This window comes from Pangasianodon hypophthalmus, chromosome 21, assembly GCF_027358585.1.
Source record: "Pangasianodon hypophthalmus isolate fPanHyp1 chromosome 21, fPanHyp1.pri, whole genome shotgun sequence".
Taxonomy (NCBI): Eukaryota; Metazoa; Chordata; class Actinopteri; order Siluriformes; family Pangasiidae; genus Pangasianodon; species Pangasianodon hypophthalmus.
The window spans coordinates 8159079-8282397 of record NC_069730.1 but is presented as its reverse complement, the minus strand read 5'-3'; the positions used below and the strand labels follow the sequence as shown (position 1 = coordinate 8282397).

The 123319-nt window shown below is 38.5% G+C and overlaps 3 protein-coding genes across 4 annotated transcripts; 1 reads left to right on the top strand and 2 right to left on the bottom strand.

Annotated features, from left to right (window-relative positions):
- The first annotated feature begins 26702 nt into the window (after positions 1–26702).
- On the top strand, positions 26703–87769 carry efr3a (EFR3 homolog A (S. cerevisiae)). Of its 2 annotated transcripts, none has more exons than XM_053227461.1 (24): positions 26703–27067; positions 27375–27496; positions 43472–43548; positions 46016–46143; positions 46246–46396; positions 49651–49772; positions 50012–50161; positions 60388–60495; positions 67522–67600; positions 67969–68104; positions 71642–71809; positions 72034–72148; positions 72779–72830; positions 73864–74036; positions 74173–74248; positions 77014–77175; positions 77280–77411; positions 78536–78603; positions 82115–82242; positions 83747–83832; positions 84222–84270; positions 84354–84457; positions 84902–84951; positions 85616–85843. In XM_053227461.1, the coding sequence occupies exons 1-24, from the start codon at positions 26877–26879 to the stop codon at positions 85671–85673; spliced, it is 2685 nt and encodes an 894-aa protein (XP_053083436.1). In that variant the 5' UTR covers positions 26703–26876; the 3' UTR covers positions 85674–85843. The 2 variants fall into 2 exon arrangements, with proteins under 2 accessions (XP_053083436.1, XP_034170549.2); XM_034314658.2 differs by lacking the exon at positions 85616–85843 and adding an exon at positions 85878–87769 and having other exon boundaries at positions 26953–27067.
- Positions 87770–90640: 2871 nt separating this feature from the next.
- Positions 90641–107710, bottom strand: oc90 (otoconin 90). Its single transcript, XM_034314657.2, has 15 exons — positions 107544–107710; positions 104255–104304; positions 104063–104125; positions 103605–103797; positions 103331–103443; positions 103011–103142; positions 102654–102701; positions 101335–101385; positions 101061–101177; positions 100813–100899; positions 98058–99446; positions 97461–97559; positions 95716–95887; positions 95426–95532; positions 90641–92066 (listed from the first exon to the last, which is right to left on the bottom strand). Exons 2-15 carry the CDS (start codon positions 104295–104297, stop codon positions 91684–91686), a joined length of 2997 nt encoding a protein of 998 aa, XP_034170548.2. The 5' UTR covers positions 104298–104304; positions 107544–107710; the 3' UTR covers positions 90641–91683.
- Positions 107711–111260: 3550 nt separating this feature from the next.
- On the bottom strand, positions 111261–121901 carry LOC113543381 (HERV-H LTR-associating protein 1). The gene is made up of 11 exons (XM_053227756.1): positions 121694–121901; positions 121232–121276; positions 120951–121031; positions 119257–119340; positions 119058–119141; positions 118875–118958; positions 118342–118398; positions 117932–118169; positions 113482–113706; positions 113238–113320; positions 111261–111511 (listed from the first exon to the last, which is right to left on the bottom strand). Exons 1-11 carry the CDS (start codon positions 121773–121775, stop codon positions 111468–111470), a joined length of 1107 nt encoding a protein of 368 aa, XP_053083731.1. The 5' UTR covers positions 121776–121901; the 3' UTR covers positions 111261–111467.
- Between the last annotated feature and the right edge of the window lie 1418 nt (positions 121902–123319).

Here is a 123319-nt window from a genome sequence, read left to right as displayed (position 1 = left end):
TATTTTCCAATGTTCCATGCCTTAAGACACAAACGTGAGCCAAATAAGTGTAACTGCATCTATGGCATCAATGGACTTTTCTAAAGAAATTCATGATACTGTCTGGACTCTTTCCACCTTTTCAGTGTCCTTCATTTCACATCATGTTATTTCTTTTTCTAGCAGAAAATGACTTCCTTGTGTTTAACAAGGTTGTCATGGTGAGGGCTGCTGGTCTGATCCTGAGCTCTGGTTTCTGTCGGTGTGGTTTCACATGTTCTCCCCATGTCTGCGTGGGTTTCTTTCCACCTTCAAAAGACATGCCTATAGATGGATTGGCTACACTAAATTGCCCCTAGGTGTGAATGTGTGTGCCCTGCACTGGTGCACTCAAACCTCACACAAAGTGTTCAGAGGATATGCTCTGGAGCTACCACAACCTTTATCAGAACAACACAGTTATTGAAGTTGAATGAATGAATGTATTTAAGCGCTCCATATTCTACCGCAGTATCATGGTCTATTGATTTGATGGTCCATCTGCCCAGAAACCAAGGCTGCTCACTGCTTAAATTGGCAACACTGAGTTATACCGAAGGGAAGACACGACTACTGCAGATATGGAACTGCACTTCAGAAATAATAAATAACCCATGTGGGTTATATGACTGGTTTATGTAATATGAGATATTCTTATAAAGGGCAACTCCTCTGAGAGAGCCTGAACACTGATAGCGAAACACTCTCAGCACTCTTCCTCTTTTGTTTTTCTTTTTTGTTTTTGAGGTAATTGTTCAGCATTCTCCTGGTTATTGGGATGTATTTCAATAGACTCTTAAGACTGTATGTTTGATATTCTCACTGACTGTGTTGTGACTGAGTGGCACGTTTTGCAGCTGCTAGTGTTGTCACCTCACAGCTCCAAGGTCCCTGATTCGATCCTGAGCTCATTTTATTGTCTGTGTAGCTTCTCGTGTTCTCCCAGTGTCTGTATTTGTTCCTTTTGGGTTCTCCAGGTTTCTTCCCACCTCCCAAAAACATGCTGGTGTGTGGATTGTTGAGCCTAAATTGCTCATAGGTGTGAATGAGTGAAAGTGTGTGTGCATGATGCTCTGAGATGGACTGGTGTCCCATCCATGGTGTATTCCCTTCTTGGACCTAAGTCTCCTGGGATAGGCTGCAGGTCCACTGTGAATCTTACCAGTTAGGGAAGATGAATGAATGAATGAATGAATGAATGATATTTATTTGGTAGATTTATCTGTCAGTATGTGTAAGTAAGTAAGAAAGACAGAGAAAGATACACATGTGAGTATGTCCACGTGACTGTGCGTCTACTGTATCTTGCACCTGTTTCAGTTCAGTTAGTGAAAGAAAGTAAAGAGGCATTTATATAACTGTTGAGTCCATTAACAATTTTAGGCTTAGACTGAGTTCTGCCTCACTTGTAGGTCTCTTTGGATAAATGTGTCTGCCTAATAAACAAATGAAAATGGTCAAGTGTAAAAGGTTCAGAATTAGATTTCTTACCTTCTTTAGTGAAGTCTGTGCTGCTGATGGAGGGCAGCAGAGTGCACTAGACAACTTAGACATACTGCACATGGTGAGAGCAGAAGCTTTTGATTTCATTTATATGCACTTCAACTAATCCGATTAAAAGCATTTAGTCTTCCTCACAAAACACCTTATGGAACTGCTGCAGCAATCAGGTCAATTTCACTGCAAAAGCAAAAGCAAAAATTTGGCCTTAAGTAAAACATGTGAGATGCGTTCATTGTATAAATGTTGTGGAAATGCTAGAAAAAAGAAAAAAGATCTCAACTATCTTGTGTGTGTGTGTGTGCGTTTGTGCATGTGTGTGTGTTTGGGGGTGGGGGGTTGGAGCGCTTAATCTACTGCGCTGGCAAAAATCTGCTCTAATTACTCTATTCTCCTAAGAAAAAGTTCAAGAGGTTTGGATCAGTCAGAGAAGAGACAAAGAGAGAAAAAGAGGACAGATGGAGAGATACAGACAGGCAGATGGAAGAGATTGCTTGTTTTTTTGGACAGAAGCCTTTTAGGTTATTTCTCCAGATTTGTCCCACTCTCCTTCTGTTGTGTGTGTTTGTGTGTGTGTGTGTGTGTGTTGTGCCATCTTGCCATTCTACAAGTTTTCAGCTCATTTTACTGTTGATGAGTTGAGAACCCACAAGGGTGCACCAACACACACGCACACGGACACACACACACACACACACACACACACACACACACACACACATCTTACTTCTAGCTTCCTGTGGTCCTAATAGAAGTACTTCTGTGTTGTTAGAATTAAGTAGGAGGAAGTTACTCTGCATCCGGTGTCTAATGTCCTTCGCACATTCCTCAGCATTATTAAGCTGGTTTCTGCCATTTGCTTTTGTTCAAATATCAATCTCCGTGTCCTCAGCCTAGCAGTAAGTTAATACCATATCGATAATTGTACTTGTAGAAGGAAAAAAGCAGTGGCCCTAGAACAGAGTCTTGCGGAATGCCAACTTTTAGGTTTGTATGCATACATTATCATTTACAATACAAACTGATAGGGGTCAGTCAGACCACTACTGACTGACCACAACTATTCTTCTACTTGCACATTACTTTCAGTTGCACTGTAGTGTGTTTGGATTGCACTCACTCGTGTCACTGGATCCATTTACACATACATACAGTGGGGTCCATAAGTGTGAGACCGCTAGTGAGAATGCGTCTATTTTGCATTCTTTTCTAATTTAATACAACAATTTTCATTATTGACAACAACTTGACTGAAAAGTAGAATCTTTGTAATATTTGAAACATGAATTTCAGAGTTTCTTAGTATTCGGTATGTCCCGTTTTTGCTTTAATGACAGTGTGCACTCGAGCTGGCATGGACTCCACAAGTTTATGCAAAACCTTATGATCCATTTTAGATCAAATCCATTGGAGTGTCGTCTGAACACATAATTCAATAGAAGAGATTAGGCATGAGGAAAATCTGACCTTTTGTACAAAGCAGTTAACCTGGTCAATATCACAACATTGCTTACATTAAAATAGGGACCTAGAAATAGTGATAGAAATAGAATCTTGAAAATTAAATATTCAAGATATTGAACATTTGCTTTCTTTGTTTTAAATATTTCAACATTCTAAAACCTTCTGTTTATTTCCAATTTTAAACGAATTAAAAAAAGTGGTCTCAGACTTTTGGACCCCACTGTATGTTCAGTTGAACAAGAGAGAGTGTAATGCTGACTTGGACTATATTCATCTATGTCTTTGGCCTCATTTTCACTCATATATCATGCCATTTGCACTGTTTGTCACTTTGCACTTTGCTGCCATCCTACCTCATTTGTCTCTTTCTTGCACTACATCAATCAATGCTACTTTGCTATTTGCACTTCTGGTTAGATGCCAAATTCATGTCATTGCCCTTGTACTTGTAGTCTACACAATGACAATAACAGTGAATCTAATCTAATCTAAAGTAATGTAATCTAATCTAACCTAATCTAATCTAATCTTAGACCTAAGCCAGGAAAGAACCCTTCTCTTAGCAATCCATCTAAATGGACGTTGTGATCAATGGAAAAATGTTTTTTGACTATTGGACTGGACTATTAGACTATTCTAATGCCTTGCTTCCTGCAAGGTGCATGAACAAGATCCAGTTAGTCTAAAATACTGCAGCCAGAGTCTTTACTAGAGCCAGAATATTACTTCTTCTTCTTTTTTTTAGTCATACTATAAGTTTGCAATGATAATAAAACACTACTATTGACCTATAAAGCAGTGAATGATGTTGCTACACAGTACCTGAGCAAACTCTAGGTCTATTCCTAGCCACCACACAAGCCTCAATCAAAAGGTTCAGGTTTAATAGGTACTTACAATAAAGAAAACTACAGCAGGTGCTAAACCTTTTCCTACAAAGCCCCCAGAGAATGGAATAGCCTTCCTGTTAATTTTTGGGTCTCATCCCATCAAGGATGAAAATATATTTGGTTAGTCATGAAATTTGTTAAATATTTTTTTGTCTTAGGTACAGAGATACATAGATAAAGAGATGGTGCAGAGATCTGGAGGTTAATGAGAATAGAGAGTTTTGGTAAACTGAAATGGTTGGATGATGTGTCTCCCACTCATGTGATCACTCACTTTATGTCCCAGGGTGCTTCCAATATCTTCTGGCTTTCCCTTTTAGTTCCCTGTTATAGTTAGACCTGCTGGAGACCCTGCTTTCACTCTGATATGAAGACCCTTTGAAGTCACTGATCAGAATTTTTCTCTTTCTCAAACCGTATGTGCTCGTCTGCTTCATGTTGTGATGCCAGTACAAGATCCTGGCAAATTTCCTCTCACCCTCTAGACCTGCCTTATTATTCTTATGCTCTGCTCCTCTTTTCCTCTTGCATATTCACCTGCAGTTGCATTCCACTCCCAGTGGAAACAGTTTATGCCTAAGACACATTTTCCTGCTTTAGTGAATAATGTTAACCGTATACCCATTAACACTGTGCATACACATTAACACTGTTTGCCTATAATCACACTATCTGTTCACTAACCACACTAACCTATCCAGAAGAGGATGGGTTCTCTTTTGACTTTGGTTCCTCTGAAGGCTTCTGCGTCATGTCATCTCAGGGAGTTCTTGACACTGTAGTCTCTAGCTTGCTCATTAGGGACCTAAAACCACATCTGGATTTATGTCAAATGAATTGAATTAGGAACAATAAATCATGCTAATACATCACCACATAGCACAATGACAAACATAGCACAATGAACCTTAAACACCTAAAACGAAATATGCATGGATGCAGAAAGTTATGTACAAATCATTTCAAAAGAGGTTTGAAATGTGGGTTTTATGATTTTACATTTTACTTATGAAGTACATGTCTCTTTAGTGTAATTTGTCATTCTGTAAATAATGCTTTGTTTGTATACTTTCTCCATCTGAAGCTCATTATTGAATAATTCATGTTGCAGATGTGGCCCTGTAGTAAACTGCGAAACTCTGAAGCCAAAATAAAGTGTTATGTGTTATGTTATGTATTATGTCTTTGCAACTAAATCTTATTTGTGATCCAGAGTAGGAGTGTGGTGCAATGTCACTAATGGCCTAATTTAAACCACTGTGACACTGACCAAGCAGTTACAGAGGATGAGCAAATGAACTTTGTAAATGCACAAACTAACAACTAACATTCATCTTTATGAATGTGGTCGTTCTCCTGCGAGCTTCATATCTGACCTCTCAGTCACTCTCACCAGCTTCATATCTGACTGTTTGCCCACATGAAAGTAAAAACCTCCAGCATGCAACTGTTTGATGCACCCGTATTCTTTGTTGTACACCTCTAGTTGCCCTGTGAACCTTCCTGGCAAGCTTTCTAAAGTTAAAAAGAGAGACAGAGAGAGAGAGACAAACCAATGTGGATATTGTTTAATCACTTATACAGCTCTTACGGTGACATCACAATCTCAGTCCATATTCCCGCCTGGGTTTTTCAGCTCTGCCTTGCCAGTCTACCATCCACTGGCACCACTTGCTCATTTAATTGACTCGTTTTACGCCACCTTACATATTTTTGCCGATCCCTGCTTATTTATAGTAGTCAGTTTGCTGTTTTTAGCCTCTGCATGTTTTTCTATTTCAGTTGTGGCTCATGGTCTGTTTTCTGCCACAGAAAATACAGATTGTGAAGCCTTAGGCGAGACCATGACCATGGGCCCCCAACACAAAAACATACAGTACATATAGAGATACGTAGACTGACTACAATGCATTTCTCTAGGGCATTTCTCTTCATGTCAAACCAAATAAGACTGGTATAAGGCATATTTACACACTCGGGGAGGAAATGTCCCTGTAGAGTTGCCAGATTAAATTGATTGCTCATACTAATCACAGTTTAAAACTCGCCCAATTGACTACAGATCATCTCAAACTGTGGCCACATGTAAATAAAATATTATATCAATACAGTATTGTTTGTTTCCAGGTAAATTGTATTAAGAATATACATAGCCTATCTGTGCTTGTGGGATCTGATCAGGTGACCTCAGTAGAAACAAACACTTTTCACTGGTAGTGCAGTGTTCAGTTGTACTAGCATTTAGTAGTCTTACTGTCTTGTATTTTATGCACTTGATATTTCAAATCAGCATTCGAGCTAATGATAGACAAAATCCCAAAGTGGAAGGAATAAGCCTTTCTCATCACACTGTTTGGTTTAAAAAAATTGTTTTATTGTTTAATTGTTTGATTTCTGAAGGTATCTGTAAATGATTGTCTGATTGCTGTTTCTATTATATATATATAGCCTGTTATATAAATTTATGTTATATAAATAGCCTGTTATATATCAGGCTATTCTGAGTGAATTAACTCATCGTGTGAAGTGTGAGTTGGCCACAGAAGCTGTCAGTAGAAGAGTGCACATATATAAGAATCTGTCTGAGAGCGCATATTGCATTATTTAGAATATATCAGTAATAAATGTTAGTTTTCATGCAGGCAGCGAATTAAATATACCTGGTACCTCCCCAAGTCTCTCTCACCACCATCCCTACCCCAAATTTTCCTTACAGCCCCCTAAACTCTGGCTTCCAGTTAAAAGACTTTTTAAAGAATTTTTTTCCATTATCAAATACATTATTCAGAGACTCAGACACTGAAAGTAACACCAGCCCCAGTACTAGTACTTCTCCAGTGAGCACAACTACACAGTCAAATTAAAGGCTACAAAGAAGCATGCCCTGAAGTGTATAGACTGTATATAACAGCACTGGTCATCAGGGTATTGTCAGCATCATGTGAGAGTTCACCCTCCACTCTGTCCCTTGTCCTGACACAATTCCATAGTACTATGCTACATGAAAGAATGAAGAATTTAGGGATTTGGGCTCATGAGAAGAGTCTCGCTTTGGATGAATTTGTAACAGTTTTTGCAAAAAGTAGAAGACTGGTAATTTGACTAAGTCATAAAAATAGAGAACAGTGAAAGGAAAAACTATAGACAATTTTATAAATATAGATAGTTTTACAATTAACAATAATGTCACAGATAGTTACAACACAATAATTTTACAGTGAATTAAAATTTTCAATTCTTATTTTTTTTAGAAAGATCTATAGAAAGCTATTGCAAAAGAAAAAGAATATTATTTAGTTTAAAATTGAGTCCTTTCTGAACACCAGAAGACCTTAACCCTTACACTGAGTATGGTTGACTATATATGGCCAACATGCAGCAAAAAGCAAACAAATAAAATAAAAATAACATTTAGATAGATTTTTTTAGTTAACAGACACATTTTTTTTTTCCAAAGTGACTTATAGAACATGGAAGGTGTGAGTATATATGCTCCCTGGGAATTGAAACCAAAGAACTTAACCTTGCTAGGACCATGTTCTCTCAGTTCTCTACCAGTTGTGCTATAGGAACACTATCCCACTGTCCTCATGGATAGCTGGGCTGAAATTAAAGGTAAAATAAAATTTAACATATGGCAGGGAGCTTGCAGTTTTTTCGCCTTTTAGTTGTTTACAACTAAACAACTAAATAGAGTCTTAAATTATTAGTTGTTTACAGTTTACAGCCTCAAATGATCATTTATGACCTATGAAATATATTACAAATATATTTCCAGTGATTAATGAACAGTAAATTTAGTAAATTTATTTATTAATTTAATATTTTATGCTATGGGAGGTATTCTGTTGATATGGTTTGAGTCAACCTATCCCCAAGGGTCCCCAAATGTATGATGTATAATAATTAATATAGTTATTCTGACTAGTCACCTTTATCCTATGATAAACTTCTTCTCTCTTGATGTGAGTGGTCTTTTCCAGGATGACCCCACTCCCATCCAGAGGGCAAAAGAGCTCACTGAATGGTTAACTGAATATGTATGATGATAATATAAATCATATGCTGTGGCCATCACGGTCACAACATTTACATCAAATTACACACCTAGGAGAGGTTTCGGGCTGACATGAAGGTACAGGCCACTAGGAAGTTGAAATAACACACAATGTGCCATACATCACTGTCCGCTGGAAAATGAGTTGTATTTAGTGAGATTTTATGTTAAGGATCCTACACTTCTGAGTGTGCATGAGGGATCTTTAATGCTGTTGATTGTGGAATGACTACACAGTCACTCACTTGTGCGATTATATCACAGATTAGGTTAGACATTCAATCAGCTGTGCTGAGGTGCACTCCTGCGTTAAACTCTGCTCATCAGTTCCTCTGAAGGCTCTGTAAGTGCTTGTTGAAGATGCTGCTGCTCCAATTTGGGCAATGATCATGTCCATCATTGGACTCCATCAGGACATGGCAGAGCAAACAGCTCACCATCTTGCCCTGAAAATACAAGAGGTTGGAAAAGTTGACAGTTCAATTATTCACACAATTAGGAATTTATGGAATTATTAACGTTATAAGATTATTTGGTATGCACAGACTCAAATAATAGGCCACGTGTCTGTTCCAGTGACAAAGTCAAGAATTAGGGTGCTATATTCATCTTTGTATCCAAGTCATCAACTCTTCACCAAGATGGGAATGGGAAAGAGAATGAGCATGATCTAGTGGGGAGCTTTTATATACCATATACTATTTCAGGCGGAAACTACTGTCAGTCTGGAATGAAAGGAAGTAGAACTGAAATATCACATTTAAATAATATACAATTATTTAAATTTCTCCCATTCTGTCATGTTGGATTTGTGTTTACCCATATATTCAAATCTCTCCAGAAATGTCCATTTGGATTCAAGTATGGGTTCTGGCCATTCAATAATTGACAGATACATCCCAAAGCTAGTCCTGCATGTGTTTCAGGGCATTGTGTTGTTGAAAATATTCATCATAATCTAAAGCCCTGAGCGTTCCTAAGCAAATTTAATGCATTACTCTTTCCCTCTTATCCTGACAAGCTTCCCAGTCCCTCCTGCTGAAAACCATGCCAACAGCTTGATGCTGCCAGCGTCATGCTTCACTGCTGGCATGGAGCTGGCCAGGTGATGAGCGGTGCCTCGTTTACTCCAGATGTAATACTTTACATTTAGGATAAAGAGTTCAATCTTGGGTTTATCAGACTGTAGAATCCTTTTAGTGCTTTTAAGGCAAACTCCAAGTGAGCCGTGATGTCGTGATGGAGAGTGGCTTCTTTCTGGCCACTCTACTATAAAGACCTGGCTGGTGGAGTACTGCAGAGATTTCTACCTCTCCACATACTGTAGGACCTCTGGAATTCTATCAGTGTGACCTTTTTGCTCTTAGTCAGGTCTCAGCTTGGCAGGTGGCCTGATCTAGAAAGTCTCTGTGGTTCCAAAATTCTTCTGTTTCAGATTGACGCATGCTACTGTGTTCTTTGGAACTGCCAAAGCTACAAAAAATGTTTCAGTGCAACTCAACACAATCCTGTCTTGAAGGTCTACAGACAATTCCATTGGTTTGTTTTTTTGCAGCTATATGCCCTTCCACATCATGTCCAATCATCTAATTTTACCACAAGTGAACTCTAATCAAGGAGTAGAAACATCTGTTCAATGGCACGATCAGCTGAAATGGGATGCAAATGAGCCCAATTTTGAGTGTTATAGCAGTGAAGTGTTTTTGCAGATTATTAAATAACATAATATTAAATAATATGATTAGTTTTGGAGTAAGGCTGCAACATAACAAAATGAAGAAAAAGATCTGATTACTTTCTGAATGCACTATATGTATGTATGTATGTATGTATGTATATAATTCACAACCTATGAGAACCAGGGGGAAATCTTGACTGAAATCTTGACTGAATTTTAATACCACCTGCTCAATTTATATAAACTTGCATTCCATAAAAAGTTTTAAAGTATATAAAAAGTATAATTTAAAGCCAGCCTCCATTATCCCTGACAATAAAGAGGATTAAGGGTTAGCTCTTGAGTGGTGTAGTGGTAATGCATTTGCTTTTAATCAAGTGATCAGGGTTTCAATCCTGCCAGAGCCTTTGTATGGGGCAGTGGGGGTTCAGTGATTAAGGCTCTGGGCTACTGATCAGAATGTCATTAGATCTCATATGATGTCATATGACTTCAGCTTCCTGACAAGCTTGAATATGCAAAGAAAAGAATTTAACTGTACTTGTGTATACAGTGGGGTCCAAAAGTCTGTGACCACACTGAAAAGCTGGGATTTTTTTTTTTTATTTTAAATTGGAAATAAACAGAAGGTTTTAGAATTTTGAAATATTTCAAACAAAGAAGGTAAATGATCAAAATTAAATATTTCTTGAATATCTAATACTCAAGATTCTGCCCTATTTCTGGGTCCCTACTTTAATGTAAGCAATGTTGTGATATTGACCAGGTTAACTGCTTTATACAAAAGGTCAGATTTTCCTCATTGCCTAATCTCTTCTATTGAATTATGTGTTCAGACGACCCTCCAATGGATTTGATCTAAAATGGATCATAAGGTTTTGCACAAACTTGTGGAGTCCATGCCAGCTCGAGTGCACACTGTCATTAAAGCAAAAACAGGACATACCGAATACTAAGAAACTCTGAAATTCATGTTTCAAATATTACAAAGATTCTACTTTTCAGTCAAGTTGTTGTCAACAATGTAATTTGTAATGAAAATCGTTCTATTAAATGAGAACAGAATGCAAAATACACACATTTTCATTAGTGGGCTTGGACTTTTGGACCCCACTGTATATAATAAAGACTTCTTCTATTTGGACAGAGATGCTTTGTCTAGCAAAAAAGAACAACTGACCACAATCACGCATTTCACAACTAATATGGTCTACACTTTTCTAGTCTAATTCTCACATAAACTCTGGCATCTGTGAAACATCTTGGTCCACACTTACTCATATTTAATAACTTAACCAAGTTTTGTTAATATCCTGTAATACAATTGGTATCATTTGTATTGGATAAAAAAAGCCTTTTTAAGGCAATCATCAGTAGTAAGGATACACAACCAAGACAAGAGCATGAAAGATCACATCTTACTTTATTAAAAGACACATCATTTATTTTGCAGTTTGAGAGTTATAGAAAAAGCCAGATATCCACAATAAGAAGGAAACACTTTCAAGAAAAATACACTGCTACACTGGATACCAAACTGAGTCTGCTAGCAGTAAATTACAAAATCTTGTATCCATGCAACTGGCTAAATAGACCACTGTTCTTAATAAAATATGGAGGCTTAGACAATAGCAGAACATTATATTCAATGTCAAGCTGTTGCACACCAGGTGCCTGTTTGCAAAGCAGGTTTAACATAGTCTTGGTTCCTGACTTAGTTCCCACTTAAGAAAAGCTAACAAATGCAACTGCCGTTAACTTGTTGCCCGATGCTTGTTAATGACGTTCTCTGTTGAATCAGATTTAGAGAATCAAGATGTGATTAATTCCTGTGTACCTGCACAGAAAGGTGTGGTCTTTGAGTCAAACAGCCAATTGTGCAAGACTTTACTGAGGCAGAACAAAAATGCTACAACATCAATGTGAAATTCTGAAATTACTGAATACATATGCCATGTTCATTTCACTTCAAACATTTAACTGATATTTTATATAGGCTAAGCTGTCTTTTTATAATTATTCTTTAGTTGCAACACTAGTAATGTAAAGAAATCTTGAAGACTAAGTAATTGCTGTTCCATTCTTCTTTGTCTTAATCTTATGAATACTATAAAGAGGAGAGCTGTTTACTTCTATTAAACTGAAAAAAGTGACCTAGGAAAAGACTAGTGTGAGGTCATACTCTCTCAGCTCTGTGATATTTGTGGTTCAGTGTGGTGTGTAATCTGACTTAGTCTCTGGCAGCTACAACTATGGCTCTTTGCTACACGGTATGTGTACGTGCTTTACAACAGTGATGCAAGTACATGGAACTGTGTGTTTTTCTCATTTACAGTTGAAGCGAACGTCTGTGAGTGTGTTGAAATGAGCACAAACAGTTATGGCGCCCAAGCAGAAGAATATACCAAAAGCAACAGTGGACAAAAACATACAAGCTTTCATGTTATTAATACACTACAGTATTTGGTTGTTGGGGGAAAGTACTGTGGAGAGGTTTTCTTTGTGCTTGGGAGTTGCAACTGCCAAAGGACGTGTATGATTCTTTTATATCTTCTCAAGGAAGAATCAAGTGTATGAAAATAACTTTAATTGGGAAATAGAAAAAAGAATACAGATCTTTCTGCATATCTGATATTTTTTCCCTTTAAATAATGGCTTGTGTTGTATTGAAATTATTATTTTTTCTCGTTCTAGCAAGATACAGTTACCATCAATATCAATACCATTTATGTTAATATTCAAATATCTGTTTTCAAGATAAGTAAAATCAATATATCTGCTTTGCTGATGTACAACACTACTCAGTAAGCATTTCTGTACCATGACATTTTAGAATAAAGGGTAAACTATTTCACACAGATTAGTACCCACTACAGGACCCTATTACCTAGCCTGCCATTATTAGGTCTATATTTTCAGATCTACTGTATAGCCACACTTCCTGTGAACCATGCAAAAGAATGAAATAATTTTCAACACAATTGGCTATGCTAATAAAAAAAAAAAAATTCAGTGTGGCTGTCAGCTTGTCCTATACTGAGCAGAACGACTGTAAAATCATGAACATGGTATTTACTGTATTAATGTGTAAATGTTTTTAAAGTGATGTGGAATTCTCATGTTGGTTCACAATGTGCCATTCAGTGATGATATGTCCCTTGTGAAATGGAAAAATGTTTTGCTTGAAGTGTCAATCAAAATTAACTTTTTGTTTAGATACGCTGTGCTCTCGAAACTCTAGTGTGTATCAGAGATCGTATGTGTGTCAGGAAAATGTTCATTACATTACTGATCTGTACTGCTGACACCAAACGGGTTGCAAAAAGTTGTAGGTTTTCCCTACAACAAGAAGCAAAGTCAGATATCTGAGTGATTATTTGTCTGTTACCATATATAGTATCTATATGTTGATTCTGTCTGGGCATTAAAGACTGAGCATTTACTCAAATGCCAGCAGTGTGTTAAAAAAACCCTCCCCAAACAGTTAAGAACACACATATGCTGGCTACACACACACACACACACACACACACACACAATGTAATCTCTCTCTCCCTCTTTCTGTTTCTTAAGGGGTAGCATTGATCTGGAACACAGCATGAAGGAGAATATGAAAATCAGTAGGAGTTCTGTGTATGTGTGGGAAAGAGAGAGTGAGAGAGAATGTGCACATTCTTAACAAATCACATTACTAACACTCAGGCAATTCATGCATGTATGATTCATGTTTAACAATTCATCTTTGCTTCAGCAATTCTGGCTAAACTATTCTGGCTATGTCCAGATATGTTCACTATATGACATTCCATCCATGACATGAAAGTGCCTCATACTATTGTGATTGGTTTTTTATATAGATAAATTTGTTATTTGCACTCTGGTAGGTCTATTAAGGTTTAACACAACATGATTTGTCTTTGTTTTTTCTTTTGTTTGATCAGAGTACAAATACAACCCCTTCTCTTACTAGCCACTACAAGAACAGAAACAACCATCCTAGTCCCTAGTCCCATCACTTGTACCAGTAATTCACATTCAGAGCTATAAGGCACAGATTGGCAGGAGTTTTTCTTTAGATTTAGCTGAGATGATGTATGCACTTTGGTCGACACTCGTTGTCTTTTAAAAGTGCTATATAAATAAAGGTGACTTCACTTGATATGCCTTAAGGCATCATAAAATCAAGTAGCCTTTCCCCTTCTACAAGGCCTTGTCTTTGAGCTACTCAGCTAATGTTAACCCGTTACCTCAGTGCACTGATGGATCATAACAGAAAGAAGTCTTTCCTTTCCAAAAAGGTTTTGTCTTTCAGCTAGCTAGCTAGTGTTCATAGGTTAGCTCACTGCTGTTAGCTCTGTGATGTGTTCTGACCTCACAAAATGAATACATAAATACAGAATAAAACAGATGGCAGCAAGCTAATTGGCTAACGATAACTTGCTATCTGAAAGACGAGGTCTTGTTGAAGGAGAGAAAGTTTGCTTATTCACCTAGTTCTCACACTCACTAACACATTGATGCGCTTAATAAGGTTTTTATTCTCATAACATTACTGTAATACTGAGGAAGTGATCATAAAGGCAGAAGATAATTAAAGCCTCCAGTTTGGGCTGTGTCCCAAATGCTACACTACCATGCTAAGTAGTATGCCAATACACTAATGCTTTCATTGTAATTTAAGTATCCTGTTTAGAATGTGGCTTGGGATGCATCCCTGAGTTCTCATTGAATGTTTATTGCTTGCCAGTGGAGAAGGACGCAGCACGACCAACATTATAAAGTGTTCTTCTGCAAAGTGAAGAAAAAACATTTTTCTACCATCTGAAGAAACACACTGTAAGGTGAAGAATCATACACATTATTTACAGTCTAACTAGAAATCTGAGTGAAATGATAGTTACATATTTAACTGAGAATCACCTGCACCTGCTTGTGCACATTCACGTGCATGCTGAGACCTTCCAACACAAAGTCACAATGAGACACATGACACAATATTTGCAGTAAATGTTGCTGTCATACTGTCATCTTTTCTTGACTCTGTCTTGAATCCGAGTTTTTCTTGGAGTATCTCTGGTTGTTATCTGGGACTCATTCACAGTTACATACAAAACTAGCATTCTACTTCACACTTCCTAACTACCAGAGTTATTAAGAATCACCTGGGCAACATATGGCAGAATATCATAAGAGAATGGACACACCTTAGAACTAACTGAAAGAGCAGGACAACCTTGTAGAACCAGGATAAGGTGCACAGTGATGCTCAGGTAGCAGCCATGCAGACTTTTTGAAGAGACACAAGTAATGCCGTAGAGTGATATGGTACATTAGGCGCTGGGCATCTAGCCCATTTATAGCCATGACCTCTACCGTGTACACTCATCACTCAGCTCCAGTTGTTAAGTTGGCCTCAGTGAGGCTGACTGTGGATAATCCGATCTGAAGAAATTCTGTGCATGGCAGAGAGCCACATGTCATCCTGATGGCTGGAATAGTTGACCATCACAATGCTTTCTGAACCAACACACATTGATGTCTCAGATGGACTTCCCTCAATTCTAGTTGATTGATGCATGTTGATCTTACACCAAGAGGCCACCCTGTGGCACTACACCCTTGCCTGAGGGCATGACTCTCCCTGCCTAAGGCATATGCAAGGCAGAAGGACCTTTGTGGGCACTTCAACATGAAAATATTTTTGATGGCATAAGGACCACAAGGACAGTATGTTTGAAACCTGCACTATCCTATCCCTGGGCTTCTTTGGCAACAGAGCAACTCTAGCACACAGGGCAGGTTTGCATGGTTTGATTTTCACACATCCAGCAGTGTGGATTGTGCTAAGCACACTTGGTGCTATGCAGGTTGGCAGAGAGTTGCCCCATAACCTGGCCTAGACGTCCCACCACTAGAAGCAAGATGTTGACCAGCTGCCCACACAGGGATCAACTACTGTAGATTGGGTTGCTTTTCCAATGCTATTGCCAGTTTGTGCCACACATGATGCAATTTTGTAAGTTCTCACTAGAACATCATCAGTATGTCTGCATGGACAGCGCATATCTTTGTGCTTCAGCTGTGTATGTACTCAGCTGTGTGAAAGAGTACATACAATATTATGGGCTGTATAGCACTATCTGATCCCACTCAGGCCACCTCCATTTTAAGGGTGGCTGTCACAACTAATTAAAAAAAAAAGCGCCAGCAGGCAGAGGCTAAGACAGAGGTTCAGCTCCTAGGTCAAAGAAAAAGAATAATCAATTCAGAAATTGGCCTACAAAAGGGCTCTATTGAAGGACATGAGCCTCCAAGTTGCATGGTCTCAGCTCCTCATTAATTCACCTAGAACATAACTCCTTTTATGCTTAACAGTCATTGTCAAATATGGGCATTTGCAACTAGTGAACTGCTTGGGCTGTAGTGTTTGGGTCTTCTCTAAATCAGGGCCTAATTCTGCCAACTGGGCATGTCTTTTCGACATCAGACTCACTGGACAGTCACTGCAGGGAATATCAAAGTCCTTAAGATGGTACATGCCAGAACATAGCTGGTGTGAGACAAGGTGAATCACAATGTTATTGTGAGGTGGCCATTGCAAAGCAAGACTAAATGCCAGATTATTATCAGCTGTGCTGATCAGGTGTGTAAATGCTATAGTCTGACACCTGGCATGTTTTAGCCTAAGCACAATTAAATAAATTGATTTGCTGAGTTAAAACCAACTATTTGTGGTGTTTTTTTTTTTTTTTTAAAGATTTTTAAATAAATGTACACAATATTATAGTATTCTATTTCAGTTTGAATGAATAATTTTCAGGACTGTACATACATTTTCCTCAGGCTTACGTCTCTTCACATGTTAGATATGGTAACAAGAAATGCTAGTTATATATGTAGTTGTAGTTCTATGAACCCAGGATAATCACTAGGGATGGTGTGATTCACTTAGATAGCTTGCAGATAACCTTCAATGAACACTGTAGCATCAGTAAAGTAGCTTGCAAAATTGGGTGATATGACCTTTGGCAGAAATCCCGAGTTCAAGAACAAGATCAGATCAGAGTCCTACGGCCACCAATTGATTTAAGTTGAGCTTACTGGAATAGCAACTTGATTTAAGTTGAGCTTACTGGAATGATTACTTCTTTTTTTCTGAAGTAATCATTAGAAAAAAGGCAGTTTTCAAAGATACCCATTTCATTTTGTCCCATGCCTGGCAACTTGCTGTAACAAGTTTATGAGCCCCCAAGGACATGCTATCCATGGTGTTGTGACATGGTGCAATGGCCCACACATACACCTTTAGTAGAAACGAGGATCTGCTGCTGTCTAGAAGTCCCTGAAGGAGAATTCATATATAGGGGTTCAGGCAATGAACCAGACCCGATCAAAGAGGTGCATACCATCCATCAAAGAGCTTCGACCTATGGGCATATAAGGACAATGTACTAGAAGCCTATGCATTCAGGAGTGTTTCCTGGACAGCTAAGCTGTAGTTGCACTGCAGCTGCCATCAACAACCCTAGCAACCTCAACAGCAACGAGTACTGCACATAATGGCCTGGCTGGATCTGATAGGCAAGCATGATGATGATGTCTCCTGCAGGCTGGGGTAATAGGGTGGCTAGCAATGTCAATGAATCCAGCTTCACATCAATGAATTGTGTGGTGCTGCAATGTATAGCCACAGATTGTCTGTATCCCAAATGGTCTGTCCGTCAGTAATGGTTGCTATCATATAGCTAGTGTGTGCCACATGCAATGTAATATAGAAAGTACTCACTAGAATATCATGACCTCTGAATACACTGTTTGGGCAGCATCTGGACATAGAGCTTCATCTGGCAAGCTCACCAGTCTGACCTGTTCATGATCCATTGTATAAACTGGAATACCTGCTGCAGACCTCAGCATGGTTGCAAAAATCTGAGTGGAGAAAATGCCAAAGAAGACACTGACTGGTAAAGAGAATGAGGGTTGAAAGGTTCCAGACAGCAAAGCATTACAATAATCCATTCTAGAGGTAACAAAAGCAACACATTTTGATAGATCCTATAATGGCATTACACTGCTTAGCTTAGCAGTGTTTCTGAGAAGGAAAATATTTGTCCTAGTAATGTTATCTACAAGAGTTATGGGCAATTTGGGCAACTTGGTCCCCTGTTTCAGCAAAGTCAGAAGAGAGACACCTGCTTAATAAAGTTGAAAAATGTGTAAAAAGACATTAGACACTGTAAGCTAAGTAACTCCTGCTTAATTCAGCCAAGACAGAAGCACTTCTATTTGAACCACAGGTAGCTAGAAATAAGCTTTCTGATTATGTAGTAACTCTTGGTAACCTTTCAGTTACACCATGTGCAGCAGTGAAAGAAGGTGTGATTAGTGACTCCAGTCTCTCATTCGAAGCTTATGGTTGATTATATTTCTAAGACAGCTTTTTTCATCTCAGAATCAATGCTAAGAAATATAATGTCATTACATGATGCAGAAAAACTAGTCATGGTCTTTGTAACTCTAGTGCAGAGAATAATGAGGACTACAACAGGGGATAAAGCTACAAAGACCCCCAGCTACAGAATAGCCTTCCAATTAGTGTTCGGGACCCGGATACAGGACTCTGAATCTTTAAATCTAAGTTGAAAACCTATTTTACTCAGGCATTTTTAAATAGTATTTTCTCTTACATAAAGGTGCAGATCTGGGAGTTCATGGACATAGAGGTTTATGGTAAACTGGAATGATTTGATGATTGCACAGATTATAATGTATACTTGAAAAAAACAAAAACACTGTAGGATAAGAGCATATCTAATAACATGCACGCCTGCTGTCTGATGTGATGCTGGTGCCAGATCCTGGCATGCTACTACTGTGGCTCCTCTTGCCCTCTGGACACGACTGATTCGCCCTAATGCTCTAGCTCTCCTTCGGTTTTTCTTCACTTGTGACTCACTCTCCACTGCTTTGGCATGTACCACATGGACACCCCATGCACTAAAACCCTAATAAGTTGACTGTACTCAATTGATTGAGTAAGCTCGTTCCCTCAATTTAATTGAGTAATGGGGTCTCTCAAAACATGTATATTTAAGTTCACTTAACTTGGTGCTCATGTAGACGGTACTTATATTGTTAACTTCACTTACCTTGGTGATCATTTCAAGTGTACTTAAATAAATGGTGTCCCAAAAGAACACACTTTTTTTTAGCAAAATGTAAATTTATTTACAAAACAACCTCTGCATGATTGCCATTTCTTTATAAACTCACATGGAGTCGTCTCTCCCACTCATGATGAACTTGAGTTAACACATCTGGTGTAATGCATTTAATTGCATGTCCATCGCAACCTTGCAACAGCTTCCCGATCCAGCCATGAGAATGATTTCAATACGTTTTTCTTTTTCAAAGGCATTCTTAAAGGCTATCTGAAAAAAAAATAGAATATCAACTAAGTATGAAAACTTTTTTTGAACATACACTGTCAAACTACTGGTGGAGTTAAATGTGCAAAGACAGTCATGGTGTAGACATGGAAAATGTACAGTTTTTGTATAACCACCATGTTCAAGTGATAATGTTTGAGAATTTCCCCTTTTTTCTCAAAGCTAAAAATGCAATACTTACATTTCTAAATTCTCTTGTCTCATATCACCTGTAATATAAAAACAAATGAAAATATTTAAAAAAAAGTTGACAATGATGAAAATTTATAATAATCTAACAACGTTATTCAAACACTAACAAAATTCACCTAAACCAGCAAATAAAGGGCTCTGTCTTCATTTTAAAATTACAAACATGCTGGAAGGGAGATCAACAAGATTTAGCTAATAAATAGCTAGCTCTCTCTGTAGCCAACTAATGGTGACAAGTGTGAAAGTGGTGTGAACGTTCACCGACTGGGAAACACCACTAACTTGTCTCACCAATAGCTGCCATGTTCTTTCTCATAGAAACACATAATTAACTTATGATTAAGATTTATACAAATATGCTTAAATCTTACAAATCAAATTAAAAAATAAGTTGATATCTCAATTATCATACCAATATAAAGTCATCATGAAAATATCATTAATGTATGGCTATGTTGGCAAAATTTGACAGGGAAACATCAGTGACTGGCACCAGCAGCAATGTTATTTATTATAGAACTGTACCAATAAGGTTTAAACAATCATATTTCATCATAATCTCCAGTCTTGAACTTCACTACAGGGGTACCATCAACAGACACTCTAAGGCCTACCAGAAGTTGGAGGTTATCCACACCACCCCTACTCCCCTGGCCACCAGGAAAAATTGTGAAAACATGCATTGTCCCATCTATCAGTTCATACATCCGACAGAGGGGACTGCACTACCACATCTGACAAACCCAGCTGCAGGCCAACATGAACTGGCAGGGGCAGAACCTGACAGCTCCCCAGAAACTGCTGAGCTTATGAAGTGTAGTGACGTGATGTGTAGCCAAGTATGGTGACCCATACTCGGAATTTGTGCTCTGCATTTAACCCATCCAAGTGCACACACACAGTAGTGAACACACACACACACACACACCGTGAACACACACCCGTAGCAGTGGGCAGCCTTTTTTGCTGCGGCGCCCGGGGAGCAGTTGGGGGTTCGGTGCCTTGCTCAAGGGTCTCACCTCAGCTGTGGTATTGAGGGTGGGAGAGAGGGGTCAGTTGAGAAAAACAGTCCTCCGTGTTACACATTCTCAGCTCGGTCAGTGTCTAACCTGTGCATGTACACCCAGCAAGTTGTTTAGACTGACAGACTACAATGTGGACTGTGGGAGAAAATGTAAATAAAATGTACCCAAGTGTAGATAAATGGACATTTGAGTGGAGGTAATACCCACTCGAGCTATGAATTAGTGGAAATGCAGAAATATCAGGGAATTTAAAGATTTGTATGTCAAACAAATACCCACTTCCACTTCACAGCAGGAGAAATTGAGCATTTTGTGATTTATCATATTATAGTGAATAAAATTTACTTATTTAAATTTACTTAAAACTTACAAGTGAAGCCACTAAGAGAGAGCCTGTACAGATATGTGCAACAAAGCCCAGTCACATTCTATAAATAAGAGGAATAAGAGGAATAAATAAGAGGAGTTTTCAGAGGAATTTACATGAAAGTCCAGTTAGTTCCAAACAATTTTCTATGTTTTGAGAGTGCTTGATTTTTATAAATTTACAAATAAACTGAATAACAGCCAAACTGAGTTACTACAATTATATAAATAATTATATAAATAATGGCGCGCTTCTCTGCTTCTTTTGCGGGGGAGGACGAGCTTGCTTTCTATTTCAAGCACGGGGGGGGATTTTTGGAAAATTTGTGGTTTCCAGGTTCTATCCGGAGGCCACGTTCTGTGTTGGCGGGGAATTGCGCGTATTGTGCCCTGGTTACTTTTTTTTGTGTGTGTTTTTTTTCTTTTTATTTGTTTGGGGTGAGGCCGCCTAATCGTAGCTGAGGGCGACGGCAGGAATAGGCCCAAATAAGCATGAGATGTATTTATGCAAATGGTGGTTATGAGGTGGGCAGGGGATAGAAGCATCAAATAAAATGACCCAATAATCAGAAAAACACATATCTACTATCTCTACATTAGAAACAGTGAAACTAAATAACACAAGGTCAAGTGTACGTCCATGTTTACGTGTAGGGCCGATAAATGACTGAAAGAGATCGAAAGAGTCGATAAGTCACAGGAGTTCAACAATCGTAAGAGGGACAACAAATATGAATGTTAAAATCCCCAAGAATTTAATTTTTTATCAAAGCTAGGCATAACAGCTGATAACAACTCAGAGAATTCCTGAATAAAATATTTATTGTTTTAGGGGGTCTAGACACAAGTGCACAGAGCACACGGCTAGGCTGTTCCACTTAAAATGTATTGCATATAGGGAGCCATCTCCTAGCAGGTATGACAACCTGTAGACTCAGACAACTTTCAAAAATAAGTCAAAGGAGAATTAGGATACTCAGGTGCATATTTATACACTACATTAGCCAGCAAACCGCAAAACCACCAAAAATCAATGTTTAGTGAGGAGAGCAGCGGAAACTACATTCCCAAAAACAACACTGGGAACTGGCACATTGATGAAGTGGAAACTTACTCACACGAGCCAGACACAAAAGCTGGGCAGTGCGGAAAGGGACCATGAGGGCTCGTGTTAGACTGGTGCCATAGGGCTATGAGTAGATGAACTGATATGTGAAATAATTCCAGGGAATCATTGCAGTTTTGAATCAAATTTTCTGTTTTTATTCATCCAAGTAATCCAGAATTTGATGGTTTGGACAGACATAAATAACAAAAACATAAAAAACAAACACAAACACTGGACAGCAGTGGCAGACAAACATGGCAGCTTTGGTGATTGTATTTATGGTGAATACTGCATCATACTTCACTATGTGATCTGTGCATGTGTACACACAAGGTAGTATTTCTGGGTTACCGAAATGGTTATGAAGTGTGAAATACTGTATAAGAAACAAATTTGCATTTTTCACACTCGACTTGGCAGGATAAAACATAACGATATTGCTCAAGCTACACATTTCTATGGGTGGATGTGTTCAAAGAATCACACCACTCCAGCATCTGAGAGGCTGATTTATCACACACCAGGTTGTGAGGCTCTTCAACCAACAGGCATTCTTTGCCAAAATAATCACAAAAGGTATTACCAGAGCATGGTTTAATCCTCCTGCTGTGCCTCAACCTTGGTCTGGTTAAAAGAAATTCAGAAATGAACTCTTCCATACCCCATACTCCTCTCTATACCAGTCTTTTCACCTCACATATCTTGGTGTGTGGTTGGTCTTCTACACACATGAAGAAGCTGAAACTGCCTATAGCATCAGTTTTTTTCTTCATCAATTCATCATATTCAACAATAGCTGAGAAAAGTTTCAGTCAACTTATATAAATCTTTACCAGTGAACAAAAATACAAACTTAAAAAAAAAAAAAACTGTCACTTCAAACCTCTTTCAAACACTTTTGTAATAAAATCGATATTTTAATCTATTTTCAGTTAATGATACACTTGCAAAGTGTATCTCTCTCTCTCAAACTATAATCAACATTTAAATTCATGCCAATTTAAAAATTGGTGTGGGACTTGTGTTTCTATAATTCTTAAGAGACTCTTATTTAACATTATGATGCCTTTGACAAATTTGCTCCCTATGTGACGAGACAGTTGCTGGTCTTGGTAAACTGATGCACAGGGGGCCAGTCTTGATGCTGTCTGCTGGTTTTTTCAGTAACACAAAGCAAAGGCGGATGTGTGAGTGATTATTTGTGTTGCGGTATGTCTATACATCGATTCTGTCTGGACACTGTAGGCTGAGCAGTGACTCAAATACCAACAGCGTGTTAAAAATGTCAAACACCCCAAGACAGCAATCAAAGGGCACACCTATGTGGGCTACACACGAACCCCACCCTGTGCCCCAACACACACACACACACACACACACACACACACACTGCTAAGGGATAAAATTGATCTTGAACTTAGCTTGAAGGTTAGGAAAGAAAATATGAAACCAGTAAAAGTCAACTGTGTAAGAGTCTTTGTGCTTGTTAGAGGGATCTCAGTAGGATAGACACATTCTGGCAACCAGAAGTCTGTAACATACCAGACTCGGGATATGGTGGGGACCATGTGCAGAAGTTTAACGCAGAAACTGTGGTCAAAACGCCAAGCAAGAGGTCATACACAATTCAGAAACATTAAAAAACAAACAAACAAACAATCCAGATAATCCAGAGAACAGTCAAGGGGAAAGTTAGCAAAGGGTCATAACGTGGACAAGGCAGACAGATCAGTACGACAGAGAACAGAGGTAATACGGGTATATAGTCATACGGGCATGGTGTGCTTATATAGTCCTTGATCAGGACTACAATCATTTTACAGTAAGTGAACAAGAAGGCTAGAATTCCAGTGACAGTGACCTCTGCTGACAGGGAGGGGTATTGTTATGGGCCGCTGTCACAGTGTTTCACTGCCTTCACACCGCAGTGCTGGTGGTGTGGCACAAAAGCCACAGAGAGAGATTGTAGTGGTGTGTCAGTCTAGAGTGGGTTTATTGTGCAAAAAGCAAAAAAATTGATAAGAGACGTGTATTTATGGGTTTCCAGGCCTTTCGATGTTGTTGAGCTCACCAGTGCTTTCTTTCTTTTTAAGAATGTACCCAACTGTTGATTTGGCCACACCTAAGGTTTTTGCTGTCTCTCTTATAGATTTATGTTGTTTTTCAGCCTAATGATGGCCTCCTTCACTTGCACTGAGATCTCCTTGGACTTCATATTGGTAGCTCCAGTTGAACAGCCAACTCGATACCTGATATCAAATGCCAACGCAATACCTGATATCAACTCCAGACCTTTTATCTGCTTCAATTGTCTTGAAGTAACGAGGGAATGGACCGCACCTTGTCAATTAACTTCTTGTCAGTCAATTGTCCAAATACCTTTGAGCCCCTGAAAATGGAGGTACTTTGCTGAAAATGGCTGTAATTCCTAAATGGTAAATGCTATGTTTCTGTGGAACCGCTTAAAATAAAGCTGAAAGTCTACACTTCGATCACATCTTGATTGTTTTATTTCAAATCCATTGTGGTGGAGTATAAAGGCAAAATCACAAAAACTCTGTCATTGTCCAAATACTTCCGGACCTAACTGTATATATATATATATATATATATATATATATATATATATATATATATATATATGTATGTATGTATATACCTCATACAATGGTTCAATCATTATTCACACTCATTATTCTTTCTCTCCCTCTCTCTCTCTATTGCACACACACGGAGCATTAACTAAATCAAATGCCACAAATGACCACAGTGGATTATCAAGACAGTGTGTGAGAGTGAGACTGAATTCATGCAGCTTTGAGAAAGATTATTTGAGGGAATAGGATTACAGTTTAGTCTGACAGTTTAGTGCTTATTATGTCATGTCAGAATGCTTTTTTTTTTTTTTGGCTAACAGGAGATAAAAGCATATACTTCAACTTAAACTGCCAGCTGTAGATTGAAATCACTTAATCACTCAATCATAATTCTACTGAGCTCCAACAGCTGAAGCTTAATTCTGCACCTCTTCTATCCCACCATTAAATACACACAGAAGTATAGCCTTTCTGCAGGAAACTGCTTTATTCTGACTGAGTAGCTTGAGTATTTTGTATTTAAAATTAACTTAACTAATGTTAATAATGAAGATAAGCAGGATGATGAGAGTATAATTTTAATTTTCTCTGTCTTCACAAAGGATTCTTTTAGATACACTGATGATATTTACTTTTTTTTTCTCTTCTTTTTTTTTAGCTTTGTAATCATCACTAGATCAAAGCTAGGAGCAAGACTTTGCATTGACACTGGGAGTCAAGAAATGATTTGACCATGTAAACATTCAAGATTATTAAGAATATTTCTTGTTTTTTTTCATAGTTTCTTTTTCAGATAGTTTCTTCTTTCTAGAAATAAACCCTTGAAATAAGCAAAATTATCTGCCAACAGGACAAGACCATTTTAAGTTTGAAATTATTAAAATGTCTTACATATGCTTAATTATCTTATATTTCAGATCATAGTTAAATTATGCAATTAGCAGCATTTAGATACAGCAATTCACTTGCTATAATATAATCTGGCTGTGACTGAGAGTTGGGTAAATTACTTAGGAAATGTAATCTGGTACTCAATACAAACTACATGATAAAATATATTATGCAGGCATTTTAATTAATATGTTTATAAATTAGTGTTTTAATCAGTGTGGCTGGGTGCTTCATATTTATTCTATTATTTGTGTTTTATGTATGTTCTGTGTTTTTTGTTCATAATATTTATGTTTTATATGCTCTTAAGTATATACAGCACTTTGGGCAACTCTCATGTTTCCTATGTGGTTTAAAACATACTTATTTACTTACTTGACGCTTAATTTGGGGTTATCTTTCGACTACTTCTGATTTAACTGGCTTTCATATTTCATATACTTCTGTGTGGAAAACGCTAATATTCTATTGATATAATAAATGTTAAACCTCAAAGAGGAATATATACTGCAGTGTTTTTATTACCAAAAAGAGGTAAGTTCAAGACTTTGCACAGCTGTCTTCTGTCTAGACGTCTTGTTTATACACCTGTTAGCAGGTATACACCTTTCATATAGATGCACATTGAGGTATACAATTACTGACTGTAACGCAGGTGCTGTTAAGTGCTTTGTCAGTCCTTTCTACCAAAACCTCACATACCCTGTCAGTGTTATCAAGTCTGCTGTGCTGGGAATGGTTCACAACCCATGGTAGTGGTTGATTATGAATGGTGAAGAGGTGGGCTAACAAATTCTTCCTAGCAACAGCTCATAGAACCAGGGTCTATGGTTTGATTCAGAGCTTGGGTTACTCTCAGTGTGGAGTTTTGCATGTTCTCCATATGTTCGTGTGGATTTCCTTCCCATTCAAAAGCAAGTGGATTGTCCTGTGCTGGAGTGGTGTCCTATCCTGTGTGTTCCCGAGGTAGGCTCTAGATCCACGGCAGCCCTGAGCAGAAGCTGTTACTGAAGATGAACGAAAGAATGAACATATTTTAGGTGTAAGTTATAAACAAGCAACCTATAATATAGATACTGAAATCGAAAGATACCGATGAAGGATATCTGGACATTCACGTCAAGAACTCCTTGCTGAAATAAAACAATAGAAACCCTCATAGAATGTGTGATGGTTTTAATGGTTATAATGTGAATTGTATTGGTTTTAATGGAAACTGTAATGGTCCCTGCAGGTCTCTAGTGGTAATTTGTTGATTTCTATTGGTGGCATGTTATGTCTAGTGGATACCATTAAGGACCAGTAATGGTAATGGTTTTAATGGTTAGCTGATGGTTTGTAATGGTATTTGTAGTGGAAACCTTTAGAATAGATGGTTTCTATTGTTTTTCAGCAGGTTGGGCCTTGTAGGAGGCACTGTACTTTTGTAGTTTTGTACTGTCTTGTGCTGTCTGTCATGTTAGCACTGTGCACTTTATGTAAATATGTGTAGTCTCCTGTAGTTCTGTGTTTGTTTTATGTAGCACCTTGGTCCTGGAGGAACATTGTTTTGCTTCACTCTGTACTAACTAGCTGTGTATGGCTGAAATGACAATAAACCCATTTGACTTGAACTCGTCACTGTTTAATACTTTGTCATAAATGTTAAGAGGACACGTGTACTCAACAAACAAACAAACAAACAAGAAAAACTTTTGGAAACAACCCCGTACACACACTCAGCTGCCTGCTGTACTCAGAGAGCAGCTCCCACATCCGCGTTGCTCAGTGACGTCACGCCAGGCTAAAACAGGAAGCGCTAATCTCCAGGGGTTTTCGCGGCTCGTCCACAGGTATTTATTCTCAACTTTCGGCTTGTAGTTTCGCTATAGTGTGTGAGAGCTGTCTATTAAACGCTGCAGCGACACACAGCTATATCCCTTGCATGTAGCACAACCCCTTTAAGGTTTGGGGTGATGTTGTTGTTGTTGTCATGCTAAGCTAGTTAGCTAGCGGCGGACAGTGTGTCAGAATGCAGGTGATACGGATGATGACATGTCTGTGAACGCGCGCAGGATCTCTCCGATGCCGTATGTGTTTCATCTCAGCACTCATCGCACTTCAATAATCTTTATTCAATATTCACGTTTTCTGTTTTAGCGTCCCAAGCGATCGGGCTTCAGACGTGGTGTGTGTACTTTCAGCGAAACCTAGAAAAACTGCCCAGCTCCAATCGCAGCGAGTCAGAAGACCTGCGCTGGTTAGCACAACAATGCCTGCCGGTAAGCAGTCGCGATTTCTGCACTGTTTCATCCTCAGAAAGCAAGAAAGCAAGAAAGAAAGGCAGAAAGAAAGCACCAGGACTGCTGGGGGACTCCTCACACTGATGTGCACAGCTCTTACTCTCCACTAAACCTGTCTGACTTCTGTAAACAATAACATCTCTGACGTGTAACAACAACCTAGGCTTGTTGTTTTAAAGTTGCCTCTCATAGAAGACTTGCACACACACACACACACACACACTTCTCAAAATAAGAGTAGTCACTATTAGATCCAGAACTTTCAGACAGATCCAGAGAATCTGTATTCACTTTATAAGCTTGAGCCTTTTTTAAGAGTGTGAATAATTTAATAATAACAGTAATAAAACATGTAATAAGAGCATTTGTACATGTCTGAATAACATGTTTATGGTCATCCTCACAGTGACTTGCTCTGGTTTTCTACATAGTCCTTATTCCAACTGTACGAACATGGATTTCTGTACAACAGTGGACCAGTGTGGTCTTATATAACATACTAATACTATATAAATTCTTATGTAACTGTTACTGACAGTTGAAGGAGCTCAGATACACTATAAAGCCAAAAGTATTTGGACACCTGACCATCACACCCATATGTGGTTCTTCCCCAAACTGTTACCACAAAGCTGGAAGCATGCAGTTGTCTAGAATGTCTCTGTATGCTGTAGCATTACAATTTCCCTTCACTGGAACTAAGAGGCCCAAACCTGTTCCAGCATGACGATGCCCCTGTGCACAAAGCGAGCGCCATAGTCAAACATGGTTTGCCAAAGTTGGAGTGGAAGAACTCGAGTGTCCTGCACAGAGCTCTGACTTCAATCCCACTGAACACCTTTGGGATGAACTGGAACACTGACTGCACACCAGGCCTCTTCACCCGACATCAGTGTCTGACCTCACTAAGCTCTTGTGGCTTAATGAGCACAAATCCCCACAGCCACGCTCCAAAATCTAGTGGAAAGCCTTCCCAGAAGTGTGGAGCTTATTATAACAGCAAAGGGCGATTAAATCTGGAATGGCATGTTCAAAAAGCACATATGGGTGTGTTGCTGAGGCGCCATATACTTTTAGCCGTATAGTGTTTATAAGGACAGACTTACGCGAGAAAATATACTCCCCCTCTAAATACTTGAATTGTCCATCATTCTTTTAAAAGAATGTAGAAGTATTTAATCATGTTTTCAACTGATAGTTACCCCTTACCATAATCCTGATAAACGTACTATTTAGTGACTTTTAATTTATTAAGTACTGTGAAACTAATTAAGGTATGCAGCTACATTTGAGGGTGAAGATTTGCATCCGTCACGGTTTTAGAATGGAAGAAAGAAGATGTACCTCTGTTATATCCAGTAGGGGCTATGAAAAACATTTTTGTTGGAGTTAGCATCATTATTATTCATCTCAACACAGACAGCTGTAATGCAGTCATTTTGGGAATGAAATATAGTTTCCCCAGAATCATTCCTACACTTAACCTGAAACAATGCAAAGACAAGGGGACACTAAAGGAACACCTGTAACACCTAACACAGTAAATGTTTTGGTGTTATAATGAAGACAAAGCAAAGATTCATGTGTAAGGGGAATACAAGCTTATACCCTTGACAATATGACAGCGAGAAATAAAGTATGGACCTCCTGATGAAGCCATATAAAGTATTTCATAGTTTAGGTTTATTAAATAGGGCTCAGATGCCTTGGTTATTTAAGAAACAGTTTGACCAAAAGTATTTTTCCAAAAATCTTTATTCATTATGCCTCAGTGGGGTTCAATAAGCAATGTTTTAGAATTCTGACATGGAATTTTTAGGCCTATAGTATTTTTTGACAGTCCTTTTTAGGAATACATCAATTTGATACTGATACTATGTTAGGTCCAATACTAGGCCAAAATATTGGATCAGTTTTTAGATCAGATTTGTCATATGATCTACTTCCGTATTTCATGCTGTAAACTGACACAATGTTGACTGACACAATACAGGTCTTGCGCATGAACGTATCTTAAAGCACGGTGTCTTCACGCCTGTGATCCTTTGCATTACTTAGCAACAGAAGCTTGCAGAGAGGCGGCTCGGTTACTAAGAGTGAATAGTCTGTAGTACTTTTCCATCATTCTGCCTGATGCTGAGTGCAATCCTCAATAGCAGCTCGATCACTGAATGGCTTTTTCACATCTTATGTGTTTCTATTATGCTACTAGACAAAAATGTCAAGGGAATGAGGCCCAGGGATTGTGAAAAGCTGGTGTACAGTGTACTAGCGTAGCACTTAAACATGTGACATGTGAAGGTCAGAGCTTTTGAATTCACACACTAGTCCTGGTGGCTTTTCACCTTGCAGCAGGAGTATCATGTCTTTGTACCTACAGCTTGTATTTAGCTTGTACGGTCAAAGTGCTGCACAAATGCGTGTAAGCCAAACATTCTCCCTTTCTGTCTGTCATCCTGTAAACGTTTTGGTCAAATGAATCAAGGCTCATTGGTCATTGTGTGGATATTTGAGAAACAACTGGTGACATTTTAACTCAGATTAGACTTGGAATTTGTTCATGCTTCCATATAATAAGAACTAAATCCCGATGGGGCGTGCTGTTATAATAAAATTAGCCACAATGGGGTGGTGAGATCAGCCACATGCGAAGCAGATTTTCTGTTTCCACCACAAAGTGGATTATTTTCCTATAACAGCACATCCCCAAGGGTTTTATTCCTCTGATACCACAGTGACTCACACATGATTATACATTATAATTTATTAATGAACAGCACGCCATGTTTTTAAAACATTTATATTTACGTGTAATGTTGTGGAACATCCGTGAGACAAGTTAGTTCCTGTTATCACTTCTAGCAGCTACGAACAGTCGTTTGCTCATCAGCTTCTCTTTTTTTTCTTTGTCTTGAAGTTGAAAAGACAACAAAAATGCAGCGTGTAATGTTACTTGAGGAACCAGGAAGTGTAAAACCTCTGTCCCCGTGGCAGAACACTTACTGTCTGCTAGAAAGAGCTAACACTCGAGACTTTTTTCCATAAGTGTTAAATAAACATCTTCATACAGATAACTTCACCATATAAATGATTAAACTTTTTTCGTTAAACTTTATTTAGTTTGTTTATTGTTAGTTTTAGATTATGAGGCGTGTCCACCGTGCAAGTCACTGTGAATGAGCTATTACTGTATAAATATAATATATAATCATGTAAATTACAGCCTGAGCTACTGTGATACCGTGCTGTTATAGAGTATTAATCCTCAGCTTCTGACAGATTTAGATTCAGATTCAAGAATTCAGCACCAAAATTGACTTAAATTCAAGGTCATACTCACACATAACTGTCCTGAGTAGCATGTAATGCCTGGTTTATACCTCTCTGGCCACATATTTGCAAGCATGATGCATGGTTGTCCTCCTACGTACTTAACGTGAGCGTGTACACTTAATGAGCAGTGTCACATGTACCAAAGTAGAATTTACAGAAGAGGGAAAGCTTAAAAAAAGGTTTAGTGGCAAAAACAAAGCTCAGGTCAATGTTTTCACAGTAGGAAGAATAAGGAGAAGACAGCACTGTGGAACTTTGGTTTGAAAACCGCTGAGGGTAAAAGAAACCTCAGGTGATAAATGATAAACTGAGAGACCAAACGTCTTGTTACAACATTTATAGATTCGCAAATGGACATGCCTCCTGCTTCACCCAGTCAGCGTGTGCCTGCAGACTGCTGGACGGACAGCACTGTAGATAGGCACGAAACACTTTTAGCTTTTAGGAAGACATTTTGATCAGTAGTCGAGAGAGGTGTGTGTCTGTAACATGGCTGTAATTCAGGGACTGTATGGATGTTAACACAACCAAGGAGTCTGTTTCAACAATTATTTCACCGTGTTCTTCAGATATTTCTATGTTATTAATAAAAACAATAATCGTACTGACCAGTGTGTTTTTGAATCTTATATACACGCTGTGTATAAATCTGGTTCATTGTAACATGAGGTGTGAAAGTGCATATGTGTGCAAGATGGAACATGAGGAAATAAAGCAGATACATACATTACAAAAGTAAGAGGGAACCTACAAATCATTACCGTGTCAGTTGTCTCTTGTGTTTCTCTCTCTCTCTCTCTCTCTCTCTCTCTTTCCCTCTCTTTTACACACACATGCACACACACATATACAAAGAGAGTACTTTGACATGTTAATGTCTTTGGTTGGAAAGCGGTTTGAGCCTTCTTGCTTTTGGAACTTGTGTGTGTGTGTTTTTTTTTTGTTTTGTTTTTTTGTGTGTGTGTGTGGGAAGTGAGCGAGCAAGCGAGAGAGAGTTTGATCTCCAGGTCTGTTCAGTGTGTGTTTGATCTACCCTCTGATTTGTGTTCATGTCGGTCCTTGGTTTTCCCTTTGGCATGGCCTCATTCATATGCGTTACGGAAAACTCGCTCTAAAGATGGATTGTGAGCAAAAAAAATAACATGAAAGCTTGGAGCTTTGTTTTTATAGATACATCACACACATCTGCATCCTTATTGCTCAGTGTCCTTGTGCTGGTGTTCTTCCTGAGGAAAAAAAAAAATCCTTGTTATTAAACGCATACAAGTTTGTATTATGCATAAATATACCATTCCTTCTGAGAGTATTCGACCCCTTAAAAGTAATCAACATTTTTGTAGATTACAAATGATACTTGCACATTTAAAAAATATATATTTTTTAAATCAGTGTTTTCTGTACTGATTTGCGCACACTAAATTAAAATTCCAATATAAATTGTCTTGGCAGATTTTAGCTGGTTTTGTGAAGCTGGATGCATGTGGGCTGCAATTTCTAAAAATTACCCACAGATTCTTGATTTTGTTAAGAAAACATTCATCCATGCATCCATGTTTTTTTTTGGTGCTACTCCAGTGGCGCTTTGACATTGTGCTTGAGCTCATTGTCCTGCTAGAAGGTTAACTCCAAGCCTTCAAGCTTCAGTTTCTTAGCAGACTGCAGCAGGTTCTTTATATTTTGCTCTGTCCATTCTCAGGCATGGCTTTGTGTTGGGTTTGTGCCACACGTGGAGCTTTGAGTTCTGGCCAAAGGGCCATAAGGCTCCAAAGGGTCTCTCAAAACATTTCACACATCTTACCTGAGTCATGCTTTCCGACAGCTCCAGATGGTTATTCTTGAATAATGGCTTCTTTCAGTTTTATGCAGAATTGATTTGTTGATATTGTGCACAATAGCTGAACTTTTAACTATTGAACTATGTAAATTATTTATTATAATTAAGTTATTGTGACTTATGTATGGTTTCCCTTACACATATGTGTCTTGTCCAGAGTCCTTTGTGTAGATAGTGTGATGTTGGGATTGTTAACCCAACAGTTTACTCTGGGAGAGCTAAACTGAGAGAGCTTTTAGTATTATTTTGTACATTGTTTCTACTTTTGGCCTGGATTGTAAACTATAATTTAATGCTACTATTATATTAAAGGAATAGATTGGCCGAAAATTAGACATACCCAACTTTGGGCACGCTGCTCAGGAACTAAATTACAGAAGCAGCCTTCACACAGCACGTGTGTTGGCTGATCGACTGCATTTGGGATACAGTGAATAATGTGTATACACACTTGACTTGGGTATTATGATGTTCATTCTCATGCTTTTTCTCCAGGTTTATTGTGTAGTCCATTTTTTGAAGATTGTATTTTTTTAATCTGTTCAAACTGGATCAAGACATGATTTAAATACTTCAGTATTATAGACACACCCCTTTTGGCTTGAGTGGCATGATGACACAGTGGGTAGTGTTGCTGGCTCATAGCTCCTGGGTCCCCAGCTCGATCCTGAGTTCAGGATTACTGTCCTGTTAGTGTTACTGTGGGTTTTCCTCCATGTTCTCTGGTTTTCCTCCGGTTTCCACACACATCCCAAAAACATGGCGATAGGTGGATTGGCTATTCCCGCCCAGTATTCCCCGGATAGGCTCCGGATCCACCATGCTCCTTCCCTGACCAGGATAATGTGGTTACTGAAGATGAGCAGTATTTGTGTGAGTTTGTTTGTCCTTGTGTGCAGGTGTGTTCACAAAAGCAGGACATTTTAGTATCGACTGGAGAATTTGCCACACACACACACACACACACACACACACATTTGGCTGCTCCTGCAGAGAGAGAAACACAGCAGGTCCGACCCTGGCATACACACACACACACACACAGCCTCTGTTCTAATGCAACTACAAGTAAAGTCAGTAAACTCAGTCCTACACCGAGCTGAAACAGTTCTCTTTGCCCTCAAGCTGTCCCTAGCCTTTAAAGCGCACTCAGATCACTTGTGGCCTCAGTTCACTTCCCTTTCACACTTGTTCCTTTTTGGACTGACAGCAATAACTGTTTAGATTTGTGCATAAATGACTGTCCTGACTGTCTCAATTGGTCTTACTCTTGCATCTACCTTTGCCTTTTGCTTTTCTTTGGCTTGTTCTGACATTGTATGGGGGTCCTGTCAAACCCCTTTGCCTTCATATTTTCAGAAAACTGTTGAATCACTTTAGTGTTTTTATGAGTTGTAACTAACTGGCTGCTTATATAATCATCACTCCAAATGTCCAGGAGAGAAACTGTCTCCTCGCACTGCCATGTTTTAAAATTTTGCGCTCAGCTCAGCTGTAACATCACAAAAGTAAATAAGAGGAAAACTTTCAGATCAGAAAGGTTATAGTAAAAGCTATTATTTTGAGAAATGCACTGTGAAAGCTTTGCATACCTCCTGAAATGGTGTGGGTTTGGTTCGCTTTTTGGAGGTCCAGGTTCATTGGAAGCATTCACACACAATCCCCTCTGAAAGTATTGGAACGGCAAGGTCAATTCTTTTGTATTAGCTGCACGCTGAAGTCAGTGTCACTGAAGTCAGGTTCATGGGCACAGACTCACTGACCTGAGAAGAAATTCCTTTTCATCTTCAGCTTACTAGCAGATACCTGAATGTTTTGCACTTAAAATAGCTGGTATTTGTAGCTATTCATGATTCCCTCCACCTTGATAAAACCCGCAGTTCTGGCTGAAAAAAGGCAGCCCTAATGCATGATGCTGCCACCACCATGCTTCACTGCGGATATGGTGTTCTTTTGTTGAGCTGCCTTTTTTTTTTTTTTTTTTGCGCAAAACATACCTTTTGGAATTATGGAATTATTATACCTTTTGGAATTGGTCTCATCAGACCATACCACATTTTGCCACATGGTTTGGGGTGATTTAGATGAGCTTGGATGTTTTTTGTGCGAAGGGGCTTTCATTTAGCCACCCTACCCCACAGTCCAGACATGTGAAGAATATGAGAGATTGTTATAATATGCAGAAAGTAATCAGTACTTGGCAGATATTCCTGCGGCTCCTTTGATGTTGTCTTAGTTTTATTGGCAGCCTCCCTGGTATATTTTTGTCTTGTAAATTTTGGAGGGACGTCCTGTTCTTGGTAACATCACTGTGGTGCAGCATTTGTTGATGATGGCCTACAGAGTGCTAATGGTTTGGAAATTTTTTGTACTCCTCTCCTGATCAATTTCCTTTTGACAGTGACACCCTGTACAGGCTTTGTAAGCTCTTTGCAGACCATGGCTTCAGCAGTCAGATGAAACCAAGAAGATGTCAAGCAAATCCTACAGAAACAGCTGGTCTTTATTTGGAGTTAATCAGAATAATTTAATTGGTGACTGCTGTATGATAATTACTTTTGAACATGAGATTGAATGTGATTGGTTCATTCTGAACACAGCCACATCCCCAATTATAAAAATCGTGTGCACACTTATGCAACATTTTTCCCTAAAATTGTTTTTCACATAATTTTTGTATGTCACATTGAGGGTGGGAAAATTTCTGACATGATTTATCTTGGTTTAATTTTTTAATCACAGAAACTTGCCATTTTAACAGGGGTGTGCAGACTTTTTTTATACACTGTAGTTTAATTTACTTTAAGACTACCTGTTCCAGTACTTTTACTCATTTAAAAATTGGGTGGTCTGCCATGTCAAGTTGTTTAATACATCTAGATGTAAATATCAGGAAATGAAAGCTGAAATTCTGAGCGATCATCTCATATTCATCTTTTGACCTCAAACACAAATGTCCTCTGTGTAGGGGAAAAAAGAAAAAAAGAATTGGAAAAGAATTGGCCTTTCCGTTCCAATACAGGGGACTGTATGGCCCAGATCAAGGGAGAAAAGAACAGAGTCTTCTTAAATTTGCTGAAACGGGGACATTCTCTCTGACACACACACACACACACACACACACACACAGGCTTGGGGTTATGGAGTTATTATTAGCTGTGAGACAAGAGACCTGGAAACAATAGTAGAGTTAGTAATAACATTAGTGTTACTAATGCTTGCCGGATTGTCTGTGTGTGTAAGAGCTAGACTAACTCCAACATATAACGTCTGTTTAGAGAGGGAGATGGGAAAAGAGGAGTAGAAAGGGAGGGAGGGACAGCAGGTACATAAGACCTGCAAGGTCAGAGAGACAGTGGGGTAGAACGAGTTGTAAAGAGAGTAGAGTTAGGGATAAAGAGACCACTGAACAGCTATGGACGGCGAGAGCCATTATCCTGGTAAGAGTATATTGTCTCTGTGTGTGTGTGTGTGTGTGTGTGTGTGTGTGTGTGTGTGTGTGTGTGTGAGAGAGAGAGAGAGAGGGAGACAGACAGACATACAAACAGACAGACTTTTGATATTATAGTAGTTTTTTAGTAGTTATTGGAGGGCTGACAGAATTATAGATAAGAAAACGTGCTCATGGCAAGAAAAAGGAAAGGGAAATAAATCTCTCTCCCGTTGTGGCAGACTAACATAAAAGAGAGAAGTGGAGGGAAAGAATGAGTTCTATGTGGTTGCTCTTGTTAGTGGTATAAAATATTTTTACAGTGTAATGTACAGTGTTGGCTCCTTCAAACATGATTATTTAATTGATTCATTGTGCCAAAAGCGCCATCATTCACAGGCTGTGTGTGTGATTGGCCAGTTCACATGTCAGTCTCAGAGCCTGAACATGTGACTCACATGCAGTGCAGTTGATCTTGTTGTGCTTCATAAGAGGTCGTCTGATGTTACACAGGTTTTACCTAAGAACGAACACACACACCTATATAGGCACTAGGGGTATAACCGAATAGACAATACATTACAAACCATTTTTTAAAGAAAGCTTGAGCTCAAAGACTTGAAACTAGCCCTGAATATTCAGACATGGGAAAAGGTAGTCACATGTTTCTTATTTTTTCGTTTTTTTTGTGGAAAAGAATTTGACAGTGGTGTGTATTTCTGCTTTGCATTATCTGTTATACATGGAACCTGTCACAGAACAAAGATTTTTTTCATCAGTGGTTTGCTCCCAGTAGCCCAACCTAAACACTGCCTTACTGAGCACCACAATAAAACCATATTTCTGTCATATTTCTGTACAAACAATAGAAATGTATTTATATTTATATAGCTTATATGCAAACTGTGCATCATATCACATGGCATTATATCTCTGCTGGGCTCTTCAAAAATAATAATTTAACTAGTTTTAAAATATTAACTCCTATGTTTATAGCATGTGTTTTTCACCTTTTTTAAATGATTGATTTCTTGTGTTATTAAAAGAAAATCTTCTTGGAAAATCCTACAGCCATTATAATGAAATGCTGCTTAATGAATAATAGTGAGATAATAATGAACTGATGCATGTCCGGTGTGGTTTTCTGATCTTTCTGGAATGTAATAAACCCAAAAACTAAAGTAAATCTGATAAAATAATATTACGTGGCTGTTGTTGTCATCTGTAAATAACAGTTTCTTGATTTGGGGAAAAACGTTGTTTTGAAACATAGTTAGCTTGCTTTCTCAGTCACATTAGACAGATGATGGAAAGCTTGCCAGCAGGTTCCACAGGGGATCTGGTTCAGGAGTTGAATAAATATTTTTTATTTTTATTATTATTTATATTTGTGTTTTTTTTAAATGAATGGATACATAAAAAACTAAAGTTGTTGTGAATGAAAAATTACTTCTATTTCCACAAATGTCCGGTTTAAATCCGAATATGAAAACAAATACGAGTATTTTGAGCACAGATACAGATACAAATACTGATAATGACATTGTATTACACTTCTAACAGGCACACACAACTGTACTGTTCTATACTAATACAGGTGCTTTGTGTATCTTAAATGTCATCACGGTACTTTTTTAATTAAGACCAGAAAATATGTTTTCTTATTCACATAGACTGATGCATCATTTGTAGCATTGTAATCGTCATCATTATTATTATTATTATTGAACTAATAACTGCTTTTATTTATTCTTGCTTTTCTCATTTGAAAAACAAAACAACTAAATGCGAAAACAGGCACAAAAATGTTTTAGAATTTTAGAGAAAAACAGAAAATTCTAGTTCTTTAATTAAAACATACATGTAGAGCAGTATTAACATTTACATTTACATTTACACACACACACACACACACACACACACACACACACACACACACACACACACACACACAACAGGGTCAGGAAAACCTTTTCTTCCTGACTGGTTTGACCTCACAGAGGTTGACAGGTGAAGCAGTAGTGGGATTGGTCAGTGGGACTGTCAGTCACAGTGGGAGGTGGGAATAAGGAGGTGTGGCATGTACAAATGTGCGCCTGGTTCACAGGTGCGCAGGTGTGTGTTAGGCTTGTCAGCTCAGAGTTTGTGCTGGGAGGAGAAGTGTTTAAAGACGTTTAAGGTCTCCGTGTGACAGCTGTCGTTTCTGGGAGAGGTCAGAGGTCATCATGAGGAGGTACAGGCCGGTGCCACGCTCGGACGCAGATGGAACCTTCAGATACAGACGTACTAGGGACAGGACAGCCTTCTTTTCCACACTGGGTACAGAGTTTGTGTGTGTATGTCTGTGTAATTGCTGCTTAAAAGTTTCTGATACTTGATTGTTGATTCTAATACTTTGATTTCTCATAGACTGTTACAGCATTAATTAAAAAAAACAATTTAGACACTCAGTATGGATACACACCTGTAGACTTGGGGTATGTTTGTCTTGGGGCAATTCTTTTATCCATTTATGCAGAAATAGGGTAAAAGCATATCTTGGTATAAATAGTATTATAAATAATGCATTACACATTCTCTCTCTCAATCTCCTTCTCTCTTTCAGCCTCTCAATGAGGGTATCATATGCTTGATAATGATCAACCCTATTTCCACTTCTCAACTTACAGTACCGCATCCACACACACACACACACACACACACACACACACAGACACATACATACATACATACACACACACACACACACACACACTACATGATAAAATAAGATTTTGTACTGATATTGCAATGATATTAGCAGTTGACCTGTGCTATTAACATAATGTCATCTACTCATGTGTATCATCTGAAATAAAAAAGAAAGTCATAAAGCTGCTTTCACTCAGAGTGGTGTGGGTGGGCACGCAGGAGATCCATGGCATATAACTAGAGGGTCTGCAATATTTAATCAATATCAAGCACTGTTAAAGTTCAGGAATCCCTGGATTACAGGGGGGGTGTGTAGTGTAGCCTTCTGCCGTATCAGAGTTTCATATACTAATATTGTAATAGTCTCAGAGATTGAAACAAGTTTGTAACGTTCATGTCATCCTAGTCTAGAAACCAAGCTGTTATCACACCCTTTTCACAATCGCCTCTCCCTACACATCTGCAAACGACCTACCACAGACCATTATTTTTGCATATGTCATTCAAATGGTCTCTTCTTGGTGGTTCCTGGCCAGACTGACTAATGGAAAAATACAAGACTCTGGAAGCTTGGCTTGTGAGATTAATATTGTCATAATAACTACCAAACAGCATGCTGTCTGGTTCTAATACATAGTGGAAGTGAATGTGCTCTGTGTGTGTGATGGCTGCATCATATGTGTGTGTTTTTAGTGAGGGAGAGAAATGCGTTAAATATGAGAGGAGCCTAGTGGCTGGTTGGATACTCTCAGATTTCTTTTTTCTCTTAATTATTAATTAACCTTTCACACACACACACACACACACACTCAAACACACACCAACCTGCTGAACTCTAATCCATGTTGTCACTAGTGCTAGTTATTTGTACAAAACTAAATCTAAATAAGCAGTCAAAATTTTTATTTATATATATATATATATATATATATATATATATATATATATATATATATATATATATATATATATATATATATATTTAGTGTTAGTCTTCTGACAAAAGTACATGAAAGTTGTAGTCATATTTTAGTCATTTAATTATCGTTAGTTTTAGTCTATAGTTAGTTGGGAACAAAAACTACAGCAATCCAGTCAACTAAATTAAACAGTTGTAGTCAACTTTAAAGCTTGTTACTTATGGAACTCGTACTTGAGTCACCCGGATACCTTCTACTGCATGTTCACACATGTACCAAAACCTTTCAAGTCACAAAGTGACATGTGACACAGTATTTGCAATAAATACCACTGTCATACAGCCATCTTTCCTTGTTTGCCAAATGTCAAGAAGAATTGACACACTATAGGATTAAATGGAAAGGTGGTCAGAGATAACTACCATACTTATGCCACTGAGGGGGGCAGTATTAACCTTGTTGAATGTGGAGAAAGTGCACAGTGACGCTCAGGTATCAGCAGTGCATACTTGCTGTAATAGTATGTCTTGGTGTAATGCCCATAATGAGGAGATGCACTGCAAAAACCAACATCTTACCAAGTGAAAATATCTTGAATATAGTCAAATTTATTTAGTATTTCCTATTATAAGGCGACAGTAAACCAAATGTAAGACTATTAAATCTATTTTTAGACATTTATACTTATTTTAAGCTTTCCATTTTCTTATTTTATTAGCAAGAATTTTTTCTTCTTTCTAGAAACAAATGCTTAAAATTTGCAGAATTACCTGGCAATAGAACAAGTCTATTGCAGGCTTGAAATTAGAGCGTGAAGTCTAGAAATAGGTTTAATGATCTTATATTGGGTTTATGGTAATCTTACAGTAGGAACTAGATAAATTTGACTATATTCCAGATATTTTCACTTGTTAGTTCTCATTTTTTGCAGTGTGCTACTTATAGATTGCATGGAATGTTAGGTGTTGGGCAGCCAGCCCATCTATAGACCATGATGATGTTGTCTATCACTTGGTGTGCCAGCCTTTGCTTGGATAAATAGGCCTATCAAACCCCTCAAATTGTTAAGTCACAGATGAACAGTTGGTCTGAGGACTGGATGGCTGCCATCCAGTCTGAAAACTACCATAGGGCACCTACTGGGCACAAGAAGGACTGCTCTACAGCCTCACCTTCATGGAACACGTCAAGGTTAATTGATTGTTTTACAAAAAATTGGGTGATGTGACAGAAATCCTGGGTTCAGTCACATGGTCAACACAGAGTCATATGACCACCAATGCATGCAATATAAGCTTATCATCAGAGCAAACAGTTCTTTCAGTCTTTTTGCTGAAGTGATTGCTAGCAAGAACAGTTCAATCTGGTATCTTACATAGGGTCATAAAGAGGGGTCTTAAGGGGGAGATCCAATGCCAGCACTAGTGAAATCATGGTGGAAGTTTGAGCACCCAGAGTGATGCTATCTGCAGTGCTGTAACATGCTGCAACTGCAGCTACATACACCTGGTGTAGATGGGAATGTGCCGCTCTCTAGCAATCACTAATGAAAAGGTAGTATTTGGGGAATTGGGCGTGCACTGGTTCCAGTCAGGCGGTGCACTTGTACTACAAGAAGGGCATATCTTTCTTTGTGGCATTTGGGGTCCAGCTGTAGGTCAACCCAAGGAGACTTTCTCTGTGGCTGCAATGAACAATTCTAAGAGTCTTAACAGGAGCTGGTACAACACAAGGAGATCTGTCTGAATCCGATTTGCAAAGCATAATAAGCACCTCATTGTTTATGAGAAGGGTGGATTTGTCCCCACTTGGCCTGCTTCTTGGTGATGGCCCATAGGAGCCAGTCACCTAAGTACGGAAGTATCCTAATCCCTCTGGACATCAGGGTGGAAAAGGCCACTTGCATAAATCTCACAAATAACCATGGTTGTTGTTCTTCCTCTTTCAGCTGCTCCCGTTAGGGGTTGCCACAGCGGATCATTGGTCCGCATATTTGATTTGGCATAGTTTTTACGCTGGATGCCCTTCCTGATGCAGCCCTCCCCAATTTTATCCAGGCTTGGGACTGGCACTGGGAGTGCACTGTCATGTGCAACCCCAGAGGCGGGGTTTGGTTCCCCGGCTGGGAATCGGACCCGGGCCACGGCGGTGAGAGCACTGAGGCCTAACCACTAGTCCTCCAGGGACCCTTTGTTTTATTTAAAAAAAAAAAAAAAAAAATGGAAGCTTTGCTGCTTTCCAGTGGCTCCTGTGCATATCTCTCCTTTCTCTCTGTCTTTCAACACACACCCCTCACTAACAGAGAGACCGACACACACAGAAATAACAGCTTGTTAATATAAACCAACAAATAATCAGAAGGTTTGCCATATTAATTTCTCATTCCTCCATACTCCTGCTGCAGACTCCTGCTAAACCACACCCTGACTTGCCACAGTAATGTTTTGAATTGGAAGGCCTGTTATTGGAAGGCACACCTTGAAAACCTTGAAGGCATCCGTGTTCTTGGACAATGAGGGCATGAAAACACATGTGCAGATCTATCTACGTGAGCCAGTCCTGTGCTTGGATGGCATAAAGGGTCTTTAGGAACCAGTTCAGCCCCCTGAAATCTAGAATTGGGTGTTAACTGTGATCTTTCTTCTGAAGAGGGAAGTGTTTTTATTAGAACCCTTTGCTTTGAAACCAAAGGATTTGTCTTAAGAGAACAAAGTTCATGCGTCAGAGTGACAACGTTGTTGGGGTTTTATATTGACAAGGCTCTGAACCCCAAGATAGTTGGGGGTGAGTGATATTGTCTTCAAGACTTACTGTAGTTGATGTAGTTGCTGTCCATGCCTGTAAAGCATCCCTCAGCCCTTCATGTAAGTCACTTGCAATCAATTCTATGAATTTTAATATGCAGTCATGGCAGAATATGCAGACAGGGCCTGTTTCTGAATGAGAAGGCTCTCATTCATGTAATGTGTACTATTCCACATTGTGTCTTTGTGAAGCTATTTAGGCAGCATTTCCAACTCTACCCTGAAGGTCCTGTAGTTGTAGTTATGAATAAGCGATTGTTGAGTGTTTAAAGTGACCCACACATTTTCTGCAAAGAACGAGTGCATTACTTGGATTTCACTGTGAGAGCAGTCCCGTGTGCACAGTTCCCTCTGAGCGCATTGCCTGTAACTCATCTTAGTTAATTTTATTGTAGAAACACTGACTTTTTCCATCTTAGTCAAAGGTTGTAGACAAAAAAGCTGGTATGACACACTTATACATGTACAGTTCTCCAATTAAACACACACACACACACACACACACACACAGAAAAACAGTATGATCACCATTATTGATGGAAATAGATACGTCTGATTGTTTGGCTGCAAAGTCACATTCAAGGTCACAATGGATATTCTTCCTTCATTCCTTTCTTCCTTCTTTCCATCCTAATTGATTGGTTGGCAGATTAGGAATTTATTAAAGAAAACTACAAATAATACAACAAATTCAATTTAAAAAGTATAAAAGGTATGTTATGGATAATAGTTATATTATATACATGGACTTGCCTTTTGTTTTCTAGACAAAATAAAGCTTAAATATAGAGTATATATCAGTACGGTACATGCACAGGCACTAAGGTTGCTTTGAGGACTAAGTAATCCAGACTGGTGTAAAGTGCAAGGCCTGAATAATGCGTCATGGCTGTCACATGGCTTTATGTATGAATGCACACTGAAAGATGTCTCTCGCTACAGGTGTGTGTGGATGTTGTGGGCGATGTCGTCCCCGCTACAAGCGCTTGGTGGATAACATTTTCCCGGAGGACCCAAAGGTACTACTACCTCAGCGCCACACACACACACACACACACACACACACACACACACACACACACACACACACACACACACACAGGGTAGGAGGGCTGAGGTTTAGAAAAGAAACATGTTCTGTGTGGAGAGTTTTGTACAAACTACTTATTTAAAGGTTCTGGTAATTTTCACTGTCTCTTTTAATGCTTTTGTTCTTCAAATCTATTGTAGATTACAGGAGACCATTTGTGTTGCTTTTTAATGCTATTGAAACAGTTATTTATTAAATGACAGGATCATTTTACTTTGCCTGCCTTTATTTTTGGTGCAGGATGAAATCACAGACAAAAAAATACTCAAAATAAGATAACACTTAACTAATCCAAGGCCATCTGTCCACGACTGATTAGGATAACTTTAATGGCTGCTGTGAAGCAGATGGGAGAGGTTGAACAGCCAATTGCTATGACTTTCTCAATCTGATGCCAACCTAGTAATAATTAGAATTATTGCAGATTTGAAATTTTCTTAAAAAAAAAAAAAAAAAAAAAAAAGAAGAAGGATATGAACAAAATGTGTATGTCCTGTTATGCTCTTTTAGCAGTTGGTTCAAAAATGGTCCAATAGTGAAAGTTTAAATTCAGGCTATAGTCAGGCTAGCTGTAGATAATATGTAACTTTTACTTGCAGGTCATGTAATCCAGCTAGATGAAAAAAATAAACAAAAGTAAGTGGCATCAGATACCTTTATATGAATTCTCACACCCTATCCCAATAATAGTGGAATATGTTTTAAATCAAAATGTTAGAATAGGCCTGAGATTAACTCTATGATGATTAGTTGTCTTTTGATTTTATCCCACTGAATTAAAACATAGGCATAACATTAGTCTAATAATGCACATGTATCTTATGAACAGTTTATCAGTATTGAACATGTAAGTAAATTAAATTGCCTTTTAGACTGTGGCAACGTCATTCAAATAATAATTGAAATAAGTGAGGCAGTGTTGGGAAAACTCATTGGATGTCGCTGAATTCTAGAAAACAGCCAATAATGATGAAAAGTCTGGTTTTGACCAAAATGCAATTTTTCTGCCGATGTTATTTCTAATTTAAGAAAACATAGGTATATTTTAGCAAAAGATTTGGAAATTATTTTATTACTTTCAGCTCGCAAAGATCACATTTGATAAGGAGCCAGTTTATCAAACATGGAGCTAAATGCAGCCACTCTGCCTAACACCTTGCTAGCCTAACACCTTGCTAGCCTAACACCTTGCTAGCCTAACACCTTGCTAGCTCACCGTGCTTTTCTCAAACAATAAATGTCATGATTTAACAAATTTTTTGGGATAGTTGCATGCCATAGAGAAATGGGCATGAGCCTAAGCAATTCTGTTTGTAATCAGATACTGATGTCTGATGCACATTAAAAGAGCGCTTATGGACTCTGTACAGGTGACAACAGAAAACATTTTAAAGAACTTTGCTCTAAATAATCACGATCAACTCAAACAATTGTGATTAGGAGATTATGTATTAACTGTAAAAGGCCTGTATTAGAGGATTTTGTCCATTGATTTTAACACCTGTAAAGAGGACTCTTCCTCATATTTACAGTATAAGTTCTCATTACCACAGATTTATAGTGTGCAGCTGCAGTATGCACGTAAACACACACACACACACACACACACACACACACAGAGCCACTTCCTTTCACTTGAGCGCACCTTTAAGCATGGATGATATGCTCAGGGACATGCTGCTTTCACACTTTCACACTTCCCTCGATTGCTCAGGGGAGTGACATGTAGAGTTGGTCAGAGGTTCATTAATTAAATTAGCAGCTGTAGAGCTGTGGGACGGAAGTGCTCTGGGGTGATGTGGGTAAACGCTGCTCTTGCTGATTTGCACCAACAGGCCTGGTAGCTACTGCTCAGTGAGAATTACTCAGCTCCTTATTGGACATCCCACAGCTTAAAGGCATGCTTCAGCCAAAGTTAAAAAACAAAAACGAAAAAAGTACCTACTGATGCATCTTTGACAAGGCTAGTAACCCTTACCAAAAAAAAAAAGGCTGTGATATCTTGAATGAGATTTCCCTAGTTTGAAAATGGAAAACCTCTATTTTGGAGGTGGTAGTAAATTATTTTAGTTTAGTTTAGTTTAGTTTATGACTGCTATTGTATTTATTATCCTACACATGAATGGGTAGCAGACAGGATTAGTTACCACAGCAGGGATTCCCAGTAGTTGTGTAGCATGATGCTTGCTGGGTATTTTAGTGCCAGAACATTGATCAGCAAAAAACACAGAGGCTGAGAGGTGCAATACTCCCCAAAATATTATCACAGTATGACATGACAAACAACATAAAATGCTAGGCTTATACCTGAATTTCTCATGATACCTCTTCATCATTGTTTCACTTTCTTTGCTTTATCTTTTCTCCACCTCTATTTCTTTCTCTTGTTTTTCAAGGATGGCTTGGTGAAGTCAGACATGGAGAAGTTGACATTCTTTGCTGTATCTGCTCCAGAGAAGCTTGACCGTATAGGAGAGTATCTTGCCGAGCGCCTCAGCAGGGATGTGGTCCGACACCGATATGGGTGCGACACACACGCACACACACTCATAAAACCAATGTGCATATACCGTGCTGTTATGTACTGTATGTGGAGCTGTATGACTAAGTGTGTGTGTGTGTGTAGGTATGTGGTGATTGCAATGGAAGCACTGGATCAGTTGCTGATGGCGTGTCACTCACAGAGCATCAAACCGTTTGTGGAGAGCTTTTTGCACATGGTGGCAAAGCTGCTGGAATCCAAGGAACCAGACCTGCAAGTGCTGGGGACCAACTCCGTAAGTCTCAAGTTGTGGTGTGCAGATAAATGTATCAGTATATCAAGATGCTTTCTCGATAGATTGAGTGAAGAAGAAGAAGAAGCTATGAGCTGGCAGTGGTCTCTAGAATGACATTTCCCAGTTTGAAAATGGAAAACCTCTTGATGACATATATTAGAGGTGGTAATAAATTTTACGATTTAGGGCAGATACCTGAAATAAGCACTACAATTTTTTTTTTTTATACATCAATGGCTATCAGTCAGGATTGGTTGATTACAGCAGGGATTCCCAGTGGTTGATTAATGTTGTTGTTGTTGTTCTCTTTTGGCTGCTCCCGTTAGGGGTGGCCATAGCGGATCATTGGTCTGCGTATTTGATTTGGCACAGTTTTATCCCGGATGCCCTTCATGACGCAACCCTCCCCAATTTTATCCGGGCTTGGGGCAGGCACTGAGAGCGCACAGTTGCATGCAACACCAGTGGCTGGGAATCGAACCCGAGCCTAACCACTAGTCCTCCAGGGACTCCTCACTGGTTGATTAATGTACACTGGATATTTTAGTGCCAGGACATAAATCAGCAAAAAATTGTGAACACTGAAAACTCTTTCATTTGAATTATCTAATTTATCGTTAATTGACACTAATTGATCATTAGTGTCAAGTGTAAGTAAAGTAACACTAATTAAATATATATTAATAAGAGCAGATTGTAGTTATTTACACAGTTATAATTTTCACAGAGAACAATGATGCTTGAAAGTATACAATTGATCCATTGTTTGGAGAAAAAAAAAACTAATGAGCCTAAATTTCATCCTGGGTAAAGGCTCTAGTATTGGATCCAAGTGTGAAAACACAACCCAAAGATTTAGGCATGCACCGATAGTTGATTAGCTTACATAATGCAATATTCAACAGGAGTAATATAGACAGAACAAGTCGGACTTAACGCCAGCAGCCTCCGCCATCAAGTCTAGTCCTTCTTGTTAACATTTAACCACCTATTCTTGAGATATTGCGCTAACGATAATCTCCAATGGATGGACAGACAGACATAAAAAAGCACTCTGAGGAGAGGAAGAGAGAAATAGTGAGAGACGTGGTGAGACAAAGGGGGAAAGATCACTCTATGTTAATGCCCTTCGTCTGTATTCTTGGTCAGATTTAGTTCAGAGGGATCTAAAATAGCGGATGGGGAAAGAAGCTGCATAATTTAACGGTGAATGGAAGGTGTGTGTGTGTGAGAGAGAGAGAGAGAGAGAGAGAGAGAGAGAGAGTAAAGTCAGGGTAAAGTGCTATACAAATTAAATTGCAGAAAAGAAAGGAGCAGGGCAGAGAACGGAAGGACTAAAGGAATTAACAGCTAGGTGGGTTGATGGTGTGAAATGCGCCACTGAGAGAATTCCGAAGCACTGATGTGTTTACACTTTCTTTTTCAGAATTTCTAGACTTTATATTTCCATCTCTTTTTTTTTTTTTTTTTTATTGTGAATCTCTACCCCTTCCAGTCTCTATCACCACCTTCTTGGGCTGAAGCAGATGTGTTAAAGCATTGAATCACTGAGTAGTACATTGGGATCATGTGAACCTGTGTAATACCCAGGGAGCTTTTCAATCCTAGAGTTTTCTACAGTAATGAAGGAAGAGCGTGGAGACATTTTCTCTCAGGGTCATTTGGAAAATAAAAGGAAATCTAAAGGCTGCAACCTGAGTCAAGGAAAACATATCAATTATAAATAAACACCATCAATTATTAATGGCATTATACATAGAATAGGATGGAAAAAAAATCCCACGTTGTAGCTCTGGAGGTGCATTCCTTAAAGCAGGATTAATGAGTTAGCGTGATTCGAGATTTTCCTTTTCCAAATACAGATTAGACAAAATCCAGATCAGTTTCTCTGACGCCTCTCTGACAGCTCTGACACTCACCTGGTAAATAACGGGTTGAGTGGAGTTAAGCACATCATCATCTGCAGTTTTAAGTGTTAGAGAAACTGATCATATGTTTAATCAGTAATATAAATGTGGCCAAAAAGATTTGACTGCTTGTTGACTGAACTCTGAAATATGACTCTCTAAAACATCACATATGCAACTGCTTACATGTAGCTTTTGTGTGTTGCTTGTCATTTATTTAGAAATTGAATGTCATAGCTTTTTGTAGATGCTGAACATCTTAGTGCCCTAACTTTTCTTTTTCACAGACGAAATGTTGTAAATCTAACATGATTTTTGAATATGCTTATTAAAAGCCTTATAAAATATCAGTGAAATTATATCCCAATGTATAGACATGTCTGTGGAATGCTATTTAGTAAATATAATATCGGTAAGTTGCTGGCCTTGGAACATACATACGACATGGCCTTGGATGCTCCCATGAAATATGTCTTATTAGAGAAAATTAATATACACATTGCATTACTGTACTCACCATTTTGCAGCAGAATCTGTTTAGAATTTTTAGTGGCAATTTCAATAATAAGCTTATGGTATCATTGTAGTTTTAGTTACTATGGTCTGTACAGCTTTAAGTCTAAAATATGTATTCATATGTATATTTAAAAAAATCATTAATGGAAAAAAATAGGCCTATGGCAGTGTTGCACCTACGCCCTCTCTAATCATTTGTGTGAAAGAAGGCTTCAGTTTGCTCAGTTTAATATTTACCTTTATGTACAGTATTATTAAAAGTAAACAGACAGCATTAGGGTAATGCAAAAAATGTAACATATACTGTATGCTTTGCTGTACATCAATAAGATAAACTTTAAAATAAGCATCTTATAGTCCAGAAAATATGGTACTAGAACCATAAAAATAAAATTACTAGTAGCGGACAAGGTGCATTTTAAAAAAAAATAATAATAATAATAGTACAGCAATGTTCAGAGGTTTGATATAGTTTAGAAAAAGTAATACTGAGATGTAATCCATTACACACACACACACACACACAGCAAAGCCTTTCAGAGAGTGAGACAGAATGAAGGAGCAGAGAGATCTTGGGAATTCATGATCTTCTAAGCACACATACTCACACAACTTCGCACATAGCTGCGAATCACACGTGTGCCTCTACTGTGAGATCTCACCTCTTCTCTGTCTGATAGAGAATTTCCTCTCATTAATGAACTCTTTTTCTCATTTTCCAACTGTGTGTGTGTATGCGTGAGCATGGATGTGTTTGGAAGTAATTTCTTGGTTAGAGTTTAATATTTCACAGATTTGTAATTGTTTGTGTTTTTTTTTTTCTTGTCACAGTTTGTGAAGTTTGCGAACATTGAGGAGGACACACCTTCATATCATCGGCGTTATGATTTCTTCGTCTCCCAGTTCAGTGCCATGTGCCACTCCACACATGAAGACCCTGAGACGCGCACCAGGTGTGTGTGTGTGTGTGTGGTGTGATATGCATGTAAATGTTCCTCCTAGCATAATTTTGAGGTGTGTTGCTTCAGTTCTTTACCACGAGTAACAATATTTGGGAGTACGAGGGGAAAATTGGCATTGAAGCAACTGGAAAGTACAGCCTGAATGTGTCTGATTGTGTCTATATTTGTGTGTGTGTGTGTGTGTGTGTGTGTGTGTGTGTGTGTGTGTGTGTGTGTGTGTGTGTGTGCAGAATCCGTGTAGCAGGTATCAAAGGGCTACAGGGAGTCGTAAGGAAGACAGTGAATGATGAATTGCAGGCAATCATCTGGGAACCTCAGCACATGGACAAACTCATTCCCTCCATGCTCTTCAACATGCAGGACAATGACGAATTAGACAGGTATACACACACACACACACACACACACAATAGGTGTACACTGGGACTCTGATTCTGCGAGTCCCCAAAAAAAGTAGCGGGAGCAGACTATTTTTACTTTCACGCAAAGCATGAAGCTCATGGGATAAAGAAAGACAACTTTGATTAACATGGGAGTGATGTGAAGTGAAGTGAAGTGAGTGCTCGTGCGGTGCTGTGTTATCCTGGTCAGGGTCACTGTGGTTTAAAGTCTTTTATATTTTAGGAAAAAGAACCAATGAAGTTTGTTAGAAGTGGTGGGACTTAATGAGGAATGTCTGAGGGAGTGGGCGGGATTGGTCAGAATTACTTCTGTAATTAAAAAAAAAAAAAAAACAACACAGTCCACTACACACACCAACCCGCCCATCCATATTAGTTAACACACACTCTGTCATCCATGCTCTTCACATGCAGCTCAACAGCAACCTGCATAGGTACACACATATACTCTCAAGTCCAGAATAATTGGCTCCCTTCATGAAAATGAGCAAAACGAATGTATAAAATAAATATTACACATAATAAGTCACAATTTCCTGTCAAACAACTGGAAAAGCTGCTTATAGTTTCCCTAAAACAAAAAAGTGAATTCTCATAAGAACTACTTTTTTAATAACATGATAAAAACCTGGCAACATTATTGAAACCTCCAATGAATATTTAAAATAAATGCAATCCACAAATTGTGTTAGAACAATTGTATATATTTTAACAAGGTTCTCAGGATCCAGAATAAAGTCTCAAACATCTTGAATTGTCGAAAATCTGCCAGGAATGATTAAAAAAAGAACCCTAAGATCAGTTTTAGAATGTTACAGTTTCATTGATACTTGGGGTTGCCAGTTTTAGATGTCATTTCTTTAAGCTTTTTGCGAAAAGTCATTCCTGAGAGCAACCTACAAAATGCAGTTCCTGAACTTCATCAAGTCTTATTAGATGTTGCGAGATTGATTACATTATGAATTCTGCTAAGCACCAGCATATTTTAGCCCAAATCCTGGTTGCTTTTGCCGGGAGGTTGAAGCCTGATTTATGCTTCCACTTGAACAGGCTCCTGCTGCTTTTAGTGCGTAAGAAAGGCACTTCAGTTGGGGCTGAGCACGGCTGTTTGGAAAACCCTGCCCACCCTCCTCCACAGTCACTGGTCAGTAGAGCGGTGTGAAGGACTGGAGGTGTGTCTGACACCCTCTCCTCCTCAAATACATCTATCTCAGACAGCGTTGAGTCGTAGTGACTCTATCAGTTTAACTGCATTTCCCATCGAGAGTTGGAAGCTTTGTCCCTTTTTAAATCAAGTAGCTTGTAAATCAAGTAGTTTCTACTGAAACTGTTTTATTGACCAAGTAGCAGAGATAAACACTACATCATTTCATTTTCTTAATGTACTCTACATATTTTGGAACTGATGGAGATGTAGAACATGAAATGACAATTTTGCTGCTCTAATTAAAATACTTTAACAGGTTGGTCAGTTGGAGCCACTTTTCTCTGACAAATCAGTGTAGTGAGCTTTTTCTTATGGAATCAGTGGTTAGGGACATAGGGATTAGCTTATAAATAAACTGCTAACTACATTGTTAAGGTATGTATTTTTAAAGTACACTTGCTGAGCGCTTTATTAGGAACACCTGTACACCTACTCATTCATGCTATTGTCTAATCAGCCAATCGTGCGGTAGCAGTGCAATGCATAAAATCATGCAGATACGAGCCAGCAGCTTCGAATATTCAGAATAGGGATAAATGGGATCTCAGTGATTTTGACAGTGGCATAATTGTGGTTGCCAGACGGGCTGGTTTGAGTATTTCTATAACTGCTGATCTCCTGGGATTTTCACGCACAGCATGAGCTTAGTCAGACTGGTGCATTAAAAAAAAAAAAATAAAAAACATCCAGTGAGCGGCAGTTCTGCGGACAGAAATACCTTGTTGATGAGAAAGGTTAACGGAGAACAGCCAGACTGGTTTGAGCTGATAGAAAGGGTACAGTAACTCAGATAACCACTCTGTATGATTGTGGTGAGCAGAAAAGCATCTTACAATGCACAACATGTCGACCCTTGAGGCAGATGGGCTACATCAGCAGAAGACCACATCGGGTTCCACTCCTGTCAGCCAAACACAGAAAGCTGAGGCTGCAGTGGGCACAGGCTCACTAATACTGGTTGATGACTGGAAAAATGTAGCCTGGTCTGATGAATCTTGATTTTGCACCAACAGCATGAATCCACGGACCCAACCTGCCTTGTGTCAACAGTCCAGGATGGTGGAGGTGCTATAATGGTGTAGGGCATGTTTTCTTGGCACTTTGGCCCCATTAAAACCGATCATCGCTTGAATGCCACAGCCTGTTTGAGTAGTGTTGCTGACCATGTGCATCCCTTCATGGCCACAATTTATCTTCTAATGGCTACTTCCAGCATGATCCTGCACCATGTCACAAAGCAAAATCATCTCAAACTGGTTTCATGAACATGACAATGAGTTCAGTGTTCTTCAGTGACCTTCCCTGTCACCAGATCTGAAACCAATAGAACATCTTTGGGATGTGGTAGAACGGGAGATTAGCAGCATGAAAGTGCACCTGAAAAATCTGCAGGAATTGCGTGATGCGATCATGTCAACATGGACCAGAATCTCAAAGGAATGTTTCCAACATCTTGTGGAATCCATGCCACAAAGAACTGAAGCTGTTTTGAGAGCAAAGACAGACCCTACCCTGTATTAGTATAGTGTTCCTAATAAAGTGCTCGGTGTGTGTATGTTGCCCATTCAGATTTTAATATGGGACAAATTGGAGAAGAGTCATACAAGCGTGCAGCTTTTAACAAGTGAAATTTAAAATCATCAAATCATGCTTTCAGTCAGTGTTTCCCAGTAGACAATGTGATTCTGTATAATCCTTCTCAGATGAGGCTACAGCAAAAACAGCATCTCAGCTGAAGCACCACCTTTTTTTTTATTTTTGAGTGGGCAAAAATAAATCAGGCACATTCACATGTTCACAGCAAACTTGCCGTTTGCTGCCTGCCAAAGTCTTGAGTCACACTTCATTCACATGTTGAGTGACTCGCGACTTGACTCAGACTCGAGACTGAAGACTCGTGAACTAACTGGTCTGTATACAAACAACAAAAAAAAGAGAATAAATTAGGACCACCAATATGTTGCAATAAATGAACAAATCCACTCGTTTCTGATCTTCCGTGTGCAGCTGTGTGTGTCAGTTCCATGACTGCCATAATTAAGAATTTATTGCAGCACTAATGCATACCACTCACAGCAGTAAATCAGAATAGAGGAAGAAAAGTGTGAAGCAGTTTCAGGAGCTGTTAACATAGCTCAGTTGTCAGTTGAAGTACCCAAAAGAGGTAACCTTGGATACTGAAGAAGTAAATTGCCTAAAATTATATGCTTACGTTTGGCCTAATAAAGATGACTTATTCTGGGTTCACTAGGGTTTGATCTGAAATGGTGGAAAATGGTTGTTGTAGATGCTCAGATGTTTTAGCATTGACTCATTCATCCACCTTCATTAAACGATTTATCCAGGTCCAGGTTGCGGTGGATCTGAGCCTATCCCAGGACCTGAGCTTGAGGCAGGGATACAATGCGATGCCAGTCCATCACAGGGCTGAATGTGCTTTTTTTGTTTGCTTGTTTCACAATATCTTTCAGTGGGATAAGAGTGATATGCAGTAAATGCAGTGTTAAAATACATGGTCAACTTATATAACTTATATAACACAGCAGTTTGTTCCTGTCCACTAATATGAATCCTGATTTTTATTATAACAGCACTGGTACGTTTCACTGTTCATGTTACTCTGCTTGTCTGTGTTCGCTGTATAAAATTCCAGCTCGGGCAACAGTTTGTTGCATTGAAACGGTTACTACGCTTACTAATGGCTGTCAGTCAGTCTGTGCACTGCGCTCAATCCAACTGTGGCGTCTTTGGAACTATTTTAGTTTTTACAGAGCAAAAATATACAAAATTTTGCCCATATTGGGTCTGAAATGTTACTCAATATTAATTTCTTGTTGATGTAACAGATGTGTTGTCTGTCTAGCCCTGTAGCTAGCACATGAGGTTATAATACATTTATTACACGTGTTTTCGATACATGTGCACAGATAAGTGCACTGGCTAGTGAGCATTGCTGCCTCTGTAGTTTGATGGACAGCCTACAACTTCCTAGTGTTCTGAAAGACTATGAATGCTCAAGGATTTCGGAAAGTATACAGTCTGCACACAGTCTTGCATGTTTCCATGTCTGTGAGTTCAGTCTTCAGTTCTGCAGTTTCCTCTCACTTCCCATAAAGTTTGTGCTGCTCTTTGAAATAACTGAATGTCTTATTTATTTTTGTACATCCATATTTGCATTTTGTGTTGACTGTATAAACTTCTTTCTTCCTGTTCTTCAACTTGCAAGACATGAATGACTCATAGGTACACTCATGCAGTCTTTCTCGCTGTGTCTGCACACACACCCACATATATATTCCCTTTTTTAACATCCTGTTTTTCTTAGATATGATTGAAGCTTTGGGAAATCAATGAAAGTAACTAAAGGTTTAGAATTAAATTAATGATAAATGTCTTGATTTCAGTTGCTTCAGTTGATTGAACTTCAAAAGTAAATTAATATCTTCTTAAATAATATTCATGATTTTACTGTGAAAACCTTTACCTGAAAAAAAAATCTCTTGCTTTTCCCCTATAATCATTATTCGAGAAGCACAACCATGAGAAATTTTTTTATCTCTGTGGCTTAATAGCATTGCTTAAAGGAGCATTAGGTAAGGTTAGGTAAAATTTGTCAAAGTTAGGTCTCTAGGTCTATAGCAACAAGATTTTTTTATTTATTTATTTTTTAACTCAGCGAACCTGTTACTCCCCCTCATACTCTCCTATGTACAGTACTGTGCAAAAGTCTTAGGCACCCTTTTTTTTTTTTTAAAACAAACTTTGTTATAGATTTGTATTTTATGACTTCTACATTATTGATTCAGTACAAAAACATTTTAGATTTCCAAACATTAGTTTTCCAACACAAAATTAAATGTTACAGAAGATGTTTGTATGTCAATAATGAAAGCAGCAGATTACATAAGAGACACTTTTCAGACAAAAAACACATAATGAAGGCTGCTGGGTTTTGCTGCAAAAATAAGAAGCGAGTGTGACAGTCAAAGTCTCCAGAAGAACTGTGACTGCGTCTGCAAGACACTCAGTAACACTTACAGCTCATTTCCTTATAAAACCGCACAAGTTGTACCTGAGACTACTATTTTTTTTTTTTAAAGCAAAGGATCGTCACATCAAATATTGACTTTGTTTCATTTATTACTGTTTACTGCTCGTTATAGTATTTTTTTAATCAAGAAACATTTAGTTTCATTATTTTTGATGGCCTCTTTGCTCTACAGCATTTCTTTGCATGTGCCTAAGACTTTTGCACAGTACTGTACACAAAGCTCCACCACCCTGTAGCATTAGCATTAGCATGGGTGGTCATGACATCACTTTTAATCGATTAGGCAGGTTGGTTATTTATTAAGGGCAGTGCCTTGCTTTATTATTTAGATATACACTATATGGTCAGAAGTATGTGGACACCTCAGCATCACATCCGTATGTGCTTTATTGAACATCCCATTACAGATGTAGTCGCCCTTTGCTGTTATAATAACCTCCACTCTCCTGGGAAGGCTTTCCACTAGATTTTGGAGTGTGGCTGTGGGGATTTGTGCTCATTAGTGAGGTCAGACTCTGATGTCGGGTGAGGAGGCCTGGAGCACAGTCAGCATTCATCCCAAAGGTGGTCAGTGGGGTTGAGTTCAGGGCTCTGTGCAGATCACCCAAGTTTTTCCACTCCATCTTTGGCAAACCATGTCTTCATGGAGCTCACTTTGTGCACAGGGGCACTGTCATGCTGGAACACGTTTGGGCCTCTTAGTTCCAGTGAAGGGAAATCTTAATGCTACAGAGTACAAAGACATTCTAGACAGCTTTGTGGTAACAGTTTGGGGAAGAACCACATATGGTTGTGATGATGAGGTGTCCATAAACCTTTGGCCATATAGTGTAGGTGACACAAGTACCACATTAGGGAAATATTACCTCATAAGTAGATAAAAAGTTATGCTAACTTTGCTATATAGGAGACCCAAATAAGACTTCAGGAAATGTGGCAGTAATTTTGTGGCCCTCTTTTATAGCTCAAAAAAATTGATATTACATTTCACATTACTTTTTTTTAATTATTATTATCCAGGAGAACCTATTTTCTAATCATGTTACATGAGTATTTTTCTTGTTACAGCGTCAGGCATCAGAATCCTGTGTGTGAGCATTTTAGCATGTTAGCTATGTTTTGCCCACTCAGCCATTCAACTGCTTGATTATAACCTTCACAAAACACATGAAATTAGGCTGATTTATGAAAGTGGTCACAAGTGTCTTTGCTGTCCTGTTTTTCTTTGTAATGAATTTCATATGAGATTTTAAGCCGACTGTCACCTCTGGTGTTAGTATCATTAGCGTTGTTCGCTACACAGGAGTTAGGTAGCATTACATACACACACCGCATGAAGGTGGTTCGTCCAAAGCAATGCCTGAAAATGTATCTACATACCTGTCCTTCATGTATCTTCATGTACTATCCCTGTGTTTTCAAAGCCATTAGCGATAACATTTACGGTTGAGGAAAGGGATATGCTGGGATGGGTTGGCACCCCATCCAGGGTGTTCCCCGGCCTTGTGCCCGAGGTCACTGGGATAGGCTTCAGGCTCCCCGCGACCCTGTGTAGGATAAACAGTGTGGAAAATGGATGGATGGAAAGGGATATGGAGGAGCCAAAAATCAGCAAACGGCTGGGCTGTAAATAGCCACAGAATTGCCTCTCAGAAGAATTTTACTGTATGATCCCCAGGAATGGTGACTCTCCTGTCAAACTCCCCTTTACAAAACAATGACACCCATTGCTCATTACACACAATGATTAAAATATTAAAAACAACAATTCAAAATTCTAACATTTGAAGAAATTAATTTAGCGTGTTTATATGAACTTATTAACATTTTTCTCCCAAAAATGAATGTTTCACAATTACTGGCACCCCTAAAGAATGTTTACCATAAACAAAATTCTTGCAAAAGCTGGTTCACATTCTTCAGAAAATGTTCTTGTGATTTTCTCTTTCCTGGGGTACAAATAAATGTAAATGTAATGATTTTTTTTTTCATTTATTACCATGGAGAACATCAAAGAGCTTTAAGTACAAAAAAGATAGATGCGCAAATCAGGCAATGGATATAAAAATCCACAAGCTATGAAAAATACCATTAATTTGAAATTTGTTTTGAGTGGTGTTGCAAACCTGTGGTGTGAACTGAATTGGACAATCCACATGTGAAGACCTAAGTATATAAAATCCATGGTCTGTCTTCAAACGTTTCCAACCTTGCGAGACATAACAAGAGGTTCCGTGCAGGTATTTGCTCTTTTTTTTTGTAGACAGAGTATTTTAAAATGATACATTATCATTCCAGTTGTTTGCTAAAAAAAAAAATGCATGCATCATTGCATTAGACATATGGACTTTTTTTAATTCCATTAACTCATTGTTTCATTGTACTTGAGTAATGTGTGTGTTGGGGATGCTCATGTTTAGAATGCTGATGTGTCCCTGATAATGCTCCCATCTGTGTGGCTGTGCAGGGGGAATGTGAATGTGTGTAGATAATGAGCTTGTGTGTATGAGGGCGTATCAGTACTGTTGTTGCTTATGATAAGGGACTGGAAGCTGTTCAGGTGTATTGATCTGGCTGTATCAATGATGCACACATGTCAGCATCCACATAATCCATCCGTCTGTCTGAGATTCTCAAGAACGAGTGGTTGAATGTTTGTAGGATTTATATGGAATTTTCATTGAAACCAGCAAATGAGCAGATTAGATTTTAGAATTGATCCAAACAGGGTCAAAGTCACAGCAAGGTCAAATGCCCAAATTAGTTTTTCTTCAGTAGCCTACTTCCTGTTTGTTATATAGAGATGTTACTTGCACATTTATGTTCACGTACCCGAAGCCCATTTTTCGGTTTTATCCAGATTTTAGCCAGATTTTTGTCCATCAGTCCATTTATCCATCTGTCCTTCCGTGTATGCGTCCGAGATGAAGATTGATGAAAAGATTAGATTTTGGAAGGGATCCAAATGGGGTCAAGGTTGCAGCAAAGTCAAATGTCTGAATTAGTGTTTCTTCAATAGCTTTCTTTTTGTTTGAAGTGTGATTTAAGGGTAATGCAGACATACAAATTAGTAACATGAAGGACTAGACTTGTTGGCAGCATCTGTATTCCGATTAAGATCATTTTCTGTTGCCCACTGCTGCTTTGTTATAGGTCCTGTTTTGTTTGGGTGCAGTGAGTGTCGGGAAGTTTGGCGGTTTTATCCTCCGCATTGTTTGAGAACAGGTATACATTAACTTCAGTGATGTCTGAGTTGAGTGAATTTCAGCAACACTGTTAGAATCGAGTTCTTACTGTTAAAATTTATTTTGTGCACAAACAGGAAACACATTTTCAGCCGTTTGGTCCTCAAATTTACATTATCAACAAGCCACAGTTCTTAGAAATATAGAAATACACAGTACATACAAATACCATGAAGTGCAGTAAAGGAAAATGAAGGTGTGTCTTTGTGTTCTTGCACTTGTAGCTGTGCATGTCAGCTGGTTAAATGCATCTGATGTTACTAATTGCTTTTCAGGAGCTAAATGTGAGCTGAATGCCTTTGAGTGTGAGAGACAAATGGAGTAAAAGCACAAAAATAACAATGCTTTCTACCAAAATATTTAAGTCCCCTAACCACGCGTTTTTGTCCATGTCTGGTGTTCAGTTGGCTTTTTGTAATTTGAGAAATGTTGGATGGGTTTTCTGTATTTAGTGCCTTTCTGATGTTACCTGAAGCTCTTTTGAATGACCTCCTGTTAAATATAGACTGCAGGCTCATGCATTTTGTATTTCACAGCCGGTCCTTCATTGATCCATGAAGGATGTGTGTGTGTATGTGTGTGTATGTGTGTGTGTGAGAGAGACCATGTATTTGTATAGCTCTGTTTGTGTGTGTTGTGCATGCGTTTAGCTCTTTTTGGGGACTAAATGATGATAGGAACACATATCAGTTTGACCTTGTGGGAACATTTGCCTGATTCTTAACACTTAACCCTTATGCATGGGTACCAATCATTCAAACACATCTTGGGTTGTTAGTGACTGACCCTTGTATCTAACCCAAATTGATCTGCAAACTCCAATGATGACACTATACACTCACCGACCACTTTATTAAGAACACCTCTCATCTTCAACTCTCACATCAACAAGGTGTTTCAGGCTGCAGACCCTCCACGCACAGGATGTTTTTTGTTTTTCACACCATTCTGTGAAAACTCTAGAGACTGTTGTGTGTGAAATTCCCAGGAGATCAGCAGTTTCTGAAACACTCAAACCAGCCCATCTGGTACCAACATCCATGCCACAATCAAAGCCACAGAGATCACACTTTTCTTCCATTCTGATGTTTGATGTGTACATTAACTGAAGCTCTTGACCTGTATCTGCATGAGTTTTTGCATTGTGCTGCTGCCACATGATTGGCTGATTAGATTACTGCATGAATGTGCAGGTGTACAGGCATTCCTAATAAAGTGGATGGTGAGCGTTTTAGATAACAAAATAATAAACAATATGCTTTGTAAATTAATATTTTGTCAGGCACTTATTGCTTTTTACAGATTATTACAAAGTAAGTAATTATTAAAAATTATTACTCATGTAAAAATATATATATATTTGGTGGAGGGGAGAAAATAAGTCATGGGTCTGTAGAGATGTGAGGTCCTAGTTTATGTCCATAGACTCTTCCCAACTCCAGTCCTGGAGGGCAGAATTCCATCACACCTTGGTTTAAGAGTTAAGGAATTTGTTCTGACCCAGGGGGCAGCATCCAGTGCTAAAGCCAGTGGCTGCTTGTTTTCTTGACCTCCTTAATGGTGCCAAGGACATTCCTTAAATTTCTTGAATGCAAAAACGTGCAAATGCTCAGAATCATTTCGTACATGTCAAAGCATTTTCTCAGTTCTAGTACTATAATAATTGTTCAGCATCTTTGCACTTTTCCTTTCTCTGTCTCAGGGGTGGAGGAGAGGAGAACCCTGCGTCCCTGGCTGAGAACTGCTTTCGGGAGTTGCTCGGTCGTGCTGCATATGGAAACATGAACAACGCTGTTCGGCCCGTGCTAGTGTAAGTACAGTCTCCAAGGCAGCGTATGAACACTATAGAAACACCATTGTATGAAACCACCATTATGTGATCTTTTCAACTGTATTTGGAAGTCTAGCTTTGGCATATACAGTATGTTTCATTTCAGATGCTTGAAAGTCCTAAAAAAAAATACTTTGATTTTCATCTCAAGTGGTCTATAGTAGAAAACAAAAGTGTGCTGTCTGTGCCTGTAGTGACTAATAAATCCTCTTAATGGAGTACTCTGTAATGTCAGCAGTTAGCCTCTTTAAAAAAGTTAAAAAAGTAAAAGTTACATGCAAGGACTTAACCTTCTCTAAGCACATATATAAATCGACAAGTTGATATTTATAATTTGGGCCTAGTAGTTCACAAAGGCCTCCTAACACTTAGCATTAAAACAAAAAAGAGTAAATTACAAACTGACAGCTACATTCACGTTAGTGAATTAAAACCTTCAATTCCTTCCAGCTTGAAATTAACCTGCTGTGGTTTTGGGTTTTAGGCCATTATTAACCCAGAATGATTAAGTAATATTTGTAAATGTTTGCATAAACACTTCGTATAATTTTAAAGATGTGACTCTGCTCATCAGGAAGATTTTATTAGTTGCCTTTGTTTTTAAATATGAAAGTAATCTGAATAAACACATGGATAGTAGAAAACAAATAACTCGGCACATTAATCAGATGTTTAAAGTAGGATTAGTCTGTGGATCTATGAGCTCTTCTTACAAAGTAGATATTTGTTTAATTTGTGCATTAATGTTTCTGATTAGCTTGTAGGAAAGATTCTCTTCAGTTATTATTGCTTAATAAAAATGCTACTCTCCCTTCATGGTCACATGATAAATTTCTGTAGAAGAAACCTCTTTCCTAACATTACTGTGGTGTGATCCCAGTACATTCTTAAGCCTGGTCTGTGCTTTCGTTTAACTATGCATGCACATGCTCAAGATGGCTGCCACACATATCCTGCAGCTGTGTGGTGCGTCGCTTGTGCACGTCCTCAGTTAACACTGTGCGTCTGTGTGATGAAATACTGCTCCCACTGTTTACGCTAGTATAACACTAGTCACGTTTACATGGACACTTTTTGTTTCAATCAAAATGAAATCAATCAGATTGATTAATCCGATCGCAGTGTTTACAAGAACACTGAATAAAGTAATCGGGTTGATATGCGCGTTTACATGACAGAATCGGATTTGATCTTCTGACATGCGCACAGTGCACGAATACACGTCTCCCGCCGTTCCAACACGCAGATACTAGCAGCCACTCTCTTGCCATTGCTTCTTTTTTCGTTTTAAAAAGCAGACTTAACATTTGCCTATTTCAGCTGCTAATTAGAAGACGACGAGCACGTGATGTTTTGTGCGGTACTGCGTGTATTTATCAAGCAATTAAAACGCCCCTTCCCGAGCCCAGAACAAGGCGTCTGTGGATGAGGCTCTGAAGCAAGGACCGGTGGGACAACGTCGTCTTGCACCACTTCACAGACGAGGAGTGGAAGGAGAATTTTAGGATGACACGACAGTCATTTATGACACTATGCTCAATGGTGGAGGGGAACATGGCACCTGGTGAGGCTACGGTCAGAGCCCCAGTACCGCTGACAGCCGTGCGTCATACGTCATTGCGTGATTTGTACGTCATTGCACATGCGCAGAACTATCTGGTTTCATTTTCAATCCGATGAAGTGTTTACACGTCCTCTCCATCGGATTAGAAAAGGTTTAAACCACGCCTTACGATCCGAATGAAATTTTAATCGGTTTTGGCCAATTCATTCCGATTGACGTGTTTACATGTGACTTTTTAGATCCGATTGTGTCTCAGATAACAGTTTATGTATTATTCTACATAACACACACACACTAACCAGTTTACCTGTTAAGGTCAGTGTTTGCACTTGACCTCTCATGTGGCATTCAAAGCTACCAAAAGGTCTGTTTGTTTTTTTTTGTGTACCAGTTTAGTGGATCTTCTAAATTAGTAAATACTTTTGAATAATAACATCATAATTTTCAATCACAACAATGGCAGACAGGTTTAAGAATGACAGAGCATGTCAGTGTGTCTAGCTTTGCTGTGCATGAAATCACTAAATATTTTACAATTTCACTTGGAAATCTGACAAACAAGCTCTGATGTGTCCTCAAGTGAATGTTGCTATTTTTCATCCCCCAGGTGTACATAAAGTATGCAGGCAAGTGTGTGAACAATGCTGCTTGTGTTGCACTGCTTCTGCAAGCACATTCAAAGTCAGGCATCAAGTATAAACCAGGCCTTCTGTGGAGAACAAGTGAGAGAAATAGGGAAGCCTCTGGTTTATAATCCTGTCAGTGCACTCATGGATCTGCTCTCAGAATGTTGGCAATAATGCACAGCTCCAGTAAGCTTATTCCTTCTGCCTGGCATTTCCAGGAATTTCTTAATTGAGCCCTATAATTTTAGGATTCCAGAGTCATCTCATGATGATTTTAAGATATACAAGTCTCGCCATTATGCCATTAACTGCATCAAGATATTTTGATGTTAGGTAACGTTTCAGCAATTCAATATCCGTAAATGAGATGCTATAAGATCACATTTCAAAAATGATTTCAGGATGTTTGTAGCCAGAGAGCATGGTAATAGGCAGGTCATTTGCATCTAATGTACACTTATCTATTTACTGTATATATTCAATTTACATAATTATTCAGACTCTGAGGCAGCACCTCCATTGCTAAAGCTCTTGACCATTCTCTTAACTAATATACAGGGATACAGGGGAGTGTAACACACTTGGAAAGCGCTATCTACCCTCTTCTGCATACATGAGCTCACAGAAGCCTGCGATTGGCTAGTGTCACTTTGATTGACGGGGAGAGAGAATGGCTTTGCCCCACCCATGACCAATTTTGCTCCTTCACCACTCTCTAACTTTTAAGTTAATTAAAAAAAATGCAGCTTGTCATGTTACAGAAAAGCCAAGAAATCGCAAAGTTCTCAGTCCCGAAGAATTTCCTGTGACAGAAAAACGTACTGTCTTTTACAAAGCGCTGACACTTGAAAATAAATGCATCCTTACAGAAAACTACCTTCTTCCACCATATCAACTATTGTACATTCTTCTTTTTAAATAACAAGAACATTTTTACATGTTAGAATGAGCGCATTAATATAAATCTATCCTATCGTGCTGTAATAGAAGGTAACTGTTTAAGTGACAAAATCACTTAAAATCACTCTGTTTTCCTATGGCGAGAGAGTTGTCCCACTTTGGATTTTACACCTTGTGGATATAAATAAAGTTTAATCACACCCAAATTTGGCCTTGTTTGCTGCTAACCTCTCAAAGTTCAACCACTGAATCAAATAGCCATGGTACACTAATGATGGTGGTTCTATTGTATATCTTTTCGTCCTAAATTAATAAGATTTTGCAAAACTGTAGCTATTAGACTTGCATCTAATGCACAGTGAGTGTGTCTTGATGACGGAGTACAACAAACCATGCTGTGAAAAAAGAGCAAAACACCCGCCGATGGTGAGCTATACTGTAACCGTGCATATTATTATTATTATTCAATAATACTAAGAAATACCTCATTTATTCTTCAAATTTTTAAGACTCAAAAATATCAAAAATTCAAAAATATCCCTAATATGAATTGTCCACACTTTAACTTCCAACAGCAGATACCCTGTTTTCTCTGTTGTTTTTATGTGTAGCATATTAGCAGTTCTGTGACCTAGAAGACTTCCATCACGGATTTTTAGCACCGGGAACTGACAGATAATACCACAGCTAATGTGCTCTATTTGTGCTGTCAAGGCTCGCTAATGAGATGCTTTTGTCTCTGCTTAGTTATCGGCCAATTAGGACCAAGCCGGATGACTGTGGGAAGTGAATATCAAAGCTTTGCATTCAGCCTTTCTGGCACGTTACACAGGTCTCCGTTTTGTTATTCTGTAATGTCACACACACTTTCTTTTGAATAAATTTAATGATGAGTTTTGTTTGTTCCTCTCTGTTTATATGTTAATTTGTGTGTTGGTTAGTTAACATCTTCACAGTAAGGGGTGTATGTGAGCAGCTTGTTCACACTGAGTGTTTGAGCTTTTGTGCTAGTGTGTGTGTGTTTGTGTGTGGGTCGAGAGGAAGGTTTTGAAGTGCACAGAAAGAGGAGAGGTTTAATCTTTAGGGGACAGATCTGTATCTTTGATAGGGAATAAAGGTGATGGGGAGGGGGAGAGAGAGAGAGAGATTTGGAAGGAAGGATTGGGGAGGCTTTCTTCCAGGCATTCTAAAAATAGCTCAGATTGGGGGCAGATTGACGTCACCATGGCGACTACAGGCAGGCAAGAGAGGAAAAAGAGAGGATGATGGAAGGAAAAAGAGGAAAGTGGGAAAGCAAGGGGAAGGCTATGTACAAGATTTGAAATAAAGCAGATAATGTCGATATGAGGCAAGCAAGCAGAGAATAAATCATATCGGACTAACAGACTGATTCGAAACATATTATTAGAACACCCAAGTTGTCATTATGTAGCTCTAGCATATTTTGTGTGTGTCTGTGTGTGGGGAATTATTATTACTTATTAATTGTCCCATTAAAGGTGCAATAGTTATTTTTCTATTATTCCGTACTAGGTACAAATAACCTGGAAAAAAAGTAGAACATAATAATAACTAATTGTTCAAGCAATGGCCTCAGCACAGCTGTATTATGTGGCTGGGAAAATCCATTTGGAAAACTGCAGTTCTGGCTGGACTGTTTGTGTGTGTTTACATGGGCCTCCTGTCAGTCTTTTTGTAGACACTCCCCAACACCCCTTCACTCCACCCCAGCTCAGTCTGTTCAGAAAGGAAAACATGGAGGAATCTGGTAAGTGCCCAGCGCAGCCAGGTACTTTTACTGTGAGCAAAAAAACAACACCATGCTTTCAACAAAACTTGACAAGAAATGTAGTAAAACTAAAATACATATTGGTAGCACTTTTCCAAGATGGAGAAAGTTATTACAGGTGAATGGGATGAAGTTGTTCTGGGAATTAGTGACGTTCCTCCTGGACGTGTGTATAAACGCTATCTGTATAAAGCGTTGAAGTGTTTGAATTTACGACTTTACGTAACAAATCAAGTAGATACATTTTTACCATTTAAGCCCTATTCCGATTGGACTAGTTTTACATGAGGAGGGAGGAGTAATGCCATTATTCCAGTTTCTCTGGAATTTTTTGTCCCATCGGAATCTGTTGTATCAGTGCGCATACATGCTTCTAGAAAGGTTAAGTTGTATTTTACCTTTTATAAAATGACCTCAGGTAATATACTATAAAGGCACTCCAGGAAGCTCTCTTTTCTATCATTTCCCACTGAAACCAAAATGAAACCATACTGACAGAGTTTAAAGCTCAGAACAGTAAAATATAGACAGTGTTTAAAAGCGATGATTCTGGGGATTTTAGGTAAGTTATCAAGTTCCTAATACAGGGGTCGCATACATGTTATATGCATATGACCTACTAATTATCAAGCAAACTTGTACAGCCAAGACCTACAACAAACAGCTATAATAAAGGTCGAAACAAACAGTTTGTGTTAAAATGAGGTGTATGGGGTATCCATGGGATTTTTAGTGTGTCAACATTGTGAAGATACTCCCATCTCTGTGATTTATATAGAAATCACATATCCCATGTGAATCAATCATAATTACTACAGATGTCCTCTGACAACATTATTTACCACGCATATGTCTGGAAATCTTATCCTGTCCAAATAGTATTTTGAGAGCTAGATAAGATAATGGTTTGCCTAACCCACCTTCGTAGAAATAGCTAATTCCTGTGCAGCTAACAATGTGGAAACTAGCTAGCACTGGTAGTGATGGTCAGCTGAAAAACTCATGAAAGTTCATTACAAAGATAAACAGGACAGCAAAGGCTGCATGTCAGTATGAGCAGAATTTCATGTATATATACTGTATTGTTAGAGCATGGCTATCAAACAGTTGAATGGCAAGTGGGCAAAACCGCCTGTCAGTGTAAAAACATGTCACCTATCTAATTTAATTCCACTGGACACTGTAGATTGTGGGGGCCTGCTTTTTGTACATGGGTGGGAATGGGAGGTTGGTCTAAAAAGTAAAAAAATCGTTCTAGCATTGGCCACTTCACCTGCTTGAGCTCCAGTCTTGACTAATCTTGACTAATGCACCTTTATATTGCCATGATAGTTCTACTTTTATTTTGAAGTCGATATTACAGTGTATTCAAATTAATAGATCATTTTATCGTGATTGGTGTGATATATAAATAATTCTGTGCTTTATAAACCATATGTGCCTGATTCACCGATGATGCGTAAATGCCATGTTCATAATCATGTTCATGGTGATGAATCTTAATCTGACTTAAAGGTCGTGCATATACCAATTGAATAGCATAATATGTTCCCAGAATAGCTGCAGAAGATTGAGAAGAGTTTAGTGGTTCCAGAAAAACTCTGAAGATAACCATAGTTATTCTGACATTCAACACGTTGTAATTACAGAATTGATCATTAAAAAAAAGATTTCACTAAAGCTAGTCTTCAGCATCATAGATCTTTATGTATTACACATAAAATAGCTGAATTCTAATTTTTTTTGTTTTTGTCAACTAGACATACACTAAAACTAACAGTAACCAAATGGCTAAAATATAGCACAATTATTATAAATTTATGATGAAAGATGAAAAGAAATAATTGCCAGAATTAACACTGTCAGATATTTATCACATTGCATGGATTCCCTGAAGATTGGATTAGAAATTGTTTATATACCAACATTATAGTACTGGAGTTCCAATCTCGTTCTGTTCACCCAATTTAACCCGTGATTGTAGGTGTGTGTGTGTGTGTGTGTCTGAGACTGACTCTCTCTCTCTCTCTCTCTCTCTCTCTCTCTCTCTCTCTCTCTCTCTCTTTTCTCTCTCTCTCTCTCTCTCTCCCTCCCTCCCTCTCTCTTACTCTTACTCTCTCTTCCAGGCATTTGGATAATCATCATTTGTGGGATCCAAATGAGTTTGCAGTGTCCTGCTTCAGAATTATAATGTACTCCATACAGGCAAGATACACGCACTCACACACACACACACACACACACACACACACACACACACACACACACACACACAAACAAACATGCGCAAATGCTCTCCTTTCTCTCCCCCTCTGTCTCCCTTTCTGTTCCACTCCATCCTGTCTTTGATTTTCTTGCCTGGTGATCCCAGGTGTTCACCATCCACTATTAAAGATAAGAGCCGATGAATTCACATCTTTAAATGATGTGTGAAGGTGTTTGTTCAAGTGTTTGTGGGTGACGGTAGCGTACACATCGAGGCATATCAGATGTGCATGTGTGTGAAGGAGAGTTATGCAGAAATGTTCAGTGTCAGTGAATGATGTGTGTGTGTGTGTGTGCGTGTTTTCCAGGCTCAGCACTCACATCATGTGATCCAGCAGGTTCTGAACCACCTGGACACACACAGTAAGAACACACCTCGTGTACGAGCAGGTATCGTCCAGGTGCTGCTGGAGACTGTCGCCATAGCAGCTAAGGGCTCTGTTGGTAAGAACTGTGTGTGTGTGTGTGTGTTTGTGTGTGTGTGTGTGTGTGTGTGTGTGTTTGAGACAGGCTGATGTAACACGACAATCTGAGTCTTCCATTTTTCATTGTGGACTCAGTATTGGACCTGAACTTTTGATTGAAACATTACATGCTTTGTTGTTCGCAAGTCAGTTTCCCTTTGTTCTTCCTGTCACGCTTTCATTGTCCTCTTGTCTTCCGCTTTCTCTATGTGTCAGTGCTGCTGTCTGAACTGATGATAAATATGATTTACATGTCTCGACTAACTAATCCAAGTCCATTTCACTCATTGTGTTCTGTCTCTCCCTTGTGTTTCTGTGTCTTTTAATCTCACTCTTTGCACTTTTCTCTTTCTGTCTTCCTTTTTTTTCCTCTTTCTCTTAAATGTTTTTGTCTCGCAGGTCTTACTGCTCCTAAAAATCTAAATGCTTACACGTTTCTCAATCCTCCCTGCTCGCTACCTGATCTCTGGTTGGGTAGGTTAAATAGCAAAGACACTCAGCCAATAGAGTGTCTTATCAGGTTGTAACCACTGTGTAAGATAGCCATCTGCATTATTTTCTAATAATAAGTATTGATGTACAGTTTAATTAGTTCCCATTTCCATTTGCCTATTTGAAGTTCTCAATCTATATTCATTTGACGCACAGACAGACAGATGACCAGTTCATGGCTAATCCTGAATTAAAGATTGGAGAAACATGAGTGCAGATGCTTCCAGGCAGATTTACTGCATCATACAGTTTAACAAACTAACATCTCACCCTGCTCTTGTATTAAAATGCTAAGCAGCCCAGTTGACCTTGATTTTAAATCAAGATGGCAAGAGGATAAGTGAAAATGGGTTCATTATCGGGGAACGGATGGCAGGAGCTTCAGTCACAAAGACTTCTCAACTGGCTAGTGTATGAACAGGAACGGTGCCTAAAGCAATATCAGCGATTAGATATATGGGAAAGACATCGGTAAATAGAGACAGTGGGTCATTCATGTTCATTATAGAACACAGTTCAATCAGTGTGAGCACAAATATGGGACTAAGCCTTTGACAATTTCCTTGAAAACAATCAGTTACAATCATAACAGTCATAAACACTCCACATGGCACATACCAGCAGTATTAGTCCTAAACGTGTGAGAATAGCGTGTACTGTATTATGCATTTGCTGGGCAGTGGAGGCTCTTAACCCTCAGTGCTCCAGGGGTGCCGTATCATGGCTGAGTCTGCACCCTAACAAGCTGGGATATGCGAAGAAAAGAATGTATATGTGACGGATAAAATAAAGGCTTCTTATATAGCCTGTACAGGGTCTTATGGAATAATAAATTCATGTTTTTTTTATAGATTGTTATATCTGAGATCGATCTGTGTTCCTTGTAATTCAAATAAATGAAGGTTGATGACATTTAACACATTTTGATTTAATTTATGTAGCACTTTATAAAAACAATTCATACATTTTCATATTGATGTCGATTTTATGTAAATGGGTCCTGTCGATTCTAGGCAAAACACGGGCTGATATCTTAAGTTTGAATATGAAGGCAGCATGGAAGGACCTTGCTATAAAGTCTATGCACAGACTTTATCTAGTAGTCACATCGTTTTGTTTATTAACATAATAAATGTCGCTCAGTAATAACAACTTATGGTAAAATGTGCTGTACATTACCATTAAATATTTTCTTCTTTTTTTGTTTTTTTCGACCAGACAAGTTGTTAATATGTAAGTAATTATTATGTTCAATATCTGACCAGAACGCAGACTGGACCTGCACTTGTGTTCATTTTGTAACAATTATATAAACTATTCCTATACACTCAGCTGCTTGTTTATAAACCCAATCATCTCTTTACATATCAGTTAAACCAACACACGTATCATTATTTATGCTGTTAGCATGGAGCCGACTCGTTCGCCAACATGCTCTTGGGTTCATGTGTTAAAAATCTGGGGGTTTTTTTTTCTCCCTTCCTGATAGGATTTTCTTGGTAGCAATGTTTGCACCTCCGTGAATGATGTTCTGTTTCTCCAGTAAAGTTCCAGAGACAGTACTGGACAAATGGTACACATTAGACATTGTACACAAGGCACACTGAAGCTCCAAATACCACTAAGACATTTTTCCTTTAATTTGTCACCCATCTGTATATATTTACAGCCATCTTAAATGTGCCTGCGTTATTAAGCAGAGTGAAGGCCTACTTATCAACATCAAAAGGCTTTATTGAAAAATAATAAAGGGTCATTCTGTAGCAACAATGGAAAGATACACAATGAGAAATGTTCTCCAGAAAGTCTTTTTTTTTCTCAGCTATAAAGAGGAAAATTAAACAATGTGGGTCCCCAAGTAATTTGTTTTTTGTCTCAAAGCTTAGAAATAATGGTGACCTTTTATTCTCCAAGAAAATGTTTCAAAGGCTGTGGAGGACAGCCGATGGCTCATCCCTATTATTCTAACTGCTAGTCTCCTTCAGCCGATTGAGTCTTTTCAGCGTTATTTATTTACTTTTGTATCCCAATCACAAGAAGAAGCTGTTAATACAAAAAGAAATCTACACATACGGTTCCAGAGGCAACAGGAAGAATATTCACAATGAATGACTATTACTTATGGCAAGGAATGGCCTTAATCATTAATCATTATGTTTATTTATCTCTTGTCTTTCTGTATTTCCCTGTCCTTATAACGTAATGAATAATGTGGCTGTCACTCAGATGTCAGTGTCTTCTAATCCCATTGTCTCCATAGATCAACTGCATGTGCCATGCAGAAAGAAAGACACGAGTCAGACAACACAAGCTGTGTTACGCAGTTAACAGCTAGACAAAGGAACGGATGAATAGACAAACAGAAAAAATAAATAAATAACATTTGAAACAAACTAACTTAAAGGGTACAGAAAACGTATATAGAAACAATACAGGGAAAAAAGTAGAAGAAATTAATGATGTAAATAAAACAAGTAAATCATACCAAAGTTTGCCATTTCTTTGTGTTTTTTTTTGCTGTATTTAATATTAATTATTTGATGTATATAATATGTAGGTCAGGGCTGGAGGTCATGGTGGCATATGACATTTTGCTTTTGGCTGAAGAGCTGAAACGCTTGCTGCGTAGCTGCCACTTGTCTCCCCCTAGCTGAACTGCATAGTGACTACACATAGACTACAGCCACTTCATTCATGTGTTTATTTCTTATAGGGTGGTGGCAGTTCTGTGTGTACATCATTTACTTCCTGAAGACAAGAATAGTAGAAATATTACATATGCTTACATGAATTCATCTGTTAAATATGTATTTTGGTATGAATTATGGAGGGTTTTGGAATTTTGCGGACAAGCACATGGCAGGAGCTTCTTACTAGAAGCCCTGTAGCAGTAGTGTTGTGTTTTTTATATATATTAGCTGTAAATCATCAATATAGAAGCCTTAACAGTGCTTTAGTGTTTTGGTGTAATATTTGCCTAATTGCATTTGTGTGTGTGTGTGTGTGTGTGTGTTCGTTCTCAAAGGCCCGACAGTGTTAGAGGTTTTTAACACCTTGCTCAAGCACCTCCGTATGAGTGTTGATTTCGAGCTGGGTGATGGCTCTCGCAGAAACTCTGGAACGAGTCTCTCTTCTGGTCGCGGCAAAGAGAACGAGGAGCGCGTCGTCCAGAATGCCATTATTCAGACTATTGGTAAGTTGACCTTGAACACCTCAAATGTGACTCCTATCATCATCAATAGGTCAAACCACTGAACTAACGATCAGAAGATTGACTTATTCATATGCAACACATATGATTTTTATTCATATCTCTTCAGGTGACCTTCTAATGAACTGAGAAATTCTGTATCATATTTTAGCTATATGTTTCTGAATGCTTTTTTGTGTATACGCTTTGTGATTGTGTATCCACAGGGTTCTTTGGAGGCAATCTACCAGATTATCAGCGTGCTGAGGTTATGATGTTCATTATGGGGAAAGTTCCAGTATACGGGACACCTTGTCATTCTCTGGACACCGTCAAAATTGGGTAAGAGATCCTGTGCCTGTGTCTGTGCCTGTGTCTGTGCCTGTGTATCAGGTTTGTGTACATGCGCATGTCTCTGTGAGTGTCAGTTTTGTGTGCATTTTCCTATGCACATTAGTCTTGTGTATACTGTGTGTGTGCATGTATGCCTGTGCCTGTAGTGTGTGTGTGTGTATGCACTTGTGCCTATACGTATGCCTGTGTACTTGTCCACCTGTGTGTTTGTGCAGCAATTGTGTGAGTATGCCTGTGACTGTGCATGTGCATGTCTGTCTGTCTACCGATGGCAGTTTTGTGACTGTGCGTGTGAATGTCACATTTGTGTGTGTGTGTGTGTGTGTGTGTGTATACGTGTGTACACCTGTGTAGATACCTGTGTGTATGTGTAGTTTTGTGTGCCTGTATGTGGCAGGTTTATTGTGCATGTATAGACACTTGAGCTATTGCTTGTATTCGTTTGTGTTTATAGGTCATGTGGCACATCACACTCTTTACACTGAAAACGTAATGAAATCTGGTGCTAGTTAGAGCTCCAAAATGAAGCACCTGGGATTCAGTTTTGTGTGTGCAGCACTACGAATTGTAGCATTGTTCCTTTTTTCTTCTCTGTGTCTCACGCTCTGTCCCTCTCAGGCCCCAGGGTACTAAGAGGATTCAAACGATGCTCCTCAGTTCTCTCATTATGGTAAGTTGCTTTTTTGGTAACTACTCTTTATACACTTGTGTTATTAACACTGAGGCGTTCACTACACATCATGTCTGCCAGTGTATATTGCTCATGGTGCTGTTTTGTAGGTGTGGTAAGTTGTATCTTCACTCTGTTTTCATGGTTGCTTTCAGTGTGTCCATACGTGTGTCTGTGCGTGTTTGTGTGTGCGTGTGCGTGCGTGTGTGCGTGCATGTCTGAATTGGGAGGGTGGACAGGGCAAGCAGATGAGACGCAGGTGTGGACTATTGGCATTGCCTCTCTGACATTACAGCCACCCGCTGTGTGTGTGTACGCGTGTGTGAGAGAGAAAGAGATCAGGAGAGCAAGCACACAGCTGCAGCTGGGTCTCATAATGAATGGCAAAATCTGTCAGTCAACCAATTAGGGCTACAGAATCGCTGGTTGTGTTTGTGTGTCTGAGATGGAGAGTGAGAAGGAAAAAAAACAGACCTGTGCATTATTGTGTATTGTCCTAGAACTTATTTTCCAGTAGTTCCAGTTCTACTTTTGTGCCCATTTGCCAGGACCTTAGCGCTAGGGCCCTGATTTAGCCTTCCGTTGCCATGGACACAAAACGTGTTAATTGTTCTCTGGCAGAAAGGCCTCATTTGCATATTTCCCCATGGTGATTAGTATGGAATGATTTAGCTTTCATTTCTGTATTGATACATGATTATGTTTATGCCGTCACTTGTGCATTACTGAATGATTCATACCGAACATGACGAAAATTTAAATGCGAGCTGCTATAGAATGAATAAGGTGATTTTGCGGAAATGTAATATGACTTATCATCATAAAAACAGCAATAAATACACTACAGAATAATTTATTTTAAAATTCATTTGTTTTGGGAGATTTTTGTTTTTGATGACCCTTGGTGTATATTTTAAAATGTATAGGTTCTCACAACCCCAGACCTCTTTTTCCCCTCGTACATGATTATGATGTCATGTTTTGTGTGTGTTTGTGTGTGTGTTTGTGTGTGTGTGTGTGTGTGTGTGTGTAGGTGACATCTGGTTTTAAGTGTAAAACAATGAGTGCTGGTTTGCCGGCTGCATTTCTGGAGCCCCTCTGCTCCATGTCTCTGATGGAAGACAGTGAGCTGCGGCAACTGGTCCTTGAGATCCTACACAACATCATTGATCGCCACGACAACAGGGCCAAACTCCGCGGCATCCGGTGTGTTTCTCAGTTCATTCACTCCGTCATGTGTGTGTGTGTGTGTGTGTGTGTGTGTGTGCATATGTGCCTTTTTGCTTGAGAATGTATAGAAGGTATAGTATAGTGTTATAGTAATCGTTTCTTCTGTTCTCAGAATAATTCCTAATGTTGCAGCTCTGAAAATAAAGCGAGAGAAGATCTCCAAACAAGATGTCATTTTCATGAAAAAGGTAAGCCAACACACACACACACACACACACACACACACACACACACACACTGCTGCTATGGAAACATGAAGTTCTGAGAAAAGGTTCCAGAACTGAAAAATTCTTACATTATGCATGATTGTTTAATGAAAGCCATCATAAAGTGATAAAATGGAAGAATGATAAAATGGTTATAACATATGTTATGAAATATAGAAAAACAGGATGCTCTGGTTTTATTTGATTCAATATACACTACATATATAGAGTGCATATAGACAAAGTCTAAGACAATATACAGTACATAGCACAAAGCAGCATTAATAAGTAGAGCAAATGACAAATGCAGTACTTAAAACTGTATATAAAATGGTTATGTTTAAATTTTCCAGACCAGTGTTGTCGTTGTGTTACTGACTGTCCTTGATGTTAATGTGTGTTGTGACTGGGTAAGATCAGGACAGACACTGCTGGAGGAGACATTTTACAGTCTGATGGCCACCGACAAAAAAATTGCATAAATAACACTTCCTTGCACACCATGGTGGAATAGATCAGTAACTCCGGGATAATGGATTGGAGATGATGGGTAGCACTGAGCCTGATGGCTGCATCCTTTTTTTAGCCACTATTCAGGGCCATATGAAATAGCTCTGGCCTACTTGTCTAGCTTGTTCAGGCACCTGGGATCTTCTGAGCTGTTACTGTCTCACTAGACTGCAGCTTTAAGGAATACATTTTCCACAAAAGAAATAGCCCAATTGCCTGCCTTACACAGTGAAATGCCAGAGACTTCTGAGTATCAGGTTTGTACCACCTCCACTTTCTGTCCCTGAAATGGTGAGCAGGCTTTTTTTTTTTTTTTTGAGGTCCAACACCAACTGCTTTATCTTGATGAATTTCTATTGCAAGTTGTTCTATCCGTTTCACAATACAGGCCTCCAACTTTCTGTACTTTGTCTTATCCCCATTGCCAATGTGCCTGACAATGGAGGAGTCATCAGAAATTACAAACATTGACCTGAGGGTGCATTTCAGGTCAGTTGAGGAAAGAATGAACAAGAAGCGAAATGTATAAATTCCTCGAGATGCCCCATTACTGATCACAATCTCAGATGCATCTCACATACGGTTTGTTTTCTGTTAAATAAAAAAAAAAAGGAGTCATCCTTTTTTGGATGCCGTCTATAGCGCCTGTCTTTTCCAAAGAAGAACAGGTTGTTAAACAGGAAAATCAGACTATTGTAAACTTCTGTGAGTGACTGGTAGGTCAGTGGAGTGTATTGTATAGGTTCAGTGAAAGGCTGAGATGCTAGAGAACCCCGTTGAGGAGAATGGCACTAGCCAATTTGTGTGGTCTGCTAAAGGATGACAAAGCAACAGTGATGTATGTCTCCCACCCTGGCATATTTAAACACTTAATGTCTGTTTTGGCACTCTTGCCAGATTGTAAAGCTATCCTTAATAATCATTGTGCTAATTCCATCAGGCTCTGTTGCCCTTCCTGTGTGGAGCTTTCCTATGTTTTCCCTCACCCAATCAGCTGAGACAGAGCTCGGGAAAAGAGGAGCTAACTGAATTAGTCGGAACTGCCAAATCTGTTAGAAACACATTTAGCTCATTAGCCCTGTCCCAGTTCTGCTATACTATCAGATTACTAGTTTCACACTCCACTCCATACTGTTCCTCACAGTGGAATCCAAAAGTACTTGGATCATTACCTACAGTATGAGCTAAAAACAGACGATTCTGACCTTTTTCATTTATGATATTGGCTGTATTATTAAGGACAGTATTAAGTCCAGTGCCACTATCAGTCAGTTTGTTATAACCACAATATGTCACTATGAAATATAATACACTAACAAACCCTATTCTAGCATACTGTTAAATTCAAAATAAGTACGACAGTAATGATCATAAAGTTAAAGGTTTTTTTTTTTTTTTTTTTTGCTTAGAGGAGATAAAATTATATTAAATTTATACTCTTAATAGCTTAGAGGATATAAAATTATATTAAATAGCCCATGGTTGAGTGTATGGACTGGCCTCGGTGGCCAGGGTGTATTCCTGCCCCACACCCAGTATTCCTGGAATAGTTTCTGGGTCCACTGTGACCAAGATCATGATAAAGCGTTTACAGAAATTGAGTGAGTACAATTGTGAACTGCACTTGTTTAAAGTGCACTGTAACCATAGCAGATGAATGTTAGGTCAGCTTATCCTTCAAACCGTGGGTATGTTTTCATTTTGAGGGCGGACGTTGTGAAAACATTGGCGTCGCCAGTTCATGTAACGGAACTGGGGAATTGTGGGGAAATTGGAGGACCGTGGAGACGGGCAAACAGGCAGTAACCCAAGCTCAGGATTGAACCCAGGACCCTGAAGTTGTGCCATTTTGCCAGTAACAGTGGCCATTCTTTACTTGTGCTAATGCCAAATGGGGTGTTTCTGTATCATCTTCCTTAGACAAGGTCAAACTGAAAGGTGAACATCCTTATATCTGTCTCTTTTTCTATCCTTATCTTTCTCTCTTCTATTACTATTTCCTGTTTACTAAACCCAGCCCTCCTTATTTGCAAATTGCTAAGAACCTACTGTCCTGAAAGCTTTCAGAATTTTGGTCTCAGTAATACTTCTGCCCAAGCATAAACAAGGAGTTACACTGGCATACAGGTCCAAATTATTTATTTCGCTCAATAAATAGAAAAAAACGTCTGCGGGAAGAAAATGAAGCTCAACTGTTTGTCTGTCTGTCTGCCTTGCTCCTGTCTCTGTCTCTGTAGCATGGGCAGCAGTTGTACAGGCACATCTATCTGGGCTGTAAGGAGGAAGACAACATGCAGAAGAATTTTGAGCTTCTCTTCACTGCTCTTGCTCTGATCACTATAGAGCTAGCTAATGAGGATGTGGTCATAGACCTTATACGCCTCTCTCTCGCTCTGCAGGTACACACACACACAGTAATCAGTTCATTACCTTGGTGTACTTAAATGATTTCCTGTCTATATTGGGTTATCTGTTTTGTAACCGCTTTTGTGACCATCTACAGGATATGGCTCTAGATAATGAGGAGAACATGCCGATGTTTATTCGCTGTGGTATCATGGCACTGATTGCAGCCTACCTAAACTTCCTCAGCCAAATGATTGCCAACCCTGCCTTCTGCCAGCATGTCAGCAAGGTGCATGCACACACACAGCTGTACACATTCTTACTTTTTACTATACTAATTGGGGACTCCAGTTATACAGTAACAAAAAAGCCCTAAACCTAAGCTTAACCACTAGAAAAAAATTGTCTTCTGAGAGTGTTGGAGAGACCGAACCCTTTTTTTCTATAAGCTCTATGACTTACAGGCAGATACCGACCCCCAAAACCAATACTGCTAAATTTCTGCCATCAGCTAGGACCCAAGTTGGAGAGAAAAACGAGGCACACAAATGCAGTGCTAACTGTATGTGTCCATTTCCTTTCAACCATATGATGCAATTGTTGACCTTCCTAACATCATTAACTTAACTGTATTCTTGTTGCAGTTAAAGCAGCACCATAAAATCTGTTTAGTTATATAAAATGCAAAACAGTTTTTATTCTGTGAATGGTAGCTGACTTTGTATGCATGTCTGCATTTGTTAACTAAATTGTTGACTCAATTTATTAAAATGAAAAAAAAAAGAAAAATATCACAGCATAAAAAATTTCTTCTTTTCATTTCAGGAAAATGCTTGAATGATCTTTTGTGAGTTCCCTTTAAAATGATGCTTACTTACCATAAATGGTTATTTGTATGCATTTTATGCGTAAGAAACCATTTAGAACATTTTCTATGAAGTGTTGAGAAATGAGGGCCCTCGCCACTGAGAACAATTATTAAGAATAAATGAAGAAAATTTCAAAGGGTAAAAAATGTTTTCTGTTTTCCTTATTTTTTTAAAATTTTGTAGGGATTATAATAGTTTTGCCTTGTTCCTGGTTGACTAGTGATTAGGTCGTGATGCTCTCACCCCCACGGCCTGGGTTCAATTCCCGGCCAGGAAACCAACCCCAGCCACTGGAGTGTTCCCACACAGTGCTCTTCCAGTGCCGGGTCCAAGCCCGGATAAAACTGGGGAGGTTTGTGTCAGGAAGGGCATCCAGCGTAAAAACTGTGCCAAATCATATATACAGACCACTGATCCACTGTGGCAACCCCTAATGTTTTGCCTTGTTTTTGAATCATCGTGTATAATGTTTATGCCCATTCTCTTGAGGGGTGCCAATAATTTTGAAGTTGACTGTACCAGCTGACTTCTCCTCTCCTTGTAGGTTATTGAGTTGAGGAATATGGATGCTCCCTACTTGCTACCTGAACATGTGTTTCGAGAGAAATGTGTGTAAGTATGCATTAGGGATGTACTAGCAAATGCATTACCGTGTTTTTTTGTTTTGTTTTCTTTTGTTTTGCCAGAAAGGTTTTCTGGGCAAAGGTTTTTGGTTGTGACTAACATTGGGACAAAAAAGTCACACAAGCTGGGGTTTTTACTTTCATGCAGGCGAGCAGAGATATAGGGTTTGTGGTCATGAGTGATCTGTCAGATATGAAGCTTGTAGGAGAAAGAACACATTCATTAAGGTGAACTTGAGTTACTGCGTGATGCACAGGTCCAGTCAGAGCCGTGCTGGTTTAAATAGTTTAATATGTTGTGGGCATCAGTGGTGTAGTCGGGGCCATACACACACATACGCCGTATGCTTACTTTTTCCCCAGGGCTGTTTGCGTATAGCAACTTCTAAGGATCAATAATCGCGTATACCCTCCGTATACCCACTTGTTTTGCTGCTTCAAAAGTCCCTAATCTACTCTTGTGTTAGCTAGCTTTTTTTGGTGAAACTCACAATTCTTTGTTGTAATTGGTGCATTTTTGTTTGAATTGAACTCTTCCCCGCCCCTGACAACAGCAGTCACTGCCGTCGTCAACTGAAGACATTGTCCCGCTGAAGCAGTCAGGTAAAATGAATAAAAGAGCTTGAATTGAGCTTGAAGTGAGCTTGAAATGTACTCAGAGCTCACCGGTATAGAGTACCAGAAATGATTCTTCTCTTTTCTGTACCTGCTCGAGAGAGACCAACACTGAACTCGTGGATTCACTCTTTCTCTTGCGCTGCTTTAATCACGTTCCATTTATGATATTGCGGTGCGTCATGATTTATTTATATATCAGTCGCAACTTTTAGTGCTGGCTTTACAAAAATCATTACATGACAGGCGATGAAATGAAACGATTCAAAAAAGCACTTCATTTTCTAGGCCTCCTCTTGGAAGGCTCACGAGTTGGAATCCTCTTATGGCTGTTTTAGCAAAGCATTTTCTCTGTATCCCCTTTACAGCTGTTTTGTAATGCCCTTCATTAATTTTACTCTACATTTAAATTAAGGTATTAATTTACTCTACATTTAATTAAGGTAGCTTATACTTTTCCTAAATTGGTGTCAATTGACATTTAATCAAATTTGCATTTTTATTACATTTGATCAGTAAAACTTTTTCAGAAGTTGTATTGAGCAGTAACAATCTTGATGAAAAGGTTATGATGCTTTGTACTATATTGTGATGTATTGTAATATCTACAGTATGTGAGGTAGTCAACAGTACCTATGTGTGTGTGTGTGTGTGTGTGTGTGTGTATATATATCATGCACACACATTGCCATTGCCAACATGGAAACAAGGGGAGTACCGGCCCCTATGTTTTTTCCAACTTAAAGCACTGACAGTGATGAAAAGATGAAATTGTATCTTAAATGCTTTTTAAGACATTAATGATGTGTTGTCTTAGTCAGGCTAATGATACCTGGTTAGACAAGTTAGTTAGCTAGCTCGATTATGTTGACCATGTTAGTTTAATGATGCATAATATGGGTCTAACTCTGCCCCCTTCCTCAGGTCAGTCTAACTGACTGTTTTGAATGGTAGCTAAAGAAAATTTCATAATACCACATCTGTGATTGGGCAAATGTTGGCTGTTGACCTGTCAGCCATCAGCAGTTTATTTTCATAGTCTAACCAATTATGATGTTAAAAAGATTTGAAATAGTAGGGGTCTGCGTTTTGACTGAAATTTGTGTGTTGTGCTGACAGCCTTTGCAGTGTGGCCACTATGACTTGGCTTTAATGTCAATTTGTTGAATTTAGTGTTGTGCCAATATTCTGTATTAGCCAAATAACCTGTTTGTAATCATCTAATACTGATTTGTAATGATTAATGAGCTTGTCGTGAGTAAGAGAAGCAGTGTAGGCCAGGTCTGCTCATATTCATCAGAAAAGTCAGAGGCAGAGAACAGCACAGGCCAGACCTCCATCATAGCCCAGACCAGCATAGCCCAGACCTCCAGCATAGCCCAGACCTCCAGCATAGCCCAGACCAGGATAGCCCAGACCAGCATAGCCCAGACCAGCATAGCCCAGACCTCCAGCATAGCCCAGACCTCCAGCATAGCCCAGACCTCCAGCATAGCCCAGACCTCCAGGATAGCCCAGACCAGCATAGCCCAGACCAGCATAGCCCAGACCAGCTTAGCCCAGACCAGCATAGCCCAGACCTCCAGCATAGCCCAGACCTCTACTCTATTGGTACTAATTTTTTTAAAAGGACTGAACCATTGGTGGACATGTACGAACAAAAATGATAACTGCACGAACAAGATTGAAAAAAACTGCCCTGCACACATTTCTCACTGAGGTTGAGCAACTGTCAGAGCTAGAATTCACAGATCATGCTGACAGTGCTGGCTGAAAGTGCTTTCTAACTCTGCGTTTTTTTCCTCCAGTGTTTCCAGGGGCATAGTGGCCTAAACCTTTCAATTTCTGTATGTATGTGTAATTAGTGGGCAGTGGAAAGTTTCGGCCATGCTCACTAGTTACAGACACATATATGAAAATGTGGCGCACTAAACAGATACAGATACAGAAAGTGGCATTGCCTTACACCTAGTGCTGGGCAATTTTCCTGATTAATTCAAATTAATGTTTTAATGTAATTTTCAAAAATGTTTTTGAGATAGTATTTATGTATATACATATTTAAATTTTTAATTAAAACATCCATAAATGCTATTTAAATGTTTAAACCAATACGAAGGAAAAGCAGCCTTCTTGACTTGATAAACACTTCCTACAGCCTGCACTTCTCCCAAACACTGAGCGCATTACATTCTAAGTGATAATTCACTGGTCGGGATTGTCATTTTCAACCTCGGCACGTTCGACATAAAAAGTGGGAAACTGGGCGCCCCATGCAACAAGTTAGGCAGCTAACTCAGATGAGTGATGTATATTTTCTTTCTCAAACAGCGAACAGTATAGTCAATGTTTTAGATTGCACAAACGAATATGCCTGTATGTTGACTGATCTAATGCTAATACTTGTATATACAGTATAACTCATTTAAAGGTAAGAAGTTTTGCTGATATTTGTTTGTTTCTGATGCTGCGTGCAGCAAGTTGATTTGACGTCACTCCGTAAACGGGAGAGGAACTCGGATTTTTTACTATAAAAGTCCATTCCAGTAAATAAAAAACTTTATGAATAAGTTGCGTAAAATTGAGAATCATTCATAAATTTGAAAAAAGCAACAATATTGCAATATCATCCAACCCTACTTACACCCCTAGTATACATAGAGGGGTGTGTGTGAATGTATGTGTGTGTCTGTGTGTGTCTGTGTAAATGTATATAACTGAGTGTCTGTGTTTTAAAATAGTTGTAGTTTTAAATAATTTCTTAAATTCAGATTTATTTTTCAATAGCTGTTATTTTTTTCTGTTGTATAGTCTTTCTAAGTCGTCTTTATAGATATGCTTGTGTGTGCATTTCATGTCAATTTATGCATATTTCTTTGTTTCAGGCTTCCTGTGGCTCTGGACCGTGAGGACGGTGGCATGTATTTTCAGACAGCTGACCTCGTTGATGCCCTTTCTGGACCAGGATACAATGCAGAAAGACTTGCTGTGCTATATATACCACAAGTTACAGGTATACACACACACATACAGTCTGCATCATCACTTTAACTGTCTCTAATTGGTCAAGTGTTCTTTCATATTGAAATTTGAAACTGTGCCTGTATTTATTTTTACCAAAAAACAACTCAGAGACTTATCTTGACTGTTTAAGATGAATTTGGTGCTTTTCTAGAACAGCTGACCTCCTCTGAAGGTTAAATAAATAACACATGCACAGGAATTGCACATGATTAAAATATTAAAATCCATATCTGTTTTTGCAGATTAACTGTATGAGTCTATTAGGTGTTACATTGTTTATTAATCTAAATGAATAGTAGTCAATAGTATCATGGTGAGACACGTTCTGTAAAAACAGAAAAACAGACATTCCAGTCAGAGAATCCTTTGCAGAATGTTGTCATGCTGCAAGGCTTTTACAGGAGAGAAAAGTACAGTAACCATGGTGCCATACTGACAGCAATTCTCTACTAATGTTATTTAGAAAAGTATGATTTGTGCGAATTGTTTGGATTTGCTCTTTCTTATTGCTCTTTAGCGACCTAAATATTCCTGGGTATAAATTTGCATTATCAATTTGTTTATATTTTTGCCTCTGTAACATCACAGACTATTACAAATCTCTCTTCTGTCTGCGTGCACATGCGCGTGCGTGTGTGTGCGTGCGTGTGCGTGTGTGTGCGTGCGTGTGTGTGTGTGTGTGTGTGTGTGTGTGTACGTGTACATGTGCATGTACACTCATCATAGTGCTGTATACAGTAGGGAAGATACTGAAAAGATGCAAACAAGCATCCAGAGGTACATATAGCATTGTAGCTAGACTGTGTGTGTCTGTGTACATGTAGAATTTATACACTTCTGTAGTGCAGTAGCTTGCACAGCTGCAGTGATCTAAACCGGCAGTCTCCCCTGTAACCATGTGACCCTGATCTCAGACTTCCTGTTCTACCCAGCCATAGCTGGTGTTCTGTAGTAAAACCACATAGTGTCCATTATTAATGCTTTGCACACAAATATCAAAAATATTTTCTTATGGCAAAGTATGTGCTACTTAATAAAAACTTTAAATGTGGTGTTCTGCAATTATGGTGCTCTCACTTGGATTGATGACTTGGTGAGTTTCCTCCTAGACAAAGGCTTCTGCTTATACAATATTTTTCTTTTTGCTTTACGTTGTGGTGTAATGTTGATGTTGTGAAAAGTCAGCAGAATTGTGTTTCAGTTTCTTGGAGTAATGTCATTTTGTTTATGATGTTCTCTGGACTCTGTGAGAGTCACAGATTGGTTTGTTTCTTTCTGAGCATTTTGTTGTGAATGTAATGTCATCTTCCATTGTGATACACATAAAATATTACCTGAAAGTAAATAATTTTGAACACTTGTATGCCGTCCTCTGTAGTGTTTGAAACAATTAAAAGCAATTCTTGCTTTCTATCAACCCCCATATAATTCTGTAAAGTGGATAAACTTAATATTAGGTTTGAGGTATAATCATAATGACCTTTGACCCACAGATGAAGACCGATTGACTCGGAGGAAGAGTTTTGTGGACACTATCTCACTCCAGGTGGACATCCTGTCCAGCAGCCTTCCTGACCAGGTAATTTAATATATATATATATATATTATATTCATTAAAATCCAATATATCATTAAATATCTATAACAAACCTGATACAGCTTACCAACTAACTGTCTGTCCTGTCTGCATCAATGTGAGTGTGTTAGATCAGGATAAAACACTGAACAGAGTAGGGATATTCCAGGACTCCAGGAGACGGGAATCAGTGATTTGGGGGAGAATATTTAAATGAGCATATTTACACTTAAATAAACACATTGTAAAGCCAATAGCTGGAGCTTACACCTGGAGTTATGTGACCTATTAACTATATATTTTTTTCTGTCTCATATGTGTAGTCACTGTAAATTCAAAATGTACTAAAAAGCTGATGTACTAAAATGTGTATGTATGTGTGTGTTCTGTAGTCGCAGTTAGCAGAAGAGATTACCTACGAGACTCTGAAGAAGGCCATTGGTAAGAAGTTAATTTAATTACGCTTAGGTGTATATATAAGTGTATGCGTCAGTTCTGCATTGTTTTTTATCGCTGTGTCGCAGACACCACCGGTTTGGAAGAGCAGGAGAGAGAAAAGAGGCGGCAGGTGATGGAGAAATTCCAGAAAGCTCCGTTTGAGGAGATTGCAGCCCATTGCGAATCAAAGGTACGAAAGTGTGTGTGTGTGTGTGTGTGTGTGTGTGGAACACACCCAATTAACCAGAACAGCAAAGGAAAGCTTGTCAGTAGATTATAAATATTGGTAAATAAACACATCCAACATTTACCTGAATTTCAGAAAGATTTGGTTGCACATAAATAGTCTTTGTGAATTGTCCCTCAGCTAAAGGGCCACACCATGGCTAAGAGCAGCCTCAGTATCTGTATTATTCCTGGTCAGTTGCCAGTAATGAGTGTAATAAAGAGAATGAATGTTGGAAGATTAGTATCATAATTGGTTAGCAGAGAATTGATTGATTACTTAAAAAAAAAAGAAAAAAAAAAAAAAAAGAAAAAAAAAAAACGAAAGTACACAGCAGAATCTTGATTTCTGACCAGTTAAGTGTATTAATTACTGAAGTACAAACTGTCTCTGTCTCACTGTGTTTAGGCCAACATGCTGCATGATCGTTTGGCGCAGATCTTTGAACTGACTATACGGTGAGTCCCATTTTCATCTTGCACTTTTCTCACCATTTTTAAATATTTTTCTTCCCGAGTGTTATGCAATGACTAAAACACGACAGGGCATGTAGGAAAAATAATCCTTCCCCAGGTGATGTGATGATTTTAAACATTTATTTATAAAAAGAAGCAGTCATGTGACATTAGAATAAGAAAATTTAAAGCTTGAAATCAGTAAAATCATCTAAAAAGAGATTGAATAAATGTACACTTGATTTACTGCATCATTGATTAAGAAGAAATATTAGATAAATTTCCCATATTTGAGATATTTTCAGTTGCTAAGATGTCATTTTTTTGCAGTGTTGTTACGTTTAATGTTGTGGAAAGTCCACAAGAAAAACATTAGTTCCTCGTATCACTTAGCTTTCACAACAGTCGTACCCGTGCTATCTTTTTTTTCCCTCTGTTGAAGTTAATTATAAAAAACCCACAGCTTGTCATGTTGCCGAGAACCTAGAATGCATGAAGTCCTCTTCCTGAAGACTCTCCCATGGTGGAAAACTTACTGACCATTACAAAGCACTGACTCAAGACTCCCTTCATAAATGACAATAAGTGTGTCCTCACAAAAACAAATTATACGATTTCCTTCCACCAAATAACATTGATTTTTTTTTTTTTATCTGTTTAATATTAGGCTTAGATTATGTCGATTGTCCACCATACAAGTCCCTGTGAACAAGCTGTTACTATAGAAGTGGTGGTGCTGGTGTAGAAAATTAATCAACATCATTGATTAAAGCCTTCATCAGCGCTTTGCCAAAACGCAAGTGAATAAAACATTAATGAAAAATTCATGTTCATATTGTAAATTCCATATTGTCATCCTTGCATCACTATAGTGTTCTGATTGTAAACTTGGATGTGATTGGTCTTTCTTCCTGTGTGTCTCTTTGCAGCCCGCCCCCGAGTCCCTCCGGCACAGTGACAGTGACTTCAGGCCACGCCCAGTACCAGTCTGTGCCCGTCTATGAGATGAAGTTTCCTGACCTCTGTGTCTACTGAGCCTGAAGCTTAACTGTATCACACTCACTCACCTTTAACCTTTGCCCTTTACCAGATCACAACCACTCACTCTTGACTGTAATTACATAATTACATCCATGCACCTTTACATGCTAAGCGTTCACCTTTAAGCAGACCAGCACTGTAACCTTTGACCCCAAAAATTTACTTAATCCCAAGCACTAATCTGTCACTTGCTTCTAAACACTTATTTAAATTCAGACCAAGAAATCTGACCTGAGCACTGCAGATATCTGCATCCCGTAATGCAATAACCAATTATCCCAATTCCTTTCAGCAGCTGTGTAATCATTATGTCATTATACACTAATCATGTAGGGTATGATGACGTAGTGAGTGAGTGTGTGTGTGTGTGTGTGTGTGTGTGTGTGTTCAGCTGCGTTAGTTCAGAGGCCTTTGTCTCTTCGTGAATCACAGACTTGAAAAAAATGTTTACATGACTTGTAATTACTCTGAAACGTGCCCTTGAGACTTAGTATTCCTGTATGTCATGATGTTAGCATGCAGGAATCTCCTCTGGCTGAATGTAGGACTGTTTGAGCCTCAGTAGAACATCAGTCTCACAGCGAATGTTCAACACAATCCCTGCACTTGCTACAAGTTGCTTTGAGGACCTCAGATTCAGGGGTGTGAACTGATTCCACAAAGTTTCATACAGATCAGTGGTTTCTGGGCTATATGAACTTCCAGCCTTTCTTTATTTGTCCCAATTCCTAACAAGCTTGAGCCAGCCCTGAAATGTGGAAAAGCCTTGATTACTGAGCCCTGAAATGTGGATTGGGAGAATGTATCTATTTGAAATGTTCTGAAACATATCCGTACATTGTATTATATATAATCTTATATATGAATACAGTTTGTTGTTTTTTTGGCTGGATACGCACTTTAGAGATGCAAATAAGAGCACAAACTGTGATCGTGACAGTCATGTCACTGAAGAGCCCCAAACACACACTCACCCAGAGCGGCTATTTACAGCTTCTAATCCAATTCTGAGCTCATGTACAACATTTGAAACATTTGGACCATTGTTTTTCTGCACATTTTTGCAGATAGCATTGTAATGTTGGAAAATGCTGAAAGTTAGCAGCTTTAGACTGCAAGTACATCACACACTTCTATTTTCTTATAGATATACTTATATAACATTAGGATAAAAGGTTCTAAGTGTAAAACAAGCTTCTTAGAGACTTTATTCTTCTAGCTAAGCAAATACATAAGAGTAGAATGTTGAAGCTTAAAATGTGACTGTTAAAAGCTTAAATACTATGCTGTAAATCTCTGAAATCTTATGCTGTAAATGTATGCCTCGGTGAGCTTTTTTATTGATTGCTTTTAATCCACTACTATTATCATGCATTTTATTTTTTGGAAACTCATATGCCTGTGTGATTGTGTAATAGGGTTTAGGAGATTTAAACCGAATTTGTAGAGTCAGCACTTCTTGCTGTCAGTGGTGTCAGAGTAGTCTAATACAGATCATCTTAAATCTTGCTGTTCTGTTCCATGGATTCGCAAATGAGCCATCTGTGTAAATGAGCAGTGTTATGAAAGCTGTTCTCATACAAATTAGCCTGAAAATTAGCCAGAAATGCTGTTTGCATTGGCTGAATTTGTAGCGCAAAAGGATTCAGGATGGGTTTCGTCAGGCTAACATCAGAGAGTGTTCAGGAAGTCATAGCACATTTTTACCAAATTACAATTATTTGTTTGATCCTACTACATTGAGAAAAAAAAAAGAAAAAAAAAAACATTGTAATGTCCATGATTGGACCCTTTGAAATATTTAGAAAAAGAGCTGACAGGTGAAATAAATTGGTGTGAAGAAGAATGAACATTTACAAATATAAGTCCAACAGTTTGTTTGTTGGCGTTTTGTTCTTATGAAGATTTTGTTGCTGAGGATTTTGGACAGGATTTTTGAAGGTGACTTGATTGGAGCCTCACTGTGACATGACCTGGAATCAATATAATCTTTGTTTATGTCTTTGGGTCAAAAGTTCTGTGAATCCCATATTCATAAACTCTATTAAACCCTATAAAGGTCCTATAAAACCATACAACTCTATAAAGGCCCAGTAAAATATTTTATACCGCAGCGCTGTTGAAATCTCAAATCTGATTTGTCATAAGGCGTTGATTGATTTTCTAGAACAGCAGCTCTGACAGTAATGTTCATGCTCTCATTCTAATAAGTTCTCGCTTCTATAGTAACAGCTCGTGACTTGTATAATGGACGCTTCACATCATCTAAGCCTACCAATAGAAGGATTAAATTAGTTATTTTAAATAGACGTATAAACACTGATATGGCGAAACATTCTGTAAGAAGACATTTATTTAACATTCATGGAACGAGACTCCAGGGAAATAGTCAGTACATTTTGGGAGAGTCTTAAGGACAGAGGACATGACAAGCTGTTTTTTTTTTTTTTTCTTTATTTTTATCTCATTAACTTTAAGAAAATGACTTGGAACTTGTCTCATGGACATTCCACAACACTAAATGTAACTATAAACTAATAGAATAGTAAGAAGTTCTTTAATATATTATGGTATATGAGGAATAACACTTCAGGGCATGCTGTTATTGGAAAATAATATATTCTTCCAAATTCTTTGATTATTTATTTGATTGATGATTCATTATAAAACTATTTGGTGAGGTCTTAGAAACTGTAAAATATTTTAGGTACAGATTTTGATAGAACTGCAGAACAGAAGTGTATAAAATGCATATACTCTTGCTCGTTCCTATAAAATAATTTATAAAATAGTGATTAAGAATGAATTATAGCACTTTACTGGAACTGTGCTATGAAACGCTGTTTAAAAAAACTTTATCTTACAAAGAATTATTACCGAAGAGTTACATGCAGAGTGATAATGCTGAGTGAATATGGGCTTCACAGAAAGTGTTATGGATGGTATTGATGGTTTATGATGATGCAGTGACTCACTGGCCTTCTGTGTGTTTTGGTTCTCAGTCCACTGGACACCATGCACAGCATTTTTGTGTTTTGTGTTTTCCCTCATTTATACACACAAAGGGATTATAATTAGGGCTCCACACACAATCACACACATACACACACATTCCAGTTATTTGCCTATTTATCCATCTATCCATCACCAAATTTTATTCTTCTCCTGGTTGATCTTTTACTTTAGTCACCTTAGACCTTAATGGTCACACGGTTGATTACTTCCTAAATGTCGGGTGCGAATATTACCATATATTAAAAATATAGGCAAATTTGTGTAACATTGCAAATAGTAGGTCAGTAATTGAAAATGTGACATTTTTTTTATTTTGCTTGATCAAGAGAGAAAAATGGGAACCTTTCCAGTGGTGCAAGAGGATGTAAATTATTCTTTCGACATTATATATAATATATAATATAAATATATATATATATATATAATAGTATAATACTGTTATAAAAAACATTTTTACGTCCTTTGATTTAGGGAATTCAAACAGGGTTTTAATACAACCCAATTTGAACATATATATTTTCTCATGTTTTTTATTAAGTGACAACAAATACAAAAATTGACATGAACACAAAAAAAAAAATCACTATACCGAACTCTTTTTTTTCCCCAATGCAAACAAGTGAAACCATGAACAATAAAAGATGCATGACAGCACATTGTATTTTCAACACATCCTGTATTTTCACCTTTCACATTGAATTTTCTGACCAATCAACTTTCTGACCAATCAACATTCTGAGTATTGATTATTCGTTAAAGGAGTGAAAACACAAACGAATAGTTCACAGTAATGAGAACCACTAAACACATGGTCATGCTGAGTGGTACATTGGGGAAATTATAGTTATGACTTCATGCATGTAGGGGAAGGTCATGAGGGCAATAGCGCAGGAGTGCCAGAGGCTGTTATCGATCCGATTCTCCAGTTGAGTGAATGAAGTGATTAGTTGACCAGGTCAGTCTTTGATAGAAAGCCCACAGTCTTACTTTGCAGGAAAAGGTGACCAGACAGGAAATGAGCTTATTGCCAATAGACAGCCTTTTTGGGGTAATATGCTGCATTACAGCCTGTTGCTTAGCTTTCATTCTGCTTAATGAACTAAATAGAAAGAGACCTTTAATTATACACAGATGTCTGTATTCATATGTTATAGTCTGTGTTAATGATCTATTTTGTAAAATTAGTGCAATATATTTTTGTCTTAATAGGAAACGTGTATTTTTCACATGCAGTAGTAACATGCTGTGTCTGTGGGTGTGTAGAGGTTGACTCACACTCTTGCATGCTGGTCATTTATATTATTATAATCATTAGGCAGTGGGAAAAAGGGTATAGAACTCCTATTCTTTTAATTGCAGTGGCAAGAACATTGCACTGTACAACAGTATAACAACTGTTGAGCCAACAGTGTATTATTGTGGGGGTTTTTTTTTCCACTTTACTGGTACTTGAATTGTCGCTTAGTAGTAGTAGTACTGTTTTAACTTGTCTTTTCGAGGCTGTGCTTGTATGTGCACTTTTATATTGTTACCTATATCACTGACTTCTAGACGACATTGAACAGTCAGTGGGACCACTGAATGACCACTAAGTGTTTATCCTGATAGGCAACCTTGAGTGTTCAGTACCTTGACCTGTGTGTGTTTGTGTGTGTGTGTGTGTGTGTGTTTGTGTGTATGTTTGTGTGTGTGTGTGTGTTCGTACATGCACGTGATATGATAAGCAATGCAGCCTTCAATATGTACAATCATAATCACCAGCTATGGCGTTCACTTTTCAATATAAATGTTTATTCGTATCAAAAAACAACAACAGAACCACTAAGATGCTTTAAACTTTGCCAAATTTCTGTTTAGTAGGGCGTTGGATGCTCAGTCACTTTCTGTGCACAACAAGATCAAACAATATCAATAAAGATTTTATATTCAAAGCAGTAGCACCTATTAAGTGTGATTTTATTTTAAAAAAGTGTTTGTGTGAGAACTTGGTCATTTTGAATTAAAAAAAAGGAAACATTTAAAACAAATACACAATGTTTCATTACGCTTTGCTTCTCAGGTTAATCAAGCACTCTCTTTCCATGCTAATGATTTTTGTTTAGCTTTAAAGTTAAAATAAGCGTGTCATGTTCTGTTCAGTGTTTTTCTTCTGCTCATTAGTTGACTGAAGAAATATCTATAACAGGGTAAATAGGGATCCTTACATAGTCTTAATTTGCCTGAAATAAGTCAAGTCCTCAATAGGCCTTATGTTTGAATTTCTTTTCAGAATTGATTTTTTAGGCTCTTACAGTATATAATTAAATTTGTTTTGGAAACACATCACACACTAGATACAGAAACTAAATACAGATTAACTTGCAAGAAGTAGGAGTTTGTGTTCAACTGCAGCTAACGTTAGCTACCTGCCGTTGAGCTAGAATTCACTGAGACTAGCTGATATGGGGAAATACAACATACTGGAGAACAGCAACTGCTCTTGCAAGTAAAAAAATAAATCTCTGCCAATCACTGTGCCATTAACATTTTAATGCACCTTAATGGTGTGGAATTTTAGTTTAGTCTTGTCTTTTACTTGTTGTAAGGATGTGTGAACATCCATCAGTATTGTTTATGTGGTGCACTAGATGTGCACTACACCGTACTACAGCTATTTATATGTGATTTTGACTCATATTTCTAGATTTCTTCATTTTCTCCTCCTCCTTCCTCTTCTTCTTTTTCTTCTTCTTCTTCTTCTTTGTCCTCCTCTGCTCCTGGTTGTTCTACATCCTTACCCTCTTGCTCCCTGGCACCACCTGCCGGCTTGGTCTGTCCAGGTTTACCGTGTGTGTGTGGACGTTTCTGAGACGTTTGTAGATCTGATTCGGCAGTTTCTGAACTCTCCTGGCTGGAATCAGAATCGGCGCGTTGTGGTGGTGGGCTTGGTCTGCGCGTGCAGGGGGGCCGAGGACCAGAACACTGGGAGGTGATGGAGTGGTTGAAATGAGATGCTGCCATGCACTCGGCCGTGGTGCGATCACACACACACTGTAGTCGATCACACACACTTACTCCCAGACCTGAATCAAAGAAACAACAGATTACATGAAGTCACTGAACTTAAAGTAAACTTGTTTAACTTGTCTCACTACCTTAACTTGGGGCCAGAAGCTACATACGCTAACTCCTAAGCTTAAGTCAGTGTACTCTTCTAGCAGTACCATTATTAATTCAGACTATTCAGTATTCGGAACTCTGATATAACTACAAACGTACACGCCGCTACAGTTGCAAAGATGTACGCACAGGTGGAGTTCCCAAAAACAAAGGCGTGTCTTAGTTATGCCCAGTTTTGACCTTGAACTGAAGCCCATTTTTCTTGTGTTCAATACTGACTCATGTTAACAGCAGTATGAAGTCCAGTGCCACTGTCTGACATGACATTTCACCCCAAAACACATTTTGGACAATGAAAAATTGTACACTCAAGAATGTATGAAATGGGCAATATTAAATATATAGATATGAATTAATTAATCATATGAATCTTCTCTGTAGAGAACATTATTTTATTATTTTGTTTTTCATTTGATGAAAAGAATGAAAGATTTACTTTCAGTGAGCTATACTCAGTAAACTGCAGGCATAAAAGTAACCAAAAAAAAAAATTGGCACAATTCATTACTTCTACAGCTCTTTTCGTAAAGAAAGTCTGAAAAAAATTAAGTTGTATATCTCATTGTTAGATTAAGTGGTCCATACAATTTCACTTGTGCATTTTCATTCTTGCCTAAGCTTCATGCTTTCTGCCACTGGCAGTAGAAAACATAGACTACTGAGAAATTTGAGATTTCATGATTAACATAATTACCATGACTGTTATGCTTTTTATATACTGTTCATGACAATCAAGACAAGGAAAGTGCTTGTCTTTAAAGATGGTGGTCTAAACATAACTCAAAAACTCCTGTTCACTACTACTACTACTACTACTAATAATAATAATAATAATAATAATAGTAAGGAGAAGAAGAAGAAGAAGAATGGGCCGTGTAGAAATTCAAGGTAAGCAACGCTGCAAACCGAGTCTGAATACAGGGAGCTTTCCCTGCATAAATATTAATTATGAATTTAAGTTGCTATCTTAAGGCGCATTCACTGAATACAGCCAGTGGTCAAGGGAATGGACTAGAAATCCAGGTTTGCATCCTGGTTTATTATTTTTCCAAAAATATCCCATTCTAGAAAAAGAGCTGGTGTTATGTGATTCTTTGGGGGAAAAAAAAAAACGGCATTGGCATTCGAAATCAGTGACTAATTAGCAAAAAGCATTACAGTACATGAATTGCAGAGAGAAAGTGATTTCGACCAGGCTCTCAAACATGACCCTATATGACCCTAACAGTGCAGCTTCTGTCAGAACCTTGGCTATTTGATGTGTACCATGGCAGGTATCCTTAAGAAATTCAACTTTATGGTATCAGCAAGGCAGACACTATAGATTAAATAGAAGCCACTAAGAACGTGATGTGACAGTCAGGATGCTAGCCAGTCTAAAGCACCGAATGCCAGTTTTTATTGCTAGAATAAGGTATAAGGTTATGTCCTATTCCCTCTGGCAACTGCACCGGTCATGGCCAAGTTCTTTGAACAGGTTCTAATCCTGCCCCTGCATCTGTACTTCTCTTTCACAAGAGTACCTCACACAAGTCCAAATGGATAAGAATCATGTGAGGACATGACTATGTGGCAAATTTACTGCTGCAGATTTCTTATTTTTCCACAAATATACCATTTTTGAAATGGTGTTGCATGAAAGTGGGTCAGGGATGAAGATGCTGTCTTCAGGTTGCAGTCTCCCCTGGAGGCAGGCTCTAAATCCCAATTCTGATCTGTTTATTCCTCAGTATAATATTACCCAACTTTTGAAATTACATTTTATTTGCTACCAGAGGCTGAGTTGTGTATATCAAAGATTATACGCCCAGTAAGGCACCTGCAGTAATTTTGGCCACAAAGTTACAACCATGCTGACAATGTCTGCCCTTCTCTTTCCAGATATTTATGGCATAAATTGATCATGTTCAGCATTGAAAACTGTCCATTTATATAAGGATGACTGACAAGAGAGCTGCCATAAGGCTAGATAGGCTTCCCTGAACAGGTTCTCTTTAGTGCAGATTGATCAGGGTTATGATGAGGGCCGATTAGTGAAATGTGGTTTATAATATACACTCACTGAACACTTTATTAGAAACACCTGCACACCTGCTCTTTCACGCAATTATCTAATCAGCCAATCATGTGGCAGCAGTTCAATGCATAAAATCATGCAGATTGGGCCAGCAGCTTTGGGTAATGTTCACATCAACCACCAGAATGGGGAAAAAATTTTGATCTTGGTGTTTTTGACCGTGGCATGATTGTTGGTGCCAGATCGGCTTGTTTGAGTATTTCTATAACTGCTGATCTCCTGGGATTTTCACGCACACCAGTCTCTAAAGTTTACTCAGAATGGTGCAATAAAGAAAAACCATCCAGTGAGTGGCAGAGAAATCAACAGAGAATGGCTCGTTTGAGCTGACAGAAAGGCTACAGTAACTCAGATAACCACTCTTTACAATTGTGGTGAGCAGAAAAGCATCTTACAATGCACAAGCTGTCGAACCCTGAGGCGGATGGCCTACAACAGCAGAAGCCCACATCAGGTTCCACTTCTGTTACCCAAGAACAGAAAGCTGAGGCTGCAGTGGGCACAGACTCATGAAAACTGGACAGTTGAAGACTGGAAAAACGTTGCCTGGCCTGATGAATCTTGATTTCCGCACACAGATGGCAGGGTCAGAATTCAGCACCAATAGCATGAATCCACGGACCCAACCTGCCTTCTGTCAACAGTCCAGGCTGGTGGAGGTGGTGTAATGGTGTGGGGAATGTTTTTTGGCACACTTTGGACCTATTAATTCCAATCAATCATCGCTTGAATGCCACAGGCTATTTGAGTATTGTTGTTGACTATGTGCATCACTTCGTGGCCACAATTTACCCATCTTCTAATGGCTACTTCCAGCATCATGCACCATGCCACAAATGCAAAATCATCTCAAACTGGTTTCACGAACATGACAATGAGTTCATTGTTCTTCAGTGGCCTTCCGAGTCACAAGGTCTGAATCCAATAGAACACCTTAGGGATGTGGTAGAACGAGAGATTAGCAGCATGAAAGTGCCCCTGAAAAATCTGCAGGAATTGCGTGATGCGATCATGTCAACATGGACCAGAATCTCAAAGGAATGTTTCCAACATCTTGTGGAATCCATGCCACAAAGAATTGAGGCTGTTTTGAGAGCAAAAGGAGACCCTACCCTGTATTAGTATAATGTTCCTAATAAAGTGCTCAGTATATCATTTATATTCCTACAAGATTAGTAAACTCACACTGGGGTCTGCCGTTGTGGCAGTTGATGTGAATGTTGAGTTTCCTGTCTCTCCTGCAGCCCAGCAATGTGAGCTGCTCCAGACAACACTGATGAAAGAAACAGCACCTAAGACAAGAATAAGGCATAAGAAAAGTCAAAGAAAAGAAAATGTGATAGTGTAGATTTATTTGGTGAACAGGTGGGTGGGAGAGGAAATAGGGCTACTCTTTTGGGTGATTCTTTACTTCAGGTGGTCTTGAGGTATGTGTGTGTGTGTGTGTGTGTGTGTGTTCTTTTTTTTTTTTTTACTGGTCCAGGTGGTCTTGAGGGATTCCGCTACCCTGCTGTCCGCAGTAGCAGCCGTAGTGCTCGTACTCTTGAGGACAGCGGCCGGTTAGGCAGTGCAACATTTCCCCCAGCGCTGCAAACTCCCCAATTACCGCTCCAGTGGAGCTGTACTGGGTAAATGTCATGCTGCACTCTACATATACACAAAACAGTTTTACTCAGAATACAGTTTACTCAGTGTGTACTCTACACTGTACACACAACACATAACTGCAAAACAACAACAACAACAATAATAATAATAATAATAATAATAAAAATTTCCTTTGCATATTAGTAAAAAAATGTTTTTATTCTGCTACCTGTGGGTTGGATTAATTCAACTAATGCTTTACTCTGTACTTAAAACCAACACACCACCATAAACATCAGTTAATACTGGAGCTCTGCACTGTTCCAATATTCAGTGTAGCAGCAACTTTAGTCCATTTGTCCTGTTTACTCTGTACAGCATGTTTATTCATTAACTGCCAGCTAGTCTTGTTATGGATAAGCTTTATCTACATGTACATTTATCTATTTGGCAGAAGTCTTTATCCAAAGGGTAACTTAATAAGTGATGACCACTTACAGAGACAATGTAAGCTCTAAAGCAGTGATTCTCAAAGAGTGGTCTGTGAAGCATGGCCAGGGAGTCCACAATACATTTTTAAAAATAAATTATTAGCTATTAACTATTATATAAACTATTTATTATATATATATATATATATATATATATATATATATATATATATATATATATATATAAAGTGTGTGTGTGTATGTCTTAAGTCTATCGCTACTCTATACTCGATTTATAACACCTAAAAATTCGGTAACAATTTAGATGAATTAGGTAATTTAGCAATCCCAATTTTTATGGTATTGTCAGACTAACACAACTAGGATATGCACTATCATTCTTCAAGCTTAGAAAGTTAAGTTGAATCAAATTAATAGTCAAGACAAAAGGAATACAAAGGCACAGTCAGGGTTCAAACACATCAGCACTACACCCAAGAGCTGTTGCTAATACTCGTAGTTGCTAATAGCTTTAAGTTTTAAGCAATGTTTCCATTCCTTTCAAATTAAGTGTGTAGGTTCAAAGTTGTGTTGGCTGGCTAGCTAGCTAGCTATCTGAGGTGTGTCAGGCTATGCTTCAAACATAATGCACAAACTTAAAACATAAATATAAACATATGTTAGCTTTCATCCCTTGATTGGTAGCTGTTGTATGATAGGGCAGAGCTTGTTGGTGGGTAGAAATTGGCAGGTGACCAAAACACAGCTGGTGCATTTTTGTTCGGCTTCACGATGCACAAGCACCTGATGCGCAGATACAGTGGGAGTGGGAGTGATATTTTAGTTGACCCAGCTCATAATTAGCCTGTAGTTAAACAGATATAAACTTGTGTGTTGTAGTAGGATAAAAACGTGTCTATAAACGGAAGTGTTTATTAATTTTATATCAAGCTTCTTTTACTAACCACCATCCATTTTTAGAGTGGATTTTATTTCAGTTTAACATACTTTATTGCCATAATGCCTTTAAATGCTTTGGATTGTATGTAATTGTGCATACTACATATAGTAGTTTTATGTCTATATTTTAGTGGTAATTAATATAAACTATAAGTGAAACAGTCTATTAGCACCATCCTGTATATTGGCTCAGTAGTTCCACTGTAAGCTGCTCCAGTAGCATTAAGCTCAGTTTCTCTCACCATCTGATTGTGAGTGAAGCAGAATCTCAGACAGTCCTGCTGCCTCCAGCAGTGGCCAGGCGAAGAGTGGCATCATTCGCTTTGCTCGCTGAAGAGGCTCTGTATGCACACGTTACAAATACTACATTATTACTGATAAGAGATTTCATTATTATAATACTATAATATTAGTTTTATCGAATTAGTAATTGTTAGTTTTCATGCTCCTAAAAGAAAACAGGAAAAATTAATTCCATGGGTTTATGCAGAAACAATGATATTATCCGCTATTATGCAGGAAAATCTTTAATTAAAACTTTTCACTGCATTTTTATTAAAAACAGTAATGTCCTCTAAGACGACATGACGTGACATGAGAACAATTTTATATAGTGCTATTTGTCATAACATCTGTCATCTATATTAAAACTAAGACATAAAAAATGAGCATGTGACATAAGCTGTCATAACATTAAACATGATGGCAGCTATCATGCTAATTACATTCAACAGCAATATGGCACTTATATGATTGGACAACTGGTGACAGTGTATGATGTGTGCCATGATATGATTATGACATGCCTGTGTGCCTGAGCATTTTTGTTTTAGTCTTACTTCTTGACTCTGCCTCCTGGGAACTGTCCATCAGCTCTCTCTTCATCTCTTCATGTTTCTCCTCCTCCTCTTCTTCAGAATAGCCCTGTGTAGTGGTGGCTGATGAAGGCGGGGAGGTGTTGGGTTTGGGTGTGTGAGGAACCCTGGGAGTGTGGAGTGGGCGAGGCTCAGTTTTGTGGTTGTGTGTAACAGGGACTCTTTGGTGAAGCGTCACCGAGGTTTTGTGAGTGACTGTAGGCTTCATAAGTAGTGAATGTGAGGTGTACGGTGTGTGTGGTGATTTTGTGAAAGTTGTCTGTGCTTGAAATGTGCCTGGTGTGAATGGTCTGGTAAGTGAAGTGTGTGTGGTGAGTCTGTGTGATGTTTGGTGTGTTCCTGGCATATTTGTTGTTTTCGGGGATATTGTCGAGGTTGCTTGTGATGGGCTGTTAGCTTTGACTTCTATGTGTTGTGTAGGATTTTTAGGTATGAGGTGAGAGGTCATGGGTGAGACCGTGATGGCATTCAGTGTGGTCATGTGACCAGCAATGCTGTCCTGTATTTCTGCACTCATCTGCAGATTGTCTTCATCACTGTGTTGTTCTTCATCCTGACTTTCTGTGTCTGTCGCCTCCTTGTCTTCTGAGAGACGCTGTATGGTGGTGTGTGTGTGTGTGCTTGCTGGTGTGTGTATCTCAAACAGTTTGGCCTGATCTTCAGTGATCTTGGTTGGGGTGGTGACTTGCAACATTTCTGTTATCTGTTCATCTTCGCTGCTTATCTTTTCCCCGCTTTCATCGCTGTTATCCTCAGGAGACAGCTGTGTAGGCGTGGCCATAGCCTCCGTGTTTTGTTTGGCTGGCAGAGACAGGGTTACTGGGTGAAACAGGATTTGACTGGTTGCTGCCCCAGATGGAGTGGATACCATAGGGATATGATTGCCATGTGACATTTTAGATTCTTCCTCATTTTTGTGTTCTTTCTCCTCAGCATGTGATCTCTCTGCACTCTCCCCATCTTCAACCTTCTCTCTCGACTCTCTTGACTCGTCCTTGGTCTCCATCTCATTGCTCTCTGTCTCTGAAGTGTTCAGTTCTGAATATGCTGTGGTCTTGTCATCAGGGTTGCCTGATGTGTGTGGAGCTGTAGGGTCAAAGGTCACTGCTGTAGTTTGGAGGAGCATCGTGCCATTCTGGAGCTCCTCATCCTCACCTCTATCGTTTTCCAGCTCTCTTGGTAAATCGTTTGTCCAGGCATGTGACAGTGCAGGTGGAACTGCAGTGGCGGAGTCCAGTGGATGTGTGTGTGCATTCGTTGTCTCTGAGTGAGGCGTGTATGTTTGTGTTTCAGGATACACACCATGAGGTTTTTGTGGTTTTGTCACTGGTGTTAAATCTGCATTCTCCTTGTCTGTCAATCACAACCAGGTAAATGCATTAAATATAAGGCATAGTGCCAAACTGAAACAGAATTCTGAACCAGAGAAAAATCTCATGCAGGAAGTTACTGTAATTGTAATGAATGTAATGTCGTCCTGGCTATGTGGTGCTATTCGCTAGCTGGCCATTTTTTGTTTGTTTTTTGCTAATATGTGCCAACTAAAAAAAATAGCAAAGCAGAAGCCTCCTCTGACTGCTGCTTAATAATTAGCATTTCCTTTTAACAGAAAGATCACAGACCCATCCTATTGTTTTGTATTGGCTAACACTTCAGAAGTTGGTGAATATGCAGGTCATCATTCAGCTAGATGAATCTGACATTTCTGGAAGCTAATTCCTTTTAAATTTCCTATTCATGTGAATTGTTTTTCTCCAGTTTTCAGTCTGAACTAAAGACTTCTGATGCAATTAAATTTCACATGCACACATTTGCATAATATTTTGATGAACCTCGACACACACGTTTGCATCTTTGGCCAGTAAAACAACTGCATGTCATTTTAGCTTTCTCTGTCATGCTTTCTGACCCGAATATAAATTAATACATGCAAACTCAATTAGAAGGCTGCACTGAAAAAAGGGAATGTGTGGTCGGTCAGATTTAAAAGAACATATTAAGTATAGATTACATAAATGTACACTCACCGTCCACCTTATTAGGCACATGTGTACACCTGCACATTCATGCAGTTATCTAATCAGCCAATCATGTGGCAGCCACACATTGCATAAAATCATGCAGATACAGGTCAAAAGCTTCAGTTAATGTTCACATCAATCATTGATGCGATGCACTGTGTGTCCTGACATGTTTCTATCATAGCCAGCATTAACTTTTTCAGCAATTTGTGCTACAGTAGCTCTTCTGTGGGTTTGGAACAGACGGGTTAGGCTTCGCTCCCCACACACATCAGTGAGCATTGGGCACCCATCACCCTGTCGCTGGTTCACCGGTTGTCCTTCCTTGGACCACTTTTGGTAGGTACTAACCACTGCATACCGGGAACACCCCACAAGACCTGCTGTTTTGGAGGTGCTCTGACCCAGTTGTCTAGCCATCATAATTTGGCCCTTCTCGAAGTCACTCAGATCCTTACACTTGCCCATTTTTCCTGCTTCCAACACATCAAATTCAAGAACTTACTGTTCAGTTGCTGCCTAATATATCCCACCCCTTGACAAACGCCATTGTAATGAGATAATCAATATTATTCACTTCACCTGTCAGTGATTATAATGTTATGGTTGATCAGGGTGTGTAAGTATATATATGTGTGTGTTTGTGTGTGTGTGTGTGTGTGTGTGTGTGTTTGTGTGTGTTTGTTTAGTTTAATTACCATTCAAAGGTAAACCTGTAGCATTGTAGGTATTTGCGGCCAAATCATTTTCCTCGTCCTCTTCAGTGCCATTTTGGAAAAGTGTAACTATTACAGAAACAGGAAATACATCACAAAACCTCTTCTCTTCTTCTTATATCTGCTTTTTAATCTTTCCTCTCTATTAATTCATTTTTTTCCACATCTACTTCATTTTCCTCTCTTCTAAATGCATAGATTTTTTTTTCTTTAAAAAGGCCCCTCTTTACCTGATGGAGGTATCCCAGAGTATCCTGCACTCTGGCTCTGGTTCTTCAGTGTGTTGTTTGTCAGTAAAAAATCCTCAGTGAAGTTACCCATAGTTCCATTCAGCGTAATATCCAGTTCTGAGAGGAGATGTGAAATAGAGAGATACAGCAATAAACACTGAGAGGCCAAAGATCTAATAAGAAATCTTATATAACTGTTTTATTATATAGTTAAAACTCAACACTTTTTGTTAGTTTTAACATTTTTTAGTTAACATCCTTTTAGTTTTCCTACCATCAAGCATTATGTCCTTATCCGATATCTGTGGTGATGCTTCCATCCATTCTGAAAGAGGAAGAAAATTTAGAGAAATATACAGAAAAGAGGGAAAAATTATCACAGTATTAAAGTGTCTTCCAGAATTATTGGCACCCTTAAGGAAAATGGTGGAAAAATGTATTAGTGATATTTTGATATATTGTATAGTTTTATTTAAACATGTGTTTTTAAAAGTGTCAAAAGTATCTGTACACTTACAGCAATAACAGCACTTAATGACAGAGTCTTCTGCTGTAAAGTCTAACAAGGTTGGAAACTGGGGTAGAGGGATCTTGAGCCACTCCTCCATGCAAAACATTTAAATCTCAGACACTGATTTTATGTTTTAACTATTTCTATTTGTTGATTTGAAAGTATGTTTGGCTCATCATTTTGTTGAAAATTTTGTTGCCACACATGCTGATGGTGTGCATGATCAAAAAATTTGATTTCATCTGATCACAGTACTTCATACCAAACGACATGTTGTTATGAAAGTGGTGTTTAACAGTTGATCATGAAGTTTGATAGCCACAAGAATGAACTAAACCATGCAATTCTGATCTTTGAGCTACTTTTTCTGTCCTTCCTCACTGTGTGTGGGGTTCAGTTCCTGGCAAATTTCCAGTTGTTTCAGAAACATTTTGCTCTGGCTCTAATTGTGTTTAATGGTATCTCTAAATGCTTATGTATTTTATTATCCATTACCTGATTGGTGCGTGTCTCTTGTGTTGAAAATTCTTTGGTTTTTCCCATGACAAAATGATTTTACATGTGTGCAACCTAATATTTATACCCCAGAAAAATGGAAAATGATTTTTAAAAAAACTTCCTGGGGACTAAAAGCAAATAAAAAATATATAACTTTTTAAGAATGAGAATTTGTTTGCATTTGTTTCAAATATTTCTTAGGGGTGTCCATAATTTGGGCACATATATTTTTGTGACTAAATAGTATTACTAAAAAAAAAAAAGGAGTTCTAATGAGAATGTTTTTGTTAGAATTGAAGATTCACCTATTGGTTGAGTGGAATTAGTGTAATAGAGTACCAATAAGTTTGGAGGCCACTATAACTTTAGAGTTATGATATGAGGAATTGCTTGTTTGTTTGTATTTTTAGGCTCTGTAAGCTGCCTTCTGGATGTGATTAGGGAGTTTTCTAAAAATGATGGTGTCTTTATGTAACCTAAAAATATCCCTTATATGTAAAGGTCATTGCCTTAATTTCCTTGGGCTGACAGGTGTGTGTGTGTGTGTGTGTGTGTGTGTGTGTGTGTGTGTGTGTGTTTGCAACCTGTTCTGTTGAGCACCTCACTGACAATGGTGTTGTTATAAGGAAAACCTGTCAGAGAAAAAGGGGACAGGAATGTACATAAGAAAACAGTGACAGAATGGAGAGTTAATTGTGCAAAACGTCCCCGTACCCTCTCTCTGTCAAAACACCTCCCCTTTTATTTATTTATTTATTTATTTATTTTAAATAAAAGTATTTTCCTTACAATTTTGCCATTAATTCACATGTTAAAGATTAACCAAGTCTGTTTGTGGAAAACAATATTATACATATAACACAATAACTGTGACAGTAAATTTCACAAATAACCAAATATTCATTAAAAAGTTGCATAATAGCTATAAAAAACTCTTTTACCTGTGAGTCCTGGGCTGTTTAAATCCTTTTTCTCATGCTGATTTGGAAGCACAGAGTGGGAGTTGTTGCCAATGCAGGCTATGGCTTCTTGGTCACACAAACAGAATCCTTGTTCACACAAGTCAAGTGAATCTAGAGCAGTCAAAAAATGAATCAAAATGAATCTGTGATTCTGAGCCCAATATGGGATTAACCCCATGGCTGAGGAAGAACTGTGATTCATATGAAAACAATGAATTTGGGATATCATGAAATTACTGATTTTTGTGTGTGTCTGCGTCTGTGTGTGTGTGTGCGTGTGTGTGTGTGCGTGTGTATACCACAGCTGTTGTTGGTGAGATGGGAGCAGGTATAATTGGTGTGTGTTGGTGGTGTCTTTCTGCAATGTATTTCTTCTAGTTCCCGATAGCATCTTTGATGGTCAAAGCAGCACCTACACACACACACACACACACACACACACACAATTGTGTGAGTTTCATTGATTCATTACCCACAACATTAACATACTTGTCTTTGTGTGTATTCACATTCAAAATATTGTTCTGCTTCATGAGTTTAATTTCACCACTCCAATACTGAACCCTGTCTCACCAGTCGAGTGTATCGCTGGGTGCTGGAGTGTGTGTTGTATTCTGGATGCTTATATAGCTGCAGTAGTGTCTGTGGCCTTGAAGATCAGTTGGACATACACCAGTCTCACAGCGCATCCACAGAGCAAACTCCACCAAAGACGGCAAATTATCAAACACTGAATAAAGCCAGTTGAACCGCTCTCCCAGACAATCTATATACACACGCGCACACACACACACACACAGCAGATCTGTGCATCAGTTCAGTGCAGCAATTGTCATTCTTTATCCATTTGGTTGGAGCAAAGTTTACAGAGGAAACCACTGTTAAATGCACATACTAATACAAAGGTCTATGTATTCTATTTTTCATAAACTGTATGTGACATAAATGGTACAAACAACAATAAAAACACAAAGCCGAAGAAGGTCCCTTCATGTTTTAGCTCCAGGTTTAGTGTACTGTAATGAACCTACCTAGCAGAAGATGATCTGTGTTGAGGTCATTTGTATCTGGGCAGAACACATAAGTGCTTTGCACTGCAAACAAAAGGATAAATAATGTAATCTATTAAGGCATATTATTTATCGCATATTGTTCAGACATTAGTTTTTATTTTCTTCATCCATGTTTATTCAATTTTACTAAATTATTTTTAGTAATCTCACCATTTTGGAATGTGGATAGCAGGAACAGTGACATCACCAGCATGGTTATCCTAAAATATACAGCACATGAAGTGTTCATGTAGTAAGTGCAAGTACTGTAGAGAAATTTACTTAAACAACATCAAAATACACTATATGGCCAAAAGCTTGTGGATACCAACATGTGGGCCTTCCCCAAAAGCACAGAACTGTCTAGGATGTCTTTGTACACTGTAGCATTACAATCTTACTGGAACTAAGGGGCCCAAACGTGTTCTAGCATGACGATGCCCCTGTGCACAAAGCAAACGCCATAAAGACATGGTTTGCCAAAGTTGGAGTGGAAGAACTTGAGTGACCTGCACAGAGCCCTGAACTCAACCCCACTGAACACCTTTAAGGATGAACTGGAATGCTGACTGTGCACCAGACCTCCTCGTCTGACGTCAATGCCTGACCTCACTAATGCTCTTGTGGCTGAATGAGCACAAATCCCCACAGCCACGCTCCAAAACCTAGTGGAAAGTCTTTGCAGTAGATTGGAGCTTAATGTAACAGCAAAGGGGGACTAAATCTGGGATAGAATGGCTGTTATGGTCATGTGTCCACAAACTTTTGGCCATATAATGTACATATAAATGTGAGCAAAAAAAATCTTTTCTTATAAAGCATTGCTATCAATCTGGTGTTATAGAGAAACTGGAATCTAAGTATAACATACAATTTAAAAAAAGATCTGATCCAAAAATTATTCCCCAGATCCAATAGCAATCCAGACCTCAATATCATTCCCGCCACCCCACTGGGGGCTTCTATAGTAGTAACCTGAATTATTTTGCAGACGTTATTGAACAGCTGTCCTTCCTTTGCAATTTGTGTAATATCAGACCTCTCATACACAAATGTAAGCATTTTAGAGGGAGTTAGACCAGCTGTAGCTGAGATGCAAAGTTGAGAAGTACACATCTTGGCAATCAATTAGTCAGAAGCTATTCATTTGGATTGAGAGACAGGCTATGGAAAAGCTAAAAGGTTGTGGCACCCTGGCACTAAGTAGAACCCTGTGGATTATAGGTCTGTAATCAAACCATCAATAGAAATGAATCAATGGCCCAGTTGTTTTTTTTAAAAAAAAGAGTATCTGTAGGCAAAAGTCCATTTAAAGTATTCCTTAGAATTCCAAAAATACCAGCAAAATACTGTAGACTGTAGGCCTAGATATGAGCACTCAAGCATAAAGAACCACATTCTGTAAATAAGTCTCCTAATTCTTCTGCATGAGAAAGGGGTCTTACAACTTATTTAAATTATTTAAAAGAATTAGGAGACTTATTACTTCTTTATCTAAATTCATTTGGGGAGATAAAGAGCACCATGGGTAATGCTACCTTCACCCCTGTAAACAATTACTCAGCCTGGTACAGACGCTAAAAGCTCTAGTGTAACTTCTTAATCTTCATTATCTTTGAGGAGTCAGATACAGGAAACTGTTTTACAACAACAAAGATATTGAAATTTCAGCAGACAGTCAAAATTATGGAGAATGCTGAAGTTCCAACTGGATTTCTAAGGGAAATTACAAGGGTAGAAAGAGATCTAATATATGTAACAGGACAGCTCCATGTTTACATTAGATTCTATCCTTGCCAGTGGCTGTCTGAGAGTGTAAGAGTACACTTACATGTATGCAATGCCTGAGGAGCAACAACACCTGCTTTCCTGCCAAAGAACTGCAGTGGTTCTAAGCTTATGCCTCAGTTTGTCCACAATCAAATTGGACACTGGATTCCTTGTGCAAACTCATAAAAAATGAAAATTATTCATGAATGCATTACCTGTAGTGGGTTTCAGGTTTATGTGGGTGAACAAAAATGGATGACCTACGAATTGACAGGCTCACACCTGACTTCCCATCATTTACACACCATTGATTGCTAATAGTCAATAGAGATAAAGCAGTAGCAATAGAGATGTGGGTTCGGCCACATGGAGTAATTTTCACATATCATGAGTTGATCTGTTGACTTGGAAATAGTTCATTTACTCAGTACTGATTCTTGCACAATTGAATTCAGACTATATAAAGACTAAATAAAGGCATTCATACAATGTGTGAGGTGGACGTCTTTCTTAGTAGCTGTCTGGTGATGACTGCTTTAAATGATTGGATTGATCTGGACACATTAATACCCAATAAATTGCTACAACAAAGGGTACAGCCTGGTGGCATGTCAGTCTATAATATGGCACCATGCACACATACATTCATACCTAGGGGAAATTTAGCACCAACAATCCACATGCCTTGGAAGATGGGAGGAATGTAGAGAACCCAGAAAAACCCATAAAGACATGGGCAGAACATGATAAGCTCCACCAGACCAGAGATCAGGCCATGCTCAAACCATGGACTCTGGAACTGTGAGGCATCAACGTTATTTGCTGTACCACCATACCACAAGGATACAGCATGATATTCTCAAAATCTTTTCATATTTCTCAACATACATATTTCTTTTCTTCTTTGACCTGATTTCCAATGGTATTGGTTGAAATGCACCCCCTACTTTCATAGCTTTTTGCCTGTGGAAAGTCCAGTTTGATCCGTTTTATAAGCTATTGCTCGCTGACAGTATTCTTTTATGATTACGTGTCTACTTGTGTGATACCTTATCATTTTATCATCAAATGGGTGTACTGTCCTGTAGACCCGTGTATACCCCCACATACTATATTATATTATACAGTATATGACTACATTTTGATGAACTATTCTGAAATAGTAATATTATTACTTTTCCTTTATTCATCTATCTGATCACATCACAGGACATGTTACAGCTGTGGTGTTTCCCTTGCAGAAAAAAAAACCTGGTGTATATGTCACACACCTTTTAGAGAATTAACATACTAGACAAAACATACCAAACCTTGTGAGGTTTAATACTGAAATACTGAAGACCATTCCGACTGTATTCTGGATATTCTTGTGTAAGACCAGGCTGCATCATGGTTAGGTTAAATAGAGTTTTTTTTTAAAATAACTTTCTCTGTCTTAAAATATCTCCACCAGAGATAGATATTTTTGAACAACATCTGTATGGAGTGCAGAGGATTTTCTAGAACCTCTCTAACACAAGTTACACAACTGACTCTACCCATTGTATAATTGCTATACCCTCTATGTGTCAGGTGTTTTATAGCAGAGCAAAACTAAAAATGTGAAAAAGTACATTGTAGTAGCTGTGAAGACTGAAAACCACTAAACTACTGATTACAGATGATGTGAATCGAAATGTGTCTTTCTTACCTGAGATGCTCACACCTGCAGCAAACACAGATGAAGTCAAGAAATAAGCGAAGACCTAGTCTTACAGCACAAGTAAGTATGTGTGTGTTTGAAGGTTGGTCATAATACAAAGGGGTATTTAGGGCAACTGCAGAGGTCAAAGGGCAGGGCAATTGCCATGGTAACAGGGCTAGTGCAGCTACCTGCACACATCAAGAGATAGTGTATCAAGTCACACAACTGCTCTGTCTTGTGAGCTAGATTTTTGTGATTCCACTTACTTTCAGTCATGACTTAATGAATAGTTTGTTTACACTCTGTCTCACACACACACACCCTGAGAGCATGAGCAAAAGGCTATTTTGATGTATCAGTCTTGTGTGTCTGTGTGCTTGCTTGTGTGTTTGGTTTTGTGTGTGCATTCGCAGGAAGTAGGGTCGGTGGGGTGTGTAGGCTGATAATGGCCCTTTGTGTTCATCAGGCTGCACACTCACAGCAGTGAACAAGAACACACAGACACATTTTCACATACCCAACCACAGAACAAAAGTTACACTTCCGGATACTGCTTGCTCTTTGTGGGTTTTTTTTCCCTCAGAAGCTCTCATGCCTCTGATCTGCTCCGTTATGCCTGGGGTTATTTAGTAAAGTGTGTTCTTCCTCTGAAAGGTAATAACCCCTTTGTCATGATTAGGAATGTAATGGTATGACAAATTCCTAGTAGCAAAGCAACCCAGTATCAGCATTTTCAATTATGTGAATTACTTGCATCTTTCAAACAGTTAAGCATTTTCAAAAAGGCTTTCAGATATTTACTGGCAAAACAAACTGTTAACTTTTTACTTGTGGTACAGTGTGTGTTTCAACAATGGCATGTGAGCCAACCAAATTTATCTCAGCTGTGTTAACACTCAGTGATTTGCAACACCTTGTGACCATGACTCCTATAGCTTCAAATACTGTCTGTAAGATCTCTGTGTCCATTGCATCTCTTGCTGCAGACATTATTTAGTTAACTAACTGTGTGTTAGTTAACTGTATGTGCCACTGGATTGGTGAAACAACTCACACTCTCCAGTGTATCATATGCTTTACAAACCAACATATCAGATCTTCTATAGTTGGGTTGTATGCAGCATGGCTTTATGTGCAAAACTTCATCAGCTGTATTATTAATGAGTCGACTGGTCTCTCCACTGCTGACAGTAATCTCAAGCCTTGGGTTTCTGCCTGTCAGTATGAATGCTTTTTTGTCAAGTTGCAGGCTCTACATGAACTTAAATACACATAGCAGGTCATCAGTGAAATCGGTACATTGCAGAATAACCCAGCCACTCACATGGGTGGATGTACCATGAAATAGATTAGGCAAATATCTAGCCATGTTGGGTGGAGGATCCAACTTTTATTTTGCCAAGGCAGCCTTAACACTACCCTGTAGCACTTCTGTCTGCTGCAGTGTTGAGCTACATACACTCTCTGCCAAAGTGGGCTTCAAGTTCAGAGAATGAGTCTTCTGCCCACCTTTTTTCCTGCTGCTGCAACACAGCAAAAGAGTTTGTTTATTTTCCTTGTGGGCTCCAGAGGACATGGAGCTCCAGAGCAGGGTGAGCTTATTCCCTAATGAGCAAGACAGGGACATGACATGAAGAAGGAATCTTGAGAGGTACTAGACTCAAAAGGGAACCCACTTTGTAACACTGAATAGTGTGATGGTGTGAAGACATTGCTCTTCCACAGTTGTATACTACCGATTGTGTTGAAATGATGTTCTTTCTTACTCTTTCTTCCCATCTTATCAGGTACTCCCTTAACTGATCACATTATACCACATCTCCTGCAGTCCAGCCAACTAGTGGGCCTGTGGTAACATACCGTTAATATGCAGCTCTGGGGCTGGCGTTGTTTTTTGTTTTTTTTTAATGGACCACTCATTCTTTAAAGATACACTGGAGTGGTTAACCAAACTGAGTGAGAGGTTTAGTGTACTCAGCTGGCAGATTTAGATCCTGCCTCCAACACTGCCTCTTTTAAAGATTGCTAGTGGGATAATCAGAATTCAAGAAAGCAATCTCATGTCCTTTAACACAGATTTCCTTATAGCCCAATGATTGTCATCCTCCCCGTTGCTTATAGAAAGAGTATGAGGATGCTACACTATATGGCCAAAAGTATGTGGACACCTGACCATCACACGCATATATGGGTCTTCCCCAAACTGTTGCCACAAAGTTGGAAGCACACAATTGTCTAGAATGTCTTTGTACGCTGTGGCGTTAAGATTCCCCTTCACCAGAACCAAGGGGCCCAAAACAATGCATGACAATGCCCCTGTGCACAAGGTGAGCTCTATAAATATAAATATAGTATTAAAATATAAAACCTGATTTACCAAGGCAGGTGTGGAAGAACTCGAGTGTCCTGCACAGAGCCCTGAACTCAACTCCACTGAACACCTTTGGAATGAACTGAAATGCTGACTGTGCACCAGGCCTCCACACCCAACATCAATGCCTGACCTCACTAATGCTCTTGTGGCTGAATAAACAAATCCCCATAGGCTTTTTTTTTTTTTTTTTTTTTTATTCTAGTGGAAAGCCTTCCCAGAAGATTGGTGGTTACAACAGCAAAGGGAGGACTAAATTTAAATTGGGATGTTTAACAAGCACATATGGATCTGATTGGTCAGGTGTCCACATACTTTTGGCCTTTTAGTGTATTTTTCCATATAATGACCTGTCACTTGAGCCACCATATTCTAGTATGGTCTCAGCCACTTCCAAAAATGGGTCTAGACTGATTGCAGGCACTGCTGACAGGATCTAAACTAGCCATGACACTATGGCTTTATACTCTTTACACTGTTGGCTTTATAGTATTCAATTGTGGAACGTAATGATTTATAATCCCACTATCTGGTGAGATCCAGAAGAGGATGGACTCATTTTTGATTCTGGTATCACTCAATGTTTCTTCTTTATATCATCTCAGGCATCCTCATCGCCCAGCCCCTACCATTACATTCCACTCTACAGTATGAGGAGCATCACCTCATGGGCATTACTTAGAGACATGCCACTCATGGTGGTCTTCACTACTGCTTCCTGAGCAGTCACAAAGTGTCATGGTTATGAATAACAAGGAACCCTGGTGACGCTTGCTGCCCCTGGTGGTTAAAATGCTACTTCTGTATGTAACCTTAGTTCTGTGAACTACAACTACCAGGGCTCCTTGTTCTTCGAAACCATGACAGTTTGTGACTTTGTAGGAAGGTTCTGTTATATCTGCACAGCGAGTTATCCAGATGAGTCTCTCTTACCCCAATGATCATCTGGGATTCATAGAACCACAGTTAAATATATAGCTATTGTTTTGATAAGACAACAGATTCAGTAATATTAGCAAAACAGGGTAAGTGCAACAGGCTTAAATAGGGGTAACGTTATACCACAGACCTGACAAGAGACCAGCCTAGCTAGCTAAAGTTTGCAAGCAGGTTACCTAATAACCTGCTAGTTTAAATAGGTTATTCCATTCTGTGAACGTTGGTTGGCTTTAACTTACAAATCAAAACCAACTAGATATTCAGTCTAGGCAAACACACAATATTATAATAATTAGTTATCAAAGTTGGCTAGCTAGCTACTCAGAAAAGCTGAAATAGAAATTAGTGCTTTAATGAACACATTCAAATTTATTTAACAAGTATATTGGGCAATAAATGACTTATAAAAGCAGCATAATTGTAAAACTGCAGTGGTGATTTTAATGGTTATATACTGCTACCAATATGTAGTACTGCAAAAATACAGTTTCGCACACTGCTCTCTCTCTCTCTCTCTCTCTCTCTCTCTCTCTCTCATTTTCTCTTCCTTTCAGAGGTGAAAGAGTTCAGGGATTTGGTCTGTTGCTCGGTAACAGTCTTGCAGGAACATCATGCTCTTCTCACATTTTAACACACATCTTTGCCAGGCACTTCTGCTTCAGACCTGTGCAAGTATGAAAGAGAGAGATTAATTAGATTAAATTCATTATTTAAAGTGGTTTCTAAAATCTGATTGAAGCTTCCTGTATTTTACACTGTATTATCTCATCCTCAGAACACACAATGACAATCATGTTCTATCGTATTGAGTTACAGCTGACATACACATACACACACACACACCATCTAAACTGACCTTAGACATCATTAGTCATGCCTGGTGTTGTTTAATGAGAAATTCTCTGTGTCTCTCTCTCAGACACACAATTCTGTGTGCTCAGATTCCTACACATCTTAGAAAACTGAAATGCACCTAAGAAGTATTCTTAATATTCAAAGAAACTAATTGAAGGAGATGGCAAAAAAGAGGAGAGGCTTAATTACCTTTGTCTCATAATCTGTTGCGCTGCAGCAGGTATTTGCTACACTGTAATGCCCAAACTATTGCAGATTTCTGTCCACTATGATTACCCTTTTTTGTGATACTGTGCCTGTGTTTTTGGTATCTAGACTAGTAGATTTTATTCAGACAGTAAATCTTTTCATTGTAATGGATGTTTTGAAAAACATTAGCTATGTGAATGTGTGTCACCTCTTTATGCAGATGCTGTGTGTTTGTAGATATGGCTTATCATAAAGCACTCATAGAGCACTATAGCAAGTTGTGTTTTTGAACCTGCAGGGATTTGCAAAATTTAGACAGTCCTTTAAAAGAAATGATAATGTCCACAAATGTGATGGCTCTCTTACAGACTGCCATATGGCTCTTATTTTTGGATGTACATATCTATGTCTTGAAACTGCTTTTGCATTTTGAATAGAAGCTTTTTATTTGTATCAACTTTTTATGTCCCAGCATTGCATGTTAAAAGCTAATTTGGATAATCAAAAGTATGGTATATAAAAGTATACCTAGAATTTTACAAAATGCGATTAGAAAACAAAAACAAGAGAAAAATAGTTTGAAAGAATTTTGTTTTGATTTGTTTTGTTTTATGTTGAGACGAATGGGCAAAAACATATTATATCATAAGTGAGAGATTATAAAAGCTGTTCAAAGCATATGAAAGAGATTGGCGCCAGCTAGACAGGCAAAGGGTGGGCTTTAACATTATTAACAATATCACATTCAGAATGCGATGCAAAGTTTTAAACAGACACCATTTAAATTTTTTTTCCACAATATTTTAACATACACTCCCCATGCACTTTAATAGGAACACCTGTACACCTGCTCATTTATGCAGTTCTCCAATCAGCCATTTATCTGGCAGCAGCATAATGCATAAAATCATGCATTTATATGTCAGGAGCTTCAGTTAATGTTCACATCAAACATCAGTTGTTGGTGCCAGACAGGCTGGTTTGAGTATTTCAGAAACTGCTGAGGCACATCTAATAGCACTGAATTAGAAAAAGAAAAAAAATCACCTGGTCTTTTCCAGTCTTCAACTGTCCAGTTTGGGTGAGCCTGTGCAGGTGTTCCTAATAAAGTGGATGGTGAGTGTATATTTCACTATATGGGTTTTCTCTGAAATAAAAGCACTCTAAATTAAAACTATAAGTCACTAAAGTATCTTGTTCTTTTGTGGGACAGCAGTGAGATTTTAGTTTTCTTAAATTTCACCCTTCCTGAATCTTCAGGTGTTTTCAGGTGTTCAGTCTGCTGTTCTTTCATTTCATGCTACTGTTAGTTTGATTTTTTATTTAAATCTTTTTTTAGCACTTACTCTTGGAGAAGGTGACTCTTTTCACACGACTGCACACCTCCACTGTGTGCTTTTCATACCAAAAATGACTGTCTATGCAGTACCTAGAGAGAAAGGGAGAGAACTTATCAACATTCTCAGGTGTACAAATTGTTTGTGTTTGTGGCTCTACCCTTTGAGGCTGTATGAATGTATGATACTTCTGTGGAGAAGATTTGCAGTGTGCATTGTGCAAGTGTATGTGTGTGAGGTATATGCACGTTACCTCTGCAGACTAGTTTTCTGACTTAAACCTCTGCAAAGGCACAGGGAGAAAAACTTGCACAGCTCAAACACACATGGCTGCAGCTTAATTGTGCTGATTGTCGGACTGTTCGCACTCAGGGCCTCATCCAGAGTTTCTTTCTGGTCCTTTCTCTGACTTCCTCTATAGAAAAGCTCAGATCGCCATGGACAACCTGTCAGAACAGCACAGAATCTCCCATAGCAACAGAAATGTCAACCTTGTGCATATATTTAATCTCTTATTCTTGGCACGGACAAGGACATCAACAGTATAAAACAGAATTTTTCAACATTCTTCCTGCAGAGCTTCCACATTTTTGTGGCGTTTACCTCCAACCTTGTTTTTAAAAACGTTGCTTCCTTTGGTTCCAGACTTGGGAATAGCCCCAAGACTTGCAATTCCCAAAAACTTTTCTGTCTACGTATGTCTTTGACTTCCTGCTTCAGGGGATAATCTCACCTAGATTTTGTAGAGACATGCAGTTCCAAGAGCTGCAGCTGCAAACATAAAGACTGTTGTGTGCTCATTCCAAGGCAGCTATTTACAATATTATCATCCCAAACACTTGATTCTTCTTCTATCTGATGTCACCCTGAAGAGGATGTCTGGCTCCTTGTGTCTCAGGGAGTTTTCCCTTGCTACTGTCACCTCTGGCTTGCTCATTAAGTATCTAGACTTATATCTGGATTTCTGTAAAGCTGCTTTGTAAAAATGTCTATTCTTAAAAGTGCTGTCATAAAATTGAATTGAATTAAACTAAACATCATAGCTGCCTATTTTATAATGAATACTGCATGTTATGACCAAAATATCCATGGAAAACCAACAATGTGATGACCCCTGCTTTTAGCTCAGTGGTTTAACTAGAAGAGGCCATGCTTGTAACTAGAAGAGGCTTCTAATTCCAGGACTGTAAGAGAGAGCCTTTGTCCTTGAGCAAGATCCTTAAAAAATGGGATTGAGCTCTTCATTATTCCACCAGAAACAAGGTTAGTGACTGCGTGTGCACAATATATTCTTTAACCTGCTGAATTTAGGTCATGCCAGTGGAAATAGATTCTTTTTGCTTCAGAAGTCATTTTTAGTGTTATTTTTTAGTGTATGTTTAGAAAAGCTATGAAGTGCTTGTGCCCCCTTGTGGGCTCTTATAAAAATATTCATCTGGGGCTTCTCTCTCTTTATTTAGCTCTCTATTGCTCATTCTTGATCATCACACAGATATACACATGCGAACAAGCAACTGGGTTGTGACAGAAAGAGATAGAGAGAAAGAGATTGCATTTTTAATGTGCTTTTACACTTTTCTGACCCTGCCACTTAGACTTCTCTCCAGGGGTATCTGACAGCATTGCCGTGGGTACTATCACTACCACCATCCTGTCTGCACTCAAATCAGAGCAGCACTATGGAAGCAATCACATTCACCCCACCTGGGCACCGCTGAACTGGCACAGCTGTTGCTTTGAATTGGAGACCAAAGGCCAGTTCCATACATATAATTCAGCTGAGCTGGTACGTGAGGTCTTACTGAGAAAAGCTAAAACTGATTTATGTCTACCAATAATTAACTAGGTTTGTTTTTGTTGCAGATTACACTCAGAGTTCGGGTCAGGTTTAGGAGTTCGGGTCTATGAGTGATACAGATATTTAGTTATACTACTAATTTGTTGAATGTCCAAAATATACACAACTATGCCTGGTGCAGTATTGACCTGTCCCAGATGGTACTCTTCTGGTCCTCATTTGTGCATGACCGCAATTTCTACAAGGCCATAGGGTGTCCCATTTCTCCATTTGGGGGACAAAAACAGATGGTCTCTGGTGCTCATGGGTGCTGTACAAACTTAATGTGTTCTTTAAGACTGGTCTCTGACCACACATCTCCTGCAATTATTAGCAAGGACCAGTCACAGGACAGATTTGTTAAAAATACCTATGAAATGGCCTGAGACCCATAATTTGATTCTGTATGTTGACATATTTCCTGAAACAAGAATTTAATGTGAAGGTGTGGTGAAATGCTTGACTGATTTATACAAGAGCCAATAGCCACCAAGACACACTACACCTCCACTGAATAATAAACTTGACAATTGCTGAGCAAACTAGCTAAATATGAAGAACAGTGAAAGGTTTAACAAAGGCCTTTTTTCAACTATGGAGGATTTCATAACATCCATGGCTGTTGAATTTAATGAGGGCAATATCCTAGATGATAAGATGCCCTGTGTTTTTGGAGTTACGTGTTTGAGCCGTGGTCATCCGTCAGCCCTGATGGTGACAGTCATCACGAGAACATATCAGACCTCTGAAAGGTAGATAAATTACTCTTATGCTGTCCAGATAGTATATAAACACAGAATCACATTCTTGATCAGTCTGAGCAAGACATTACGGTATTGAACAGCCCCAAGTTGGTAAAACTTGGTGAAAATGTGTCTGTCACATAACCAAGAACTTGGAACAAAGGATAGTTGGAAAAGGTAACAGTGGGCAGGAAGATGCACAGCCAAAAATGCACCATGTTTGATAGTAACCAGCTGCTAGTGTAGAGCAAGACGTGCTCCTGGGGGCAGGACGGAAAGCTACAAACACAAGACTAATACAGGATGACTCATCAGAAAATCTGACAAACTATAAAATGAAAACAAGAATATGTGCAAAACTTTATTTTTTTTCTAGGTATACTATTGCATTATTGCATTACTATTGCACTATGGGACAGGTATAAACAGTGTTGCAACACTGTGTTGCAATTTTGATTTCAGTGGCACTTTAAAAGCAGAGAGAAACAAGGCGGATGCAGCAACATCAAAACCTACAACTAAAAAACATATTCAAATAAAGTGTCTTTCATCATTAAGTTTTTGTTATTAACAAAATTGTCATTGGGCAGGATTAAGGTTATGACTTATGTATGATTAATTGCTACTTTCATCTATAGATCATCACATCATTGGATATATTTGCTATTGCATACCTTATTTTGACATGCATCATTTGCATTTGTCTGTGTGAGCTTTCCGTTTTGTTGAACTGATAAAGTGACTATAAACCACATTCAATTCCAAGGGGAAAACTGCAAAATCTTAAATTTCATTGTTCAACGCATCCACAGAAGGAACAGACTGACACTGACTTCATAAATTCTCCACCCATATTGCTGAAAGTTAAGACACTGTGAAAGCAGTGCTCTATAAACAACAATAGACAACATCCTAAAAGGTTCTAAGGACTGTCCCAAATTCTCTATTACACCCTCATGCCACTGAGTACTTGCACACCTCAGTGAATTCATACAAGTTGTGTACTTGGAGGAGGAACACATGCTAGGACCTTAGGACACCATTTGGGACAGAACCTATAATAAATCAAATATGCTTGCCTGGTTTGTCAATGTGAGGGGTTCTGCTTGTAGCTGGACTGGATTGTGTTGCAGCAGTTTTCATAGGAATTGTTGTCGATGTTTCTGTTGCTGTATCAGCCATTGTTGGAACTGCTGAAGTCATGGAAACAGTGGGGTGTGCAGGTTGGCTGGTAGTTGTGGCTGGTCGTTCAGGTAAAACTGCAGTGCTTCTGGCTGGCGATGTTTGAGGTGATGTTGGAACAGTGTCTGATGTTGAGATGAGAACACTAACAGGCACTGTTATCATGGGAAATGTTGTAAGTGTAGTATTCAACCCAGCTGTCATTGACACAGCAGAAAGTACAGCTGTCATGTGATCAGGTGTAGTTGCAGTGGTGGTGGTTGCGGATGGAGAAGTCACAGAAACAGCAGGGTGCATGGTAGAGGATGTTGGGAAATCTGCTGATATGGCTGAGAATTTAGAGAACACTCAAACCTTAGCATTAGTCCCTTTTGTCTTTAGTAGCACTGCTACACTGACCTAGAAACCTAATCTGACATAAATTATAGGAATTGTCAAATTAGTAAAAAGCATTTTGATTAAATTTCAAATTAATTAAAAGAAAAGCTTTGAATGCATGCCTTTTATTAACCGTGAATATTCATGCATATTCATGATGGGGTCAATACGGTACATTTCTGAGAGCCCAAGATAAACAGACAGATAGAGGCAGTGACAGAGACAGAAAAATTTGCCTGTATATGGTTGAAATAAACAGTCAAACATACAAATATGTTTAAGACAGAACGGGGACAGAACCCAATATGGATGCATAGCTCAAACTAAAAATCATAAATAAATGATCTGTATAAATGCAAATAAACACATTTTGCAAAACACACAAATATGAAGGGATTATTACTAATGTGCACTTGTATATAATGAGGTGTAGTGACAGTTAGTGGCCACTTTATTAGGTATACCGTCTTTGTACCTAGACCCGTTAGTTGATTTATTAGATAAACCTAGCATATTGGTGCATTTTTAATGTATACAATAAATGACTGTAGCCCATTTGTTGCTAGTTTGTCAGGCCCCCTCTACCCCATCCATCAGTGGAAAGGAACTGGAAAGAAGTGGAAAGGGTAGTAACACTTACAGGGTAGTGTGTGTGTGTATGTGTGTGTGTGTGTGTGTGTGTGTGTGTGTGCGTGCGCGCATGTATGTGTGTGTCCAGCTTTGTACCTGTGTGTGTGTGCTCTATAATGGTCTGGTTGAACAGTGGAGGAACAGAATCCCACAGCTCGTTCTGTTCTTTGTCTAAACACACATCCACAGAGATAGATAGATAGAGAGAGAGAGAGAGAGAGAGAGAGAGAGAGAGAGAAAGATGATAATGTCCCATACTGAACTGTACACTGATCTGTAGACCTATGCACAGAACTGGATGTGTATTGAATGTGTGGGTATTTGTGTGGGTGGTATAGCTGACCTGTTTTTCCAGCCATTACACAGATGTAGATACAGTCTGAGCTCTTCATCTGGCCAACTGCATCAACAACAGGAAGGACTCAATGCAAGTACAGTAAATAAAATAAAGCCACAAGAGGTGAACTGCTGGGTCCAAGCAAATATCGCCTCCAGTGACAAGTTCTTGAAAAGTTACATAGAAAAATAAAGAGACCATAGATGAAAATACTTATCAAGTTCTGTGATGATAGCTCAACTATAATCATGTAAAACGTCTGCTTAAAGCTGATTGGCTGATGGCAACCAGGTTTTTTGAAGTAACCCAGTAATTATTAAAAATCCTCTTAAAAATCCTTAGATTACGTAGCATAGTAATGTAGTACACCAAATTTCAGCTTGATCTGACTTATGGTTCCTGAGAAATAGCTATTTGAACTTAACTCTGCTCCCTATCCCTGACCGAACATAAAGCAACATAAATACAAAGCTTTTCTTTTACAGGTGCTGGAAACTGATTACTGGCAAGTGTAAGTGTGTGTGTGTGTTCTACCTTACCTGAGAGAATAGAGCTAGATTTAAACAGCTCCTGCAGGTAGCTAGTTGAGTTCCCCATTACATCCAGCAATATGGCTGTAAAATCTAATCACACACACACAAATGTAAAAGCAGCCCAGTCATATCAAGCAAATTGTATAATGGATCTTAATATGATATAGTGTGTTTCATAACAGTATTAACCTGTGAGGTCATTGGTTTTGTTTGTCACACAGTAGCAGTATCTCAGGGGAAACATACCGGTCTCAATGTCCTGAAAACTAGAGACTACACACACACACACACACACACAGAATCAAACATGTCATGCAATAACTACACAAAAGCCTGTTCCTATTTCACCTCAGGATGAATACAAGCAGTCAGAGATGATTGCATTTACTGTTGTAGACCAGCAGGGTGATTTTGTGCAGTGCAAGAGAGCTGTGTGATGTCACACTCAGAACAGAGAGCAAATGCTCAGAACCTGCAAGAACAGACACACACACACACACACACACACACACACATATACATATATATAATTTAAATAGTATTTATGGAATATTTGTCATATATGGAGTTATTCACTTTTCCAGCAGCAAATAGTAGCATAAAGTGCTGTTTTATTCTCACTGTTTGCAACTAAGAGAATATCAATGTTACTGATTTCTCAAAACTATCAGTTAATGCTTGTTGTTGGACTGCCTTGGAATGTTAGCATTTTTGTTCATTTTCCTCCTTTTTGGCTACGAGAGCAACATAACAACAATGTTGGCTGACAAAAATTACCCAGCTTACCCTGGTCTATGACAATATGGTTTGGTATTAGCCTATAGGTATAGTGCTCATGCTGTGTGTCTGTGTGTGTTTATGTTTGCATGAATGTACAATAATGTTGGGCTATTTTGGGCCTTTATACACTATATGGCCAAAAGTATGTGGATACCTAACCGTCACACACATACATGGTTCTTCCCCAAACTGTTGCCACAAATTTTGAAGAAAACTGTTGTCTACATTGTCTCTGTATGCTGTAGCATTACAATTTCCCCTGGAACTAAGAGGCCCAAACCTGTTCCAGCATGACGATGCCCCTGTGCACAATGCGAGGTCCATAAAGACATGGTTTGCCAAAGTTGGAGTAGAAGAACTCAAGTGACCTGCACAGAGCCCTGACCTCAACCCCACTGAACACCTTTGGGATGAACTGGAACACTGACTACACACCAGGCCTCCTCACCCAACATCAGTTTGATCTGACTTATGGGTCCTGAGAAACAGCTATTTGAACTTAACTCTGCTCCCTATCCCTGAAGTTTGCAGACCTTCTCAGAACAATGTACTAAACATGTTTTTCAAGTTTTGTTTGAATGCATGCAACCAGTCTTGGCTTACAGCTATTTGAGTAAACCAAGCTCCAGCAGCAGCCACATTGTTTGCAGAAATTTCACTGTACACCTCATTTTACAAGAGCTATGCATGTTTTTATAAGCAAAAAAAAACATATTTTTTTTATAATGATTGAGGTTCACACTCTACTGAATAGTTTGACACCAAATTGTAGGACTAGTTTGCAAAAGTAAGTTTTGAATATTACAGATGTTAGTTCAAAATCTAAGTGGGCAGAGCTTGATAGTCAAATTGCAAATTGGTTTGGAATTAGCCAAGAAATTAGGGGTCCCAATATATGGCCTAACACATACAATGTTGTGCTATAACTGAACACCTTTGGGATGAACTACAATGCTGACTGCACCCCAGGCCTCCACGCCTGACATCAGTGCCCCACCACACCAATACTGTTGTGGCTGAATGTCAAGCTGACAAATCCCCACAGCCATGCTCCAAATATAGTGGAAAACCTTCCTAGAAGAGTGGAGGTTATTATAAAAGAAAAGGGGGACTAACTCTGAAATGAGCACAAAAGGGTGTGATGGTCAGGTGTCCATAAACTTTTGGCCACATAGGGTAATTCATATGTCATATGAATTGTTTATTCTGGGCTTGTAAGCTTACAGCTATTGTGTGTGTGTGTGTGTGTGTGTGTGTGTGTGTGTGTGTGTGTGTGTGGGTAGTGGGTGGTGGTGTTATTACCTGCATGTGAAGCATTAAGGAGTGTGTTTATTAATGGAGTCAGGTCAATGGAACCAGGGTCAATGTGTTCTACAGGAATTTCTGTGAGAAGCAATACAGCAATAATGGTTGTAATGCAAGCATTAATTTTTATAGTGCCTGTAATTTATTGTTTATTCATCTCCTAAGGAAATTATTGTTATTTTACTGAATTATGTATTTCATAAAGATTCCATACTGAAATACGAGGATTGATATAACTGAATGGTGCATCTGTAATTTTTTTTTCTGTAATCACATACCTGTTGAAGCTAGAATTTCTCTTTGCCACTGACTGTGTTTTGGTACTGGAAAAATATTTCAGTTAAAAATTAGGTATACTTTGCTTTTAAATTTAAACAGTTGAATCAGCGTATTCTCTTTCATCTTGTTTTTCATATTTTGGATGTTAAACACCATGGTAGTTTGCTAGAGTGATAAGATTGCATATGAGTATAATTATACTATTATATTTATTTTTATTATATATACTATTATAATGTATCAGTGATAAAACACAAACAACACTTGACCAGTTGAGATCCTTATTACAATATTGAGATCCCGTATAACCTTATAACAAACTATAATTTCATTATGAAATTCTGCACTTCAGAACAATAATTGCAATGCAGTATTATATGTATTATATTATATTATATTATATGTTAATTGAAGAAATAGTCAAATAATAATGCAACTGGTCACTGCCTTTAGTTACTTACCTGTTGTGCATATAGGCAGCAGAGTTACTATGGCAATGCTGATTCTCATGGTGACCCAATGATTTAGTTTAAATTTAGTCATCACTGCAAAACAAACATTAACCACACTCTTATAAAAAGGGTTTCATGTAACACCTTAAAGTGCTCTTTGATTCGTCCCTCTGGGAGAAAGCTTAAAGGTAGTTGTTTAGAACTCTACAATAGAGGCATTTTTCTTCTTTTAGAAAAAGTTCCAAGTAAAATCCCTTCAGAGCTAGAACCCTTAGCTATACAAAAAAAAAAAAAAAAAAAAAAACTTTAAAAATCATTTTGCATTTTGCACAGGTCCTACTACATATTAACCAGAAATATGATTAACATATATGATATAATAATGTGGTATAACTGTTTCTGCAAAACTAAAATGCAACTTAGTCATAGTCTAACCACACAGACAGAAACATATTTAGTTTTAGACCTTTAGCACAAGGGAAAGTGGGCTAATTAAAAATCTGTCAGTACAGCCTGCATATCTTGCAAGTCAACCAATTATGTCTGCTATATATACCAAGCAAATTTTCTGCTGATGACCTCTAGTCTGTTTTCACAAGTGACACTGTGAAAAGGCCATGCTGATAAACCAGAATTGTTTATTCTAGAGATGCTAATGTATAATGTATAATTATACCACCTGTAATTAATCTTACAAAAGAAAAATGAGACATAGAGAGATTTAAAATTACATCCCAGTTATTCAATATGAAGAAATCTTATTATAAAATTACAAAGGATTGTGTGGTTGATCATACAATTACAATTTGACTATTAAAGATTGCTAATTGATATTAATAAAACTAAGTTAAATTAACTTTAGATCATACTAGTATGAAAAGTTGTGCTGAGGATAACGCATGTTTCTTGCACTCAATTCCTATATATTGTGTCATACTTCTTTCTTACTAAGAATACTGATTATTCTTTAATAATCAATGTACTGCTCCTTATATGTACCATTTTTTCTTCTGTAGTCAAACCCATATTAAGGAATATAATGTACTTCTGTTATCAACCAGCTATCATTTTTCATTTGCATTCTTGCATTCATTTGTACAAAAATATTTAATTAAAATACTGCATCATTTCTTTCCAGCTCCTTTTTAACCTGTTGTCAGTGTATGAGTGTACATAATACTTTTTAAAAATGTTTTTAAATCAGACACTGTATTATAAAGATAGTGTAAGCTAACAGTGTATGTTAATAAGAAATTGCTTTCTTTGTACATTTTTCTGCTTGCAAACGTACCATCCTGTGGTAACGTCGACCTCAAAGCTGAACTGCCAAGTTATTGATACTACAGTTATAAATATTTAATTAGTTATTTTTTGTTATTGTTGCTATTTATTCATGACTATATGTCTCTTTACCCAGCACAATAAAGTGCTAGGTTTTGGCTCTAATTTAAATTTAAGTTTGGCTCCAATTTGTAGCTGATACTATTTATTTATTTGTTTATTTATTTATTCGTTATTTCCAGCTTATTTCCAACTTATTTCCAACTTAATTTTTTTTTAATTTCACCAACAAATAATAAATAAAACAATTCATTGAACATGGCACATAGTGAACCTTAAAAAAAATAAATCAAT

Excerpts from the sequence above, each read along its gene's own strand:
- efr3a (XM_053227461.1), top strand. The coding sequence starts at position 26,877 with ATGTTAAGAGGACACGTGTACTCAACAAACAAACAAACAAACAAGAAA. Across the intron at positions 74,037-74,172 it reads GCCAAACTCCGCGGCATCCG|AATAATTCCTAATGTTGCAG; the intron begins GTGTGTTTCTCA and ends TTCTGTTCTCAG. Across the intron at positions 78,604-82,114 it reads GTGTTTCGAGAGAAATGTGT|GCTTCCTGTGGCTCTGGACC; the intron begins GTAAGTATGCAT and ends TCTTTGTTTCAG.
- oc90 (XM_034314657.2), bottom strand. The coding sequence starts at position 104,297 with ATGCTGGTGATGTCACTGTTCCTGCTATCCACATTCCAAAATG. Across the intron at positions 104,126-104,254 it reads GCTATCCACATTCCAAAATG|TGCAAAGCACTTATGTGTTC; the intron begins GTGAGATTACTA and ends TTTTGTTTGCAG. Across the intron at positions 95,533-95,715 it reads CCTCAAGACCACCTGGACCA|GTGCTGTTTCTTTCATCAGT; the intron begins GTAAAAAAAAAA and ends TTCTTGTCTTAG.
- LOC113543381 (XM_053227756.1), bottom strand. The coding sequence starts at position 121,775 with ATGACTAAATTTAAACTAAATCATTGGGTCACCATGAGAATCAGCATT. Across the intron at positions 121,032-121,231 it reads AGAAATTCTAGCTTCAACAG|AAATTCCTGTAGAACACATT; the intron begins GTATGTGATTAC and ends TGCTTCTCACAG. Across the intron at positions 119,341-120,950 it reads CCTTAATGCTTCACATGCAG|GTTCTGAGCATTTGCTCTCT; the intron begins GTAATAACACCA and ends CTGTTCTTGCAG.